This window comes from Parasteatoda tepidariorum, chromosome 1 (assembly GCF_043381705.1).
Source record: "Parasteatoda tepidariorum isolate YZ-2023 chromosome 1, CAS_Ptep_4.0, whole genome shotgun sequence".
NCBI classification, from domain to species: domain Eukaryota; kingdom Metazoa; phylum Arthropoda; class Arachnida; order Araneae; family Theridiidae; genus Parasteatoda; species Parasteatoda tepidariorum.
The window spans coordinates 61,230,703-61,374,881 of NC_092204.1; the positions used below are offsets into that span (position 1 = coordinate 61,230,703).

The following is a 144,179-nucleotide window of genomic DNA, read 5'->3' on the forward strand; positions in this document are numbered from 1 at the left end:
TAATTTAATACTTGAAGCATTTTCAAGAAAAGCTGATTACGATGGTCCTTTGGATCATAGATTTTTGGACTATTTGAATAAAATATTCTTAATTTGGCGAGTTACCCACGCCACTGAAATTCTGAAGGGCATGATAGAATTTTCGATTGAACTTAAAGTAGACTTTCTGAATTTGATGAAAGAGAAGTTAGGCTACTCTGAAAATGAGTTTTCTCATAGCTGTTTAATGAGGGAGCCCAAGAATTTCATTTTAATAACTGATTTTGGTGAAAAGAATGAGTTCTTCCAAGACGGGTGTTTGCTATACTTAGTAAAAGCTTACCAAAAGTGTCTGTAAGTATACTTGATTTACATGTTTTATTTACATTTATTGCATTGATTTGTTATTGTATTTGCTGAGAGGGAAATATTATTGTTTTGCGTATGCAGGAATATATCATAATAGGCATTGTATATTTTGAGAAAAGAAAATATTTTGAAACTAAAATAAAAATTAGCTTTGCCTGTTTTTTTATAAGTCATAATTCTACAAATGAATGGTCACTACCTTGGCGAACAAAAAGCACGGCAAGTTCTTTGGCCAAGGTCAGTACAATTGTTATTTTATATACAAACTCTAAGCACCGTGTAGTGCAAACAGTATAAACTAGGTTTTCACAATCTTTTCTTATCTTCATTTTAGTCAGTTAACTATTTTTTGTTTAATTTCTTATGTTAATTGTATCTCAATTCGTAAATTTTTTTTCATTAATATTACAGATACTGTTGTTATGTCTGAGAAAAGCGTTATTAATAGCGTTAAGAATAGTTTATTAATTACTAATAACAATAATTACTTGTTAGATAATATTATTAATTTGTTGTTGGATTTGTGTAATCTTACTTAAGTAACTTTAAATCCAATTAAAAATATTTCAGTTGAACAGATTAAGTAGCATTATAGATTTGACGATAATTAGATGTTTTTTAAGAGAATAATATTGTTTAGGAAATAATATTTTGCATTGTATTTAGATAATTTTTTTTATTGTATTTTACTTTTTGTTTTGATACTTTTAATTATTAATAATTAATAATGGATTATTCGTCAATATTACTGTTTATATTAAGTTTTAATTGGAGCAATCAATGTTGCGACAATCTTCTAGGGGAGTTAAGGAACATCATCAGAATTAAAAGTGTATTGGAACCCATTCCTGAAAATATCGTTATACGCCGCTAAGGGCGATTTCCTATTTTTTTTAAAAATGTAGCTTGCAGAAAATGAAGTTGATTGAAGATTTGAAATCAGTGGTATGAAAGTATTCGAGATCCATTTAAAAATCTCATGGAACCAAAAACAGAACAAAAATGTCCCCCAGTGTTAATTCAGAAGAGTGAATATAGTTAGTAGAACATGTATCTTATCAAGTTTTTTCGATTGCATTGCATATTTAATTTTCTATAAATTAATTTGAAAAGTAATTTTAAGTGATTTCCTAACATAATCACTAAAAGTAAGTAGTATCACATTTAATAATCAGTATTTTCATTAAAAAAATTATCTAAATATACTTTTCAGTGTAGAATTTGCTTTTAATAAATTTTTAACTATTTCATGCAATTAAAAAAAATTTAACGATTAATTTTTAATTGTTTATATTAAGTTCTTATATCCTATTTTTTTATTGAATAATTAATACATCTTATTTTATAAAAATTAAGACATTTAATTTTTCATTAATAATTAAACTTTCTAATTTAGTCATTAATGTATAAAGAACAAAAAAACTCTAAAATTTATTATTGTACTTTAACAACAACATTAATTAAAAGTCCAGCAAAAATTCAGGTCAAGAAATTATTTAAATTTTATATATTTTTATTTAATGTTCAAAGTGAAGTTTGTGGCAAAAACTTAGAACTGAATAAGAATGCTTCTAGTTTCGTTTTTGCAGATTATACAGAATACATGTTTTTGCAGAATACATGGGACTGCAACATTGTGTTGTCTAAAAGCAAAAGTCATAATCAGCTTAGTTGTAAAATTCCGATTCCAAATTAATTTTGCTAATAACCTAAGCGTTTCTTTTACATTGCATGAAATCAAATAATACGTAGGCAAAATATTCTTAATTTCATTATTGATTAAAAGAAGAAAAAAAAGATCTTTAGGAGGTTGTTTATGTCCAGAAAATATACTCAGTAGGAGTCGTAAACAAATATCTAAGTTATGATAAACGAGATACGTTTTCGTATCGCCTTATGAAACTTTGAGTGGAATCGGTAGGGCATATACCAATAATGCTAAAACTGACCTTTTCGATGTATCTTTTCTCATCATCTAAAACAAGATATTGCTACAGTTTTATTTTTTATTTATTTATTTTTTGAAAAAGAATGTTTAAGTATACATGTTTACACTGTGAAGACTGTCAACACATATCTTTGACAGAATTTTTTTTTTTTTTTTTTTTAAATTATGAGCTAAGATTTTTTAATTTTCTAAAAAGTTTCATAATTTTTGAGTAAAAATCTTTCTTAGCTCAAAAAGTATTCCTATTAACACTAAAGCATTATCACAGCATACAACTGATATAAGCTCAAACATCCTCAAACAAGTTCAAAGTGATATCATATGCAGTTTCTTAGAAAAGGTACATCGAAAAAGGTCAGTTTTAGCATTATTGATCTATGGCCTACCAACTTTCCTAAAGACTCAGATGTAAATGATTCTTTCTGTTTCTTCTAGCAATTAAACAGGTTCTGGTGTTTTTAATCCAGTATCCTTCATTAGTTTGTCTTGAGATTTTAACAGTATTTTTTTTCTGCAACTTGTTTTAGTCACATCTTAAAAATATACAATGCGCTAATGAAAAGCGAAATACCCTGAAAAATCTTTGATTTATTTATCGGACTAAAACTCAATCTTCGAGGAGTTGAATTTAACTCCATTAATTAGTTACATCAGGCGATAATTGAAATTATGAAATCAGGCTCAAATACTTACTTTCTCTGAATAAACATGCCTTTCATTTATAGGATTTGGATTTTTCATCCCCAAAATATATAAGGTATCTGGAAAATAAAAGAAATATGATCTCGATAGTTTGTTCAGGAGAGCGGTTCAAAGTTTGAACTCCTCAATGTTAACAATTCTTTTTTCGAGAAACTTTTAAGCGAATTGAAAATTTTTCGAAACCCGATTACAAAATTTGTTTATCCAGAAATAATTCCATGCACAAAATACTTTTAATAATAATGAATTATTTTTAATTTTATTTAATAATAGTCAAAAAATTTAAAAGTTAGGTTTAAAAAGTTTTTTATCGTTTTAACGAATGAAATTCCATGAGGAAAATCTAGGACATATCCGTTGAAATCTGTTCCTGAGACTTTTAAATATAAAACTTCTTTAAAAATCGATTTTTCTGGAACTATTTGACCGATTTTTTCAAATTTCCCACGTAAAATTACGCTTTTTTTTAAATGATGTAAAAATCTCTTTTCTTTTACGTTTCAATTTTTATCCAACTATTATTAAATATAATAATAAAAAATGATAAATAATATTTTTTTTTGCATAGAATTATCCTATTAAATTTTATAATTGGGCGTAACGATTCTTCAATTTGCTAAAGAAGTTCTCAATATATGGCACAATATGCAACAAAAATAAATGAGGTCCAACATATCTAAACATTTGTACAAGACTTTATCGTAAAAATTTCAATTTACCTTCTATTAATGATTTGATAACAAAAATATCTTAGTTTGAAATATGTAATAATAATGGAGAGATTATGGTGACAGATTTGAAAATGTTCATCGTATCTGATCTAAGCAAGTATTTGAAAAAAATAAAAAATACAGCTACTATATGATAAGCTGAATCTCACCCGGGAGGACGCAAAATTCTGTAACGTTAAGGGTGTGCGTGAGAATTGTCGAGCCCCAACTTCTTCATCTAATTAAATCCTGCTAAATTGGAAGAAAACGATCTAAATTGGAAGAAAACGATCTAAATTGGAAGAAAAAGATCCCCTACATATTCAGTGCCTGCCATTGGAAAAAAAAAAAGATCCCCTACACATGTTTTAATTTTTAATAACGAGCGTTGAACAGCTGACCCAATTTTGCGTTTACAACTATCTATGTTCAACTCCGTAGCCTTGTAATTTTGAACTCAACCCAGAAGTTAAAGGAACTTTTTCATCAAATATTGGGACGAACTTGCCTTCGTATAGAGAGGAGGATTTGATTTTATTTAATCACCGGCGTTGAACAGCCAACCAAATTCTAATTTTACAAAACTAATGTTCATCTCCGTATTCTTGTAATTTTGAACCTAGTCCAGAAGACAAGGGAACTCTTGCATCAAGTATTGGGTGAAATTTGCATTCGTGGAAGACTTTTCGACGGAACTAACCCGCATCTGCGTTTGAGAGGAAGACAATGAAAACCTCCCATGTTAAGCCCGACGACGGTTTCTAACCCATAGTCCCTCTCCCAATAATGATATTTTGCGTCAGCATTGTGCTAGCCACTGCTGGGATTCGAACCTATTTCACCTAATTGGAAGTTGAATTCTCTAAGCCCCTGCTGATCAACCGCGAATTCTTACTAAAGCTTTTTTTTTATTTTATGAAATGAGTTGTCTAGCAAGTTATTCTTATATTTGAGTCTGTAATGTTCAGAATTAACTCTAATATTCTGATATCATCATTGTACTCCTGGTAACAACCCTGACTGAAGAATAGTTATTAGTGTTATGAAATCTCTTTGTTATTGTGCTATTAAAACGAGCTAAGTGACGCATCATCTGGTTGCAGAAAACTACAATTATATAATTAACGTGAAAAAAGCCATGAGATACTGCTTTACCCCAGAATATGATTACTCTTTTGTTATTAAAAATAATGGCCTTAGTAAATTTCTAACACCTGAAAGACCTCATAAAGTTTTTAAGACCTGATTACTGTAAAAAAGGCATGTCAAAACCATTAGCTAAAAAAGAATGCGTTTTTTATGTTATTTGAGGTTTCGTATAAACCCTGCGCGTATGTTCCCGAGAAAAATAGTATCGAATCAAATTTACCCAATATTTTTTTAAATTACTAAATTTCCTTATATATTAAAAAATCGTAAAGGCAACCTTAACTTTACACAAAACTATAGAACTTAGAAGTTTGAAATTACTGAGGCATGTAGAAAAATGTACGGGAATTATGATGGAATAAAGAACTGTAGCAATTGAAAATTTGTTGAAGAATTATAATTTCCACTTATTCGAAATAATCTATATGGACGGATCAGAAATGCAATTTCAGAGTGGAAATACAGCATACTGAAAGGGTCACATTTATTTATGGATTCAAAATAAAGTTTTATGCGATATTTTGTTCGAAAGTAATTTAATTTTAAGATCTTTTTTGCTATTTTTATCACTTTTTTTTCTTTACGTTAAATTTTGCTTTTATGCTCAAAATCTATGAAACTTAGGAATTTGAAATTACAAAGTTGAATAGAAAAGTGAACAAGGAGTTTGATGAAATAAAAAAGAAGAAAAAATACGATTCTATTATTGGTTTGAGAATCATTAACTGTTAAAGTTATGATAAAAAAAAGCCATGCTGGTCAATCTAGAGACCACTAAAATGCAATTACAGAGTTAAAATTTGACGAGGTGGGACCATTTTGTATTATAATTTACAAGAGAGTCCTTTTCGAAATTCTTATTTGTTCGAAAGTTATTGCAAATTAAGGTGCTTTTTCGTGATTTTTTTTTTAAAAGTTTTTTTTGCTTTGAATGTTGACATTATATATTGTTGTAGAAAGTTTATATTCCCCTAACGGGATCTTTATTTGTTTATTTTATGAAGTTCACGGTCGAGAAGATGTCCATCAAAAGTAGCAAATAAGAGAGATTGCATGTCAACGGATATAATCTTGATATTCCTAGAGAAAGTCTTAAAAATAAAATAAAAGTTAACGAATAACGAAAAATTTTCCATTTTTATATTGATATAAGTGTTTTAAACTAGAAATGATTATTTCTTATTTATTTATGCTTTTTAAATCTCACAATCTCTGTTTCTCAAGTTAAAATTTTTGACAGCTCCGACGATTATTTTTCATATTCTAATGATTATTTTGGTTACGAAAAACTCCTTAACAATTTTTGTCTTTTCATAAAACTACAATGCTTGTATACTTTAAAAACAAAATGTTTTATTTTTGTGGAAAATATTGCCAATGCTTATGAACCAAATGTTTTAGAAGAAATATTAGAAAGATTATGAAGAAATATAAGGAAACCAGATGTTTAAGAAGTAAACAATGATGAATGAAAATCAATTAAAGGGACTGGTGATTTGAATGAGCAGGAGGTGGAGCCTCCTAGTATTTTAAAAATTACTTATTTACTGTTATTACCAGTTTTAATTATTGCTGCGTGTATTATTTGTTGTTGTTGTTTCCAAAGCAATTTGCCACCTGCTTGGTTAAACCAAGTAAATTTTTAAGGCAGAGGGTGCATTCCTTGTTTTCAGTGGGGCCATCTATGGCCAGAATTACGACATGTGTGTTATTAAATAGTATTGAGCAATTTAAAAAAAAAATACTTAATTCTTTCATGATAATTATAAGTAAGTAAAAATTATGATAAAAATTTATTTTTAACATTGTAAAATGTTCCTATTTACAATTTCCATATGGTACCAATAACGACACTTTAAATATATTCAATGGATTTATCTCTGTAACGTTTCTCATTTCAGATTAGTGGATTATGATATTTATAGGCACGTATTCAATAATCTAATGAGGTCAAGAGTTCTCATCAATCCAACCAGCTGCAGATCGTATCAACTCGTCTTCCTCTATAGGGCGTCCACTTATAGAACAGCAGATGACCAATTATACGAGAATGTACTGAAAATGCTTTGGAGTGCCATTTCTGATCCTCTATTGACATTCGCTGATTTCTTCGAAATCTTTGACGGAATAGACGAAGAAGATGTTCCTAAAATAATAAAGCCCTGGGACTGGTACTGTAAACTGGTTAGAACTTCTGAATGTCCCAGAAAGTGCCCGAGATCTTTAAAGCACCTTTCTAGGTGCGTTATAAGAAACAAATTGAGAGACTGTCTCCAATTACCAAATGGTATCGAAAAACTTCCTATTGAAGATACCTATAAGCCATATTTACTTTTAAAAGATTTCAGTCAAATGAACTAGTTTAAAAATTTAAACAATGTTTAATCATAATTTGTTTTCCTAATGACTATTTTAATAAACATTGCTTTGTAATGAAAATTTAGCAATATGTTTCTATTGATTTGCCTCTTAGTTTTCGCTAAGTAAGAATTTTTTTTGTTGTTGCATGAGATTTTTTAACAGATTGTAGATACGTTCGTATCACTTATTTCAAATCTGCCATCCGTTTCACCCTCCAAACTACAGTTTATTTTAAAATGGTATTTTTAGTCAATTTTTTGTGAAAACGTGTGAGTTGAAAATTTCTAGGGGAATTGGGGCACATCACCAGGATTAAAATTGCGTAAAATTCCATGCCCGGAAATGTCATCATATGCCACTAGGGGTGTTTCCCTATTATGAACTGTTTCGACAAAATAGAAAAGCACCCAAGCCTCGTACGAAAGTTTTTGGGCATGCGCTCCTATTTAATTTTTTTCCCTGGTGATGTGTTTGTCGCAAAATTTATGCGACTTCCTGATGTATTTATAACTTTTTTAAACTTGGACATTTCAATAAAAAAATCGACTAAAACTGTCATTCCTTTAAGAAAGAAAAGAAGAAATCTATAGCTTTGATTGCAATTATGATAGCTGAAATCATACTCCTGGCACATTATTGCTCTATTTGAATCTTAATCTAGATATTCTTTTTAAATTGTATGTGAGCAGCCGAGAAGTAAATGTTTTGAATAAATAAATTTGATGCAAAATTATTGAGCATTTTTATTCAATTTTCATATTAAATATTTGTCATGCATACGTAAAAAATATAGAAACAAATCAATAGTTATAACAAACTAAATATAAAAGTATATACAATGTTAAACACCTGAACTGTACTAAGCCTTACATTCCTGACTACACTTTAAAAACTGTGGTGTAATATCCCTCCCAATATGATTTTAAGCAACCAAAAAAATCATATGAAGAAACACATTATTCCAAAACACCAATTCAAGCATTTAAAGGGTGTAATTTAAATCGAAAACACACAAAATTGTCTCTCCTTCACACAAATCGAGAATTATTTTCACTTTCGAAAACTTTATTTCCCTTTTCTTTGTTGGCGCACTTTTTGTAGCCAGAAGTTGCATTTGCTCTCGAGAGTTTGCTGTCGTTGTGATTTGTTATGATTTGATTGAATGATTTATTGTTTGCTGTTAAAATAGGTATGTATGTTTTTGGAAGTAGTAGTGTAATAGAGCATTCTTCGTGTAGTGTAACACTTAGTGTGATATCATTTTGTAGTTACCACTATTTTTTGTGTCAAGTAATGCTATTCATCAACATTTATAAAATGTAGTATTCATCATTATTTAGTATTATTCATTATTTCATATTATTCATTTTTAGTATTATTCATTATTTCATATTATTCATTTTTAGTATAATTCATTATTTTGTATTATTCATTTTTATTATTCATTTTTATTTGTGTCAAGTAATGCTATTCATCAACATTTATAAAATGTAGTATTCATCATTATTTAGTATTATTCATTATTTCATATTATTCATTTTTAGTATTATTCATTATTTTGTATTATTCATTTTTATTTAAATGTTACAAAAATAAAAAACTTTTCTCAACTAAAACACAAGTTCTAAAACTAATATCTATTGCATGTAACTGCATAAAATTTGAAGCACTTATAATTCAGACACATTTTTAGAAAATTTAAAAATATTTCTAATACATTTTGTTATTGAGTTTTAAAAACTTCTGAACCAGTAGCAAGAAAATTAAATTATTGGCATCATAATTCTAAAACCAAAATTTTGTTTCCGTAGAAAACAATTATTGTGCTATATTGATTAAATCATTTTTCCTCTATTCAATTAATTTTTGTTTCTCGATTTTGCCATACTATGTCATTTTTTAAAGTTTTTAAGACTTAATTTAGTTAAGATAGCTCATAATATTTTATGACTTAATATTCCAGATATTTAATTGCTTGCTACAACGCCTCAAAACATTTTAGACTTTAATTCTGTTAGAAAAATATTTTTGAAAGGAGTTTTCGGTTTACTTGAAAAGGAGATATTTTTTGTTTACTAATTCTTTCTGATATTTTATATCAAATATAGAATAAATTTTAAAACAAGAAATTAGTTTTGAAATAAGTTGCAAATTTAGACACCAGAATGAGTTGGTAAATGAGAAGCACTGTGAAACATTGTTTTTTAAAATTATCATCATTTTTTCCAGGTCATGACTTTTTCAAGGAATTTCATGGTTAGGATTCCAAATCTGTTAAAAAAAATATTGTTATTCAGAGAAAGTACTATTTTGTAACTATTTTCGCAACTTAAACAAAAGTTAGTGCTAACTGGATTACAACCCTTGTTTTTAACTTGAGTTTAACCCTTTGAGCCGTAATTAAGATAGGTATTTAGTGATTTAAATTCCAATCATTTGTCCAAATGTTATTCTGGGTAATGCTTATTTTCGCTCACTAAACAGTCTGAGGATAAAATTGATCAATGACTGTAGAAATATTTCAGTTGGAATAATCTGACATACAGCGGAAAACATTTCTTTTTATACTTATTCAGCAGCTCCATTTTTCACAGCGTCCTAATTGATTTTTCAAAGCATTGATAACTTTTGAGACATATTGTATTTTTCGGACATTTTAATTAAAAATTTGCCAATAAATGCATTGTTATATTATGTTTTCTTTTAATTATCAACATAACTACTACGAGTTTTAAGTCTAAGATACAACTTAAAAAATAATAAAAATTTTTGGGGCCAACTAAAACTCTTAATGCGCAATGGCAATCAAAAAACTCGGACTTTTTCGACATCGATTTTCGACACATTCTTAGACTGTTATTAACCTTTTAAATAGTTAAATAAAACACGCTAACTCAATTTTCATGCAATTCTATCAAGTATAAACATAAATGTTAGTTGTTGTGTGATCCAGAGACCTTCCTCATTGATGACGTCATAGCTGGAAAATGTTCCTGGTGAGAGATGTCCACCAAAGTTCTAAATACTTCCTGATAAAAATACTAATCACTTCTGATAAAAGAAAATAATTCTCCTGAATGAAGTAATCAATACTCAAATTTTCGTACAGAAGTACATTCAGGTCCAGGACTATAAGGAAACAATATCTACGATATTGCTTTCATGTATGGATAATAATTAAACTAAAAGCAATCTAGATTTACGCCTAGATAATACGTATATGTTCTACAATTAGCAGGTCCTTTAATCCTGAAAAATGCACTCTGTATAAAGAAGATTTTCTCATAATACAGCAAACTGAGTCAAAGTAGCTCCAAAATTAGCACAGTCGAATTTCAAACACCCCGTGTTCTCATTATTTAGTATAGTGTAGTAACTTGCTCAAATTTGAAACAGCTCTGAAAATCAGCCTCCTAATATTCCGCAATAAATTAATTAAAGTTGTAGATTCTTAAACTAGTTGTCCAACTAAAAAAAATTTCTCAGCTTTATTTTTTAATGAAAATATTTTTTTATTACCTAAGAAATCTAAATAAAACTTAAAAATTTGTTTCGGCTACAAAGCTTTTTCTTATAACTTTTTTTCAGAAATCATCGAAAGTGTCTGTATTGCTTGGCCGCAGGTAATTTCTACAACAATACTTCCCCTTTGAATCCACAAGGGGACGTAAAATGTCATTCAACTTGTGATCGCAAAGAAAATAAAGTTAATGAGATTTCAACCACTTAACACGATTCTTTACTTATCTCATTTAAGAATATCCTCAAAGTTTACTTTAGATTACACTCCGAGTTTAATGCTTTTAAAGTTAAACTTCGTAATCGAGTGAAATATTATTGAATGGAAGATGGTGCAATTCAATAAAAGTACTGTTATAAGCTTCAATGAATTGCGTGCTTTAAGAATAGTTAATTAAAATTCTTAAAAATTTATTGATTTAACTTTTCTAAGGTTTATTATTTATTTTTTCGTGTGGCACATTTTCTTTGGTAATTAAAAAAATCAATATGATATTTCTGATCGCACTTTCAGAAATAAAATTCTCACTCACGATTGATTATTCAGCAATCCTTGAGCTGTATTTCGTTAATTTTAAGAATCATTTCGTCACGAAATCACGTGATTTATGATGAAAAAGGAACTCTCAAATATATGTCGAAAATGTTTCCTCAATTACCGAACCTCATTGTAGTGCATTGTGGGAGATTGTTAACTAGAATGAGGACTAGACGCTCAAAAATAAAGTGACATTGTCTCGTACCAGGGAGATCCCGGGTTTGTATTCCCCTTCGGGCATGGGTGTCATAAATCTTTCTGTTCTATCAGCCTTTTTTGCGTTGTTTTTGTGACACTGAGTCACCTATATTGTGCCTACGATGAAGTCATAATTAAAAAAATTGAATATGGAAAGCGCTATGAAGCTAATCATTAATAGTATTATTATTACTATTATTATTTTTTGAAAAAATAGAATGACGAAATATTTCCTTAATTTCGTTTTCTCGAAGAAGTGACATCAATTATTTCGTCACTTCGACGAAATTTTTGCTCGGAGCATACACCAAAAAACGGTTTCGTCGAAAACGAAGAAAGTTTCTTAAAATTTAAGAATCCATTTTGTTACACTGCTTACTAGTTACTAAACTTGTTTAAAAATATTTTAAGCATGCAATGAATATGAATTATTACTGTTTTTGGTTTGACAGTAAATTGAGTATCTCTGAAAAATAACGGACTAGACATGATATCTTCTTTGAAATGATATGATTGATTTTCTCTTTTTCAATATCTTTTTCAAATTTAAGCACTCTTACATGGACCTGATAGAATAAACAAATAGTAAGGATTCATAGGGATTCTTTTAGGAAAGACATTCTTGTATTCCCTTCAATGTACTTTTAATATCTTCGTGATTATATATAAACAAATGGGTATATAAATTAATTTCATATAATATCCCATTCTTAATTCGAGAACTATATATATATATCATTGGGGCAGGTTTCAGGACTGCTGCCGAACGGGCAGACTTTTTCTCAGATTTTGATTGTTTCCTGAATAAACAGATCTTATCACTTGAAATTAAATATTTGCACTTTGTAATATAATGCAGGCTTTAATAAATAGTAATTAAGTAAAAATCTAAAAATGTTATTTATTATACTGAAACAATAATTCCTCATAACAATAATTTCTATTTATCAGACTTATAAGTGCTTTACTATTTTTTGCTTTTTGGAGATAAAAACTCTAATTTTTGACAATTCAGCATTTCGTTAAGTGTGTTTTATTATTTTTAAAAGTTATTTTGTGATAATTTTCAACAAAAAAAGTGATCCCTCAAGTACTTAACGAAACTGCTTCTTTACTCTTGTGTCATCTCAGTGTATTTTAGAAATTTTTAACTAGTTTTTAAATTACAGGGACTCTATGACGGGATGGTACAGGGGTCAGGGAACTCACTTTTCAAGCAGGTTTCCCTGATTAAATTTCTCTCATCTGCTGAGTTCCTTATTACTCACATCCTTTTGATTTTTGGTCGCATTTCTAATTAATTTCATTAATCGATATCTTTCATAAGCATAATAATGCACAACACATAACAAAATACAAATCTTCATGCAAGTGAAGATAGTTATTCCTTCTACTTAAGGAAAGGTGTATTCAAATCATATTCCAGAAAGCGGTTTCATCAATAACAAAGAAAATTTTGTAAAATTTGAATATACAATGTTTTAAATAATTATATATATATAATGTGTGTGTAATTCATGATTTTTCCAGGTATCTTCCATCGTAATTCTCAATTCTCAAGGAGAAATTACTGCATAGAAATGAAAAAAATATTAAAATAAAGTGGTCAAGGAAAGATTAAATAACTTTCTACGGATAGTTAGTTACGCATGCATTATTTTTTAAGCTTAAAAACTCAAAGATTTGGTAAAATTTCAAAAAAGTTAGTCCACGTCAAAAGTTTAATAATTACATTAAAAATGTCATTAATGAAAACTAAAATATACTTTTTCTAAGTCATCTTTATTTACTTTACCTTCTTAATTTTCTTTCATGTTAATACACATTATTTTAGATATTACAAGATATATATTTTCTAATTATAAATAAATACACTTTGGGGAAAATGACTATTTAGATACTTTTAATGAGTTTACTTGATAATAAAGATTTCAATCTCTAGGCTTATTTTCTTTTTAGATTCTCTGAATTGTATCGCGGTATTTGCAAATCTAAATTATCTTTTCTCCATTAAATCGCTATGTCAAACACAGGTTTGGAATTTAACGGTATTCAATTAAAGGAAATGACATTGTTGGCTTTTCTGAGATGTTTCAAATGCGATATAATTATAGATTCTGAATTAATCCCTGCATTACAATGGAAATTCTAGTTGAACTTAAGTGTTCTTTGAAATAACATCAAGTTATAATTGTTTTTCATTTAATTATGTTATTAAGGAGCACGTCTTATGGTTTTGTGTTATTAAGAATGAAACGCATTGTATTCCAAACAATGCATATGGCTGTAAGCAATAATTCATAAGAGATAGAAATTTATTTGAAATATTGTTGCTAAGCAATAAGCATTTAAAAAAAAATGTATATTTGATAATATTTAAGGACACCATGTCTCAATAATGTAATTTTCGAGTCTAGCAGATTTTAGTATCTTTTTTCTCTAATTTGACAAGGACAGTATATTTTTTCAAGCTTCATGGTTTTGGAACCATGCTAGTAGTAAATAGTTAAAATACCGTATAGTTTTGTATTCATGGTTTTTAACCATAATGTTGTAAATGGTTTCAAACCCGTGGAAGTAAAAAAAATTTCTTTGTCTTTAGAGTTAATTGGATGGACAAACTACTGTCAGTTATTTTAATTTAATTTTAGAATGAAAATTCTAGCAGTGTAACTTCGTCATTTATTATGACAGAGCATAGTGTCCTATACAAGATAGAAGTTCTACAATATGGACTTGACATCAACTCAATTTTAGAAATAGAGGAGCACGGTGCCGACGTATAGATTCAATTTTAAACAAAGTTATGATCTTAACTTACTTACAAATGTACCAAATATTTATTTTAACTCAATCATAAAATTTATATTTTATTTTGCGTCAAATGAAAGTTATCATAAGATTTATTGCTTTTAAGGGGACACTGGACGTTCAGAATGAGAAAAATCTTTCAAAAATTCATTATTTGGTTTTATGAGTTCTCTTTACCGAGTTATAAGATTATGAATTTGTAAAGGCCCATACATTAATACATAGCTCTCTTTGACAAAAATCGTAAGGAACATTTTAACTATAAACAATTAAAAGCCATACTTTTGGCTATATGAAATCTAATTATTATTTTTTTTCTAAAACTTTGTACGCTGACTTCTATTAATGTTACTATAAGTCACTTAAAATTTGAAAATGATCGAATAAAAATTTCACTTTTTTGTTCTGAATGTCGAGTTTCCTTTTAAGGCATTTATTAAAAGTTATTTCAAAATTACAAAAATGTATTTTATTAATATTTATTCATGATACTTTACCATTTGCGTTTCTTATCTAAAATTACAGACTATCTAAAATTTATTTTTATTCATGTGTAAGAATTTATAGTTTGGCATTAAGTGAAAATTATCATAAGATTAATACTCGCTTAAGACATTTCATTAATCTCTACCCTTTATAAAAATGTTAATTTGTTGCTTTAAAAGGATAATTTATCTTTATAAAATGTTAATAGAACTTTATTATAGAGTGAAGTCTAATGTGAGACTAATTTCGATTCCTAGCTCTATAGGCAAAACTCTTTGACCTCATTAGAGACTCTAAAAGGAAGATTAAGTGCCAGCTAAGCAGTGTAGTATGCAGAGGAACCGGCTATTGACTAAACTTTGAATGGACTCTTTGTGAACTTCAAGCTCTTTTATTGGTTTCCATGGGAACAAGTGTTCCTCAATCTCGATAACATCAGATCATTAATGCCCTGTAATATAACTTTCAGAGAAATTAAGCGAAGCTCAATAATGAATATTATGTTTATCCAAACAACATTTTACAAGAAAATTTGGCGTCATGCAAAATTTTAAGTAGATGGCAAGTATACTTAATAGTAATTTAATTTTAGATAGTATGAATAGTAAGACACTATTAAGCTATGTCGCATTATTTAGTCTTTTTATTAATGAATTAAACTTAAAAATGAAGTAATTTGTGAAATTTAAAGTTGAGTTTGTTAAATTTATAATTTACTTTTTCATTAACTCTTTCATGAAATTGAATCTTTATCTTTTTTTTGAAATATGCTAAAATATTTTAATGAATTACATTGCGATTCAGCCGTGATTTCTCAGTGGTTAAGGTACTGATTCTTCCTTGTGGAGGACTGGGGTTCGATCCCCTGTGTCGTTTTGAAGCTCACCCAGCACCAGATTGATAGTTACCGGCTTGATTGTGAAGTAAAAGCTGATTGCGTGTAATGCTGATCACCTTTCCACAATCATACCTCTCGATAATAAAATTGTGCAGCCTTAACCTCCGGTCAACAACGGACTGTTCCAGGAATACTTACGTTATTATTATTTTTTTAAATTGCTTTATTCTTGCTTTTTATATGATATAAAAGTATAAAAATATATTAATAATGATTTCCTGTGTTTTACTTTTAATTTAACTTACACTCTTTGTTATATTTATAGGAGACATTGGATTCCAGACTCAATAAATTTATGAGGCACATTGTTACATTTATAGGGTACAATGGATTTTAGACTTAAATTTCTTTTTTCGCTTTAAAAATATAGCAATTTTCTTAAATTTATAGTGATTTTTATAGCTACTGCGATAATTAAAATATTTTTTTTCTCTCTGTGTTCACGTTTAACTAATTTTAATTGCGTAAAATGAAAGGAAATATTTTGCTTGTTCAGGGTTTTTGTGATTTTAATGTTAAAGTGATTTAAAATTTCTAATAATGTGTCTAAGTCTTCAACAAAATTTTGAAAAAAAGTGCGTCTTAATCATGCATTGATAAGACTCTTGACAAGTGGTACAGGCGAAATAATGCGAAATAGGCAATTTAAAAATGAAAAAGTTTCAGTTAAAGACGAGAAAGGTCGTAATAGAGAAAAATGTGCCAAATTTGAGAAAAAAATAGTTCATTCTATCTAACATTTTATTATTTCAAATGCGCTCAGCAACATTACCAAAACAGTGTACAGTGCGTAAATATAATTTGAAAAAACTTTACACCTCAAGGAATTTTGATTTAACGGTAAGATTGCCATGTACGGATGCAGACTTAATGGTTAGAGGATTTAATCTGAATTATTTTTATTAATTAATGCAGATCATGTTTTCAATTATAAAAACATACTTTCTTTGAATAAACATACTTTTTTTAAGGACTTGGATTCTTGATACTCAAAATAAGGGTTAGGTTGCAATTTGAAAAATATGATTCCACTAGGTTAGTCAGCGGTGTGATCAAATTTTCGATCAGTTTATGTGAATTTCACTTTTTGCATGTGTTACTATATCTCTTGAACTGTTTAAGCGAATTTATTAGACGTAACTGAGTGTGTTGCTAATCGTCGATATCTAATGTGTTATCTGATGTACTGCATAAGTTAGTTGACATATAGAAATTCCTTTACGGTCTAGAGATCAGATGACAGATCACCTCTGGTTAGTCCAAGGCTGTCTCGTGTGTGTTCAGGTGAAGTAGAATGAAAAATGCAATTTTTACTAATTGGAAGGCACTTTTAGACGTAATTGTAAAACTAGTTCACCGAAAGATAACTTCATGTACGAACGTTACATTTTGTAATTATTTATTAAAGTTAAAAACTGTCAAAGATAATTTTAATTGTAAAGTATGCCATTTTTTATTGATTTTTTAACGAAGTAATTTCGAATGACAAAATTTGAATGAAAACTACCGAATAATTAGATTACTACTAAGCCATATTTTAAATTTTAGTTTTTCAAGAACTACTTTATCTATTTCACTTAAATTTTTGGTTCTGTAATATAAAATAATCTAAGGCGAAATTGGTTTAAAAATTCCTATACCTTACTATTCATTTTTTTTTCGCATTTGTTAAATGCAGCAAAAAAATATTATTACAAATTAAAATTTTTCGTATTGTTAATGTTTGTGCATTCTCATTTAGAAGAAGTAATTCGAAGGATAATAATTTAAATATTCTAAACTATATTGCTATTTTCGTAATAAAATTCCTTCTGGTTTTACTTTTTAATACTAAACAACTAATGGGTACAGGCATTGAATAACTAGTCAGAGATCATGTTATACACTTTATTTAAGGAAACTTATTATTATACACTGTTTAGATATGTGTTCCATAGGGAGAGCTAGCATAGAAGTAGAGCTATCATTCATGTCATCATATAATGCTGATATGAATTGACTTCGTCATCCATTAAAACCGATATTCTCAATGTTTTTTTCTTTTTTTTTTTCCCCCTGCTCATCGAACTGGTGGAAGAACAGATCTTGATTTTAAGGTGGGTAGCTTGGAACTTCCCAGTTTAATACCAGCAGCTGTTTCTTCGTTGCCTTGTTGGATTTGCTGCGTCTTGCAACTTTTTGTTTTAGAATAACAAAGAGAGAAAGTTTATCGGAACATTTGGAGGTGATAGCATTTCTGAGCTTTGTTAACGCTTTTAATAATAGCTTATCCCTGCATCTAGCTCCACATCTCCAACAAACTGACAAGGAATAGCCTTTTGAGATCAACCTTCAAGTCGCACCTCTCATTAAAGGAGTCAAATAAATGGTCAGATAGTTTCTTGATTATCATCTTTTTATCATTTGTTGCTTATACCGCCATCTGGCAAGCAAAATGCACGTTAATCCTTTTCATTCTACCAGACGCTACATTTTTTGAGTAGCATAGATTTAGTTTTATTACTTCCACATCGTTATTTATTGGCTCGACTTAATTTCCGATAATGACTGAAAAATATAATTAAATCATAAAGGAGCATAATTAATTGCAACTTTAAAGAATACATTAATTAATCACGCTGCAAGTAATCAATCACAAGGAAACATATGAATGAAGTGATTCTTTACATTTCCTCCTTATATTATGGCATAATATATGATTTTAAAAATAACAGCAATTTCTTGGAACAAACTACCATCTAATAGCTAATGGCGCCATTTTGGAACAATCTGGCTCCTCTTGTTTACACAAAGAATCTCTTTCTTTCTCGGAAATAGTTAAAGAATGGCAGAAGAATAAAAATTTCTCTTTTTCCAGAAAAAAAAAGTCATAAAGTTAATGATGATCACACCTTGAGTGGAAATGTATCTTTAAAAGACTAGAAATGTTATTTGAAGAAAGTAAAAAAAAGGACGATAGGAAATTCCGCAGATATGGCCATTGTTTTCCATAATTTGCCTATTCTTTTCTTCACTAACGACATAGAAAGAAAACACGAGTAAATTAGAATAGAGAAGTTCATAAAGCTAAGATTGTAATGATACGTCTCTGCTCATTTATTTTTATTAAAGAGGAAAGAAAATGGAATAAGTTCCATGGATTTGATAGCCTATTTTGTGTTTGCACTAGAAATTAATTCATTAGATTATGTTTCTTTCAAAAACCCTTTGGAAATAAATTAACATCAATTTGCAATTATAAAAATAAGAAAAAAAGATAAAATTATAATTACTGTGAATAAACAGATATTTTTAACAATGGGATATGATACTTTGAATTCTTGATATAAAATTTTATAAATTAATCTTTTTCTGAAAAATGCTAATAAAAGAACTTAAAATGAGAAATTTTAAAAATGAGAAAAAAGAAAAATTACTTAAAATGAAAATTAATATAGCTTTTAATCATTAAAAAATATTTCAAAATGAAAAAAAGGCGTTTTAAATAAAACTAAAAAGTAAATCATATATAGGTTTACTTAATACATTTAATTAAACTTATAAACGTTCCTTTCAAGCAAATAATAATAAGAAATAATGGTGTGAAGAGAGGAGCAAGATTTCTTCCATAAATCATTTTAAAAAAAATTTCTCAAAAATGTGCACTTTAGCTTTAGAAATGATAAAATTCATACAATGAGAAAGAAATTCTGGGCAAAACTGCTGGAATATTGCAAAATTTACCGTGTTTCTGGCTTTTAGGAAAAACCAAAAAATTCGGTAATTTTCATCAAGCGCTTTTGGTAATGATTTTGGTAAAATTAACAATGAAATATTGTTTTATAACATGTGATAAAATTTTGCAGATGTAATAAAAATTAGGAACTTCATCATAATACCTGATACCATATCATAAAAATCATTTACTAATAACTTTTTCGTTTTGTATTTTTTACAAAATGTGTGGTAATAAGAGTTAAAATTTTTGAGTATTAGTAATTAATACTTTCTGTAAACTGTTACCATATAAAAGGTAAAACTACGAAAGGAATGATTTAAATACAGTATATTTTGACTTTATACAGAAGAATTACGATATTTTTTTTACCAGAAATGTCATTACCAAGCTTTACGGTAATTTTACCGGAATTTTCTTCTCCGCGTAAGAAGAGAAAAAGTAGTGATCTAGTAAGATCGGGATATAACTTTGGTGCTAGAAGTAATTTCAATAGATCATGGCTTCTAAGAAGTTTCGGGTATAAACCTCAATTTCTAATAAAATTAATATGCAAAATTATTTAGTTATTACTGCCATGAAAAAATAGTTATTTGTGACGGTATATTTTGATTCGTAAGCTCCTGCATTAATGATTTTAATAAATGCGTATGCCCAAAAAAATGGTACAGAAACAAACTACATAAAATTATTTAAGAAGTATTTTTACATCCTTTTCAATCAAGGAAAATGTAATTCCAAAGTAAAGACTAATTATTGCGTATTATAATGTTTTAAATTTACCAAATTCTGCATTAAGTAATAAAGAATTTTGCCTTTGATAGATCAGATTTCAAAAGTTTGCATACATGTTTGATTGAAATAGCCATCTAAAACTTATATAATATTTCAAATCAAATTTATATCAAATGCAATATTTCAAATTTATTCAAATCAAATATAATATTTCAAATGTAAAATTATAATTATTTAAAATTATAATATTTAAATTCAAATTTATAATGTAATAATATTTCAAGAAAATTACTGCCATTAATTAACTAATAATGTAAGAACAAGACAAAAAAGCGTTCTGAATAAACACACATATTTTTTTAGTCATTACACAAAATACAATGAAATACACAAAAAAGAAAACTAATAATAGGGTGTTTCAGCCAAAGTATGTTTTTGTGCCTGATTTCGTAACTTAAAATATCATCTGCACTAAATACTTAGCATATGTGAAGTCACCCCCTCGAACCATTAAGAATGAATCTTAAAACGTGAAGATCCGGTCATTAGATCAAAAGTTATTCAGGATGATCCATTTTTTTGATGCACTGTACATGGTACAATAAGAGAAAATTAAGTTAGAAAAGCTGCTGTCCTGTCTGTTTTATGTAGCTATCATAAATTTAATTTAAATTATTTTAACTAAAGGGGGAAAAAATCATTTTACACCATAAGCTACTCTTAGGTTTGAAAAGAGCAAACAAATAATGATCCAAGATCAAAACTTATCCTTATCTTTTAAATTACTCGGGATGCATATCAGCAAAAAATATTCCTTTTGCTACACCGAGTTTCTCATGTTTGATTAATATAGCCATCACAATCCGAAATTAAAATATTTCGATTAAAGGAAAACAAACAAAAAATTCTTCTTTTAGAAACCGTTAAATAATGTGTGGAGAATGCAACAAATTTCCCAATTAAAACAAAATGCTTCGCTTGTATGATGGCATTAAAACAACATTCCTACTTTTCAATATATATTTCAGACAAGAAAAAAAATAGCAGAAAGTAACACAAAAGCTTCCATGTAAAGAATAATGACTTCATTTATAAGAATTCTTGAATTTTTTGTTTACATGAAATTCCTTTTCAAATAAGAGGAAAAGTTGGAGAATGATTAGAAAATAAACTTTTTTCTTCTTTTATTCTTTGTTATATATGTAATGAGAACTATTGTGGAAACATCGAGCGGAACTGCATGTAAATGTACTGTTTTTCCATTTTATAAAGCTTTTAAAATTTCATTTAAAGGAAAAAATAATTGAATGTCTTTTTGTGAAGAATATTAAGTTTGTTTTTTCGGTCAAAAAATTTATTTTAATTGCAAATTTTACGAATAAATTCGGAAAAACAACATGGAAAATTCTAAGTAAATGAATAATGTTCTTTTAGATCAAATAAAATTATTTTTCCAAGAAAAATATCTTTGAAATTTAAAAAAAATAATCATAAAGTAGCGTCTTTAATAATTTTCTGTCTTGTTTCAACACATTTACTGAAGACTCTGATAACAATGCTGGAAGCAACTGTATACGAATTTAAAATTTTCGCGTAAATAAGACATTTAAAGAAGAGAGAAAAAAATATAGCTATTTTTATATGAGTATCAAATTATTTCCATTATAAATGTGCAGTCCTTTCGTAAATTTTCTATTTCATTCATAAAAGTGTTATAATATTGTAAACTGGATTTTCCTAAAAAAATTGTCTCAGTTTTAATCATAAATATTCAGTTTCACCCATGTAATAAGATTCAAAACTATTAGCAATTGTGACCTGATCGATTGACGTAATAACAACAAAATATTAATTTAATTGAACTATCTGGGTATTATTTAAAAGGAAAATAATTTCATTAATGTTAATCTGTTAACATATACATTACTTTTACATCTTATCATTTTGTCAATAATTCGACGAGCAGTAATTACTTGATGCTCTAAATGCTGAAAATTACCATACAACCGAAATATATTGGGTCATGGTGAACTTATTTTCATCGTTCTGAAGCAATACTGCTAAAAAACACTAATACTTAAATAAGAAATCGTCTATGTTTAAAATAGAACTATTTATATACGAGGTTGCTCATATTTTACTGTATTTAAATAAACGTATAATGTCTTTATTTTCCAAATGCAAGGTGCATGTAAAATAATATTAGCACCCCCCACACTTGATGTACTGTACTGTAAAAAATTCCAGTTGAAAATTACCGACACTCAGAGTGCCGGTACTTTTTACCATAAAATCAATCCATTTTCACCGTAAATTTTTAAAGAACAATAAATCTGATATACCATAACTTTTACATCATCAGCCAAGCATAACCAAGCACCTACCCCTTTTCTTAGGGTTTTATCTTTTAACACATAAATAAGGAATGCAACGTCATTTTGACTTTGGTCCGAAGACGAGGGCAGCACCTGAACTGATACCCTCACTCCAACTATAATTTTTAAAGTAATTTTCACTATAAATAAACACACAGTAATGTAAAAATTACAGTGTAATATTTTACGGTGAAAAGGGACTTCACGGATAATGCACCCAGAAAATGAGTACGTTTTACCATAATTTGATTCGGAATTTTTTACACTGCAGAATGTTTTACAGACATTACAACATGACGTGCATGCTCAGCAAGATATGATATTTTAATTACTTAAAACAAATTAATTAGTATTAAAAATCATGAATAAATTCGTCATTTCAAGCACAATATGTGTAATAAATGAACTTATATTTGTCGTCTAAAACAATAAATAACTATTTTTTCTTTGTAAAGATGCAGCAATTAATAATATTTTCAAATACAATTCATTATAACTACTATTCTAATACTCTATGTAATTGTATGTTTTGCTTGCTTTCCCCTATTGGCGAATTTCAGTGCCTTACTTTTTTATCTTTAGTTTCATTTATTTATTTAAACTCGAACCTGCATGATGTGCTGAGCAAAGACGTTGCTTCTTTTCTTTTATAGATTACGTGTTAGGTGACTGTAAGAATCTTGCGTTTTTTTATGTACTTATTCTGCTGTATGGATAACACTTTTGGGAATTTAACAAGTTGAAAAACTGCATACAGAAACTTTACTTCTGCAACAGTAAAAAATGCAAATAAAGAGCTTTTCTTAAGATTTCTGCAAAACGTATTATGATATATTTCTTGGAAGCATGTGGGACAATAATAAAAATTCTCAGCATAAGTAATTTTTACGATTCCCGTTTTTACTTAAGAAAAAAACCTTTTTTATATCTCTATGCTGAATTGAACGCGCTGTAAATACAAAAAAAATTGGGCATTTTAATTTTTTTTTTCATATGAAAAAACGTAAGCTGATTTCACAGCTTTGTAAACATAGAAACGAAATTGAAGGGTATCAACACTTGTGAAGCGTTTCTTTTAAACTAAAAGATCGAAGACGAGGATTTCACAGAAGAAAAATCGATGAAACAAGTCTAAGCCAAAATAACAATAATTTGCAATTTTATCGATAAGACTTTCGCGGTTCAAAAAATAATGCTTTTAAAATTCGGAACCTTTAGTTCGAAAATCTCATGGGAAATAATGATATATTTTTAAGAAATAAGAAATATTTTACATAAGAAGGCTTTATTTTTGATGTAGCTTTTTTAAGAATTTCTGTGACTGAAGCATTTTTGATGTATTAGAAAGAATTTTTTTCTGCAAAACCAATGATTAATTGAATATTCTTCCTTAATTTATAAATTATTCTTCGAGGCTTAAGATTCAAATAAAGATAATCTTAAAAAATACTTTTATATACATTTGTTTTTAAATTGTTGTATTATCGGAGATGGTATCACCTAGCAAATGCTGCTTTCAGGAATATGAAAATTTAATGTCTAAATTATTCAACTAACTTTTAAATGAAACTTTTAATATTGTACCCTGACAACAGAAGCATGAATAGGTTGATATTTAATATTTTTTTTTATATTGGAATAATTAGGTATATTTTAAACTACAGAATTTTTAAGAATTAAAATTTCATAATTTGGAAAATGAAAAACTAAAACGTTATTCATAAACAAATTATACATAAATAATTAAACTAGTATATAAGTTTTGATTCTGCATTGAAGCACCTCTTCTTGTGCGCAATAAACATTATTTTACATTGTTGGAACAGTAAAAGCCATAAATTCCAATTCAATCCATCTACCTCTATTAAAAAGTTTCTTCTTTCCGTAAACTTACATTTGGGAAAGGACTATCATATCCTCATTTTTATACATCTTTAGTTATCTATTCTTATTCCGAAACAAAATTATTTTCAAGTGTATGAAATGCATTTAATGATTTAAGTACATCTCCTTCTTTTTCTAATTTTAAAGTTTTTTTTGCAGCTAAAGTTATAATTTTTTTTCTCTCTGTGTTAGCAAATTTTCATTGATCAATAGATGAAACCAGCTCAGTGGTGTGTTTTTACGTCTTTTAACTTCTTGTTCCTTATTGGCTGATTTAGTTCTAAGTTCTACATTTATATCATGTCTCTCTCATTTGCAATAGTTTTCAGTGTCATTTTCAATTGTTTTATACAGTGCGCAAATGATAATGCTCCAGCGATGTACTGAAACTTGTATGTTATTTAAATAATTTGACAAAATACAGGGTGTTCCAAAATTATCTTTACAACTTCAAAAATTCATAACTTCGGACATAAGCAAGATATTTATATTCTGTCTTTTGCATGTATTACTGCAACTAATAAAGTTTTTTTTTTCAATAGGCTGAAAAGTTTTAAGTGAGGATGTGGACACCACAACAGAAAGCTCAATGCGTCTCATGGCCGTATTCGCTCCACATTTTCTGGACTTGTGCTGGGTCGTCCGGCTCCACTTTTATGCAACACTGATCCGGTGCTCATGAAGCTCGTGTACCATGCACGGATGGAGGGTCTGGATGGTGGGTCTCTTTGGAAATTTGTCCTGAAGTTCCGTTGAACCTGTGTATCTGATTTCGTCTCCATGAACCATGAGACGCATTGAGCTTTCTGTTGTGGTGTCCACATCCTCACTTATAACTTTTCAGCCTATTGAAAAAAAACTTTTTTTAGTTGCAGTAATACATGCAAAAGACAGAATAAAAATATCTTGTTTATGTCCGAAGTTATGAATTTTTGAAGTTGTAAAGATAATTTTGGAACACCCTGTATATTTCTGCTGAGTTTTAAAGTTATTTTATGCCCTTCCTAAATGGTATACTACACTGGGGAAAAAAGTATGGTTAAAACTACCAGAATATCAGTAATTTTTACCACAGCGCTTTGGTAACGATTTTGTTAAAATTAACCATAAAATATGGTTATGAAATATGTAATAAAATTGGATAATTTTATCATGATTATTTCTAACATGGCATAAAAATTTCTCACTCTGTCAAATTTACTTTTCTGTTTTGTATTTACTCGTGTGGTTATAACTATAATTTTTAAAACCAGAATTTCCTATAAACCATAAACAAACGAACCGAAAAATACAAAATGAATGGTTTATGTACTGTATATTTCAGTTTTATTAACCAGAACTAAATGTTTTTTTACAAGTAGTATCACTAACATACAGTACGGTAATTTTACTAGAAATTTTTTCTCCATGTAAAACGCACACATTTACTTTTATTACTTTAATAACATTTTTACTTTTCAATAAAACCACTATTTAGCGTAACAACAGAGTTATTTATTTTAAAAGTTCGTACTAGATTATTCATGTGCCACTATGTAAATCTAAAATAAACGTTTGGAGACGAAATACTTTATTAATTTAATTTATGGGTTTAATTTTTTTATAACCATCGTTGAACAGACGACCCCACTTTGGGTTCACAACTACCAATGTTCAACTACGCAGCCTTGTAATTTTTAACCCAATGCAGAAGACAGGGGAATTCCTGCAACGAGTATTGAAAGAAATGCTGAATTCGATTGGAAAAGCCGTCGCTGGGATTCGAACCTGGTTCACCTCATTGGAAGGCGAGCTTTTCATTCCTTGAGCCACCACGGGTCTTACGAATTTGACTGTTGGTTCATTAATTACTGCTTTTTTGAAAAAAAAGTCATGCCCGGTCCTTATATATAAATTTAATTTTATCAACGGTTGAAACTTCAGTAGAAAAACTAATATTAGTTTCTAAACGCACTTAAATAAATGATATTTGTACCTAAAAAAGTACTTATTGTGAATTCTTGGTTATAGAAATTATCTCAATTATTGAAGAAATTATTTCAATTACTGTTATTAGATATTATCTAAATTAATTGTTAATTAGGCGAATATTATTGACCTTTACATTGTTATTTAATGCAATTAAATAATAATCTGGATTTATTATTTTCAGAAACTTCATACGCTAAACAAATAAGACGACTTAAATAAAATACTTTAATTACATGGTATCCCGTAAGGTATTTCCTTAGGAAAACAGGTATTTCTTACAAACTAATTACATGCAACCAAACAGAAGAATAAATCAATTTATTGATTGTAATAAAAGACCATTTCATGCAAATGAAGCTAGTTTTGAAATTAATTACAGTTAGTGGTATAAATAAGCTATACGTATCTGCCTCAGAGGTACGATAACAATTTCGAAAAGTAATTCTGTATTCTTAAGAAAATGAAACCAAGACAATTATTTGTAAAGGAAGGTTTAATTCTCTTTTTAAAAATATTAATAATATAGTAAAGTATTTTTATCTAAGTCTGACATTATAATAGTTTGGACTTTATTTATTGATTTATATACGTTGGAAGTTAAATTTTTGTATATATAGTAGCAAAAATATTATTTCGTAAACTCGAATAAATCAACAATTTCTCAAGATGCAAGGCGATACATTTAAAATAGATTGGGTATTTTTGTTCTCACAATTCACACAAAAAAGACTCAGAAATTATTATATTTATAATTTACAACGAAAATTACGATTTTAAAGTTTGAATGGCAGATAATATCTTCTCACAATACAACTTTTTTAAATATATAATTTTCAGCCAATTGTTATTACCAAGTTCTTAATTTTATTGATAAATAAAAATATATAGATATATAAAAGGCACAAATAACATTATTAATCAGCGTTGAAAATAAATATCATCATTAGTGCGTAAGGAAAAAATTCTGATAAAATTACCGTACTGTATTATAATAATATTTCAGGTAAAGAAAAAAAACCTTAAATTTGGTAAATAAAACCAGAATATACAGTATTTAAATCATTCTTATTTGATGGCTTTTTCGTTCATATGGCGCACAGGAAGTTTTGCCTCTGTTTTTTTTTCAATTATAACTCTTATTATAACACATTTAGTAAAAAATACGGTAGTGAAAAGTAAATTTAACCAAATCAATGCCATGCTCTTAGGTATCCTTTTTATGTCAGGTTTCAGCACATTTTTATACCATGCTGTAAGGTATCATGATAAAATCACCAAAGTTCATCACATATTATGAAACTATATTTTTTTGTTAATTTTATCAAAATCGTTATCAATGTTCTTCGGTGAAAATTACTATGCTTTCCCATAGTTCCCATTACTAGTGGTCCCATACTAGTGTTCCCATCGAGCCAGAAACATGGTAAATTTTATCGATCGTAGGTAGTTGTGAAAATATTTTTTTTTCGTAGTGTCTAGAGAAGTTTCTCATTTATAGTTTCGAAATAACAGAGTGCCATTTAAGAATAATTAAAGTTTTTAGTTTTTAACTGTTCAAATAGATTTGTTTATACAATGATACTATGCTTATTATCTATAGAAAATATTTAAGTACAGAATTTACCATAAACTAAAAGTTTTTTATCGAAACTGAAAAATTTTGTTTCAGAAAAAGCAGACATAAAACAAAAGTTATTCAAAATACATCGTTAATTTTTAGAACTCCTTACAAAATAAGATTTCAGATAAGTTATCAGAAAAAATACCTTCGATACATTAAAATTTACTTGTAAAAATTTAGAGAATAGTACGTCTAGTTTGTGAAATCAGGATCATCAGAAAAAAATTTATACTGCGTGATATCCATTTTATTTGAACACTATGCATCCTTTATATTTCACTCTGCTCTCATGCTCATATATGTTTCCATATTCTTAATCCGACTTTCTCAATAGTGATTCTTCAGAATTTTTCATCATTTATGCTATTTCCTCACTTAAATGTTAATTTTCGATTCCTAATAACCACATTATAGTTCTTTTTAATTCAAAACTGAAGCGATAAGGTATTACTTGATTAAAAATTTTATTCCCTTCATACAAATTGGAAATAGCAGTCGACTCAAGCTCTCAGAAATAAGCTCCCATTTTAAAGATTTGTTAAACGTGAATGAGGCAAGTTGAATGAGGTCATTCACGTCTGGTAAGTCTTGGAAATGGGCGCCTGCTTGTGAGTGCCTGTAACATCTCGACTGCCATTTTCATTTCGTGCATTTTCAAAGCGAATGAGTCCCGGAGTGGACTGATCGTTAAGACACGGTTCCCAGCAGATCACCGAAGTCAAGCATCACTTGAAGCTGTCAGTGTGCGGGTGGGTGACCACTTGGATCAGTCTGCGTAGAGAATGATGGTGTGTGGTATTGATCTTCGTTAAACTGTTCTACCGTAATGTGCTCGACTTCGCGTGCAAGTCGTCGGGCTACCGAAGCGGGGGCGCCATCCCCTCTGCAGAGGATCAAAATTGCGATGGCATGTCTACGGATCATCCTCAGGGATGTTTCCCAGATCGTCGCCAATAGCCTATTGTGCAGCTCTAGTGGGACGTAAATTAAGAACAATAACAACAACAAATTGAATGACGTTTTTACTTTAATAACGCATTAGTTCCATTTCAAAGTTGAGAACGATTCTGAAAATAAAGATTAAAAAATGGTGATTTCAAAACTTTTTGTATAACTAGTGTAGCAACTACAACAGAACATTATTAATTTATAAATTCAACGCCTGTTTTTTTTTACCCACTGGCAAAATCGGTCTTGCTCTGGGTTTGACAGAGTGCGCACGTTATTTGGACGTCACCACACTTTTCAACTGTGTTCAAGGGTAATGGTAAACAGTGCGCATGCGTCGTCATTGCGTACGTTGCTATGGCAACCACTGCTATTTGATAATTTTTTTAGAATTATTTTTTTCTTTTTTATTTTCACCAGCAGTCATATCATAATAATAACTTAGAGTATTTCTATATTCTTTTTATTATTAACTTATAATTACTGTCATGACGGTGATTTTAATATAAATATGAATACTAAAGAAGGAAAAGCATTTCGTGGCGTCTTGAAACACGTATTTAGGCAGGATTTTAAAACCAATTAAACGACAAACATCAATTAAGACAGTTTTTGCAATCCATGATTTGAAATGTTGTGACGTTTATCGGAGTCAAACCAGGAAAAGAAAAAGCATTTGACCAATGGTAACCAGTGATCATAATAAAGCGATGACAGTTTTTTTACTATTTTTTTTCGCTATTGATGTTTTGTCATCATTTAAGTTAAATATGGGAAGAAAAAATTGTTAACATTTTTAGCTGAAATAGTGTAAGCTGTTCATTTGAAAACATTTGATAATTTCAATTAATAAATTTATTTGGAAAAATAACAGTGTTGCCTTCTTTACATGATTCTGACAGTCCTACATTTCACGTGTAAGAAAAGTAGCACTTTGCCGCTGAAATATTTCATCAAAAATATTTCAGAAGTGTAATATTTCAGATTTCCTTCAATAAAGTACTTGTTTATTTATTTATTTTTTAAGTTTTCTGGCCCTAAGTAAAGGAAATTTGTTTTACGCTTATTTAAGAATGGGCACTCTATTAACGTTAGAAAAGATTTACTAGAAAACAATATAATCCACTTAAGAAATGTGATCAGAGGGTATTTCTTAGCCTTTTCTACTCTTAAATTGTTCTCATGCGAATTTATTTTTCACCAAAGAGCAGTTCATTAAAGACCTATTAGAAACTGAGAACAGTGAGTTGTTCCCTTCGTAGACGAAATCCAACATTTATCTAACGCCAAAACTTTGAGGACTTGAGATTGAATTTCAAAGTCCCTCTCGAACAGTCATTTGAAATTCCAGATGTGAATTTACATTTTAGATTTATCTTTGACTTCTATAATCACAGAACTTAGACATCCTATGGTGAATAGACTACAAACTAAAAGCATTATTTCAGCTAATGGAATGAAAATCAATGGTTTTAAATCATTTATAATATAGAATATATCAAAAAATATATAAAATGTGGCTCTAATTGGATAATATAAATTATCCAATTATAACTTTAATTGAGAAACAGATATGAAAATTGCACTATTTCAGCGACTAAAGAATAAGCTAAATTCAATCTTTAAATTACATTTACTATTTATATAATAAGCAAAGTGAATCCCTCCCAAATATATTTACAAGCAAATATCTCTGTAAGTAAATATTTAATTTACACACAAGTAATAACCTTTAAGAAAGAATATGAAATATTTTAAAAGAAAAATAATAAGAGGCCTTTTAAATTCTTATATATATATATATACATATNNTTACATATATATATATATATATATATATATATATATATATATCAGAAAGCACTCTTTTTTGCGGATATAATCGCGTGAGCTGATGAAAAGATTATATCTTTTATTCCGGTTTTTTTAAATAAAATTTCATTTTTTATTTCTTTTTCTTTTCTTTTTAAAACTGTTGTTTGTTATTTTTTTACTGATTATTTTCTCCCATTTTTTCATATGTCTATAATTTTTCTTTGTTTTATCTTCATTTTGAACTTTCATTCATTTTGAAGAGATAGAGAAAGAATATAGATAGAATACAGTTAGAGAATATTCAAGATACAGAGAAAACACGAAAAACATTGCATAATAATTAAACAAGAAGAGGGAAATTGTTAAATGGTGGGATTAATTATTGTATTGATAAATTTTGCTTTGGCCACATTGGTACAATATTAGAAAGCACTCCTTTTTGCAGATATAATCGTGTGAGGTGATGAAGCGAATTACATCTTTTTTCCCGGATTTTGGTTTAAAAAAAAAAATTTATTTCTTATATATATTTTTTTGCTATTTTATTTTAATAATTTTCTTCTTCACTTTTTCTTATTCTGTAATTTTTTCCATGTTTTCTCTATATTTTAAACTTATTTTATGAGTTCTATATACTTGCAGCTCATGCGCAGAAAATAAAACTTATTAATTTTCTTAAATGCTACTTTTTCTTCTTCATTCAACATATTTATAAATCATCATTTTTTTTTTCTTTGGGAAAATGTTTTGAAGAGCTCAGTGAGTGAGAAACAAGTTATTTATTTAACGAAAACATCTCCTCACAAAAAGTGTTCTTAATATTATTTTTTCTTATTCCTTAATTGCTAATTAAAAATCTCTGATTAAAATCAAAGCAGTAAATTAAAATATTTTCCTGAAAACTAGAAAAGGAAGTAATTAACAGCCACTGAAAATCTACTCATCTGTACTAACAGATTTATCAATGTAAGAAAACAATAGTTTGAACATAAAAACACTAATTACTGGCATAAAACAAAACTTTAAAAATATTAAGCAGCTAATCCCTTGTCATCATTAAATACTTGATGATTTGCCCACTAATTGCTTTATATTAAAATGTTTTGCTCATGTTTTTCAAGAAATCATAAAAAAATAGTTTTAATGATTCAGTGCATAATGACCTGCTTTAGTTAAATCTTCTGAAAATCTTTGTTTATTTAAAATACATAACTGATTCAAAATAAATGTTATTCCAAAAGTTCCTTATTAACTTTTGTTTTTTCTTGTTTACGATTAAGTGCAATCATAACTTATAAGATAAATAAAATAAGTATTACATAATGTTTTGCCCAAAATTTACAATAAAAGTTAAAAACAGCTTGCACTCATAATCTTTAATATACTTCAAATTTTCGTCTGGGGGTACTGGATTGGAGATTGATCATTCTCTGATTCAGGTCAAAATTACGATCGGTGGATGAATGAATGGATGTATGAATAGGTCAGCTCTATAAACGGGTGTGACGTATGGTGTGGCAGAAGTTGAATTCTTGACCATAGATGGCGCCAATGAAAAACAAGAAATGCACACTCTGCCTTAAGCATGCTGGGTTTCACAAAGCAGGCTTGCCCGTGTGGCAAGTGGCATTAGAACCAACCAATCCATATACATGGAAGGAGAACCGGTTCTTTATCAGCCGCTTGTAAGCAGCTGATAAAGAACCAGTTCTCCTTCCATGCAAACACAATCACTTCGTGATTCCAATAATGTGCATGTTTTCATTTTACATTTCATGTCGGATTTGCATAAATCCTTCATGGTGATGCAATTTTTACAAACATGAGTTTTTACGGAGTTTTACATAATTTCACGTAATTTTACTTTTTATCGTAAAATATTACGGAACAAAAGATCTGCTGTGCCGTAATTTTTTCAGTAATATTAAATGTAAAACTACTGAATCATCGTAATTAAGCAAATTATTACTTCAAAATATAAATTTTAACTGCAAAAATGCAAATTAAATGTAAATGTAAAAATGCAAATTGAAATGTGATTCAAAATATAAATTTTAATGATTTTCACTGTAAAATTTATTTAACGGATGATACACCCAAACTAACAACTTTGATTCATTGCCAACACCATTTTTTAACAATGGAGGTATTTAAAATTACGTACATTCAAAGAGAGTGATTAAAAACAACTTGTGAAGTTAAAAGGGTACGAGTAAGAATATAAATGTATTCTGTAATTACAAAGTTATAGTTCAAGTTTGAATAATACATAGATATAAGCTTTTTTTTAGATGTTCTTATACTAATTATATTACAGGTAATTATTTTCAGTTAAAATGATTTCCTGTAAAAATTATTTTACATGCACTGTAAAACAATTGCGAATCGAATTATTGTAAAAAGTATGGGCACTCAAGACGACGATACTTTTAACTACAAAATCCCTTTTTTCAGTAAAATCTTACGGTGCCAAAATGCGATGTACCTTAATTTTTACAGTAATATTTACTATACAATCACTGCAATGAAAAAATAATTGCTGTAAAAATTACTGTATTAAATTTTACAGTAAAAACAAGACTTCACGGTCAAATGAATTTTAAGGATACTGAACTCAAGGTGCCAGTACTTTTTTTCCGAAATTTGATCCACAATTTCTTAAAACGTAATTTCTGAATGAAAAACGTACTGAAATAAATCAAAGCATCTAATTATTCTAAACATTTTTTATTTGTAAATGAACAATATGAATTATTATTTAATGAAAATGAAAGTAAAATCATAACATACATTTTTTTCATATATACAAATATTTCATACAATTTTTACAAAAACGTATTTTAAAAGCAAAGCAAATACGTTATAAATTTTTCGTGAAAAAAAAATTACTCAAAAATTGAAAACTATGCATTTCAATTTGGTATGATTTTTAAAGTACTGGTGAGTATGGATTAAATGAAAATGCAATGTTTCTACATTTGTCTAAATCTACTAAATTTTAATTTTTAAAAAAATAAAAACAATTATATTGTAGAAATATTTATTGTGATACAAATTAAGATATAAACTTCTTTTAAGACTACAGTTTCAAAAAGAAATAGTAACTAAATATTTTTCTTTCCTTTCAAAAAGCATTTAAACAAAACTAGTTCTTATCGTTTTATTATTTTAAATTTATTAATTCGGAAATGAGATTTAAAACAAGTATTTTCATTTTATGTTGCGAATTACATTTTTATTGAAAATTTACCTTAAAGTTTACAAAGCATGATTCAAATATCAATTTTAAATAAATTTTAAATTAATGTATGTAAATTGCATACATTTGATTCCTTTATGCCTCAATTTATACCTCAAATTTTATTGTTTAATTCAATAAAAACGGCTCTAAAAGCATGTAACTAATTAAAAGTCTACGAACAAGGACTAAATCATAAACTTAAATTACTTATTCAGAAATAAATTAACCTTCTACTGCAAATGAAATTGTAAGTGAGAAAAAATGTATAGAAATTACTTTTTTTATCTGTGCGAAATCTGTATATTTGTTTTAAAAAATAAATTAATAAAATACGTTTTCTTTCAATTTGAACAACATTATTTTCTTAAATTTGAAGCAAATCATTCATTAATTTCATTATAATGATCCTATTCGAAGTGCCATCCTTAAAATTTTTCATTATTTCGTAAAGTAAGTTATAAATTTAAAAAAAATAAGTTATAAATTTCACGCCACTTCTTATAATCAATAAATTACTTACAATCAATAAAGAACTAAAATACAATATAATCATTTTTAAAACGATTTTCCCTTAATGTGAAAATGTTTCTAAAATTTAAAATTTAATATAATCTAAAGTGGATTAGGTTGCGTAGTGTAAAAATTTATTTGTAATAAAATTATCTTTAAAAATCATTTTTAATTTTTTGGCACCCATATTTTTAGTTCGTGCGTTGAAAACGACATACTTTGGCGTCTCAAAGTCTAGAGCCAAATTTGTTAGCCCACTTTTCAAAAGTGTTTTTGAACTATCAAAACAGAATAATATATTTAAAAAACCGGATCCAGAAAAAAATACTCGGTAATTAGGCCCTATATTCTTAAAATATCTAATATCAAAAGTAATTCGGAAATTACAATATAGATTTTTATTTTCAAAATGAAATTACATTTTATAAACGGCATTGAGAACTTTTGATGGAATTTTCTATAATGTACTATGGGTAATAATCAGCGAAGTGTGTATTTCTAATTTTAATGTACAAATTTTATTTCCTAAGATGCCAATATATCTATCATCAGCTCCAAGATAAAATTTTAACTATTTAAAATATATATACTCTCTCAAATTATTCCATCACTCAAATAGATAATATATAACAATGCCGAAGATAATAAAGATAATTAGTATATATCATTTTGGTAGGCAGTAAAATTAGAAATTTAAACTTAACAATAGCATGATGTAAAATATGTTTAATAGAGCAAACTTTGGAACAAACAAGAAAAAGAGATTAAAACACATTACATGTTAGGTGTATATAATTATATTACCCTGATAAGCTCAACATAATATTCTATCTCGTGGATGAATGCATACATAAACTCGTATATTAAATGGACCGTCGAAAAAAGAAATGTATTTTAAGAATAGTTCACTCTTTGGCCAATAGATGGCACCTTTCGTGTTGTAGAAGAGATGTAAAGTCATGCCATGACAAGAGGAAGAACCTAAATTTTAAGAGACTGGCTTGTTAGATGCATGCTAGAAGGAAAAAGATGGACGCGGTTTGCAGAAAAAGCTGGTATGAAAGCTAGCATATCAAGTCAAGTTGCTGCAGTACATTGAGAGAAACTTCGTCCAATGTTTAAATTTGCTGTAACGTGTTTCGAACATACATGTTTTTGACAAAAAAAATGCATATTGAACACATATGATTAAATAAAGTTTTGCGTCACCACGTTGTATTCATTTGTACTTTACGTCTTCTTTTTTAATAATTTACCGTGAGGTCAAAATTTGAACTTATTTTATTATAGATTTTCAACGATATTCATCCATCAGACGGGACATGATGTTGATCTGAAGAGGGTAAGATTAATTATAAACACTCTGTATTTAGCAGCTTGCTTAACATTTGTATTGTTGGATAACTTTGCCCGTATCCCCAAAAGTTCAGACTTTTGAAGAAAATATACAGTTTTAGCAAAAGTTCTGATTAAAGTCTTTCCGAGAATTTAAAGCGGTGTTTAGTTTGTTCACATTAGTTTCACATACCACGTCTTATTTTGAACATTCTCCAACATCACATTAGTAAACAACAGCGGTGGGTGGTGGATTGTACATGAGGGTTACTTCTGCAACAAATGCAGCTCCAGGACTCAATGTAAATCCTCGATTTCGAACTCTGGTCCTTGTAGGCTCCAAAGTCTCTATTAGAGTCTTGACATTTCCATATGATTCTGGAAACTCTTTGTCTTCTGAAACGTTGCCAAAATTGGCGGCAAAAACAACTCGTTTGGAGTTTCTACCATGATGTGTTCGCTCGAGAAGTACGATGCTGGGATCCAAAACCTCAACTCTGTGATCTCTATGTTTGTAGTTTTTTAGAACCGATTTTATAAATCCAATAAATTTGGATAGCTCTTGCAGACGAACATGTTGGTTTTGAACATTGGTCGAGTAGTGGTCAGGATTCAAGGGCAACCACGGGTATGTCATGTTATCAGTAAATCCTCCACTGGAATTGTCAGCTGTCCACTGCATTGGTGTCATTTGTCCTCCACGATATACCTATATGAAGACAAAACAATTCAGATTTAACAAATCAGATAACAAAATATTCGAAAATATTATTTTCTCTAAGAAACGTTTATAGCAAAAGGCAAAATCATTGAATTATGTCATAAATATTTTTTTTTAAAAATTAGAAGGGAAAATGTGTACTTCATTGCAGTACTTTTTCCCTCTCTTTAAATGCTTTAAGACTGTATGAGATAATAAATCATATTCAATTACACCGGGTTCACCAAACAATACTTTTTATTGTAGCCACATGGATATATATCGGTTATAATGGACAGCGTGTAGCAATCTTTTTGAACAGAAATAATTGCACGGGCATCTGTTAATTTTGTTCTCAAACTGCAACTAATTGGGTACTTGCAACTAGAGAAGTAATTAAATGATTATGTCCATCAATGTGATTCAAATCATGTTTAATTTCATACCAGTAAGCAAGGTCACGCGTATGTATCGAACTTCATTGGTCTGTGAATCGACAAATGGCATGATTTACTTACGATGACGTCACTTGAAGCTTCCATCGGTTGCTGCATTTTTTTTTAGAACAGTGTTATTTTACTTTTTCAGTTAGCAGTGTCACCTGTTGACATTGTAACCCGTTTTGAAACAAATGAGGATAACTAGCCAGCTTCTTAAACAGAACATAACAGATTAATTAGGTTTAGGTTAGGTTTTAAGAGTTGGTCAATTTTTGAACTCCCTGTAATTAAAATTTATTAAAAACATATACACAATTTAATCTTTTATTTTAAAGTAAGTAATGAATTCAAAAGTAAGCTATTTTTTACATCAACAAACACTTTATTGCCTTATAGATACTGGCACTAAAGTAGTTTATTAAAAATTTAATAAGATCTTTGGAATTTCTTTACATCGTATTTTAAAGAATTGATATTAAAAAATTAACTTTACGAATGATAAATTCACTCTGAAAAACAGCAATTTCTTTTCAAGGAATAAAATCTTGTTTCGTTAGAATTCTTTTTATACTAATAGTAGAAAATAGAAAAAAAAATGTCAACTGCAAGAAGAAGTGTTGGTGGATGTGAAAAAATTAATACAAGTATTGCCAACACGACGATCAGAATGATGGTCATTAATTCTCACAAAACATTATTTTTTTCATAATACTTTAATCTTTAACATTTAATAATAAAGGTGAGAGAGAATTTTCTTTTCAGAAAGAATTTCTCCATTTTTTTTTATCTTTACGTCTTATGCTTTTTGATTCTCCTTGCTTTACTCTCTTCCTTGTTAATAATGAGTTCTTAAAAATCGATTTGCTGAAAAAAAAAAATCAATATTTCATTTCTTGAGTAAAGTATTGAATGGTGTTTTCTGGATATGCTAGATTAGAAGTCTTTTTATGATAAAAAAAAGGTCAGGTATTTGCAGAATATTTTCACCTTCCTTTTTATGAAATGGCAATGTACGCCCAATATTTTTTCTAGAATTTTTATTAATAAACCAAGAAATAATAGCGTAATATGTAATGTTTTAAAATCAGTGAAGCATTTTTAAGTTAATGATCAGAAAAAGTTTGATAATTCTGGAAAAATGAACACTTCTACAATCACGAAACACGGGGGTTGACAATGTCAAAAATAAACTGTCAAATGCCATGAAATTTTCTTCATTTTGGACGAAACCGCTTGCTAGGTATTGCTCTGATAGAATCTTTCTTTTGTCAAATTACGGAAATAACAATCTTCACATGTTTGAGATTAGGATTTTAATTCGAAGCAATAGGCTTAATGTAACTTATTAAAAAAAATGATAGGAATTGCAGATTAAAATAAATAGAGAATGACTCAATAAATAATCGATTTTTATCAGGTATTATACCCTGGAAACCTGATTCACAAGCAATCTCCAGTCATTAAGCACAAACAATTTTTAAATGAGACAAATGTTTTTTTAGAGAATTGGTCATGGCGTCACAGTGGATGAAGAGAAAACCACCATGCATTTATACTGCTGCTATTCTAAACATTTTTCTTGCATTGTTTACAGTAGAAGTAAAATTTCAGTTGCATTTAACTTACAAGCGGAACCATATATACCTGTAGTTGCATAAACTTTTTAGAATGCACTGAGATTATATATGATTTAGGAAGAAGTTTTGTCAAATATCTTAGAGAAGAATTTCGTTAAAATATCAAGTGATTCAAAAGAAGCAATTCTTCTTGGAAATAAAAAATGTAGTTTAAAAGTTACTGATTTCCGAGAGTTAAAATTTTTATATTTAAGAATGTATTTACTACTACAACATAAATACAAATCACTTACCACTCTTAGAAGCAGTTACTCTATCAGTTTTTAAATATCGTACAGCCCACATTTTATCGTTCTAAAACAATTTCTAACTAAAAAGATTTCGTGTTACATCTCATTTTATTCAAATAAAATGTTGATATCAAACTAAATTATTTGTAAATATATTATAATATAACATTTATTGAAATATTTCGAAAGAAAAAATGATATTTTTTAAGATTAAATATGGATTAATCTTGAAAATCAAAGTTTATTTTTAGTTTATAAATTTTTGAGTTGGATTTTTATGAGTTCAGTCCTGTGTAGAATGAATGAAATTTTAGACGTATTGTTTTTTAATCTTTTATGAAAAAAAGCCAAAACTTTTCCCAAACTAATTTTTCCAATTACGGCTTTTAATCTCTAAAATAATTATATATTGATCGTTTTTGAGATAGAATTTAATAATTTAATTAGTTACCCGGAAAAAATTTCATAGTTTTATTTAGAGAAAAAATACAAAATTTGTAAAATTTATACACTAGACACATAAAAGGGTGTCTTCATGGTCTTAAAAAATTACCATAGTAGTTAATGCAGAGAAAATATTAGTCTAAAATACATTAGTGAGCGTAATAACTGATTCAATGGAATTCTCCAAAAAAAAATTTTTTTCTTGAAAAATAAAGAGTTTTTTAACGCAATGACGTAGCACCACCCGTTTGTGACGCAGATATGATGAACCGTGAGCAATACCAGAAAATAATGACAGAAAGAATGTGGCCAAAATTAAAACTTTTATGCAATGATGAAATTTTCAATGAGACCCGGGGTCTTGTCATCATTCTAAAATAAATGAAGTAATACTTTGCCAAGAACAAAGTCTGTTTTAGAATTAACTGGCAGACCTCCGAATCTTAATCCCATAGAAAATCTATCGTTTATCTTAAGCCAATTCACAAACTGGATTTCTAAATGAAAATTAGCCTCATATGTCCATCGATTCATGTATTACGGAAGCGTTTTATTCTGCAATATATGCTTGGTTGAAATAATACGCTTGCTACTACAGAAGAAATAAGTTTCAAGAAAATAAACCTCAAAAATTACTCTTGAAAGTTGCTTTGCTATTGTCTCCAGGCTAAAGGATTTTTCATTCTCACACGTAGGAAATCATTTTACTTTCGTTTAAGAGTTTGTTCTTTTATAGATGAAAGATATGATTATTTTTGGTCCTGTCTGCTCCTATTTTGTTCACTAAAAAGAGGAAAAAACATATATAAGCCTGTCTCTAGCCATTTCCTCTCTGTTAAGATTTGGATGTTTGGAAGAACGATTACAAAGATAGAAATCCCCGAATCCCAAAGAGAAAATTCTATTTTCTGGAAAAATTTTCTTTATTTACTTGTCTTCCATTTTTTTCTTCCTTCAGTCGCATTGCCTTGCCGAAAAACTATTTTTACCTAGAGGGAATTCTTTAGCATCTGCTAGTGAAAAAAACAACTTGAGGCACAAGACCCCGAGGAAATACGGGAAAGGCTGATTTCTTACAAGTCTACTTTATTGCTTTGAAAAGAGAAATATTGTTCAATGCTTACAAGTGATATTTTTTCATATAATATATGTAGTTGTCTCAAAAATATTTTTTTTTTCAGATTACGAATTTCTTGCTCTCTGTGAAGGTTAAACTATACTAATATAAGATACTTTGCTGTATTTAGGTTCTTTTAAAAAAAGTATCTATGATAGATAAATGCTTCTTTTGTATGTAAATAACAGCTATTACTAAAAAGCATAATCTTCTTATGCGTCTTGTTTAATTGCTTTACATTACAGTTTTTACATTTGAAAGCATTCATTGTTTACTAAAATTTCATTATGTTTTAGCCTCCTTAAATGATTTAAATAATAAATACTATCTAAACAATTCATAAAAATAATTAGGAAATATTGATAAATAAATTAAGTCTATCTTTTTTTGTTGCTCCTTCCGTTTATTTTTTTTCTGTCCTTTTTCTCTTCCCGGCATTCTCATTAGATAAAATGTAGAGATGCTGAGTGGAGTGATAGAGCGAACATTCCTTCTATATTTAAACTGCACTATAATTCGTTGTTCTTCATAGTAGTAAAACTAAACTAAACTGAATAGCGGGACAGTCCATGGAGGGCCAAAGCCTACTGTGACCAAAAAGTGCAGTACTTTCTCCTACAATGCTGTATCCAAAGTTCTAACTGAGTGGTCACCCGAATGGGAAACCACAAACGGGAAAAATCCAGCCCCAACCGAAAACCCAAGCATGTTTTGAACTCATTTTATTAACTTTCTTAAGAGATGAAAGTTTGTGCCAAGCTTTCCCACTCAGAAGACAGAACCTCGAACCTGTCTCACCCATCAGCCACCTTGCTTCTCTGCATAATTCTAGCAGTTGTTTTTTTTTTCTCAGATATTTCAAATTTTACGTGCAATTGCATATCTATTTTATAAATTGTTTGAGAATATTCACAGAAAACTTCAAAATAACAAATCGAAAACGAAACAATAAAGCATCTACCGAAACTTGCAAGCTAAGAAGTAATACGTTTGTGTTCGTGAATATCTTTCAGTTCAGAGTAAAAAAAGTATTTTACCACCCTTCAAAACCATCTCGCGTGAGCTGAGGTTAATCCCCCATATTAACTTATGTTTGTTTGCATTTTTATAATACGAGTATACGACACTGACAATCAAATACGAATTACAAGAGTTTGGCTCACTGAAAAATCTTATTAATTTGTTACACATCACCTTACCAAGCACCTAACCCTATTTTTACCGCTCACTCTTTTAACTGCCATGTAAGAAATGCCCCATAATCCCATGACCCTGCACAAGCGCCATGGGCAGCACCTGAACTGGTACCCATCTCTCCAAATTTCTTCAGCACAGCAAATGAGAAGACTTTTTTCCACGGCTGGTTTTACGTGCACTTTGCTGTGTATACATGCCGGTTATTTTGTCGGCTGACAGGATCGAACTCACTACCTCCAGTTCTCTGAACGTGGTTTGAGTGACGCCTTAACCGACTGTGCTACCGGAGCGTTTTTATTCTATTATAATGTATTTTTTAAACCAAACAGTGCTCATATTATTCTTATAAGTTATTTTACAATAGGCTCATAGTTTTTTTTAAATATATGCTGAATTTGATTTTGAACTTTTTTTTTAATTTTCAGTGATTTTATTACTGTTATTAAGATGTGCTCCATGGATGCTAGCTATTTTGCTGAGGCACGTCTAACCACCATCATAAGTTTATATAATAACAGTTCGCAGTAAATGGGTTAAATAATTAGTTAAATCTACACACATTAATTAACTGGTCTTATTTCAATTGGAAAATCAAAATAATGTGCTGATCAAACAGGAAAAATTTCTTTTTAAAAAAGTCTAATTCCTTTAGTTCAAGTATCCGTTAATACACTGATGGATAATTTCTAAATATATTTTTGAAGACATTTCAAGGAACAGAGAACCAAATCAAGTGAAATTTTACAAAAATATACATCAAGCTATGAGGAAAACGATAATGAATGACTAAACAATAATGAAAACATTTAAGACAAACAGAGAATGAAGATGTCACTCAATTCTCCTGTCCTAAATCTCGTAAATCATCTCTAGGAATCTCTAGAGCTTTTGCAGCTCACCACCCTTTCCCAGAAGGTTCCTAGGGCTAAAAATTGCCTGAAGGGAGCTGCTGCAGTGGATTGGTATTTAATGTCCCAAGACTTTATAAACTACTCTGCTAACTGTTCTGTTATTACCATCAAAGGTACTCATACCATTCTCCATATTAACCCCGCCACAAGTGAAATTTAATCCATCATTTTAGGGGAAGAAATTCTGTAATGCCCGTTAACTTATAATCTCAGTTTCATGGCGTTATCTCTTTGCTATCATTTCTGTCATACTTTGATGTATATATTAAGTTTCACTTGATTTGGTTAACTATTTCTTGAAAAATTCTATTTGGTCTTAGCGAGCCGTGATGGCTATGGGGATAGAGTGTTCGCCTTCCAATGAGGTGAATCGGGTTCGAATCCCAGCGATCACTATTCGATACGAATTCCGCATCCGAGCTTGCACCGACCACAATGCTAACTTAAAATATCTTCAGAGGTATATGAATCATGGAGGGTCAGAGTCCCTTTGCCATCAGGCTAACCGTGGGAGATTTTCGTTATTTTTCTGTCCATGTAACACAAATGCGGGTTAGTTTCATCACAAAAGTCGTCTACGAAGGCAAAATTTCTCCCAATGGTTGATCCAGGAGTTTCCTAGTCTTCTGGATCGGGTTCAAAATTACAATTAAATCCAAAAATTAAGTTGGATGTTTAACGACTGTTATAAATATAAATATTTGACTGTTATAAATATAAAATATAAAATTTACTTTCTTATCATCAGATTTATGAAATCATCAAATTCTTTCAAAGTATTTGTATTTCGAAACATATTTTAAGGCACGTTTTCGGTTTGCTAAGAAATCGATAATGACAGTAATGATTGATTGTTTTCGTCAAAATTCTCTTATCTTCACAGAAATCAATTCATTTAAAATTTTTTTTTTTTTTTTTGCATTTTGTTTATTTATTTGCATCAAGGCTAGCCATGTTTTTGGCAAGTGTGTTCTCCGTATTTTTTTGAAAATCAATAACTGAAGGGGAATATTTAAAAATATTTACGGTATTACATAAAAATTTTGGATGTTTCATTAAGTATGATTAAACTAGTAGCAATATCTATTCTTAATTTTATTACAAAATACGAGATCATAAGCTTAACGTTTTGATGTTTTTTAAACATTTATTCTTCTAACTAAATACACATTGAACATATTTTAAAAGTATACGCGTTTTAAGAATGTAAATAAATTATTTCAAGTGCAAATAAATGAGACAAACGAGCTGGATAATTTATAAAAGTTTTCCAACAGTTTTTAAATCATCTTCAATTCCAAATATCTCTGTGAACAAATATTTAGAATAGTTAAAACAACTAAGCATCAATCCAATAAAAAAATAAGTAATAGTTTCTTCGTTTTCAACTAAATGAGAAAACATGTTTCAACACATGATTGTCATCGTAATAAATATACAATACCAAAAAAGAAGAAAAAAGTACTTTAGAAACCAGACAGGTTCATCAGTTTTCAAGCAAACTTCAATTTCAGCAACAATGCACGCTCTCTTTTATACTAGAATGCACTTTCCGAATAGCATATTTAATCTGAGTTTCGAATGCAATTTCTAATGCAAATAAGAATTTTCTTGCTCTTTCTACTTTTCGCAAAAGATAGATGAATTTATTTACGTTGTAAGACTTCGAAAAAACATTTATATATTCATAGTTAAGAGAAATAGGAAGTAAAAAAATCGCGCGGAAACCTTATTTATCATTTCACTCATACATTCTTTTTTTTAGTTAATTTGCTCAGTTTCTTGGAGTTTCCACATTATAGTGCATTCTTATTTACCTGAAATTCTCCAGGGAAATTAAAGTAACTTTTCATGGATAATGCTAGGTGTTTCTCATTTTTTGTTTAGCTTGGCACTTCTTACGTTTAAAGTGAAATACTTTCATATTGATTAATTCTTGAAGAAATTGAACACTTTCATGTTTAATGATTAACTCGTTTTAGTTTTGAAAGGAAGTAACATTAAAATGATATTAAAGTTTAATTAATAGTACTTTTTTTTTGTTAATACTTCTTGCAAAGCAGTTTTAAGAAAGTTTAGTTTTCTAAAAAGAGAACACATTTAGAAAATTTAAGTTCTTGTCAACATGTAAATGATTGATTGCGTAATTTCTGCCAAATTAAGGCCTCTCATCGTATTTCTGCCTTTATTTATTATGTGTTTGTTAGATACTATAAACTTATTAACTAAAGCAGACAAATAGCATTCAAATTAAAATTTATTAAATGTTTTGAATTAACAATAATTTGGTTAGAAGTTTACCAACCAAAAGAAATTTCTTACAAACAATTTTTGCAGGCTTTGACAAGCCAGATCTGCATGGTTCACGCCAACTAACATTCACGATTAACTGTTATAAACATCCAGTAGTTATAAAAATAGTATAAAATTTTAGGCCCCCATGTCTTCGAGGGTCTATTGAGCGTTATGCATAAAGAAATAAATATCATTCATACATAAACTAAATTTATTAACTAAAACAAGTACACAACCATCTGATCTGACGGCCGAGAATGAAAAGTAAAGCTGAAAAAATGAGAAACCAAATTACAACTACAGCTGTCAACTGAACGTTGCCAAAGGTGTTAAATAAACTTAAAGCTTCAAATAAAGTTAGGTGAGGCTAGATCTATAGCTCACCATAATAATTTACCATAAATCATAATTTTATGTGACCACTCAGCCAATGAAAAATAGCCTGAAGAACTTTTACCTGAAGCCTGAAGAACTTTTACCCAGAATATAATCGAAAAGTCATCTGCACCTTTATTGATTTGAAATTAGTAAAATTGACCCACAAAAGGGAGTTAACCCATTTAAGTATACTTTTAATTTTTTTTAGATATATCATGCATACACTGTTTTTAAAAAATCAAGCGCAAGGAAAGCAGCTTTAAATGAATGAATATCCACTTTACGACAGATATATTTCTGACGTCATTGCCGTCTAATATTGCTCTTCGATCGATTCTGTCGATTATTCAGATGGTAAAATAGCAATAAACAATTCCACTTGGAGAAGAGTGATTTTTATCAAGTACTAAAGAAAGAAATTGCTATATTCATGTAAAATAAATTTCTTGTACAATATAAATCATTAAAGCTGTAGAAAAAAATTACCAGAAAAAGTAAAGGGATACGTGGAAATTGCACTGAGGTTTATGGCGTTAGTATGTGAGTGAGATAAGTAACAGATGGTGGACATATACTTACCTAATGATTTAGAAACTTTTAATTTCGTGATTAATTGCGATTGATTACTTTTGATTATCAATTTTTCTTTATTAATACTTATTGATTATTTCTTTATTGATTATTTTCTTTCTTTATTAATTTTAAATAAGACTATATTTTAATTTCATTCTTGTGGAGTTAATTTAAGGCTCTTTGTCAAATTATTACACATAATTATTGTTATTATTTTTCTTCCCATAAATGATTCTGAAAAAAATCTGTATATATTTTTCTGTTTATTTGCTCTCTACTTCTCAATTCCACTAATTTAAAAACACGTTTGAAAGCATTGTAATTGTTTCAATTATTGTTAATTGTTTCAGTGGAAAAGTATTAGCTCTTACTCATTTTTCCTAATCTTGTGCTTGTTTAATTTGTTTCGACTGTTATTATTTACAGTAAAAAAATCTTTTGCGGAAATCTAGTTATCAAGATAAAATAAATAAAATTCAAATCAGTGACAAATAGTCTATAAAATTCCTAATATATCTATAAATTATATGTAGGCATAAAATTCCCAATATATCTATAAATTATAATATATCTATAAAATTCCGAATAAAACGAAATTAAACTTTAATTGAAGAAAATGGTTGAAAACGTTGGAAAGGGTAACTAAATAAAAGTCTTATCAGGTACTGATTTTTCCGTACCAGACAAAGAATGAAATATATAAATTAGATCTTCAACCTTTTTGACACAAAATATTTTCTTCTAAGAAGAAACTAAGCACCTGCAAAATCCTCAATAAAACGAAATTAAGCTTAAATTAAAGAGAATGGTTGAAAACCTTGCAGGGATAAAAATGAGATAATTTAATTAAAATTAACATTTTAACAATAATATACACAGCTTTACCTAACCTTGCATTACCTAACCATGCCTTCTCCAAAGAATGTCAAAATAGTCAAAGTAAGCAAATATTTCATTGAATCTTGCCTTTTTTTAAGATGCTAATTTAAATATTTAATACACTTCGCTTAGCACTAGATTGCCTAAGAAAGTCATTTTGACTGCTTTTAATTTTAATTAGAAAAACAATGATGTATATATTGACACAATTTCTTAGAATTTTGTACGACATATAATTTTTTTATTGTTAATATTTATTAATAACTTGTTATGTAACTGTAAATAATATTAAAAAAATATTAAAAATTAATTTTAAACAAATTTTTTTACACATTATATATTCGTTCACAATCCAGCCATTTTGACTGCTTTTGGGCAATGTAGGTATATACAAAGTTTCCGTCTTTCTAGTGTTAAAAATATTTTTTTCTTCTAAAAATTAGTTTCGTTCCATAGCCTTATAATATAGTAGAATACATGTCATTACGAGTCTAAAACAACGACTTCAAAACTATAAAAATAAATTGTGTATAAGATATTTTTTGTTATTAGTTTTTTCCACCAAATAGATTATTATTATAAATATAATGCATGGTTTGCCCTCAAAGCAGTGCTATCGCATTACGCTGTTTGAAAGTCTCGCACAGTGGTTCGAGATTGCGCTTTGGCGCTGTTGATATTGAGTAGCTCATTATCAGCCTCTAAGTTTGTCCTCTTCCTGTAAATATATGTATTGCATCGTCTCGTTTTGTTTTGTGTTAAAATCTGTTTTATGTGTTGCGTCATTTCAAGAGAAATAAAAGTAAATGTTAAGCGCATTTAGCATATCATGCATTTCTTAAAGTCAGAACAATTCCGAATTCCACTTCGTAACTTTAGCCCGAGAATTATTTGTGAATGCTAGCCATTGATGCTAGCTTAGCAATATACAAGTAGAAGCAATTATTTATTTAGTATTTTTTCTTGAATACATAAATAAGGAAAATGATATGGGTACCTACTCTATTGCTGAAAGAATCCACGCTGTCTTTTAATCCAATTTCATCCCCATAAAACAATGAACTCACACCGGGCAAAGTCATTAGCATAAAAAACGCCGCCATACTGTATCTTTCATCTATCCTAGATGCCAGTCTGAATGTATCAGAACTACCCAAATGCCACATCGTAATTGGTGAAATTTTGGGCCAATCAGACACTTTTCTGATGTTTGATATTAGGTTCAGCATTTTCTTTTCCTTTCCCAATAGTATTGGAAAATCCACTAAATCAATGTTTTTCAACACTTCTGAGCGAAACAGACGTTGTTTTGTCTGACTTTCAAGACTATCTACAAATTGTGATGAGACGATGAGAATGCGCTTTGTATAATGTTTATGTTTTGAGCAGGTGTTTGTTGTTTTGTCAAGTTCTGATCTCCATTGGCGAAGAACTGTTACCACGTCTTCAGTTTTCAGTACATGCAGCTTGTCTAAGTGCTTCATGTAAAATCCATCTATGCCAGTATCAATCCAATGAGCCATAGCTCGCTGATATTCTTTTTGTACAAAAGAGTTGGACCAATTAACTATGTAGTGACCACCAAACGTCCTTTGGGGTAATTCCCAGTCCTCTGGTGGGGGACCATCTGTGCTTTCCATTTCTGGTGGATCCTACACGGAGAAAAAATATTCTGGTAAAAATACTGTATTGAAAGGTAATGACTTTTTTTTATAAAGAAAAAGCTATAATTCTTTTAAATAAAACAAAATATACGGTATATAAACCATTTATTTCGGAATTTTTCCATTCGTATGGTTATGGCATACCGGAAATTCTGGTTTTCAAACCTTGTTATTGTTGCTTATCCTCTTCTGGCCTGACGAAGTCAGACCAGATCTATGAACCCGTTGACCTGAAGAAAATCAAATACCAAAAGAGGACTAGAGTAAATGTCTTCCCAGAGAAGACCAAGACAGTTCAGGATGTGATCGGTGGAAGCCCGGTGTATGATGGCATTTAGGGCAGATGGGGTGGATTTTAGTTCCTTCGGAAAATAGAAAACCTTTAAGATGGCCGGTAGCTAGGTAGGAGATGGTGGTGCAGACTCTCCTTTCAAAGGGAAGGGTCAAAGAAGCTCCAGGCCTATTTCCCTTGTACCAATGGTGTGTGGGAGGAATCAACCAGTCTCTGAGAAGCTGGGATTTCTTCAGGGAGTAAAGTTCAAGATAGGTAAGATCAGAAGAGGTAGGGTGCCTTTCAAACCTTAAGTTCTTATTACAACACATTTAGTAAAAAATGCAAAACTAAAAAGAAAATTTAACCGAATAAATGATTTTTATGCCATGCTCTAAAGTATCGTGATAAAATTACCAAATTTTACTGCATTTACCAAATTTTATCACATATTGGAAAACAATATTTTATTGTTAATTATACCAAAGCTCATCGGTAGAAATTACCGTCCTTTTTGGCGTTCCCATTCTGCCAGAAACACAGTAAATTGTACCATGTCTTGTCAGTTTTGACCATACTTTTTGCTCAGTGCACGCATTGAGAAATGAAGAGTATGTAAATTTGTACCGTCTTTGCTAAAATCAGTATCAATTCAGCTAACTCATTAACGCTCTCCCTCAAAAGCAAAAACGGAAAATCCCACTTTTGGAGATTTTATTTTTTTAATATTAATAAAATCACTATTTTTTCTTTTTAATTTAGTTCAACTGTCGAACTATTATTTCATATTTCTATCTATCTCATTATTTCAACTTGTTAGCCTTCTGTAAAATTGAAGCACAGACTTCAACTTTAAACAAAAATGTTTTATCTGTACGTTATTCAAATCTACTGCTATACTCTCCTTGATACTTTCAATGGCCTGAAGCAGCAAGTGAAAATTCTTATGCGTATGAAAATATAACTATCAGATAAAAGTTCGTGTGTGCAATGACACAAATCAAAGAAAGTGCCAAAAATTCATTCATCAGAATCTATTAACTGTTATTTTATATGATGAGCCTAAAAGTGGCATTGTTTTAGAAGACGTACTAATTTGCATACGTAATCTTCACTACTTTAATTAAAAATATTGTTTACTTAAAATAAATCACATTGAGACTTTAGATTAATCAGAAAAACAAAGACTGTAACTTGAGTTATTTCCAATATTTTTCAAACCTAGGCAAGGAACAGGAATACAACACAAATAAAGTAAATTATTTATATACGTTCTCAAATTTGAGTATCGAGTTCATTTAGGATTTTAATAATGTTATCAAACCATACATTTTGTTAAAATATTAACTATATTTACTAAAATCCAGTTTCCATAAGATCTTCATGTTTTTTAGCACTTAGGCATTTAGTACAAAGTAAATGTTTTGTATCTACCACAGAAATTTAAAAAGCTCTTACAATGATATTTGTCAGACGCGAAGCCACGGCGTTGATACCTAATAAGTTTAAACACAACATTGTGTACATAAGATTTAAAACTTTTTAATTATTCCGTAATAGGCCACTAATTATAGGTACCTCTTTGATGCATGTAATGCGCTGTCCCATTCTTGTTGTATTTACTCATTCCCTGTATGATTATTTTATAAGTAACGTGTTTTTTTATGGTTGTTGCTTTTTTCCTTAACAATTTTTCTTTTAAAAAGATTTTTCGCAGAACCATCAGTTTAATTGAAAAAAAACAATTGATGGTACGATATGATAGAAAATTAATAAAAATTAAGGAATTTTTTTTATATTAATGTCTCTTCTAAGTACGAACTTTCTTAACTATATGTGGGGCGTAAAAAGAAGTAATTAAGAAAAATATTGCCATGAAGAAATTTTTTTTTACTCCTGGTTAAATATTGCCTGACCATGAAATTAATAACAGAACTCACTAAAATAATTTACTTAAACTAAATGAATTTTTATTTTAATGCACTTTCATAATTGTATGTTTTAATTTTCTGAAGTTGAGCAGTTCATTTAAGAAGACTCTTTATCCGTTAAATTTCTGTTATTTTAATTCCACAGAAAAAGCAAAAATCGTAATCATAAATGTGAAATGAAGTGTGAAGCTTATTGTCTACTGGCAGGATTCGAGCCAATAACCTCTGTGTGATTAGTAGGATGCTCCACTATAGTTGCAGTGCCCTACCTAGAGATAGTTAGGGAGCTTTACATATTATATTCGCTTAAAAGTACTTAAGATGCAGTAACATATTCAAAAAGCGAAATTAAAACTACCGATCTTCTGGCTAAGCTATTGGAACCATATTTTCCAAATAGCAACCATTTGTAACGTTAAAATTCGAAATTACGATGTCATGATGTGCCATTGTGGTGGCATCCATAAAGCTTCCTACCTCTTCCTGCACTAGGTTTTATAACTATGGTGGTCGGAGCATCATACAATGAACCCATAAGTCTTTTGTTTCGAATTCTGTTGTCAGCCAACGAATTTTACCCTTCTCATTTCACTCAAAAATGAAGATATATTGTTTCAATTTTGTATACATGCGGTATTCAAATTCGAATTTCATCTCAAAATTGCTCAATTTCGAAAAAAGCTTTTTTTACCGTGTCGTGTAGTCTTATACCTTCAAAGTGCGATTTTTGTAACCAAAATTAAAAAAATAATCCTTCTTTTTTTTAAAATTGGTAGTGATACAGTGCAATTTTGATATTGTTCAAGTTAGGAAAGATTGTACGAAACGTTTCTTTTTATATAACGTAAGAAATATAATTTTCGTTTAAATTTTTTTTTCTTCGTATTTGTACTTTACAACTTTCATCACCTAAAAAAGTACGATAAATAACATTAAGTCACTTGAATACAATTGAAATATTGACAGATTATTATTATTTTCTAAAGCAAAAATTTGACTTAGAATTAAGAAAAAACCTAAAATTAAAAATTTTCAGGTTTAAAATGATTTAGTATAATATGTAATAATGCTGTAATTTTACCGCAGCATCACTAAACTTTTACTAGTTTGTTAGAACAATTGCACCAGAAAAACATATATCAACTTTGATGTACTAAAATATACTCAAGTATTTTAAACTAAATACAATTATTTTCCTTTAAATTTTGCGTTATTGTCTATTAATGTTATTATTTTAATTGAAGAAAATTCCTCATTTTTCCAAAATTTATTTTTTAAGTATAGTAAGTAGAGGTATAAGATTTTGGATGAATTTTAATTAACTTATCCCTAGTATAGAAAATTATTTTAGGGTGACTATTAATCATTATGAATATAAAAGATGATCTACAAGGTTTTCTATAAATGTTACTTATTTATACCCTAATTAATTTATAATTTCATTTTTAAACGTAAGTGAAACTAATTTCACTATAAACTATGATAAACAGTTTTGCAAACACGTTAACATTAATATGAACAGAAATGAATTTTTGTACTGATAGTATACGTAATAGACATATAATATAATGAGTGTTAACAAACGCAATGAAATTCAATCTTCATTTGGTAAATATTAATGTAATGAACACTTGGCAAATTAAGACGGATTATCCCCATACTTTAAATAAAGTTAAAACAACGTGGAAACTGATTTCAAAGTTTTTTTGATAATCTTATTTGATCTTGTTCTCTTACCCTATTGGTAAATCCTCTTATCCTTGTTGTTTTTTCTTCTCAATTGAGTTGAAACTCTTTTTCCGAAAAGATTATATAAATGTACATGTGTCATTGCGCTTATTTCATATTGCATTAAATTTATTTCAGCATCACTTTATTACAAATAAAAACGGAAACTTGGCAAAATTAGTCAATAGTTAAATTTTATATATGTTTAGAATTATTGAACTTTCATTAAATTATAATAGAAATCTGACTTAAAATCTTTTTTTTATTCATACTTTTGATCGATAATCAATTCTTTTATGCATGTTTAATTAATTTTATGCAGGAAAGAATGAATGAATTAATAAATTAATTAATTTATAATGAAATAATTTTATATAAGTTGAGAATTTTAGAACTTTCATTAAATTATAATCGAAATCTGAATTAAAATCCTTTTTTTATTCATACTTTTGATCGATAATCAATTATTCTATATATGTTTAGTTAATTTTATGTAGAAAAGAATGAATTAATTTCTAAATTAATTCATTTATAATGAAATAATTTTATATAAGGTAAGAATTTTAGAATTTTCATTAAATTATAATAGAAATCTGACTCAAAATCTCTTACATACTTTTGATCGATTATGAGATGCATAAAAGTGCTCGTATCCAGGTATGCCTCTTTCCCAATGCAATGCCCAAGTATGCTGATCGCTAGTGACAGTTGGATTGAGATCTAATACGATTTTCATTCCCCTTCTGTGAGCTTCTTTGACAAGTTGGCGAAAATCTTCTATCCGGCCCAAGTGAGGATCTGCACTATGCAAATCAATTATGTGTTCGTATTCTAGTGGATAGTCAAGAGCACTAAATATGGAATTAAGGCGTATTGCTGTGACGCCAAGATTGTGAATGTAGTCTAACCGACGAATGATACCCTAGAAAAGAAACCAAAGTCATCTATTTCATTTGAAAACAATTGAAAATATTTAAAATTTTAAAAATTTAAATTTAATCAATAATGAAAAGTATATATACTTTTAGAACTAAAACTGTATCGATTCAAGAAAAATATTTTCTGCAAATTACGTGTTTACCTTTGTTTTCTATGGTAATTGTTCTTTGTGTTCCTATGGTTTTCTATGGTTATTGTTCGTTGTATTTATTAAATGCTTTGAGATACTAAAATTTAACATTATAATAAAAAGCTCAAAATACTATTTAAATACTGTAAATAAATTCATGTTAATCCGATAAGTATTTATTATATCAGACCAGACATTTGACGAAAAATTAATTATTGATATAACTAGGAACTCGCTCACAAATCCCCAAAACTGCTTTTGCAGTTCCTTTCAGATTGTTTCACAGTGTCAGTTTGCTTCCTTCGCTCATTGGATATTTATGTATTTTAATCTAGCTTTGTATGAATGGTGATACACTTTTTAAAATGAAGCTCAAAAAATGCAACAGATACATCCTTTTTTACATTTGATTTGCATAAATTTCTTATAATTTATGTATATTACGATTTGAGTTATATATATTTCTATGATAATTCAAAATTACCTTTGATAATTTGTCACGGAATCCATAATTGTTAGGCTTCATAAAACGAATACCATATAACCAACAGTAAAAATTGAGCAAAAATAAAGTTTAATAAAAAATTAATAGATGAACAACAAAAATGTACTTGAAATATGTTTCTTCTTCTCCAATCGCACTGCAGACCAAGACTTTCTTAACAAGCTTCATCCTACTATTCCCATCTGATACCATCGTACTTAAAGTAAGATTTGTTTGCCATATTCCCGTATACCATATTCACGTTTGTCGTATTTTTATTCGACAAACAACCGTACTTAACGTACGGTTGTTTTTCGAAGGCTCCGTCGTAATATGAAATTATGCTTTTTTGCGAATAATGTGCTATTTTTACAACTGCTGTGTGTTTACAACTGTTACTGATGACTGGTAGGTCAAGTTTAGACTATCTAAAGGCAGCGCTGTCTATGCTTAATTTAAAAATGGCTCAAAACGTCAAAATGGAGAAAAATTTTATTTGAAAATATGCGATGAGCTACAAAGACGTTGATGTAAGAAAAGATATATATGTTGCGGTCAATGTGAATAGTCGGTTATTATTAATAATAACCAGTCAACATTAATAATAATCAAATAAGCCGGTTAAACTGAATAATTTAAGCGAATTTATCACTTTAGCCGATTATTATTTATAATAACGAATGAAGTTAATCTTCTATGTATTAATCATGTTAATGCATTGTATAGTAGTAAATAAACAATCCCTTGAAACTGGATTACATATTTAGGCTTACTAGTTGAGTTTAACACTCAACACGGCATGGTCTAATCATTTAGATCTAATCATCATCATCATCTAGATCATCTAAAGTCAGAATCGATCTTGAAGTGTGTTTAAAAATTACTATGCAACGTAACTTGTGCCCATATCATTTCAAAATACCTGAAAATCACCGTATCCATCAGAATCTGTATCTTGGAAGGAAGCTGGATAGATTTCATAGAATACGGCATCTTTGTACCAATGATGGCTTTCAGAGTCATGATGATTAATGGTGGACGTGCTTGATGTTGTGACAAAAAATATTCCAACCCAAAAGGTGACACCTACAGTACAGAGGAGAGACGATAGAAAACATGTTTGTTGGACCGTGGTCCATTGTCGCCAAGTAGTGATTATGCGTGATGGTGATGAAGGAATCTGTCTATGGATAGGACGATAAGTAGGAAGACCAGACTTTAGTCTGCAACGAAAGGAGTAAACGTCTAAGTTTTAATATGATATATATGCTTTTAATGGATATTTAATAGATTTAAAACACAAACATCACATAAGACCGTAAAATAAGTATATATAATCATATCAAAAATTTTATATGAGATTTTATGTTTGAATTGTGTACATTAAAAATATATTCCATTTTGCTATAACTAAATTCAGTAAATAACTAAATAAACTAAATTCATCTTCTTCTAATGTAAAAATATACCAACTCTGTTCAATTAACTATTTGCTAGATAAAATATAATATGTTGTAATTAAAAATAAGTTTTTTTTTCTTCCTTTTTTAAGGAACCGATTGATAAAATCTTCATTATGACTGCAGAATCTGGTATTTTGTAAAAAGTATGTGTTACACAGAGTTTTCGAGAAATTTTTAGCTGGATCTGAAAATTACATTAAACTAAGTTGTATTTTTTTAATCAACCTATCACTAACTATCCTTAACACCAAAGGTTGTAATATTAGGGTGGCCGGAAAGTAATGTAATTTCGGCCCATTAAATATTCGTTAGTCTCAAAATATAATTCATTTCTTTCGATTCATTTTCGTTCGAGCATTTAAAGGTAACGAGGGTGAATACATTATTGATTAAAAATAAAATCTTGATAACAAATATCTAATGCACCGAAACGACATTACTTTCCGGTCACCCTAATATTTTAAATTTAGAATTGTTTTTTCTTACTCTAACTTCTATTCATTGAAGCATACTGTTAAAACAATGGAGGAAATTCGCATTTCAATTAAAAGAAAATCATTCAGAAACTGAATTTTAAAATGCTCAGTTTAGATGTTTATTTTTTAGTTTTAATCTAATGTACTGAAATAATAAATAAATGCATTGAAGTGGGAAAAGAAATTTTTTCCAAACTGTGAAGAGGATGTTAATCGCGTGGTCAAAAATTAAAATAATAATGAAGTAAATAAAATAATTTATCACTCTTTAAAAGAACGTAACTTTGTCATATATAATTATTTACTTTGCCATAGATAATTATTTGTTTTAACTTAATTCTTTTCATCGTATCTGTAAATAATTCATTAGACATAATAATTTTTAAATTGTTTACAGCTAATACCACAACATAATTTGTGGAAAAAAAATTTAAAAGTTTTTTTCTTATTTTTCGACAAAATACAAAGCAAAAGTTTGATGAGTAACCGTGAGTAATATTTCTTAAACATAAGCGTAAAGAATTTTTTTTTCAAAATTCAAAGTAAATGGGACTTACATGATTAAAGGTATCACATTAAAAAATTTAGAAAATAACAATATAACTGATTTTTAAATTTAATAATGAAAGAAAACGCCTTGCAATCTAGACCCATAGTTAAAGGTTTTTTTTAAGTTATAATATCTTCTACTCTAGTTGAGACAGAAATAAAATTTAAATACGATTGAAGAGATGAAGATAAATCTTTAATCTGATGCTAAAACATTAAGTTCACTGATTTAAAGATATCTGGATTAACGAAGGCATTCAGATATCTTAACAAGATGAATATGATATTCCTAATACTTAAATTTGCGAATTAAACAGCAGGGTATGTTTTTTTTAATTCTGTGTAAATATCTTTTCCTTACATGCCCCGGCAACTAAATTTATAGTCCCTTTAATGATGCGCAATAAAAAAAAACAATTGATTACAAACTCTGCTTTTGTCAGTGACGTATCGATATGTCTAAAACAAAAAAAAAAGTATGGTTCAAAAATGTCTCAAAATGAAAACCTGATATGTTTATATAGTAAATAATTAGCAAAATACTCAAACTGCTCTATTATAAACCATAATTTGATATTTTAATTTGGTATTCCACAATTTTTACTAGGTTTCCGTAAACCAAAATCAATGAAACCTATTGAATTATTCTGTATACTAGTTAAGTTAATTGACTCAATAAATAAATGAATAAGAAGAAGAATCTCAAAATTTTTAAGATACCAAAATGAATTGCACGCTGATACCTTTCAAACCTTGCATTTTCTGTTTTAATATTTCAAGTTCTCTCAAAATTTACGTTCTATGTCTTTCATTCATTTAACATATAAGGTTTGAAAACATGTGAAGAAAAAGGAAATGTAATGTTGAAATTTAAACGAAATATAATTATGGAAACACATATGATTGCAATATTCATAATGTAAATTGATTTTTTTGGGGGGGGGATTATTTGAAACTATTTTAATGCTATAATTAGTGTTTTTCATTTTAGTTCAAAGAAGAAGTACCTGCTACATTGAAAAGCTGCTGTACAATTTTTAAAGAAACCTCTGGATTTATGCACATTTTGTTCAGGCGTTATGAGCACAGGTTTCTGAGGACAATTAGCAAAGACCTGACTCGATGGATTTGGATGAAGCTTTACGTCTAGTGTAAGGTATGGATTTTGGTAGATATCCTTGGATATCCTGGCTTTCGAATGCAAGTCATCTAATGTGGGCAGCGAAGACATCGTTGATTATATCAACGCCTCAAGTATTTTTTAATGTATCCCAATAACAGCAGTCAGTAGCCATTTTTAAGACTGGATAATCTACTTCTGATCACCTGGAATGATAAATAAAGAATTTTAAATAAACTGACAATCATCGTTTCATTTTATCTTTCAAAAATATGTTTACATTTTTTTCATTACCTTTTATAACAATATAATAATTTTAGAAAGAACAGAACAGCCTAAATGTTACAGTATGACCTCTATCATTGAAGATGATAATAAATGCTCTTAAACTATGAAGGTTTTTATCGTAAAGTAGGGCCTTTTACCTTCCTTCAGGCTAGCGCATGTGGAGAATACACTAGAGATAAGCTGTGCAGTGTACTTTTAATCCTGATAGCCATACTAAAACTAGACCTTGGCTATTCCTCCATTAATTTAGACAATCATTTTAGTTTTTCAGCCATTCAGTTCGTTTAATACAAAATTGTCTAATATCGCTCATAATTTATAGGTTTAGATCACTCTAAATACATCTTCTCTGATGGCAACTCTGCAATAAATTACCTATAAGACTAATTTCTTACTTGATATATCTTATGTTTAACTCTTTTTTTTAGCGTCCATATACCTTTTTGTCTTTTAAAATTATTATTAAGTCAATAAGCTGGCTGAAATATCATCGCTTTATTAATTTTTAATAATACCACTTTTTTCATTAATATCTTTTTTTTTCCTTTGTTATTCTTATGGTTGCAATTATTATTTGTTGATTCTTATGGTTGCAATTATTATTTGTTGATTCTTATGGTTGCAATTTATGATTTTTGATTTTTTTAAATAAAATGTTTCAATTTTTTGTAGTCAGTAATCTTAAAATAACTACTGTATTGTTTTAATATCTATATTCTCAGAAATTCACATCTTACTATAATATAAGTAAGAAATACACATGGCCTACCACGTTGCTAAAGTCTTGTTTCCTTAAAGTCTTGGAATCGGTTGTGCAGTAACGCTGTTTACAATGAATATGAACTCAAACAAGCTTCAGCAAAAACCAATATTATACTTTAGTGGACAAGGACTTCCAAGTAGTATTGTGTAACGTATTAAGTGTATTGCGTATTGTCCGAAATAGTATTGTTAACGTATTAGCAAAATTTGATAAAAAAATAAATGAAAATAAAATATTTATGCTAACCCTTTTTCTAGATGAAAAACTTACAAAGAACATAGTTTTAAATTTCAGTTCCTCACATTTTACGTCCCAATCATGATAGAAAAAAAATTGTACTATCCAAAACGAACCTTTCAAAAATTATAATTATTTATACTTTTTCACGAAGTATTCTAAAACGATGGATTTCTCTTGAACTATAGTTAAGAGCATGTTTGTATTTTGTTGAGTTTGACTTATTTATTTATACCCCAAAAAAGTAAATTTATGAAAAGAAGTCTAGCTGAGGTTTCTTATACCTCTACAAATGATTTTTAATGGATCTATTTATAATAAAGCCATCCAAAAGAATAATTAATAAAAAATTAATAATTCTTTAAAGTGAAAACTCCTCTCTTTACACATAAACTTAATTGAAATTTACTCGTTTTTTCTAAACCTATCGAAACTGTAAATGTTTAAGCTGAAACAAGTTGACATGCAGAAGAAAATATGATTGAATATTTTTCCGAACAACAGCACGCGCCATCTATTGGCGAACTTATAAATATGTTTGAAGATTTTTACTTTATTTTATAACCGTAGTTGAATAGCTGTCCCAATTTTGACTGTACGATTACCAATGTTCAACTCCGTAGCCTTGTAATTTTGAACTCCATCCAGAAGACAAGGGAACTCCTGAATCAAGTTTTCTCAGAAATTTGCCTTTATGGAGGACTTTTTGATGGAGCTAGTCCATACTTGCGTTGCGTGGATTGGAAAACCACGAAAACATCCCAAGATAGCCTGGCGGCAAGGAGACTCGAACCCATGATCCATGACATCAGAATATTTTACGTCAGAATTGTGGTCGGTGCGAGACAGGTGCGGAGTTCGTATCAGCGAGCCATCACATGAATTCGAACCCGGATCACATCATTCGATGGCGAGTGCTCTATCCCCGGAGTCAAGTTTGAAGATTGGGGGTAATAACTAGTTGTCTAAGTAAAACACAGCTAAACATACGCTACTATAACTTTTTTTTGATTTTTTTTTTTTTTTTGACGTCGACAGCTTTACGATCACCAAATTTGTTTGTATATTATTTTCATAAAAATTAAAATTTTATTCATAGTGTCTTAAAATATTAGTTTACTTTTCCACTAGTAAATATGAATTAAAAATCTTTACTTTCCTTAAAATTTTAGAGCGAATTTTATTTTATATCTCATAAAAGCGAGGATGCATTTATCCATATTTTAATACTGCGACAGTTTATATATTCCTGCAAACTTGCATATTTCCAAGGACATTTTCGAAATTTCCAAAGCTTCACTCGTCTGCCCCATCAAAAATTGATCTTATTTTGTTATTCCTCGAATCGAAACTAAAACAAAAAAGAAATCACCTTTTACATTGTGGGGGAAATAACAAGTTTCGAAAAAGGAATTACTCTGTTCCCCGAAAGTATTCTAGAAGTAAGAGGAAGTCTAACTTGTAGAGGAAGCCTTTTCCTTTAACAAGATACGCAGTCTTTGGAAGTGAAAGGAAAAGGATAATTTATCATGTCTGACAGTTTTATTGTGAAGAAATGGAAGTAGATCCGGAGTCTTGAGTCTATCTTAAAACTTCATCTGTCAAAGAGGTTAACTCTGGAAACTCATATCCTCTCTTAACATCGAACGAAATTTCTCTTCATAAAATATACTTTAAGTTTAAAGCGAAATTTAAATGGCTGGTTTAGAAGTTTACGTCAGTTTTGGAAAAGTTTTTAAACAGTTTTTTTCCCTCTCTCTTTCAAGTGGATTATTTTAGACATGCCTAGCTTAAAGTAGTCATATACTCTTTGTCATTATTAGTTTAAAGTTGCAGGGTCCATTGCTACAATGATTAATAAAATACTATGCTTGTCAGAAACAATGTTTCATATTTTGTAAGGTTTTGCGATGTCATTTCCTGAAATATTTTGCTTTCTAGAGAATATATTATTATAGATATGCAATATATATATATTAAAGATAACATAGATATACAGTCGAACCTCGCTAACTCGAACCTCAATTTCACGAATTTTTTGATATCTCGAAGAAAAAAAAATTCCCTTCAAATTTCCTATACAGTCAATGTTAAAAAAACCTTGATTTCTCGAAATTTTTTTTCTAATCCCTCGATAACTTGAATTTTTTTTCCATAAATAGTGTAGATTTGTTTCCTGAAAATAAAAAAATATTCAAAAAAAATTTTTTTTAAGAATGGAAAGTCAATTTTCATAATCATAATCAATTCTCAAACAAACACTTTCTGCAGTAGACACTGTAAGGAGATTTATTGAGAGGCAGCTGAATATGTCAGAGAAGACATTTAAAGCAATAGTCCACTTAGAAAGTGTAATAGACAAACTTTCTTACACATCTCTAAAGCAAACAACAATTGAATCTGTTTAAGTGTAAAAAGTGTTTTTAGAATAAATATGGAATAGTAAATAAGGTATGTAAAGAGCATTTTTCTTCATTATACCATCGATAACATGCTATTTTCGATAATTCGAATTTTCGGTATCTCGAATTTTTTCTCCTCTCCCTTCAAGTTCGAGATATCGAGGTTTGACTGTATATTATATGTACACAGTGAAAAGAGGATTTCGAAAATTGAACAAAAATGTGTCAAAGTAGCTCCAAAACAAATGATAGTCGTATTTAAAAACACAATGACGTCAAAATTAAAAGAGCATACATTCATTTTTGAGAAAAATACACCTGGGGAGAAAAATATGTTAGAGAGATGTTCTTCGGCTGCCGGCAGGGTTCGAACCTGGAAACTCTGGGTTCATAGTTCTTTATATGATAGCCCCTGCAATGTAGCACATCTTAAAATACTAATTTCTGTTTTCAAATGTACAAAGGGTTACTATTTGGAAAATATGGTTCAAATAGCCAAATGGCTTAGTCAGGGGATCGGTAATATCTGTTTTTGCTTATTTTGCTGCATCTTATAAGCTTTTAAACGAATGGAATGTTGTGTCATTTCGGTGGAAACCATATACAGCTTTCTAACTCTCTCTGGACAGGTTCGTACAACTATAGTGAGTGCATAACATCTTGCTATAAGCACGGAAATCCCTCGTTCGAATTCTGCTGACATATAGCGAACAACTCTCACACAGATTTTTCCTTCCATATACATTTTGCTCAAAACTGAGTATATTCTGTTTCAATTTTGAATATATGGTACTTTCACATTCGAATATTAATTATTTTGGAACTATTTTTACACAATTTTGAGAAAACATTGCTCACAGTGGGGAAGCTGATATAAGATTTTAGTTGTGAGAAAAAGCGTAAATGAGATAGAGTAGTGCGAAGGAAATGGTCTTTACGAGATACTACCTCAAACCATCTTTTCCTACAATTGAGAACTTGCAACTAATCACATAAATGTGTCGAATTGCATGGTTGTGCATGTCGTGTTAATGTTACAATTTTAAGACCCGTGTTTATTATCCCTCTGAAGCAATTTTAGGATTAAATTCATTTGAATACCTGTAAAAAAACGTCACGTTTATGTGATGAGCTTGATTGACACACTCGTGACGCTTGCAAGTTTGCAATTTCTAAATGATCTCTTTAGAGCAAAGCATTTTCCGCGTTTTTATAGTAACTGAAAATTAAACCAGTGATTTTAAAAAGAGTTTGTGAATACAGTTGCAATGGTAACCAAGCAAGCTGGTTAAGTTTAAACTTCATTCCAATAGAATCTGGAACTAAATCCATAAAGCAAAATCTGCGTTAATACAATGAGATTCCTTAGGGTCTTTCAATTGAATACTTTTTATTTTCGATGCAACATAACGTAACTTTCGAAGTCAAGAAACAACAAATGATTGTACAAATCTTAAGGTCTAGTGAGCGAAACGAGTAGAGAAAATGGTTATTTAAAGGGTTACTAGCGTTATTTATAAAAATACATGAAATGATTTTAACTCAAATTTTAGTTAAATTTAACAGAACTTAGCTTTTAAATATTCTAATTTATTTTCAACAATTATAACAATATTTTGAAATATTGAAAATGGTAATTCAGATTTAATTAATTAAATTAACTGTTAATTGTTGATTCAGTAAATTAGCCACGATTTTTTTTTAGTAATTTCTCAATTATATGTTTAATATTCTTTTAAAAATTTATCTAATTTCACTGATTCCATTGGAAGAACCATAACACACGATATATTAAATCTACTTATGTTAAGTTATAGCTATTTTTTAAACATTATTTTAATAAATACTATTTTAATAATAAACAAGTGCTTAGTATCTAATTTGTTCTTACAAAAATGTTAAAGTTGATTTCCTTAAATTTCTATTCCTTAAAAATTAAGATAATTACTACCAATTTAATTAATTAAAATGTAATTTTAGCCAAAATATATTTAATTAAGTTCCATGAAAATTTAATTAACTACCAGACACCTAATAAAATTTTTTATTTTCTTAATGTATTTCATAATTTATATTTAATCCTTACATTTTATGTATTCATATATAATACTGACGAGGAAAACTCTTCGAAGTTTACTCATAATTAATTATCATACTTACGTTTAGACACTCAAACTAAGTAAATTACATCTTAGAAAAAATCCAATCATTAGATCAAAAGTTATTAAAGGTATGAGTTTTTTTTTTGGATATTGTATAATATGCATTATACATTCTTTATTGTTATATTAATTCTACTACCTTAATTATAACACAAAATATATTAAGCATACTAAGCCCAAACTATTATAAAATATTTAAAAATATCAAAAAAATTTTCTCTAAGTAATAGCTTCTTACACAGAAAGTTATAATTACAGTTTTTAAATTTCGTTTTTTTAGAAACTAAAATAATTACTTTCAAGGCAATGAAAGTATTATTTTAATCAAACTATCTTCAATTAAATGACATGAAGATTTAATTAACGACCGCATGTTTAATAAGATGTTATAGAAATTTTAAATCCAACTAGTAATTCATGTTTAAGCCTCGCTTTTTATGTAGCCGTATAATTTTTGCTGATAAGGAATCTGCTTCAATATTTAGAATTTTCTGAGGGGAGGAAGCAAAATAAGATTAACACTCGATTATCTTGGCAGCAAAAAAATTAACTCGATGTAATAAGCTGTTACGAAAATTAGGTAAACGAAATAAATGCGTTCGGAAATTTAATTTCCGATGCGCGAAGTGCTCGCCTTAGGATTAATTTAAATACAGACTCACGTTCTGCTTGAAAGTTTTTTTAGTTTTTCATTTTTTCGAAAAAACTTAAGTAATTATTGCCAGTTGATTAAACTGCGATAAGTTCTGGGATAAAATTAGATTACGGAGATAGGGGAAACATAACTAGTTGAAGCACATATTATTAAAAGTATGTTTTATGATTAGAAAGAGTTTTCGAAGCAGGAAAAATTAGGGAAACTCGGAAATTCGGAATCCTTTTTTCCATTCTGGTAAAAATAGAGTTAAAATATAAAAATAATATTTATGCTTCGTAAAAAAATTTTTTATCTAAATATTTATGCTCTGAAGTAAAAAAAAGCATTTTTTTACCTTGATTTTAAAAGTGTGGCTAAATACATTGGAAAAAAGTATGAAAATCTTTTTTTTAAATATAAAGATAAAATAATTTTTATTTATTAAAATATTAATATTAAAGATTCTGGTAAAAAATACGTATATATTAAAGCTCTAGTAAAATATTAAAATATGAAGAACCGTTTTCAGCAGGTTCAAGTTCCGATAAATATTTTTTCTCAAAAACTGTTGATTAATTGTTAATTAAAATAAAATTAAAAAAACACACATTTTAAAAAAAATTAAAATATTAGTTTATAATTAGCAGCTTATTTTATTTCAAGGGAATTTAGACTACCTCAATAATATGGAAATATTTTGCCTTTTAAGAAAGAAACGAACCAAATCTAAATCACAAATGCTCAACATATTTTTTAAACAAAATTCCTTATATACAAAACAAGTAAATCCTCACTGAGAAGAAAAAAGTACGAGTGCGGTCAAAACTACCAGAGTACGATAAAATTTACCCTTTTTTTACTCTATTTGAACACAAAAGAGATCGATGATTTTCATCAAGGTAGTTTGTAAATTGTAATTAAAAGATTATTAAAAACATATGTAATACAATGTGAAGTTTTTTAAGCAACCTAATTATAATGTTAAATTTAAGCCATTGGCAATAATTATATAGTAAAAAATTGGCAGTAGAAGACAGGAATAGTATTTTCAAGTACACCATGCAGATGACAGGGTTCGGATATGCCGAAACAGCACAAATGTATGGACCGAAAGTGCATTGCCACCATATTTCAAGCTGGTGGAGGCAATGTTATGGTTTTTGAAAGTTTTCTTGGCGTTGCATGGGTCCTTTGACTCTTGTGGAACAACGTCTGAATGCCAGAGGGTATCTAAGTATTATCGCAGATCAAGTGCATCCTGTTATGTTAATGGTGTACCCTGCCGGGGTTGGATACTTTCAGCAAGACAATGCCCCTTGTCATATAGCTCGTATTGTTGTTAGATGGTTCAAAGAACATGACTGTGACTTTACCTTACTTTGTTGGCCCAAACAATCACCGGATCTCAATCGAATTGAGAATTTGGAAGATGAGATCAAACAGGGCATCAGACAGCTGGATCCAGCGTCACCCAATCTGGGGGAATTGAAAAGTGCAGTTCATCAGATATGGAGTCAAATTCCTCCTACCACCTAAAATCATCACATAGAAAATATGCCTAGAAGAATTCGAGAAGTATTACTGGCCAAAGGTGGTCCAGCAGTGTAATGAGGGTGTGGTCATAATAGTTTGGACACTCTGTGTATATAAAAGCGAATGGTTGTGCAGTGCTCAAAATAAAAAACGGAGCACCCTGAATGACTTTTGATCTAATGATCGGATGTTGACATTCTTAGACTCAATGGTTTGAAAGGATGAACTCAAATATACTAATTAATTAGTTCAGATCATTTTTCTTAAGTTATATATTTTATTTTAAGTCAGACACAACGTACTTTCTCTGAATAAAAATACTTTTTTTTTTCCACTGGATTTGGATTTTTGGCCCCCAAATTGTAGGAGTTCGGAGCAAACTGGGAAATATGCAGTTTTTCACATTACATAAAAGAATAAAATTTGACATTGCAAAATGCAAAATTTTACTAAAATAAGTCGAATAGCTTCTGAGAAACCAAATTTTAAAAATAAGAATATTTTAAAATTCGATTTCTCAGGAACTATTTGGCAGATTTCACTCCAATTTTGTATTTTAAATGTAAAATCAAATTCTTCAAAGTTTTGTAAAAATTATATATTTTAATTGTATAAGTTAAGACTGTTATTAAATAAAATAATAAAAAATTTAAAAAATGAAAATTTAAATAATAATAGACGAAAAATATTTACTAAAAGTCAGTTTTTGCTTAAAATTATCTTTGTATAAATGAATTTCATAAATGTGTGCAAAATTTTGTCAAATTTATTAAATGGCTCTCGAGAAAAGGCGAAATGCTTAAAAAGTTTAACTAACATTAAGGGGTCCAAACTTTTGACTGCCTTCTTGACCAAAATATTGGGACTATCCCCTATATTTTGAAGGTAAAATATCCGAAACTGTCGAAAAGTAAAGATATATTTATTCCGAGAAAATGCCTTTTGTGTCTGATTTCGGAACTTAAAATATCATCTGCTCCAATTAATTAGCATTCTTGAAGTCCCCCTCTCGAACCATTAAGTTTCTGCCCAAAAATGTGAAGATCTGACCACTAGATTTTATTTTCTTTTATAACCGTTGTAGAACAGCCGGCCCTTTTTTGGACTTACGACTACTGACGTTTAACTCCGTAGCCTTGTAATTTTGAACCCAATCTAGAAGACAAGGGATACTCTGGATAAAGTATTGGGGGAAATGTGCCTTCGTTCAGGACTTTTTGGTGGAACTAACCCACATTTGCGTTTAATGGAGAGGAAGACCCCGAAAACCTCCCACGGTTATCCTGACGGCAAGGGGACTCTAACACATGATCCGTCTACCACTGAGGATAATTCATGTCAGCACTATGGTCGGTGTAAGCCGGGTGCGAAATTCGTATCGACCAGCCATTGCTGGGATTTGAACCCGGTTCACCTCATTGAAGGGCGAATGCTCTATCCCTGGAGTCATCACGGCTTCCGATCATTAGATTACTAGTTATTCAGAGCTGTTCATTTTTTATTTTGTGCACTGTTCAAAGTAATAGATATAGTCTAATAGCCCATTAACGGAAATCTGTGATTTGGATCGTGTTTTTTCTGTAGATTACAAATATTAATGAGGTGTTTATGAATGGGGTTGTTACCTTTTTCAACTCCTTACGCGGTTTAAATATAAAAATAAAACAAGAACCTATAGTTTTCATTTGTTAATTTTTTACAAGATTTAAATTAATAACCCTTAAAAGCTTACAAATACTGATAAAATAACAATTTTGTTTTTATTTTTTCTTCTTTTTCACCTAAAGCCACAGATTTTTTTAAATAACATTTTCAGTCTGTTTTTTATTGTTGAAATTTACAATATAAAAAACTTTATATATAACAGGGGATCCCTTAAGCATTGCGACAAACTTCTAGAGGAGTTAGAACACATCATCAGAACTAAATCCTTTGTGTAGACATAAATATAATAATTGAAAATGGTTGGCAAGCAAAAGTACGTTTTAATTACCAATTAAAAATGTCATAAAATTGATAAGATTGATTTTGATTTATTGGTATAAATATTTGTTTGCTTAGTTATGCAGTCTTTTAGTACTTCATCAGCATCATGGAGATAAATTACTTTTTTTTCCCATTTACTTAAAGTATTATGTACCATTCTAGATTCGTAAACTTTTTTAAAAAAACAGTTAATACCAATAAAAATTCATTTCACCGTGGATAAAAAATAAAAAAATGAAAATTCTTAGCTTGGAAAAGAATTTTTAATTACTAATACAACGATAATCAATTATAGCAACTAAATGCGCAGTTTCATTTTAACAATTTTGTTTTGGAATTTTGGAAAGTCGCCATGAGGCTAATTTGCATTTCTTATGTTTAAAATGTTATCATAAGTTTTAATGATCTACAAATCATTTTTAATAACGAATTCATCCTGATATTCCATTTTATCAAACCTGAAAAAATGCCCCCGAAATTCTCCAGATCTGAAAAAGTGATCAGATGTAAGAGGTAAAAATTCAAACTATTGTTATTTTTACAGTATGAATTTCATATATATTACTTTAATTTTCGGCTGTATAATTTTAAGTCTCGAGATACTTGAAATTCAACTCTTTTAAATATGCAGACCAGCTAGTCGCCCGAGGTATCTAACATAACATAAAACTATAAATATTATCTGATTCACTCGCATTACCTGTCACGATCTGTCTTTAAATACTACAAAAATTAAAAATATTTTTTATATCAACCCAAACGAAAACAAATGTACTCAAAGTAATTTATTCCAGAATAGTACTATATGTGCTTTATGTATACATTCTATTTTCTCTTACACTTCACGGAAAGAAACTGCAATTATTGTAGATTGCTAAATATTTTCCAATTTTCTAACGCCAAGCGTAGGAAAAGGGACAAAATCTATTTACGCCCGAACACACGTCGCATCGAAATTGCTCATTACGCATCAGTTGTCTAATTTCTTCAATGAGTTACAGTAAATTTCCAGTCAGTTGCAACACGCACTTGAGTCAATTCACCCACAACTTCCGAAAATATGCCCTAAACTCCTTCTTCGGTAGTGCTCTCTAATCAACGAAACGGTCTTCAATTTAATTTCCCGCCCCACTGCCACATCCAATAGGAATGAAGGAACATTGCGAGGAGTGGAGTTGTATTTCTCCTGGGACAAATAACTGTTGATTGCCAGGGAAGTGAGAATGATAGGCAGAGTTGAGACACTAGAAACAATTGCATTGCCCAGAAATTAGCTCTGTTGCAACATTTTTTTAATTTTATTTCTTGTAGTCTTGGAGAATATTTGAAAGAAGAAAATTATTTTGATTGTCTCTGCAATTTTTAAAAGGCATAAATACGTTATTCTTGTTACATACGCTTCATTACCTTTATTTAAAATGTTTGCAATTTGACCTTCCACGCATTCAGTCTAAAAATAAAGCAAGAACTTAGAGTTTTTATATATTTACTTTATACCAAAATTGAATTAATAACCCTTAAAAGAGTACAAATACTATTTTTTTTTAACATTTGTACATCAAATATTTGATCTAGCGTAATTCGGATGTGGGAATTTTAAATCTATAATTAGTTTTGTAAATAAAGTTACAGATTTTTTAAATAACATTAGTCTGTTTTTTGATAAAGTGTGCAGGATTGAAAACGTTATATATAACAGATGGTCCCATAGTCGTTGCTACAAACGTCTAGAGACAAACGTCTAGGACACATCATCAAAAATTAAAATAGCATGGAAACCTGTGTCCAGAAAGGTCCTTATAAGCGACTAGGATTGTTTGCCTATTTTGATCACAAAAGCACACGATAGCACATGTTCATTATAGGGAAGCGTCCCTAGCAGCATCTGACGACATTTCCTGGCATGAGTTCTTACGAACATTTTATCGCGAGGATTTTATTCCGATGGCTCGAACTCTTCCAGAATTTCGTTGGAGCTTTAATGATATCCTCTATTGTATATAAGGTATTTAAGCATATATATTCCGACACACAATAGACTAAAAATATCATTTTAAGAAAACTAAAGTTTGGAGAGAGAATTCAATTATAGATTTGAAACCAACGAAAGATAAAAAACCTTTATCTAAGATCCCAGCTATTACTGTGGCCACGCTGGTCAAAATTTTTAAACTATTGTTATTGCTTACGCAACAGTCCCTTACAATTGCATGTTAACAATTAGTTATTTTCACTATGATAAACTATCATGAAATGGAAACAATTCTGCTTGAAGCTTGCAACAATTACGATTAGCAGTCGCCAGAGCACTTATAGACTGATCAGTAACTGATCTTTTCCACCATAACATATTTCAAAAAGCAGGCAAAGTTACCCCGATGAAAAAGTGATTCTATTTGATGCGTTCATCACTATCTATTCATAGTAAACACACTCCACATAGTAAATCTTTACATTAAATGCTGTACAATGTGCAAAATAAATAAATGAACCACCCTGGATAACTTTTGATATAATGATAGCATCTTCACCGTCTAGGACTCAATCTAGATAGTTCAAGGGGGTGGCTTCAACTATGCTGATTAATTAGTGCAGACGATATTCTAAGTTACGAAATCAGACACAGAAGCGTATTTTCTCTGAATAAACATACCTTTTTTTGACGGATTTGGATTTCTGACCCCAAAAATATAAAGGGTATCCGCAATCTAGAAATTAAGGTCTCCATAGTTTGGTCAGGAAAGTGTTCCGAAGTATGGACATCTTAATGCTAATTTTACTTTTTGCATATTTCATCATATCTCAAGAATTTTTATGAGAATTGAAATTTTTTTGTACGCACAATTATAAAATTCGTTTATCCATAGATAATTCAATCTAACATATAACTTTTAGTTAATATTTATTATTATTTTTTTATCATTTTATTTAAAAATAGTCGGAAAAAATTTGAATTGTAAGGTAAGCAAATTTTTACATAATTTTAAAAATGCAATTTTAAAAGACAGAATTCGAAATTTGAAAAAGTGATAAATAGAATTTTGAAAAAGTCTTGTATTTAAAATACGATATTTTAAGAATTATTTGACCGATTTTGCTCAAATTTTGTATTTTGCTACTTAAAATTGCATTCTTTAAAGCAATGTTAATAAAAATTACCTTGCAATTTAAAATTTTTTTCGATTATTATTCAATAAATTTATTAAGAAAAATAATAAAAAATTACTAAAAGTTACATTTTGCATGGAATTATCTTTGAATAAACGAATTTTATAATTGTATAAAATTTTTTTTTAATTCGCTTTAAAAGTTCTCGACATATGGGGAAATACGAAAAAAGTAAAATGTACATTAAAGGGTCCAAATTTTGAGCCGGTTTTCTGACCAAACTATTGGGACAATATTTCTTAGATTGCGGTATTTTGAAGGTCAGAAATCTAAATCCATCAAGAAAAAGGTATGTTTATACAGATATAGTTCGGGTCTGATTTCATAGTCTCGTCTGTATTAATTAGCATATTTAACTCTCCCTCGAACCANGCAATCACTTGCAACAGACACACTGCAACAGAGGGGAAAAATCGTGTTTCGCATCACTGTTGCGTTCGGTGTGTAGACACCTTTAGAACGTAAATATTAAATCATTAGATCAAAAGTTTAGTTTATTAGGTTTATTTTTTTGCGCTTTACACATATATAACATATATTTATACTTAAACGAATAAATGTTTAATGCTGAGAAGTCACGTGATCCCCATCTTTGTTTAAATTGTTTTTGAAACGTGACTTTATGACTATTTACTTTCTTTGAGTAAAAATCCTTCATTTTAATTAAATAGTTCCATCCATTATTTAAAAAAACTCTTAAAGTATGAATAAACATATGTAAACTTTTAATTTCATTTGGGAAGTTTTAGAAATATTATTAAAAATATCACGCTCCTTATTTGCTTGATTTAAGTTTATTTCTATTTCATTCAATTAACGAAATAATATATTTTAACAAAATAAAAATATAACTATTTGTGAAGATAAATTTTATCATCTTTGTTCTATTTTCTTAACAGTATTTTCATTTATTAAAACCAACTTTAGTAAAAAAATATCGCATTATTCAAGAAGATTTTAAGGAAGCAGTTAATTTCATATTTTACTTGATATTTTTCGAAACTACCTTCTGTTTCCTTTAAATTTCATTATCTCATCGATAACTAGGATGTCCCTTTTGTTGATGCAGCTAATTATAATGCTGTTAGCAGTTTGTCAGTTCTGCCTTTCATGCTGTACTTCATTTTGTAAAATTGATTTATTTGACACAAGCTACGTTCATTAACAATGTCATCTCCTCAAACGCAATTATTATGATTCCTTTTCTTTGTGAGGAAACATGTTTGAAGTCTTTTTGGTAACTAAATGAAACAATGTCTTTAATGAAACAAAAGATAATTTCCGTACAATAAGTGACAAGAACAGACATTACACTTCCACTAATTGTAAGTGCGTCGTAGTTTGTGTCTTATCATTTTATTATCAAATAAAGTCTTACAAATAAGATAAAAAGTAAACATACACCAAACGTCGATGATATTTTTTTTAATTAAAGTGCACTTTACTAAAGGTTAAAAATATAACATAAAAATACAAGAATTTACAATTGTTTGCAGAAATATCAGGGACTTTATGGAAAACGGAAATAACTGAAAGGAGAAAATTATTGTTCTTCTATTTATGGTATTTTGGCAGTCAATAATAGTTCAAAGGGAAGAAGAATTCTGGTAAAATTACCGTATTGCATGTTAATGACATTTCTAGTAAAAAAATAATTTTGATAATAATACCAAAATTATTATATATTTATAATCCATCTATTCGGTAATTTTCTCTGTTCGGATTGTAACGGTTTAACGAAAATTCGAGTTTTCAAAATAATAGTTTTTATTACAAAAAATGTAGTAATAAAATACAAAACTGAAAAGCAAATTTAACCGAATAAATTGTTTTTATGCTATACTCCAAGAAATCATGATAAATTTACCGAGTTTTTCCACATTTACTAACTGTTATCACACATATTACGACTATATCTTATGTTTAATTTAACCAAAGTCATTACCAAAGCGCTTCGATAAAAATTACCAATATTATCTAGTACAACATTTACACTTTAATGATGACTAAACCGAATGCACTGAACAACTGTAGTTAAATATTCTAATTCTCTTACCTCTCCTCAAAACCCGTCTCTTTAATTAGTTTAAAACAATTTATTACTAAATTTTTTCAGCGTCTAGCTGTTGGCTGGGGTTTTACTCACGAGGAAGTACTTTGATTTTAATTTGAACTATTTGTTCGCGATTTAAACAGAGATATCCACGTTATTGCTAAGTTCTTTATGCATTAAAATTTATTAATTTAAAATGTATCCGGCAGGCCATTAAATCACACAAACCACCTAAAGTATGAGTTTGGGACATTTCATCATAGTAGGCAGCAGAAATATTAAAATTATTTCCATTTCTGCAGTGAGAACTCTTTCTGCAGTAAGATAGAAAACTCATCCAAATGCACCATCACGTGCTGTACTACCTCCTCACGCACCTCTCGAACCATGACTTGAGTATCGTATAATATATATGCACATAAACTTAAACATAAACGGTGTATACATCTTAAACATAAGCAGTGTTATTGTGCCATTTCTAAATAACTACTACGTTTCTTAGTCGTTATTTCTATAAAAATGCAAAATTATTCTAAATAAATACTCAATGTAAAACTAACTATTTAACATTACTGAAATTATTATTTAAGCCAACCTAACGAAATGAATCTGAATTAAAACTTAACGCACACTTAATTTACTAACACTAAAAAAATATTAATTAAAACAACCTAGCGAAGAGACTAATAACTATTGCGTTGCCAATAGACAGAGAAATACCCAAGTTTATAGTGCCACTTTCTANCTTTTATCTTTATCTTTTATCTTTATCTTTTATCTTTATCTTTTATCTTTATCTTTTATCTTTATCTTTTATCTTTATCTTTTATCTTTATCTTTTATCTTTATCTTTTATCTTTATCTTTTATCTTTATCTTTTATCTTTATCTTTTATCTTTATCTTTTATCTTTATCTTTTATCTTTATCTTTTATCTTTATCTTTTATCTTTATCTTTTATCTTTATCTTTTATCTTTATCTTTTATCTTTATCTTTTATCTTTATCTTTTATCTTTATCTTTTATCTTTATCTTTTATCTTTATCTTTTATCTTTATCTTTTATCTTTATCTTTTATCTTTATCTTTTATCTTTATCTTTTATCTTTATCTTTTATCTTTATCTTTTATCTTTATCTTTTATCTTTATCTTTTATCTTTATCTTTTATCTTTATCTTTTATCTTTATCTTTTATCTTTATCTTTTATCTTTATCTTTTATCTTTATCTTTTATCTTTATCTTTTATCTTTATCTTTTATCTTTATCTTTTATCTTTATCTTTTATCTTTATCTTTTATCTTTATCTTTTATCTTTATCTTTTATCTTTATCTTTTATCTTTATCTTTTATCTTTATCTTTTATCTTTATCTTTTATCTTTATCTTTTATCTTTATCTTTTATCTTTATCTTTTATCTTTATCTTTTATCTTTATCTTTTATCTTTATCTTTTATCTTTATCTTTTATCTTTATCTTTTATCTTTATCTTTTATCTTTATCTTTTATCTTTATCTTTTATCTTTATCTTTTATCTTTATCTTTTATCTTTATCTTTTATCTTTATCTTTTATCTTTATCTTTTATCTTTATCTTTTATCTTTATCTTTTATCTTTATCTTTTATCTTTATCTTTTATCTTTATCTTTTATCTTTATCTTTTATCTTTATCTTTTATCTTTATCTTTTATCTTTATCTTTTATCTTTATCTTTTATCTTTATCTTTTATCTTTATCTTTTATCTTTATCTTTTATCTTTATCTTTTATCTTTATCTTTTATCTTTATCTTTTATCTTTATCTTTTATCTTTATCTTTTATCTTTATCTTTTATCTTTATCTTTTATCTTTATCTTTTATCTTTATCTTTTATCTTTATCTTTTATCTTTATCTTTTATCTTTATCTTTTATCTTTATCTTTTATCTTTATCTTTTATCTTTATCTTTTATCTTTATCTTTTATCTTTATCTTTTATCTTTATCTTTTATCTTTATCTTTTATCTTTATCTTTTATCTTTATCTTTTATCTTTATCTTTTATCTTTATCTTTTATCTTTATCTTTTATCTTTATCTTTTATCTTTATCTTTTATCTTTATCTTTTATCTTTATCTTTTATCTTTATCTTTTATCTTTATCTTTTATCTTTATCTTTTATCTTTATCTTTTATCTTTATCTTTTATCTTTATCTTTTATCTTTATCTTTTATCTTTATCTTTTATCTTTATCTTTTATCTTTTAATTAGAAAAACCGGTAAGAAAATAGTATATATTTGCTAAAAAGGGTTATTGTATGAGACAACAGATCCTACAGCGGAAATTGTAGTTATCGAATTTTCAAAGTTTTATGAGACCAAACAAGGTAATGATATAGTAAAATTTCAGTTATTAAAAAACTAGATAACAAACGATTTTCTTTTCTAAAAAACTATGGAATTTGCATAATTTTGCGTTATTTTACAAGTAATCATGGGATGCACAGTCTACAGATGGACATAACTATTCCATATATTAGTCGTGACATATTAATTATGAATAGCTGTTTTAAACATCCAACGGTTATGGAAGTAGAATATTATTTAATAAACTTAGTGGAATAAACTGCAAAAAATCTTAAAAAACGTACCAGCACTCTTTGTATTTCGTTCATAAATTTTTTTTTTAAAAAATTAGTTTAAGTTTTATCCTTTTGTGCCGTATATTTCAGAAAAATAATTAGTTAACTACAATGATGCAGTGATTTTTACATTAAATATTACTTCAAAAATTATGGTGTATCAGATGTTTTTGTTCCTTAAAATTTTACTGTAAACTAGATATTACGCAAAAAAATACCAGAACATTAGGTGCAGTCACATTTTACTGTAATATGATCCGGAATTTCTTACAGCGTAATTACAAAGTAATATAATTGAAATTTTTAATATTTCAGATAGACTACTGGCATTAGCAAGATTAAAATGCAAAAAGTAATATGGAAGTATAAACTGTATTTGGAAATTATATAAAGCAAGGAAAATATTTATTTAATAGCCATTTTATCACAAAATTACAATCAAGACGAGTATTAAAAAAACAACAAACAATTTTAATGTGTTCAAAAAAAACTTTAACTTCACAAACTGCAAATCACGACAAAGGGCCAGTTTTCGCATTACTATCAGAATTACAAAAAGTAAAATAACATTCACATAAGCGTGCACTGTAAAAAATTTCCGGATCAAACTAGGGTACTTTTTATGGTAGAATCCATTTTTACCGAAAAACGTTAAGGAACAAAAATCTAATGTACCGTAATTTTTACAGTAATATTTATTTTAAAATCATTAAATCACCGTTGTTATATAATCTACGGTATAAAATTTTACGGATGACGTCCCCTGGGTGTCGGTGCTTTTTACTGCAATCTGATCCGGAAATTTTACGGTGTATCTTTTGGCATATTAACGATAGATAACTGATATTTTTACCTTAAATATTGTTTAATACTTTAATTATATTAAGGAAATATTACGTAAACAATGCCTACAAATAAATATTAACAAACAACGACATCCCAGACTATTATTTACAAATGCATACCTGACAAACGCATCGATAATTTATTATCGTAAATTCTAAATTTAGAATATGCAAGCTAGATGCTTAATCTTGAGAAGAATTATCAGGCTCTCGAGAAAACTTTGCGAAACTCTGCAAAATTGCTTGGAACTTTGAAGTTGAAGTAAAGACCTCATAAGCTTTACTCGATTCACTTCAACTCCTTTCCCCGCGCAGATATTCGATAATTAGAATTCTCGGTAGGAGGTGGATTTGCAGATCTGTAGCTGGCACGGTCACACACTTTAAAGTACTTTAATTTTCAGGCTTGCCGATGACATGAGCTTAGTTACGGATAATCTGCTTTCGTAGAAGTTGTGAGGCAATTTTGTACTTCTAAAGTATTATTTTATTTAGAGAAATGAAATGAATATTTTCATTTAGTATAAAAATATTGTCTAAGAACAAACTTTATTCATTACTGATAGATAAGAATTCAAAAGCGGTTATGGTGAGTTTGAGGTGTATGTAAAGGTTCATCATTTCGAAAATTCTGAATATAGAATAAATTTTTTAACAATATATTCGGTTTTTATGAGTAAATTTTGCATTTTAAACTTAAAATGCTATTTTCGCATATATCATTTAAATAATTACGATATTGTAAGATTATCATTTCTGTTACAACGGTTTCAAAAGAAAACAACATGCAAAGAGTACCATTTTACTAGTTACTGATCTTCCTTAAAGTCAAGCTTGAGAAACATTCATAATAATTAAATTTATTATAATAGTTATTAAAGTTTATTTGTAACGTTAACTAATTTTGAAAATTTTGGATATGGAATAATTTTTTTAAACAATAAATTCGGTTTTTGTAAGTAAACTTTGCATTTTAAACTCAAAATGTTATTTCTGTATTTATTATTAGTTAAATAATTACGTTATTGCAAAGTAATCCTTTCTGCCGCAAAGATTTTAAAAAGAAATCTTAATAAAGTGTACCATGTTATCCCTTTGTGCATGATTGGGATCAACTTAGAGAAAAGTTTATAACTATCTTGAAGTCGACAATCTTGAACGATGGCATAGGAAAAGGACATAGAAAAACATTTATAATTGCACGTTGATATGACCTTTCACAAACTTTTATTAATATTTGTAATTTTTAAAAAAACGAAAATTAAATTTACTTCAATTGGTTTTTGGCACATTAGTTTAGATTTTCACTTGTAGAAGCCCACCTTTGTTTTTTGTTCTTTTTCGATCGGCAATTCGATGTCGTTTTTTTCTCTCAAAGAATACTCAAGTTTTTTTTGTCTGGAATTTTATGTATTCTTTCAAAATGTAGTTTTTGAAACATGAAGTCGTATTTTCTTAATACGTATAGAAAATATGTTGGGAAAAATTCGTCTTGAAAATATTTTATTCAATTCATATGCATATGATTCGATTTATATGCATATGATTTGATTTACTTTACTCCGGAATTACATTTGGAACAAAAAATTTATAGAATTTCTCGATATAAACAATTAGTTTCAGCATTTAGACATAAATCAGTTTTAAGTCTCTTAATTCCCTATTCTCGAAAAATGTAATAAAAATCAAAGAAAACAGGTAATGAAAAACACAAAAAGAACAATTTAATTTAAGTCAAAGAGCAATGTATTTCTGTTGATAAAAGCTTATCTTCCGTGCGTTAGTACTTAAATATCATGTAAACTAAAATATAACTCCACATTACTTATTATGTATTGTTACAATGTTACTTGCGTAAATTAATTAGCATAATTAAAATTAAAGTAAAGAACAGTTTGTATCTATGAACAGCTCACTTTTACTCTTTCATTTCTACCGAATTTAACAGATTGTTCAAATATTTTGCTGTCCACGCCCACGAGAGAAATTTCTTAATGGAAATAGTATACGATTACATATAAAAGGCATATTCTTTTCCTAATTTCATGCTTATAACTATATGTTGCTCACGCGAAAATTAAATTTCATATACCTAATGAAAATCTGTCTATCTACTTCCCAGAATCTAGCTACCTACGCATTAATTTCTTATACAATGTAGATTTTTATTTTTAATACAGTAGCTTTAAAGATTTAATTATGTCAAAATAGAATTTTTCGTTATCGAAAAATTGAAACGTAATTGTATTATTTTCATTATTGAATTTATTTATTTCATTACATTAATTATATTTGAAAATACAATTGCCTTAGTTATAAGAATAAATGTAATCGAATTTAGGATGGCATGGTTACATTATGATAGTGTTACAGTAAATTTATTCTTAGCCATTGTTTAATGTAGTTACACTGCAACACTATCGGCACTCAGACACTCTGGGTGCCGATTTTTCTTACCTTAAAACCCATTTTTACAGGTATACCAAAATTTCACTAATAAAATTTTATAACGTAAATTTTACTGTTATAGTTTTTGTAAAATTAATGAATAGCTCTAATGCGAATATTATAATTAAAATTATGGAATAATATTTTACCGTAAAAATGGGTTTTACAGTTTAATGGATTTTACGGTACACCTGAAGTGCCGGTATTTTATACCGCAATTTGGCAATTTGACAATGTAGAATATGGGAGAAATATTAGGTTCTTAAAGAAAACAACAGATATATAGAAAATGTTATGATACTTACATCTTTACAAAATAGACATTAAATGCTTTGCTCTTTTGACTCCACATTAGAAACATTAAATAGTAACGCAAATATCTCGAAACTTTATATTAGAAACGGGTAATAATTATAAATACATCAATATATGTACATTTCTGAATTATTTTTCGACTTTTGTAAATCGTAAACTTATAAAAACAGTTCCATAGTAACACAAAGAATTTCAATAGATTTTTTATTTTCATGGCAATTTGTTTGAAATTAAGCATAACTAATATTCTGTTAATACGGTAAAATTTATAAACTGCAAACTCATAATAAGGATTATATAATCGAGGAAAGTTTAAGGGAAATAATTTTTACACGATATTCGTATAACAATCAAGAATTCAATTTAATTTTTTATGTAGTTTATTAAGCTATTAATGTAAATACTTAAACTTAATTTAATTAACAAAAATACTTTAAAATAAAAGCATTCCGGCATTAAGTTATAAGCAATGATTTATTTTTTATTCATATATATTAGAAATATATTGCAAAATGTTTTTTTTTTGATCTCGTCAAAAACAAAATATGAGCTCGTGTTTTAAAAATATTTTATTTTTGAAAGACCATTATTTATCTTCGATTGTTCAGAAATCGTTGTCGATCACCTACAATTAGACCAAAAAAAAAACTTTCTTTTGTTTGGTTGATAAATCACCAACGATCGGTTGCATTAAAACAAAAACATTTATCTATTAATTATCAGGGATGATTTATTTAAATCCACAAGAACTATATCACATGAAAAAAATTTCGGCCGAGTCTAAAGCAAAATTTAAGCTGGCTCTTTGAAATTATTTTACTTTTAAAAGACCATCTACATACGATTGTTCAGACATTGATGTTAACCATCTACCACTAGACTAAAAAAATATATCTCTTTTTTTAGTTGATAAGACACCAACAATTGATTGAAATAAGATAAAAAAATATTTACCAATTAATTATCAGCTATGCTTTATTCATCATTTTATATTCGCGAGAAATATATTACATAAAGTATTATTTTCATGACCTTGCCAAAATCAAAACACAAGCTCGCTTTTGTAAACATTTTTGTTTTTGAAAAAATAACTATCTACGTTTGTTCAGACATCGATGTCAGCCATCTACTATTATACGAAAAAGATATTTCTTTTCTTTAGTTGATATAGCAGCAAAAATAAGATAAATAGAACTAAAATCAATCATATAGTTACCCAACCATCTATCATTTATTTTTTATATTCATTAGATTTATATTACACAAATATATATTTTTTAATTTCGACAAATTATTCGCAATACAAGACCACTTTCTAAATATGTTTCACTATTCATAACTTCAACTATCTTTGAATGTTCAGATATCTATACTAGACATCTATTGTTAGACTTGAAAAAATATTTCTTTCGTAAAAGTTATCACTTTTACCATATCTCTTACCATTCCATTTGCGGGCTTAGCACTTTCATGCATTTTGAAATAGCTGCCGAAATAAAAGATATAACATTTCCCGAGACGAACAAAATTTTAAGAATAAAGTTTCAGAATATTTCGATATACTATAAAAGCAACTAACAGATACTTTAGTACTTCTAACACTATCAGCTTAGAGCCTCCCACTTTTATGAATTTTTTTCTTTCATTTCTATTTCGCGAAATAAAATCGAGAGTTCCAGGAAAAAGCGAAATATTTTAAGTCATTTTCCCCCTTTCGCTTTATGAATTCTGACTGCAGAAAGTACAAGACTCGTCAGAAAGGTACTTAAAGTTCTTATTTGAAATAAATACATTTTATAACTTTAAAACATCCATAGTACTCGATAAACTAACATATGTATCAGTATTAACACATTACGTATAAAACATAGTTGGACATGAATAAACATAATTGGACTTATATAGTTAGGCAATAATATATTACATAAAGTCATACTGTACAATAGTAATGTATACCACTATATATAACTATATTTGTAATATATATAACTGTATAAAAAATTCAGTTTTTGCTTTGTATTTTTTTTTACTTTTTTTATATTTTTATGCAATTATTAGATGTGATATTAAGGAAACATTTAATGAAAGGTATATAAAACTGAATATAGTAACAAATCAGCTAAATGGGACCCGAGGGCACATTTTTTATATTTTTTGAAAATGGATAAATTTTTTGAATATTTTATGATTTTGTATCATACAATAAGTATACAAAAAGATACAATTATGCCCGGTAAAAAAAAATTATTTCTGTTTTTAATAAATTTGCGTTTTTAATGTTATGCTTCAATCAATTTTTTTACATTATTATTTTTTTTTTTGAAAAAGAAGAAAGATGCCCTTAGTTAATTTATTGTTTTTTGATATTACTAATTGAAATAAAAATTTAAATTCTCAAGCTTTTAATTTCATATTTTTCTTTTCAATATTTCGGAAAAGTGAAAAAGTACATTGGTCACCAAAAATTAAGGTTTGACCCGTTTTTTGTGTCTAATATGAAATCGAATAAACATAGAAGCAAGAAGTTTGAAACCTTCTAAAACCTTCCTTATAAAACCTCCTAATTTTTCATGGAGTCTGTGCATAGGTAGGGTCTAGGAGACTGGCTGTTTTTTATTCCTCGTTACGAAATGGTTAACACATATGCCGTGGGTCTCATAGTTGAATCCCATAGTAGTTATTAAAACTCCGTTAACAAATTAGTTTCTGATTCGAGTCCTAGTACACAGTCGCTAAGATGTGTACTGAGAAGGAACATTTCTGCCTTCTTTGTATTAAATCATGTTTACACTTAGATTAATGTAAGTTCATATGTTGCATTCAATAAAAAAATGATGTATAAAAAAAGAGTTATTAATGGTAAAAAATAATATATAAATCCCATATGAAAATTGCCATATGCTACAAATTTCTCGTTTTTATGTACATGTATTTTTAAATCAGCCACAAAACACAGTTTGTATAAAAAGCAAATTCTAAAAATGTTTCACGCATTTCTTGAAGCTAAACTGAAGAAAATAATTATCTCAAACCTAGATGCACATCATCTTGCTTTGATTTGATATATAATTATTATTCGCAGTTTGACATGTATTTTAATGTCAGAACAGTATGAAAACTACGAACAAAGAGTTTCTGAGTGGATCGTTCACATTAATTCTAAATTTTTTTTCGGAAGTAAAATTTTAAATAACCTTTTGGAAATAATTTTTTTTTCTCTAAAAATAAAGTTTTTTTTCAACTATACTTACTCCGTGAGTAATATGAACCAACAAAATTTCAGCTTTTTACTACCATATGACTAATTTCAAGTCGAAAACTGAAAAACTAGTTTTCACAAAAATGGGATTAAAGCCAATTCCTAGAAATTATCTTCTGTTACGAGTGATTATTTTCAACACATTGTCTTCAGCAAAGAAAATGACCATTAAATACCTGACATACTATTCCCCATAGAACAAGCCTTTCCCCATAAATGAAGACTAATGTCTGAGCTTAACGTCTCAAGGAATAATCCAGATACATTAGGTATGGGTCATTGAATGTTAGGTTTTTCATACAGTTAATCATTCTTACTGTGAATCTAGAAAGTAAGCCCTCTGGTGGATTAATCGAAATATAATGAGATTTGAAATAAATCCAGAAATAAGCTGTTTTTATTATTTTATTTTATCGTTTTACGGGCAGACTATATTTTTTCTAAAACCCGAATCTAATTTAATAAAATTGATTCGACGAAAGTGAAAAAAAAACTTACACATTACAAAAGAAATCCGTTTAGTTCATTAAAAAGATAGACAAAATAACTTTTGAAATTTATTGTGATTGTTAAATGTGAAAGAAACAAAATACCAGTTGACAAAAATAGACGAAAAATATTGGAAAATTCCAATATAAAAAAATGAAAAGAGTCAAAATTGAATAGTGTGATATGGACTGCTTCCGAAACTAAGAATAATTTCTCACCTAGTTTCAAAATTAATTATAAAGATTGTCTAGAAATAATGCTGCTGGTTGTAAAACTTAAAAAATATTTTTCGTACATGTCATTTCAATTCAAATATTTGCATGGGTATGCGTTGTTATTTTTCAAATGGTTATTTTCAAAATATTGCCTTATATTTTTCCTCAATTAGCAGCGCCATCTGCTTAAGAAATTTTTAAACATTTTAAAACTTAGTGAGAATAAATTTTATTGTTCTCTAAGCAATACGCAGTAAGCTGAACATTTCTACTCCTTTCATTTTTTTAATATTTCTTTAAAATAGTTAGTCTTCTTTATAACACGCGGTATTATATTTATTTTAATTTAAAGTAAATATGCTTTATATTTCAATAGTCAAATTACCTCATTAGTCAAATTACCACCAATCAACAACATACATGTCATCAATCATGATTTGACCAGTATCCCTGAGAAGTACACATCCCACCCTGTGAATAGATACTAGCACAACACATATCTTACAATGGAGGAAATTTTTTTTAACATTCTGCAAAAACATAGGAAAAGTACACTTAATGCTACAATACATTTTTAGTTAACATTATACGAAAAACGCCTGTAATACTAGCAACGGAATCTTTGTATGGTACTCTATGCCTTTATTACTAAGTTTAATGCAGTAAGAGTGGTCTTTATACGATACTATAAAATTATGAAATCTTAATTTCCTCCAGAGATTTTGCAGCAATACTCTACAGTCCTTTTTTACTGTTTTGACAAAGACATTTCAAATAAAATAGTGAATCTAATATCAACAAACAAGCTATTTGTCTTTTTTTCGAACCTCAAAGTGCAACTAGAAAAATCAATTCCAAAATGCTATTTGCTTTATGTCTTTTTTATCTTTCAAAACTATTTGAGTAAAACGAGTTATTTTTAGATTTCAAAAATATCGTTCCTCATTTATCAAATAGTTATCTTCAAAAATCTATGACATTGCATAAAGTAAAGTATAGCCTGAAGGAAGCAAGAATTCAAAGTCAATAATTAAAAGTTAAAAAGAAATAAAATAATTTAAACAAATATAGAAGAAATGACTTAGAGCTGTTTAATTATTTAGGCAACCAAGAGCTTATTTTAAAGGCCAGAAGCAGTTTAAATTTAAAAAGAAGCTTTGCAGATTTAAAATTTTATCTTAACAACCAAGCAAAATTTTTTCTTTTTAAGAACAATGCTATGATATTAAATTCTTAATACTCTAAATTGGAAATCCGAATTTTCGGAATATTTTAAGACAATTTATAAATATTTGATTAAGAAACTTTTTATATCAACTTTTTTTAGCGATGTTCGCCCACTGGCTATTTGTCTAATCTATTTAATTTCCGAACAACTACTGCAATAACAACTTCAACTAGCAATTCACTTCAACTTTATTGCTCTGAAAAATTTAATTTATGGATTATTAATGTTTAATTGTTTCCCAGGACATCTTGCTTAAGATGTGAAAACTAAGTTTATTTATTTCAAAGGAATTGTCCAACTGAACTTTTTTTTTAAATTGTTAGACCCTTTTAATGAATTTATGATATGAAATGAGCTTTAGTAGACACTTTTAAATACAAATATGTATATATAATTGCAAATATTTTTCAATAAAAAACAATATTCAGAGAAATTAGTTGAAAGGGAACTGAAAATATTTCTACACGTAACATGAACCGTAATTTCTTTTTATTTCGGAATTACTTTCTAAAAACGAAAAATTTCTCAGTTCTATATTCGATACTTGTATTAAACTCTCGAAATTGGTTACAGAAAAGGTTTTAAAAATAAATAACAAAAATATAAGTTTTTACATAACTCAAAACCACTGCCTGCAAATTGATATATTGTCTGTTACCACACAATTCTTATTTCTTATATTCATAAAAGAAATATAATTAGATACTTGAAATAATTTATGTTTAGTTGATGACACAGAGAGATTTTGATAAAAAGCGCTTTTTACTATGTCGGGTTGTTCATCAAAATCTATTGAATAAAAATATTTATTTCTACTGGATAATAAATTTTATTAGATTTTGAGAATAAATCAAATAGAATTTTAATTTTTTTTAAACATTAATTATTTTCGAATTTCATTCTTTAAAATGTTATGTTTGTTAATAGATGAGGAAAACTACATAACAGTCAGAAAATTACTTGCAAGATTTTCTTTAAAGAAAAGCGAATTCATGTATTACTAATGGTAGTAAAATTTTATATGAAGAGTCTTTATCTATAATATGTAAAAAATATTAGGAGTTATGATAAGAAACATGATAATTTGCATCAAAATTTGCCAAAACCGTATCTACTAATTTTTTTGCATGAAAAATATTAAATAAACTGCGTAGTAGTTTGTACGCTTAAGGTAAGTCAGTAAGACATATATTAATAATACTAAAACTTACCTTTTTCGATGTACTTTTTCTAAGAGACTATTTGCGATACTGCTTTGAAATTTTTTTGGGATATTTGAGATTATATCAGTTGTATAAGGGGATAAAATTTTGGAGTTAACAGGTATATTTTTTTAGTTCTGAAGGATTTATGCTCAAAAATGATTAAACTTTTTTAAAAAATTAAAAGTTCTCAGTTCATAATTTTGTTTAAAAAAAAGCTCCGTTAAAGATATGTAATAACAGTGTAAATCTGTATATGTGTGGAAACAAAAAAGTAGCAATATTTTGTTTCAATTCTGAGAAAAGGTATATCGAAAAATGTCTGTTTTAGCATCATTGGTAAATGCCTTGCCAACTATTCCCCTTAATTATTCTTAAAAATTACAAATTGAAATGAAATATTTTTTTCTGTTTTATACCAAATTTTGCAACCGCCAAATTTAGAAAATGATCTATGCGTTAAGAACTATAATTTTTAAATAAGAACTGTAGCGTACATAAAAAATCAGTATACATAAAAAGGGAATAATTTTCTGCAGTTTATTGTATTTAATTTCAGTTTATAGTACAGTTTATTGTAGTATATAATATCTTTTATTTCAAAAGACCCTATCATTTCTCATTTTAATGGAATTGCCTCGCATTCGGAAAACTAACTTTGATTGGTTAGAAATCCAGCGTATTTTTTAATATTATGAAAACGTACAGCTTTACCCTAAATCAAACACAAATAAAAACTTTTTATTAATAGTCAGGTGTGCAATAAACTTTACATGATTCTGAAAGTCTATGAAATTTCTTCTCTCACGTTGGTAATTAACCATTTAAAGCAGAATTTCCTTTAAACATATTTTTCATACTTTTTTTCTCAATATTTTGAATAAATTTAGGCAAAAATAAGAGAAAAATATTACATTTAGAGTCTAAATAATTTATAATTATGAAAAACATATGCGAAACACCTGTGTTCCTTTCGGGTTTTAAGGTTAAATCTTCCAAACACGGCTCATTTTCAAATAATAATTTTTTCAAATTTGAAGCTATTTATATCTAAGCGAGGTATTCTATTAGTGTTTCTTGCAGAAATTTCTTTAGTTTAGAAATTTTTGAATATGAATGAAAACAAATTCCAAACTACTTTTTTCGATTTTCTATTTTAGTTCAAATATAATTCTGATAATCTAACAGATTTGTGAGTAATTATTAGACTAATTTTTATGATTGAAAAATACCAAAAATATTTTTTTACTTGTAATTAGAGCAACATCGGTGTCCAATCTGCGTCAAAGTGTCAAAATTTGAGCTCGTTTCAAAACTGATTTTATAATATTTTTCTCTCATGCTTAACTGAACGCAGCGGGAATATTCCTTTTCCTAATCTTTCTCAACCATCATACATTTATAACAAATGCGAATGAGAACAATTAATGAATAACAACTGAGTAAAATTAGTCCAATTTTTAAAAACATTAACATTAATGAAACTTATAACCATTTTTTTATTTTACGAAACTTATGATGTTTAGATTTTTATAACTTTATCTAGCGTATTCTGTCCATTCAATAAAAGTTTGTTCCGAAATTACATCTGCACTACCGTTGTTCGAATATGGCTTCGAAATCCTTTAAAATCTGCGAGTTAAATTTATCTACTCTCATTTAATCTCCATTAATAACTTTTCGTAAATCAAAATTTAACTGTAACAACGATAAATTACCTTAATTGTTTCCGCTTATTTCACTAATGAGCTTTTAATGTTTAGGATGAATTTTGAATGAAGAGATGCAGAAATTTATGCAATATTGTTTTAATTTCATATTCTGTATTTTTCAGAGTAATTCAGGGGAAAAAAATCTATTTCTTTTTACATTTTTTAGATTAGTTTATGCCTCTTTTGATTTAAACTACGCAACAATATTTTATTATATAAATGATACGTTCTTTTTCTCTTTTAATATTTGATTAAATACTACTGATTTGAATTAACGATTAAATTAATTTATGTTAGAGAAAAAATTATTGTGTGAGGCATCTGTTTTTTATAATTATGTATTCTAAAAAAACATATTGACGTGCTAGAAAAATAGTAATAGGCCAGAGTATGAAAATAATTAAAGTATGCAAGCAATTAGAGTAACGTGATACAGTTAAGCTACACTGCAAAAACTAAATTACGTTAAAATCCATTCTTACTGAAACATGTAACGCAACCGAAAATATGATTTACCGTAATTTATACTCAATAATAATTACTGTAAGAGCTCGGAATCACTCTAATTAAATAAATATCACTGTAAAAATTATGGTATAATATTTTAAGGTAAAAGTGGATTTTTCGATGTTTGGCCGAGTTCGATCGAGTGGCGAGTTTTCTTCTCCGTGTAAAAAAATGTGTAGAATTAGTTTAACTCAATAAACGCTTTAGAGAAAAAACAGTTAATTCAGTAATTTTCTACTTGCTTGTGTTGACCACAAAATTGCAAAGGCTTGGAAGCTGAACATTGCAGCCGCAAGTCCGATATGAACCAACTGTTCAAAGCTGATATTTTAATTTAAAAATTTTGATTATGAAAAGATTATGAGTTATTAAAATATTACTTAAAAAAAAACACTCACTTTGATAATGATCGAAAGATTCAAACAGCACAGTCCAAACACTGATAGAAATGGAGTTCGAATTCATTGCACAGCACACTCTAACTTTGCATTCTTCTTCTTCAATTATGTATTCTAACAGTAATGTTACCATTCTACCCATAATCTAAAATTCCTCTGAAATATTCCACGAAGAAAAGTGTTTCTGAAACTTTATAATTTACTAAGGTCTTTCTTTTCCAACTATCTTATAAATCAAAATTATATAAAATTATTTATATTAATTTCTTTTTCCAATTTTCTGCTTTACTTTTTCCAAAGGTTATGATCTAATTTTTTACTTTTTACGATCTTTTAACTTACTAATTATTACTCTAACGATCTACGTTTTATACCCTTTTCTTTAATTCAGATAATAATTTCAATAATTTTTTAGAAATTCAAGCAAAATGCAATTCTCGGAGCAAAACTGAAGCAAATTTTTTAAACCTCATTCTAAATACGCTACGATATCGGAGAATTGAATAATAACTTAACTACTTTCAAACATCGTTTAGTATATCTCTGCTTTCTCAAATATGTATAGAAAATTAATTCATAATTATTTTCAATAGCTGTGCAAATAAATTTATAATTAAAATTTTGAATATTCAAAAAAGTAACTTAATTGTCAAACTTTAGTCATTAAGTTTTAATAGTTGCATAATATTCTATTAAAAATTGAATTGTGATAAAGGAATATTAGAGGATCATTATTTAATATTTTATTGCTTCGCAAAAAAAAAGTATTTGAACTCTTTTTATGAACCAGATCTCAGCAGAAAAATTTGGAACTTTATTAACATTTCGTCTTTAATTAGTTTCTCAAAGAGTTTAAATGTGAGAGAATTTCTTTTTCATTAACAGGCTTCTAATAAGTTTTTTTTTCTCCGGGAAAATATTTTTTTTTTAAAAATTCAGTAATGCTTTAATGAACAGTAGCCAAACCATACTGATTATTTAACTTTTGACAACTGTTTGGCTACTTTTGCATGGTTTATATGTTTTTATGTTTATCTGTTTTCATGTTTTATATGTTTTTTTATATGTTTTATATTTTTTTGCATGTTTTATATGTTGTTGTGTGTTTTATATGTTGCTGCATGTTTTATATGTTTTCAAGTTTCCATTCAGAAAAAAAGGAAAACAAAACGCTACGTAACGCAATTAACCCGTATTTCTTAGATGATCTATCATAAAAAAGGGATTATTACTAGTGTATTCAGCTTTATATTAATAAATTATAAATAAATAAAATTAATTTGAACGTTTTCTTCAAGAAAAAAAAAAGAAAATATAGCCATAACAAAATGTTTTAAAAGCTAAGATTTATTGGAACTCCGATATTTCAGCGAAGATAATATTTGTATTATTTTTAGCTCTAAAGGCAAAGCAAAATTTAAATTAATATTAGATTCAGAGAGTTACTTCTATTAAATTTGCAAACAGAAAAAAAATGTTTTTACTCAACGCTAAAGCAAATTTTTTCCGTTTGAAACTTTGCATGGAAGTAACTATGCTACGTAAAAAAATTGTTTTGCTCCAAACGAACGAATTTCTAGCAGTATCAAACGATATTGCTGAAAACAGGCTTCTGACAGTAAGAGGATAAAAGGGAAACGGAAGATTAGCTAGAGACCAACAGCGCTCTAAGGATGGAAAATACAAAACAAGTTTCACCTCTAGGCCACCTCTCAATTATGGGAAGTTACTCTAAAAGACTAAAAACAGAAATTTCCATGAAGAAACCGCGACTTATTTGCAGTAAATTTAATAAATTCCTTCTAAAATTCAAATTATTTTATTTTACTTAAAAGTTGCTTATTTTATTTCATTATCTTTGAAATCAACTATACACATATTTAAATTTACATAAAATACTTATAAGTTATTTAAAATAGTGCAATTTTTGGAAAAAGACAAATTTAAAAGTTTTCATTTGATATATAAACTTAATGCGAAATAAGAAAAGATTGAAGATTTAGCTGAAATACTAAAGATAATAATTCAATCATATGATGTTTTTCTTTTTTTTAAATTTTCGTAAAACAAGAAACTACAGAAGAATAAATGTATAAGATACTTAATAAAAAACAGCAAGCACATTAAACGTTTTACCATGCATAACAACAAAATTAATATTTACTTACTGCTCTGTTAGAAATTTTTCGAAAAAAAAAATGGTTAATTAACAATTGTTCCAATTGTTATTTTACCATATTCAAGCAAAACAGTTAAATAACCATAAATAAGATTATATTCAAACAAATGTTAACTGTGAGGAATACCATTTATTAACTGTTTTCATTTAATACGGTTAAGCAACCAGAATTTTATCGCAACAACTGAGCCTACCTAATGTTCCTTGCCACTTGGTACATATTTTAGCCGAGAGGGCCAATTTGTCAATCACATGACAGACAGAAAGTGGGTACGAGTTCAAGCGTTGACACCACAATATTCCCCCCTTTCATTCAACACATGAGGAGTTTCCAACCTGCTGCACTCCTCAGTTTGTGACCCTGGACTATTAGAATATGATTTGCTCCTTCATGCATAGATGTCAGCACCATAAAGTTGGTTAACATAAAAATGTCTTGTATTTTCCATCTCTCACGATAGGTGAAACAGCCAAATTAACTAATTAAACCTTATTCCACGGTTTATTTGATAAAACACAACACAACTACAGCCTAATTCCAATGTTCTTTACTTAACGAAAATCGTAGCTCCAATGCACAGTTAAATTTATTTTTTACGTTTTTCAAACCAATTTAGTCTTAAAAAGTTAAAAGTCCGTATTGGGTTGTATTCATTGTTTTTTAACCACATTAGTTGTAAACGGTTTCAAAACCATAAAGGTAAAATATGTTCCTTACCATAAACTTAGCGGTTAAATGGATTGACAGACTGCTGCCGGTTATTCTACCGTAATTTTACAATGAAAACTCAAACAGTGTGGTAGTGTTAAAATTTATTAATTCATTAAGTGCTTTCTTTAAATTTTAGTTCAAAACTTAGAGAAGTAAAATGTACACATAAAATCGATTATACGCTACTGATAATTCAGCAATGACTTTAAATATAAAGATCAGAAATTAATAGGTAGGCAATAGCATCAAATCCATAACATTTTAACATAAAATATTAAGATTTAATGCTGACTACTGATACTAATATCCGAATAAAAATGCAATTTGCATAGCAGTAAATTGAGTTAAAAATGCTTTGTTTATTCATTTTAAAGCATTCAAGATATGCATTTCTCACAGAATTCTCAACTCCATATTATAATGCATGCCACGAAACTTAATTTTGAATTCAAAAATCATTCTCTTGTGTAATTAAAAACACTCCTTTACGTATCTGTTTCCGCCTTAAACATGAAAATAACTGCTTTTCTGGAAGTATATTAACTATTGTTTACTGAAGTATCAAAGGTATAAACAGGGAGGAAATTAACAAGATTTGACTGCTTGTCTCATTTAATATCACGTTCACGTTTTAAAGTTTATGTAAATCAACGAAAACAATCTCTGAATAACATTTAAAGAAATAATTTTTCTTTGAAATCATGATGTTATTGTACAGTTTTTCTTTTCTGTAAGCTTAGATCTTTTTTTATCTAAAAAAAAGTTCTTCGGATCAATTCTTCGAGTTAAATAAACAAAATATCAAACAAAAATGGTACTTTTAACGCCTACAGAATTATTTTCATTAAATTCTCTCTAAAAACTTTGAAAATGGGTAAATAAAGTTAACATTTGTGCATTTTTAGTATTTTATATTTTTTTTAAAAACTAGACAAATCGTTTCCCTCCATATGATGTTTCCTTCATTGATGATAACTATATTGTCTCTTGTGCTAAATTATTAGAGCCGTAAAAGCACTGTAATTAAGGCACAGAGTTGTCAAGGTTAATGGCCCTGGTTCCATATCCTGTTTTGGTTTAAGCCAAAACGAGATTCAAATCGATGGGTGAAAGTCAAGGCATCTACAGTGCAAAAACTTCCAACTCAAATTACGGTAAAAAAGTAGTAGCACCCTAAATACAGTATCCCTAAAATTCCATTCTATCTAATAATCTATTTTTACGTAAAGAATTTCATAACATAATTTTAGAGTAGCATTTATTTAATTGCAGTGATTCAGAGTTTTTACTATGAATATTACTGTAAAAATTGTGATTTATCAGATATTATGTTCTGTAAACTTTTATGGTAAGTATGAATTATGCGGTAAAATGTTCTGGCTCTCTAGTACTTTTAGTGTAGTACTTTTTTCCGATATTGGATCTAATTTTTTTTTACAGTCTGGTGTTCAATGTTGACCACACTACCACTGTTGACCACCAATGTTGACCACAATAATGACCACACTACCACCATCTGCCAGTTTTTCACGAATTTGTGAAGTGGGAAATTCATAAGCCTCTTGGCTGACAACTGGCTGTTGTTTACTTGCTCTTCATACACACATACACGTTTCTGGTTAAATTATCGTACTATATAATAATCTCTGGTAAAAAAAAACATATATCTGGAATTGAAAACCAAATTATACCGTATTTAAACTCTTCCGTAAACTTTTTTCCGTTCATATGATTACAGTTTATTCTTATTATTATTATGGATGCAGTTAATTCTGCCTTTCACAATTAAAATTTTTGTTACCACACATTTGGTAACAAATATAAATTGAAAAGTAAATTTAACCGAATATAGTTTTATGCCATGCTCTAAGGTATCATGATAGTATTATGAATTTTAACTTCATTTATAAAATTTTATCTCGTATTATAAAACCACATTCATTCCTTATTTTACCAAATTCATTACCAAAGCGCTTTAATAAAAATTTCGTTCATTTTTGGTGTTCCCATAGAGCCAGAAACACATTAAATTTTACCATATTTTGGTACTTTTGATCATAATTTTTTTCAGTGCATTTTACCAAATTAGTGAAATTTTATGCATGAACTAAATGCATAAAAATTCTCTAAAATTTTTCTCCGTTTAGCGTATGAATGATTTGGAACGGCATTTAATAATACTATTAGACAAATTTGATTTACTTCGCCTCAAATTAACATGATAAGGTAGACAGGTAAAAAAGGTTTTGCTCCCAGTTCTTCCATGGAATAAATTAATTTATTGACAAAATCGGTCAACTTGAGGTAGATGGTGAACTTACAAATTTGGTCCCTTGACAGATTTCACTGTTGTAAAGATATGAATCTACACATTAATTCTTGGAGATTAACTAATCTTACTAAATTTTGATTTAAATACTTAACAATAAAAACTCCACAAGTTTTTAATGATAGATTACACCCTTTTAACATTGATGCAAAAAAAAAAAAATGCTTTGATGCTTGTATTATTTTGTAAGCGTATGTATATATAATTGCCTATTTCTGCCATACGAATTTTTTAGCCTCAGACTCAACTGAAAAGAGCGAAATTTATATCTTCTCAAAAAACTCCTTTTCTAACTTTTGAAACTAAGATTTGAAATAAGGATATTCTGTATTTTAGCAACGTTCACGCTTTATCGCCAAATAAGTGGCTAAAAATAGAATATAGGTAAAGGTGCGAGTTGCCGGAGGTAGTAAGATAACAACAAATTGCTATTTCATAGAAGCTTTTTCATTTTGGAAAAAAAAGAATACATTTTAAACATTTATTGATGTTATTTTCTTTCTCGCAGAACTTGAAAAAAGATTTTTGATTTATTGCAGAAAGCAAAGTGATATTTTTGGATCATATTTTATGATGGTATATAAAATTTATTTTTTGGAGGTGAACAGTACGTGCGAACTATTTTATAATTTAATAAATGCTCTGCATTATTTTTATAAATACAAACTTTATTAAATAATAAAATATTCGTAAGTTACCGTGGAATAGCCCAGCTCCATTTGATTTTCGTCTTATTATAAAATCCATACAAATCTGAATATTTATTTTCATTTATATTTTTTTATCCATTATTTTTTAATGTAATACTTTATTTCAAAACTTAATAAAACTCTTACTTGATGTAGCATCTCTTGATAATGCTTTTAAAAACCGACCACGTAAATAACTTTAAATTTGTCTACAACAAGTATTAACACTTTGATATTTTTTGTATGTTCCAATTTAATTTGCGAAATTTAGCCTCACAAATTGCTTTCAACTAGGAATTTACACTATTATACAAAATTTTTATGAAGAACGCTAAATAAAACAATAAAACAATATAATAATGCGTGAAAATATTACTTCTTAATTACCAGTTGAGTTGTTATGATCTTTTCATCCTTCATCAAAAATCAATATAAACATAAATAACTTCACAATCACTTTTTCTTAAAAATGTACATGATTATATTTGCAAACGATTTAGCAATCTTTACTGCGTGGGAATCACTGTAACTGACAAAATACTAATTTTTTAATTAGTGTTCGTTGTCATTTTATTGAATTCAAAATTTTTATTTGAGGAGAAATAATACAGTGGAGGCCTGTATCAAAGAAGGATCGTTTTATGAAATTTGCGATGATTGGATTAATTTATTTCAGTATATTTTTTTATCCTAATATACATATTTTGATCTTAATTTTATCTTGTAACAAATGAAGAAAATTAAAACAAATAGCGCTTACATAATTTTATGTTCATAACATATTTTTTAAAGTTTCCAAAACTGGCTGAACATAAATTGAAATAACTCATTTAAATTTAACTCCCTTTTGATTTTTTAAGCCATATGAAAACGTCATTTTTGTTTGCACGCAGGAGTTAAAAACTAATTTCTTTTCACAAAATAGCAGTGGTTTGAGAAATTCAAAATATAACATAAAATTAGTTACATTTCCTTTTTTCCTCGAAACCAGTCAACTCAATTAAAAAAAATTCTACCTGCAACGAAAGCAATACTAATTGTAAACATTATATTAAAATCAGTAAATCAGTTGTACTAGTAATTCGACTAGTTTGAGATACAGTAAGTAAGAGAAATATAAATACAGCTTCTAGTAAATTGCGTTTAAAGTTTTGCGAACAATAATTTATATAAATATATAAAATTTTGCAATTAACTATAATGCATCAATTTCAAGTTCATAAGATGCTTTTTCTCCATCATTCATAGCATTTTCAAGTGATATCCCTTTTTTTGTACCTACCTACGTATGACGACTCGTGTATTATTAGGGTAGCAACCGAAATTCTGCGGTCATCTTCATTTTGAGCATATTCTTTTGCTGTTAGACCTACAATTACTTCTAATTGCTTTGTAGCAGCCAATAATACTTTGCGACCTTCATTAAAAATTATTACAGATAAATGAGCTGTAATTTCATCTATTTCAAATATTTATTACATTATTAGAAATACTTATCCCATTTTGACCAACCATTATTGAATTCATCATGTCAAAAAAGGATTAGAATCTTCAGAAAGTGGTTTTAAAATAAATCTGAAAAGTGATGCAAAAAATGACTAGCTCATGTCAGTTCTACTAGGCATTCAAACATGCTTATTTTAATCCTTTCTTTGCTTTTATAGAACTCAATAACAATAATCCTCAAAGTCCGTTATTGTTTTAGTTTTTTTCTGGATTGATTGCTAATTTACTGATAATTTTTAATTCAAATTTGCGAAAATTCAAAAACTAAACATAAAGGGTCATTAAACATAAAAATTAGCCAATAAAATATTGATAAGATTTATCTTTTCTTCCGTTTTTTTCTTCAAAGCCAAAATACCTTATTACTCAATTTGAGATTTGTATTATGCCATCCACTAATTAGAGATGAGAACGCACATAAGGAGATTTTTTAAACTCTTTATCCTTAAGCAATAATATAGAATCAATATAAGAAGCTATAGGGAAAATTTTTTTGCTTTACTAACTACTTATAAAACATTTCACATGAATTTCAAATTAAAACTTTTCTTGAAATAGAATATACTAATTTCAAACTTTCAGATATTGCTTTTATTTTTTATTTTTATAAAACTCGTTTAATTAAAAACAGGATTTGATCCCACTAAAAATATATATCTTCGCGCTTTATCACACACAATTGAATTAATATAAGTTCATTCGAAATGCAATAACGGGGTCTGGAACTTTCTCACCACTCAAATAAATATTCAAGTCTCCTCATTGAATGCTTATAACTAAGTTTCATTCATATCACATGAAGTATTCTTAAGAAATATCTAAATTAATTCAATAAGACTTGACGATTGAGAATACATATTAATCATTTTCATTCCCAAATGAGCAGCTAAAATAATAGCTTATTCATTTTAGTTTGAAGCACGTATTGAATCCGTTATGAATTGAATGAATATAATTTATTAATTCTCCGGTATTGTTTATAAGCTACAGAAATTTTACAAAGTAATATTATTATACATTATTGTTATATGAGTTAACTCTGAAATATAAATTATTATTTCAGTAAAATATTTGGAATGCAAATGAAAAGATCACTAGTTAGTTAACAATGGAAGATTTAGAATTCCTGATCAACTATAAAAGAATTTTATTCAAATCGTCAACAATGTAATGTTCCCAGAGGAAGCTCCCGAATTGTAAAACGGTAATTTAGCATTGCGTTAGGATTAAAATTTTTCTGGAAATTAAACAATTGTTTCTTTTTTAAAGACAAATGCTGAATAAAAATAAAAAACTAAACAGTATCTAAATAAAAAAAGAATTATTGTTTTTTTTCTTCCTTTTTTTTAATTTTCATTTTTAAAAGCTAAGATTTAAATGCTATTATTTTTTTACCATTATTTATTATTATTGTAAATAAATTCATAATTTTCTTTATCTGCATTTCTTACGATAGTTATTTTTCATAAAATAATTTTATTGCTGATTTTAATTATAATCTAATAATTAAAAATTTGTAGTTGTTAAAATTGATTATCGTATAATACTTAAACGCATATATGTAATATAAGTCAGAACTTTTTCCTGAAGTTTATCATTGATTTGAAATATCAGTTTTCTGCTATAAATATCATCATCATCAACAACAACAATGGTTCGACAACCCAGGGTGAGCCTTAGCCTTCTCAAGAAATTTTTCCAGACCAACCTTATTCCTGCCAGCATTTTCTAGTGTTTACTTTTTAAAACCACCAGGTCTAGATTATTTATCCATCTCAAATTAGGACGGCCCTTTTTTCGTGTGCCAACTGATCTGGCATTAAATACTCTTTTTGTTGAACTGTCTTCATCCATTCTGATAACGTGCCCTGCTCATTTTATTCTTTGTCTTTTAATGAAGTTAATAATGTCAGGTTCATTATATGAGTGATAAAGCTCTAAATTCGTTTTTCTAACCCTAACTCCATTATTTATTTATTATTATTTTTTTTTTTTTGGATTCCTCCAAAAATACTTCTCGATACCTTTCTCTCAAAGATACCCAACATAATCTCATCCGTACGAGTCATCTTCAAAAGTTTCACGGGCAAGTTAAAATTTCACAGGCATATGTTAAAATTGAAATTGATTTTAAAAGAGATTTATATACATAAAACTTTTGTTTTTCTATGAACTACATTAGATCTTATGTATTTTTGAATTCCCTTAAGGCAACTATTTGCTATTGTGATTCTCTTTTGTATTTCCATTCTAATATTGTTCCTGTTGTTGATTACAGAACCTAAGTAAGCGAAATTTCCAACAACCTCAAATTTATTTTCTTCAATTTCTAAGTGGGTGTCATTGAAGTTTGTTTTAGTAAAGTACAAATACTTAGTTTTGTTCTCATTCATTCTCAGGCCCATCCTGGGAGCCGATTTTTCTAAAGAAATAAAAGCCTGTCTTAGTTCTATATGTGTTCTACCAATAATATCATCAGCAAAGGCTAAAAGTTGCACATATCATTAAAAATATTTCTCCTGTTGTTAATGTTGGAATCTCTTTCTAATTCTTGCTTTTATTTTTTCTAATGTTAAATTGAAGAGTAGGCATGCCAATGCATCCCCCTTTCACGCACCATGATTTATCACCTTTAGGCTTGACAGATTATTTTGTATTTTGACCCTAATTTTTAGTTTTGTAGAAGGTATAAGTAAAATATATGTATAATATATTTATATTGATAATCCTAAAAGTTTATTTTCCAGGTTTTATGATGTTGTTTTTCTACAAGACATTTGGAAGAAATAAATTGCATAACATCCATTTATTTTTGTTAACTGTAATAACAAAAACTAAGAGTTAAGTTATGCATGCATTTATTCTAATAAACATGGAATTTTAAAGATCTTAAAAAGTAAGAGAGCAAAAAAAAATATTGATATTTTAGGCAATTAAAATAAAAGTTTCATGTATATTTTCTTAAAAAAATATAGATTGTTAATATTATTTACTATGGGAAAAGTAGGTACATTATTTGTAACAATTACTAAACTTAATATTTAAATTGTCGTAAATAATTAATTTTTGAGCACAAAATACAATAGTATACATTCTGTACAAGCTCCAAATCCAGCAAATTCATTTCTTTGTATCAAGCATCTGCATTGTGAAGTTGAAGTTAAGCATCATTCAGTTATTAAGAACATGACATGACATTTTCCTCATATTATTCACAAGCATATGAATAATATGCTGTGATTAAGAAGATTTGTTAGCTCATAAATTAAATCGTTATATACAATAGAGTTTTCGCCTATTAATTATACATTGCGTTTGGGCAATTAAATTCTACATCTGCATATAATTCTCGAAAAGACATTCTGTTCTATTGGCGTGAGGATCATCATTATGACAGGTAACAGGTTTAGGTATAAATTTTAGAACAGTAATTGCTTGTAATATTACATGATAAATATTATTTTAAATAAAAAAGAAAACGTATGATCCAAATAATATAATATCATATTAATCTTAGATATAGCTTGTTAAAATCTAACTCAATTAAGTTAACAAATATTAAATATAAGTTTATGGTTTTGATTAATTTATATGTTTTCATTGTTTGCTGTATAACTCCGATGCATCATTTATAGAATAAGTTTTCGTGGTTCAGTTTATTTTCACATTCAAACAATAAAATTTCTTATTTGATTACTTATATTTTGGGGTATTGATCCATTATTTAAAGATTGTAGTAAAGAAAATCTAGACAAGAAAAATGAAATAAATGAATTACGTATGGGAGCACTTAAAACCAAACAAATCAGAATTTAGCGCCATCTTGTAAAAGAAATCAAAACTACAACCAAATATATCTGTTAAAGAATTAAAAGATAAGATAATTCATTGAAATGACTGTGATATATAAAATTTGAATGACAGAATGATAGATAAAATATTTTTTAGTGATCACAAAAATATATAAATATGAACATATTTTTATTCAAATCACAAAAATATTTAAATGTACCTTCAATATGTATAACAAAATGATTAGTATAAATTGTTATTAAATGCTGCTAAAAAGGCAAACATTTACAGCGTATTGCTAATTAAATAAGTTAATAAAAAATTTAAAATTTATACGCGAACATGCAGTTCCCCGGATATTTCAGAAATTTTTATATTCATTTTATCTCACACTTTTTCTCTTTCTCAGTTAGGGGTGACAATTAAACAAATCTAACATGAATTGTTCATTAAATATACAACCGACAGAAATTTTTATTTTACAATTCAGGTAATATACGGGAGAGTTTTTAGTAACTTAACGAATGAACAACGCACGATAGTTGTAAATATAGATAGGATTTGTAGCCAAGGTAAGTGACAAGGTAATAGCTTTACTTTGGGGTACATAAAATTTGTATACATAAAATGAACTCATAATGCATATAAGTGATATATTTAAGATACATGGAGAATAGAATTTCTGTAAAATTATCGTACTGTATGGTAATGTCATTTCTAATAATTATAATAAAAAAAACATAATTCAGCTAATGTAACCAAAATATACGGAATTAATACCATTCATATGATAATTATTTTCTAATCATCTGGTAAATTTAATATGAAATTCTGGTTTTCAAAATTATAGTTCTTATTTACCACACGTGTAGGAAAATATACAAAACTGAATAGTAAATTTAGCCGAATACATGGGTTTTATGACATAGTTTAAGGCACAATGATAAAATTTTCAAATTTTAAATCATTTATCTAATTTTATCACATATAATAAAGCAATATTTTATTGTTAATTTTACCAAAATTACTACAAAAGCGCTTCGGTAAGAATTACTGGGCTTTTTGATGTTCTTATAGAATCAGAAACACTAAAAAATTTCTATATTCCGGTAGTTTTAACCATATTTTTTTTCTGAGTGTAAATACAATGTACATATTTATATATAAAAATGTATACATCAATGAATGAAATAAGAATAATGTATACTTTAAAAACAATAAAAAGAATGGAAAAAAATTAGTAAAATAATAAAGCAAAAAACAGCTTTTTCGCAATATTATTATAATTAATTTCGTTTGGACTTTTTTTGGCAATAAAATTTTTATTTACAATTATTCGAAATTCCGGGCATTTTTCGCGATTTCCTTAAATTGTCGAATTGTAAAAGTATGTCACAACATATTTATAAAATTCATAAAGTACACATTGTATTTTTCTCAGTGAAGTTTCTTTTTCATTATTCTTCGCAAAGGACATTTACAGGGGAAGGACAAAATAATGAAAACACTTCTATACTAACACAATTCTTCATATTAGTCAAGAAATACCAATTTTATAAATTTAGAAGTCTTTAAATCATGCGATTTCTCATACTTCTCAATGAAGTTTAAAGCTTTTAGGGGCTTGAAAAACCGACAACAAATTATAAATGGAAAATAATGTTTTCGATCATTCTATACCAAAAAGTATAGCAATACATTTGTAATTTCTAACAATTATTTTAGTTATTACATGCATTATTGCACAAAATTTCTTAAACTTTTAGATGAAATATTTATAAAGATATGGACATTTTTATAAAAAAAACTAATTTTTTTTGTCTTACGTTTTTTGCTATAACTTTGAGAATAAGTAAAATTAAACAGAATTTTTGGTGCAATTTAAAACTAATTAAAAAATTTGCAACAAAAAAAATGTTGAAAACCGTGCAATATATATATAAATAGTTCTTTTATATTGCGCAAGAACAGAAAAAATCTTTTTTCCTCTTTTTTTCTTGATTGAAAAACTCTTTTTTTTTTTTCATGAAAATTTTGTAGAAAATCGTATTTGGCAACTAATTAAAAAAAATTCGATTTGAATGTGATAAAAATTTTAAAAGTTTCAAGCAATTTTCAAAGTAGTTTTTTTTTTTTTTTGCTTTTTTAAAGAAACTCAAAATAATAAATTTTCTACAAATATTATTTTGTATCATAAGACAAAATTAAATAACGAATAATAATACTATGTAATAAGCATTCATACACCGAAATATGATTGCATAAGCAAGGAAAACATGTGAAAGAAACGATACTTTTATGGGGGATGCTCCTCAACAATGCCAATGTAATTTTTAGTATATCTTGTTTCTCGTCAAAATGAAATTTGTGGAAAACCTGTTATCATTTTTAGTTTCTTTTATAAAGTATTAAAACTACTTAGAAAATTGCTTGAAACTTAAGTTTTTAAGATCGGACATTTTTCAGTAGTTGCCAAATACGATTTACTACAAAATTATGAGAAGAAAATGTTCAATTTTTTCCGCCCATGCGTAAGATTCACTTCAAAATGATCAAAAGGAGTTTTAAAATTTTTCCCTGGCACACTCAATGTAAAATAAATACTTTAATTATTCTTAATTAGCGCAGTTTTGTATTATTTCGCTCAAATTTTAAAGCAAAAAATTTGTGATTAATTTTAAATTGCACCAATTTTTTTTTTTTTAATTTTATTGAATATATCGCTTTTGGGCTGCAATAGCGGCACAACACAAAAAATAAAGTTCTGAGATAAGTGGGTTTAAAGTTTAAATTACTAAGGAAAATGCATAGGAAATGCTTTAGTTTACTTAAACGAAGATAACCTTCAAGTTGAATTTGAGTTGTGCTAGTATTGCTGCTGAAGCGAATGTGTATTTTCATATTTACGCCCGTTCTTATACCAAAACGCGTGTTTTTTGAGTTGTGCCACTATTGCAGTCCATGAGCGGTATTTAAAGTTATAACAAAGAAAAACGTAAAACAAAATACTAGCTTATTTCATAAAAATGTCCATATCTTCATAACTATTTAATTTTGGTTTACGAAATTTGTTCAATTATTTCATATAATAACCAAAATATCTGTAAAAAAATTACAAATTTATTGCTACATTTTTTGACTTGGGGTGATAAAAAACAATATTTTCCATTTCTAATTTATTGTCGGTCCCTCAAGCCTCTAAAAGCCTTAATCAGTATTGATAAGTATGAGAAATTGCGTAACCTAAACACTTCTAAATTTACAATTACTTATTAATGCTTCTCTTAGTATTTTTTGAGAAAGGTAAAAAAAAGTGTTAGTCCATCCCCTGTATTTTGAGTAAATGTCTCATGAAATAATAGTTTTTAATGAAAAAATCGTTTATGTTTTATTTATAGAATATAATCCCGAACATATTAACAAAATTTACTCCTGCAGTATTTCTGTCCATAGTACAATAATCTATATATATGTGTTTTATTGCGTAATCTGTTTTTCTCTTGATGTAAAGAGATTATGCCATTACGTTTCATAATGTGCTTCTATTTTCATCGAAAACACAACGAGCACGGAATTCTCTGAACATATTAGGAAGGAATAAAATCCTAAGCATTTCTTATCAACACTATTGTTATTTATTGAACTTTGAACCAACCATTATTCATCTATTTAGGCTTAAACTTTTCCAATTTTTAAAAAGTTAGATATTTTTTAAATAATTGGATTAACTGTTTATTATATATAAGTGAAAAAAAAATTTTATAAATGGACTAACTATATATCATATATTAGTGAAAAAATGCATTTTAATTTATGGATTAACTATAACATATTAGTGAAAATATTTTTCTTAAGTTAAGGGATTAACTATTTATTATATATTAACAATTTTTTTTATATTCATGAATCTGCAGCTCAAACTAAAAGTATTAATATATTTCTTCTGGTCAATTTGGTTTTAAAAAAGCTGCGCAAAAGGAAAAGAATAATGTTTTTCCAAAAAAACTGGACAAAAAGAAAACAAATATTAATGAAGTCAATGCTTCGGTCAAAAAATATATATCTAAAAGTGAAATTTTCAATTTCAGGGATTCTAATTCATCTAAAGTGCGTCATTCTTCTTAAAAATTTTATCTAGATATTCGGAGAAATCTTTATTTTTTATACGTTTACAGTTATATGCTTGATTTGAGCAATTGCTTCGATTATTTATTTCCAGAGAGTTCCGTTTAAAAAAAATATCGAAGGAGAGAGATTCCGTTATATTTTCTCTCTGTCACTTGCTCTTCAACATTTTTTAACAGTTTTTGAAGACCCAGTGGTCCAAGTGTCAAGGTTTCAGAAAATCACTACATTGACAGTTGCCGAAAGTATTTCATATGTTAGGAAGTTATTATTTTTTTCGTCAGAAAAACATTTTTTTAAATTTAAGTAATATCATTGTATTTTCTTGCAATCTTTTTGACTTAATTGCAAATTGTTCATCTTTATAAAAAAATAATAACCGATTATGCAATTTTGTCTCCTTTTATTTACATGGCAAGCCATGGTAAGCCATGGCAAGCCATTCCGATAAATGAAATAAACTTAGTCTCAATCACTCCTTCGCTTAATTTCCTCAATTTTTTTTAGCAGTTTCTAAGAGTGACAACTATTTATAATTTAAAAAAAGACCTCTTATAGGAAATACAAAGCTATTTATCACATAAAAACGTTAGTTTTATTTATTTGTAGTAGGTGTTTTCTAATTTAATAATCTTTATTATTATGATACTAAAGTAGTTGCTGATAAAGATTTGCTCTGGAGTATGATGTTTTCCCTACTCAAGCTCTGGGTTTCCAATTGCATTTTTTTTCATATGACAACACAAACACCTACAATAACAAATTGATCGTACTTTTATTTTTAAGTCTTGAATTTTTCTTTATTTTCGTTTTTACATTTATAGATACCTGATTATAATGAATAAAAAATCTTATCGAAACATTTTTCTTACTTATAATAAACATTTTTAAAAATTAAATTTCTCATTATAAAAAAAAATAATAATTTAATAATAATAATGATAATANAATTCACATAAGTGAAATAAATAACCGTAGTCTTTAAAGAATAAAGTAGGGTGCAATTCTTTTGCTTCAAAAAGAAAATAATAATAATAATAATAATTAATAATAATACTAATTAATAATAATAATAATTAATAATAATACTAATTAATAATAATAATACGAATTAATAATAATAATAATAATTAATAATAATAATAGTAATAACAAAATTAAGAGGACGTAATGTAATGTAGATACTATTTGATCACTAGGTTTACAGATTTATTGCTAAAGTTGCGCTTATAGTTTTTCAAAAGCATTAATAACAAACAAAAAAGAGAATAAAAGTAAATAAAAAATTAAAAAATTAGACATAAAGTCTAAAAAAACAACATAAAAACTAAATTATAAGTTTTGAACATTTGAACATTCGATTATATAACGAAGTGTTCTATAACCACCACGTTTAATATATATTTTGAAAATCCCTGATAAGAGAATGCATATCAGAGGTCTAAAATTAGTATTTAAGAAACGTAAGAACAAAAACGCAAAAATTACTATTGAATTAGGCGAGATGTGAAATAGTTTGGTTGCCTTATAAAGCTTGGAGCTGTTTTAAATAATCGTCTATCAGCTCATCTCTGCTTTCTCCTACTATACGCTAAATTTCGATGTTCTGAGTCGCAGCAATGATACGATAGATTTAAATAGATTATTTTGTAATTAAATGTTGAAATATTAAGTACTTCGTAACAGTTCTACTTGATTCATTTGGGTGCATTTAATTACAAAGTATTTAATTAAGTAATTATGATATTTTTATAACAAATTTTAAACCACCTGAAAAAGTGTCCTTTGATTTGTGAATTCGAAAAAATATATTTTTTTAGTTAAGCAAAATATAGTTTTCTATGGCAAACATCAAAACTTAAAACTTTCGTCTGAGCTACAATTCTCATCGTAATTTTAAGGTATCGGCGTAATTAAATTTTTTTTTTCTGATTCATGTAATTCCTCGATAAAGGAAATGTAGTTCTTTTAATTCATTTTTAATAAGTAGTTTTATTTAATGCGCTTAAAAATATACGTCAATTCAAAACATTTTGTTTTAAAATACAAAGTTTAATTAAATCCATGCACTAAACACCTACAATATATTTTGCATAATTTCTGCTTAATGCTAATATATCGTATAAATGTATTGCATTGCAATTACGAAATTCATAATTTTCAGACATTTTTTATTATAAATATTTTTAATTTGCGCACTTAATTTATTTGTATTTAGTGTAAAACTCCTTTACAATTAGAAGAAAATCATTAAGTGATATTTTTACTGACCTCTGCCCTAAAACTTAGATTTTATTCATACGAAAGATCGAAAAATATAACATTTTGATGGAAACTTGCAAAAAATGTGAAATAGTTTCAAAAAGACAATTTAAAGGAAAGATAACTTTTACACCGTTGAAACAAATTATTTCATGCGACTTCAGGTAATAAGGAATTTACAAATTTGTAATGATAAATTAAAATTACAACATTAAACTACTCATTCCACACACAAATCGCAAATTAAATAAAAGAGTCCATTTTTCAAGTGGTGTAAGTCATTTTCATTTTAAAATGCAATTTTATGCAATTAAACCTTCTTATTTACACGAATAGCGGCATACATTTTGAAACAATGAAGTATCGTCAATCTTGTTTAGAATTTAAATTCTACGTTTACAGTTTAATACAATATAATTTAAGTAAATTTATAGTGCAAAAATAATAATTTTTTATTGAAGCTACGAATAGTAATTTTCGAATAGACAAATAGTAGTAATTTTAAGAAAAATCAACGAAATATACTATAAAGGTTTGCAGTTAATCATAAAAAGTATTACGAAAGTTTAAATAAGTATTTTTCCAATATAAAAATAATAAGTAGTAACAATACCTATGAAGCATAAACAGTAGCATAAACCAGAAAAAAAACAGTAACATTTCCGATGCAAACAGTAACAATAACACACAATGTAGGAAAATTTAATGCAATAATTTGTATCAACAATTGGGATAGTTGAACAAGAATACATGGCAAAATATTCTGGAAAAATTGCGCACTGTATGGTAATGGCATTTCTAGTTTAAAAAATATGAATAAATAACGTAATTCTTTTATTAAAAAACAAAACATTCCTTATTTAACCATTCATTCAGTAATTTTCCGCTCATATGATTGCTTCCCAAAAATTTTGGATTTTAAAACTTATTTCCCACACATTTAGTAAATTAAATTTAACTAACTAAATTTAATCTTTGAAATGCATCACATATTATTAAGCCATATTTATTTAGCTTTTTATTTTCTCGCTTTGGTAATGATTTTTACCAAAATCCTTATTAAATCGCTTTGGGGAAAACTAGCGAGCCAGAAGAACGATAAATTTTGCAATATTCTGACAGTTCTAACCATATTCCTTTTCTCAGTGAACCAAAATCACCTATTTATTACAAAGCAATGATTAATTTATTTAACATCCTTTAAAGTTTAAATTTTGTGGTATTTTTAGAATTCAAATGTGTATAAATATATATATGCATGTTAACAACGTATCACAACATAGAAAAATGCTTTAACTATATGGTGTATTCGTACTAAAGTACGAATACATCACATAGCATGCCATACAGCTTCATCAATAATCTTACAAAACTGTATATAACACACTGGAAACTATGTAAAATTCTTCTCAAATATATAAAAATTAGTTAGTATTCTTGTGGAAATGCTGCAAGTTAAAAGTTATTATTTCAGTTATATTTGAATTTAATAACTGTTTCAAATATAATACACTCTATTTATAAAAAACTAAGCCAAAGATTTGTAAAAATTAGGCAATTCAATTAAAATAAATCAGCAAAAACTGCATTGCCATCTAAAAAAAATTATTGTAAAATAAATAAGACTTTAAAATAATTTATTGAATTGTTGCTTGAATTGAAAATATTAAAAGTGATTATATGAATTTTATGAAGATTTTCTGAATATTTCTGTAAAATTTATATACACTATTGAAAACAGGTAAAATTTTATTGATGAAATTTTATTGCATGCTTAGTTTTTTAAAACTACACCAATAAACTTTCATCAATAAAATTATGCTGACAACTGAATAAAATTCATATATGAATAAAACTCAAACAAATTTTAATTGAATAATTGTTATTTATAGCGCTTTAAAAACCATTAAAAGTTTAGAAATAAATTGAAATTGAATTTAGTAGCTTTTCTTTTTGAATAATACGATTGATTTAGTCTGTCACAATGCAAATCTCTTCAACATTACGCATGCAATAAAAGTTCTAACCGTATTGACAACCAAGTTAAATTCTTGTGTAATTCAATTTCCAAAAAACGGGGGAAAAAGAAATATTCGAGAATTGCTCACCTATCCACATCCGGAGTCACCCTTCAAAAAAGGAGAGGATGCCGGATCTCCAAATGTCAATAACTTCACTCCCCTTTTCTCACATTTAATTCCACACAACTCAGTGATGAACTTCAACTTCAGAATTCTCCGCCATGCAAGTAATCTAATGAAGAAACGGTCGGTATGAGATGGGGAAAAAAATTCACCTCCACTTTGGGCTGCACTCCGGAGAATTCCAGATTCTCCCGAATTTCTGAATCCGGTGAAAGAACCTAGAGAGCGAATAGAACGCAAAACGAGACGCATCTGAAGAGCTGGTAGGAGGAGGACCGGTTAAGCAGCGTTCGTTGCGTGAGGGCGCAACTTTCGTTCCTATTCCACGCGCACCACCCCCTAAAGGGCTCCTCGACCCCCTCTCCAGTCATCTTAGAAAGTTTGAAAATCAGGAGAAGTAATGAGGGAGAGGTCATCAAATATCTAGGTAAACCCATAAAAGCTGTCATGATCATTAGGCAAATTCGGGAAAAAGAAAAAAAGATTTTCACGGGTTTTTAGCCTGATTTAAATATTTGTTTTCTGAAGGCCTGATTAAATTACAAGCAGAATCGGATGTATTCTGACTGATATTTTTTTCTTCTTCTACTTTTATCAGAAGTAAGAATCTCAGTGTTTGCTTTTCTTATTTACACAGATTTACATAAAGTGACTGGTTTGTGAATAAAGAACATTTGTATAACACAAAATTTGTATACCTTTTCAATTAAGCTTTTCAAAAATGTGGATTTAATTTGAAGCTTCAATTAGTTTCAAGAGATTTATGTCCTGTTTAAGTATTATGAAGTTATCAAAGATAAACATGTCTGCTACTCCTTTATTATTATACGTTAATATTTTTAAAACCATTAAAGGCTATTTTGAACATTATACTGTCTATTAATAAGTAACAAAAAATTATCCTGCTTGAAAATGTTTTGTTTTGTTTCAGGAATTTCTAAAAATTAAGGAATGCGATGCAAACTGTCCCAAAAATTATCAAAATTCAAAAATTATAGAAATTCTTAGACCCAACAATAAATTAAAATATTTATAATATGCTATAAATATTATAAATTAATAATTGGACAAACTGATCATCTTATAGCTATACCTCTTATGATCTTCTTCTGATTGTTTTATAATTATTTCTTTCTTCAAAATAAAGGAAAAAATTACTTTTTTAATTGCATTACGAAAAAGAATTTTTTTTCAATTTCGACATTCAACAAGTACTGATTTTGACTGAAATATTTCTTTCAAATATCATTTTTTTCCAACTTACCTCTGCCAGTGTCTATATTCGGTTCTCGTTGTATCGGAGTTGTAAGTAAGAAATTATGATAACCAATTTTCTTTCATTATATGCGATGAAACTCAGTGCAAAATAATGATATGTAACAATTTTTTACCGATATTAACCACAGGAACTTTATAAATGTTAACATTCACCAAACTTTGTAATTTAGTGAAACATTAGACCCCTTTTTTCTAAATTTTTTTATCACTTCTTACCATATTATTGATTTTGAAAACAATTTTTAGTTTTAATTGCTAACCACAGTTGTAACCTGGGTAACTTAACCAGAGTTAACCTACGTCATTTACTTATCGCATTTGTTTATTATTAATGTTCATTTCTCTTAAAACTGTATTCTACATAATTTTACCTAACACAAGTTCCTATTGCTCAAGCCTATTTTTTTTTCTATTTTTAATTATAAAACTTGGATTAAAAAAATTTTAACATTTCTTGTATTTTCTAATTCTTTAACTCTTTTTTTTCATCTCATTTAATATTTCCAACTTGATTCATTTAATATTTCCAACTTGATTCTAAAGAAGTTAAACTTTTAAGCTCTTTAAATGTAATTTCTCAACCATATTAAATCGTCATCGTTGTTTTTTTTCCTTAAAATTAATCCATAAATCTCATCGATCTTATAATCTATTAAAAATGATACAAAATTAGCACTATCGATTATTTTTTGAGAAAGCACTGCGCCTTTATTTAGAAAAAATATTTCTGACCGAAAGTCAATTAAATTCCAATTTAATTTAAACCAGTGGTTTGCATATTAGTTAAATTCGTATTTCTCTTCGTTAAGTGAAAAAGTATATTCCTCTGAAAAATAAGTATGAAATTTAATATTTTAATTTTCACTTATAGAATTAAGCTCGGATTTTCATGTTCTTTAAAGCCAAATAAAATTATCCGTACAAGAGAACTATATTCTTTTAAAAAGTTTGGGTCGCATGGAATCATAAAATAATCGTTCAAGTTTGATGAAACGGTCCCAAATTGAACTACTGATAAAAACAATTAAATGGAAAAAGGTTGTTTCTTCTTAATGAACGAAATAAACAGCGCCTATACGCAAATAAGGTATCAGATGATAGCAAAGTTTTCACAAATACATTAGCTTTTGACGCATTAGTTAAGCATCAGCGTAAGTAGGGCTGCGAACATGTTTGTGTAGAGGTACTTAATTTACTTGCCGAAATATGTAGAGTGAGGACGTTTTAAAACATCGTAGCTTTGTCCAACCCTTTATTTTTGAATAGTTCTTTTTTTTATCTTTTACCATCGTTAGTATGACCAGTCGTCATCGTCTAGACCAGTGATTACCAACTGGCGGCCCACTGGGCGCATCCGGCCAGTATAGCCTTTTTTGTGGGTCGCGAACTAAAATATATTAGTTGTCCTTTTTTGCAAACAATTTTCGTAAAAAATCTATATGGGTTTAAAATACTTTTCTTTCGTTTACAAAAAACCTAATTTCTTCGTTTCTATGAAATTTAACATACCAACGGTGCATAAAAATTTATTTCTCTGGTTTTGCATCCAAGAAAATATTTATTCAAATACAAAATTAGTACTGTGTGTTGCTTAGAAATCTACTTCTCATTTTAATTTGTTATTCAATACTTTTGTTTTGTACAACTTGATAAAAATCTGACAGCAATATTTAATGTTCCTTCAAACATAAAAGAATCCTAAATAAAATTTTGATAAAGCTGCCGCCGGACATTTGACTGGTGTTTTAATTGCGGCCCCCGGCCTCATGTAAGTTGAAAACCCCTGGTCTAGACGATACCACAAGATGGTGGATAGTTGAAAGAATCGAAACGCGCTAATCGCAGGTTCCCTATTTTAGGACCCTCAGGGCTTCGAGAAACGTGGTGTCTACTCTGAAACATTTTCTAGAGTCAGACAGGAACAATAATCCACCAACCTGGTCAAGAACTCAAAAGGGGAAAAATATGGGCTTAAGACCATTATTTGAGACTCCAAAAGGTATAGGTTCGCGACAGAGACACAACTGTCTCGCAACAGAGTAACATAAAAGAAAACGGATAACAGTCACCTGCATACTTAACGTTGGTGGCATGCATTCCAGGCACCTTGCAGTCTGCTTTCCTTTAACTGTTAACCACAAAAAGGACCATCTATTATGGAGCCGAGAACACCTGCCTTGGACTAGTCCAGTTTTTTACAGCAAACAAATATAATTGTCCCTTCAATTGCTTTCATCAGTGTATATTATCATGCTTAGATTATGACTTTTCAGAAGCCATTCCCTTCATAATAGCGTGAAAGATCGCATGAATTTTTAAGGATACGCTGTTGCAAAGTTTGAGCATAAATATTAAATTATATCAATTATTGGCTAGTATAATTGTAAATATTATGTGATTATTATAAATATTAAATTATAATAATCGTTAATATAAATATTAAGTTGCAATAATTATTAATATAAGTATTAAATTAATTTACACATTTTTACCTGAAAGGAAAAGCAAACTTTTATAAAGAATCTACCTGATTGTTTTTAAATAAAATTTAGAAAATTGCTTGAATTTTGTCTGAACAATATTGATAGTTGCAATTTTTAAAATGCAAAAAGTAATAGTAAAGGATATACTTAATTGGAATTATGTATTATAAAATGAAAAATTATTTCAAATCATTTGGTAAAAGAAATCAATTTTGAAAGATATTAGCTCCACAAACCTTAAACGATTAACGATCAATGCCGATCAAAGGTTGGAAGTAGAATAGTCAAAAGTCGATTTTTGAAGAGCTATCTCTTTTTTGTCTTCCTTATGCGCACGCCAGTTGGAAGATTTAACCTTAAATTAGTATACTATAGATTAACGGAAAAGAAACACATACTTGAATAGTCTATTAAATAATGATTCACTTAAAAATATAATTTTTTCATTCACATAAAATATTTTGCGAACTATTAAAAATGAATGACCTACCTCCTACACCACTTGAACAAGTAGTAAATATTAAAACGACACTTTCTCGTTAACATAAGACAATTCCTCGAAAAAAACTTGATAAATTAGATTGTTTAATTAGTAAAAACTGGCATTAATAAGTTACAAACAGTGCCGAAATTACAATTAAAAATTATCAAAAAGACTATAGACGACAGATATTACTTCGTTCATCCAACAGTCTGCCCAAATATTTGTACCTATGCCTTTAAAATTAAACTCCAGTTTACAATATATTTTATGTATATATCCCATTTAGAGTTTTAGAATCATCGTTCAAGAACCACACAAATAAAGTTCCAACACTTCTCAAGGTAGACACGAAATAGTATTTTATTAATACATCATTTAATCTGAAGAAAAAAAAATATACAAACTCATTGAACTACTTTCTTATACCAGATAAGGCAATGAACTAGATTCAGTTTCGATCATCGAAGTTCATTCCAGGGACAGGCAATTCTTGTTCAAGGTCCAACCTCTCCATTTCAATTTTTCAGAGGAAGTCAAATTTCTTCCAAGGTGCAATGGACTTCTGGATTAAGGAAGAGAGCTATCGCTTCACGGTTTTATGAACTCACTAGGAAGTTAGCTACCTTCTCTTTTATTTCAAGTTCAGAAAGGCTCTTCCGTGTCATTTTCTTTAAGGAAGAGAGAAACAGACACTAGTCATCTAGAATATGTCGTGCTACTTCCTTGAACTTAATTTGAGTCAATGTGTCAGTAGATGATGAAAACTGTGTCAACTGTGTAAACAGAAGAGTTCATCGGTATTATTGGGTTTTCAATAACTTCCGTAAGTGATGACCTTGGTTTAACTTTTCATTTTAATTCTATTTATAGATTTAATTTTAATTATACCCTTTATCGGTTTTTAATTGTTGATTAGAATTTAACGAAAGAATATTTTTTTCACACTTAGAAATATTTAAAAAGTTGTGCTCTACCGGAACAATCAATTGTTGGCTAGAATTTTACTGCTTCACATTTTGGGACCAACGTTGTGATGGTGATAATGTGGTCAACAATACGCACCGGCTGAAATTGCTATCCAGACAAGTAGGTACTCATCGATATGAAACTGGATAGACTACTGGACGCTGCCAGAAACAAAATTTTGGTCCTTTACCAAATATTAGTCTCCGAAATGTCAGCAAAGGGAGAAATTTAAACATAAAACTAATCAATTTGTTTTTGTGATACTTTAATTTTTGTTAAGTTATAAAGTAGAATCTTTGTAATTATGAATAAACAAAAATAATAAAGTTGGTAAATGTATCCTTGTTATGTTCGTATTTGTCCGGATGACATATTTGGGGACATTTTTGGAGCTCTTTTGAAATCTAAAGGTTCATGTTAACAAGCGCAATGATAATCAAGCTTTGAAGTGAGAGATTTATGGCTGTAAGAGTGACATATATCCGATATATAATTGAGATCTGTCAATAGGAATTTTTTTGTTCGAACGCTTTTTTTCCAATTCAACTGATTTATTTTTAGCAGCATAAAATTCTCAAAATAATAATTATTTTTTCATAAAATTAAAAAGAAATATTTTCACAAAAACTTTATTTTCTGAAAAATATATACTTTAAGCATTTTAAAAATACATATCTCAAGACGGATAAGATAATGCATATAGCGGAGTTTTAAGTTCAAAATTTTTATATAAAACTATATTTTATTAATTTACTCTCAACATTATAGGAGTATAAATTTATTCCCAAGATTTTCCTCTTCGCCATACTTAGTAATGAATAAAAACTTTCATCACAAAAACTAATTCAAAATATACACACATAATATGACTTCTTTAACACATTTTTCCTGATTTAAGTTTCTATATTTTAAAGATAAAAGACGAAGAAAAAGATTCTTATTTAAAAGAAAATCTTACTAATTGCTTTATTTAAATTTTCAAACAGTTTTTCAACTGTTAGCTTGAATACACAATATTATTCAAACATTGCCATGATCAAAAGAATTCGTTTATTAATGATAAATTTCTATTGCTAGAATCTAATTTTAACAACCTTTCGCATTCTGTCTATATAAGGACAGTTTCGTTTTTTGTTCGAGTAGAACTAATATTTACTTTCACAAATTTATTTAGTAATTTTTCAATTCATTTCAACGCATATGTAGTCAAGAAAGTCTGATGACGTTAAAATATGTAGAATATTTTTACATTTTACCATGAAGCTTATACAATTCAAAGAAGGTTTCGAAAATAATAATGTAAATAATTTTTAACTATTGTTGACAATATATATATTTTTTTATTTTAAGAATTTTGTAGAAGAGTTACTTATAAGTAAAACAATGTGTTGCTTGTAATTTCACGAGTAACAGAGCCTCCTGCTCACTTATTCTCACCAACCTCTACGATTTCGTAAGAACATTTTTGCTTCTTGACACAAAATAGTTCCTTTAAAAAGGTCAAATCTCAACTTAAAACACATGTACTACAAATAATTCTGTTTGCGTACGCTTATTTTTCTTACATTTGAACATTTTTTAATGATTCTGTTGAGACTTGTTCATGAGCACAAATCATTTTTCTCAGTAATCAATTCATTAAAATAACATTTGGAATTAGAGATATATTGTAATAACAATTTGGTTTGATTACCATTGCAACTTCAACCATAATGTTTCTTTTTAAATTTTAATGTAATATAATATTTGGTTCATATCGAAACCCGTTAAGTGTTTTTCGTTAAATAGATTATTCAGTAATAGCGTGAAAAGTTATTTCCTTATAATGTTTCACGATATTGCATTAAGTATTTTAAATGCATTTGTTGAGTGGGCACAGTTTCTCAAAAAAAAACTCATAATAAAAGTAGATACAACTTTTGATAAAAAATATACTTGAGGGTGCCCCTACTCGAAATTAGCGACTTATGTTTGTCCCCATTCCAGTTTGCGCAGAACACCGTGGTAACAGGAATGGCAGCCAAAACATAATGATATTTCAATAAACATTGGAAAATTTCAACGAAACATCGGCCAAAACTTTATCAAATTGCAATGAATCGAATATATGCAAAATTAATGAACCCAGTAAAATGCATTTTGAATCGAAGCAAGAATTAATGGAGTAAGCACAGAAAGAAAAGGAGAAAAAAACAACTCACTTCTTCATTAAGCTTGAATGTCCTCAGATTTGTGTGCACAGAATTGTCTAATAGCAGTTAGATACTGTCTAAATTTATCATGAATATTCCTCCATCGCCACATATATTCGGCAAAATACGAATCGAAAATGGCGTCTGTGGTACGGACTGGCTGTGAAATCTTTTTCTAAAGTCCCTTTTTATGACTGCCCACATACCTTCGATCTTATTGACCAGAAGCAAAAGTAACCTTACCTATCCTACGTAGAACTAGCAGACCTCTGAAATTACATATACCGTTTAACATTTAAAAATAACGCTAAAATCTAAACCAATCAGAATCACGATTGGGTTCCAAAATCGCCGAGCTTGGAGATCAACCGCGATCATAACTTGGCGAGAATCAAGGGGTACCCTCAAATATAGTCTACCCAAACAATTAACTAGTAATCGAGTACAGCCTTAAAAGTTAGACCTTTAACTTAGAATAATAATTAGGGCTGAATTATCATTAGAATAATAAATACATGACGCCCAGTGGCTGAGTGGTAGCTCTTCGCGCTTCCATGCCACAGGTCCTGGGTTCGATCCTCGGGCCGCGCAGGGTTGACGCAGCCGTTCATCCCTTCAGTGGGTCGATAAATGAGTACCAAGCATGCTTGAGAACTAAACACTAGGGGTTTCGCGTTCGGGTGACCATCTAACCGGAACATCTGCTTCTGCACCCCAAACCCCAAGGTCAAGAAAACTGAGATGGGCACAGTAGGCCTTGGCCCTCCATGGGCTGTCGTGCCACTGAGTTTAGTTTTTAGTTTAATAATAATAATTAGGGCCAAGCAAATGAAAATAAATATCTTTAAATTAAGGCTGATGTTTTGTTGCGAAGCAATAACTTAATTTAGATAATTTTATGCTAAGATCAGTCAAAAAACAAGTCTTCTAACTGGAAATATCGTTCATTATTATCCTCTCTATGATCTTTGTGATAGTTAATCAAGTAATCCGAGGTGTCATGCATTTACCATCTGCTTCTAAAGTATTACTAAGTTTACAAATGAGCTAAATTTGCAAATCTTAATTTGTAAGTTTTTTTTTTTAAATGTATATAATAAGATTATTACCTTTTTTAAAAATTTCAGATCCTTAAAACTCATCATTTTGTAACTAATTTGATTTTCATAAAAGACATTTCAGTATCATTAAATTGACAACAAAAAGTGCTTTTAAATTATAAATTAGTTGCTCATTAAATAGGAAATTAGTGCTCATATTATTTTTTATAACTTAATCTGGGAGATGGGGAAATAAGAATCTGAATCTAGGGCACCCTTAAAAAAGCTATCTAGCATTAGACTTATAAGAAGCAAACAAAATTATAAGGAGAAATTTTTTCTCAGATAAACTCGTTTCTTAACAACTATAGAAAAACATTTAATAACTAGAGAGAAAATTTAAAAAAAAAAGTTATCAAACTCTAATGAGTTGCTTAGCAACGAATAGGAATTAAATGAAATACCCCGGATCTCAGATTATTTGAAAAAAATTCCTTGCTAAACACTGCAGAGTATCCCCTTATTTTCAAACAGAACTTATTTAAAAAGCAATTACGCGTTGATAAAACCAGCAAGTTATTAAGAAACTGTGTGAAATTGTATTGATTTGTATTTCAGTTCACTAGCTTTAGAAAACGTAACAACCGTCTTTTTCAATTGAAAGCAATTCTTATTAATAACCTTACAGTAAAAAATTAAGATTTACGTGCATCTGATGATAATATTTCTTCGAACTCCAAAGAAAAAAATTCTGAATTTCCTTCCATGCCTATTTCTACTGATCTCTTCAAAAAAACCAACGAGAACTTTTATTAAATAAGAATCAAAACTTAAATTCAATCCGACTTGTTCGAAGATTTAATTAAATGGCTTTTTAAAAATATAATAAACATTGCCCATTTACTAGACGACACTGTTACATAGAGAAGGCTAAAGTAGCTAATTGACTATCCTGATTATTTTGCCAAGCTTCTTACAATAATAAAATATTATCACACTCTGATAGAATGAGTACTCTAATTTATGACAATTGGCTTTGTTTTTGGCGAAATAGTTTTCTGGGATATCATTCTAATCGAATTCAGCCAAATTGGAAAAAATTACCATTTTCACTTGAGTATTTGCTTTAAACTAAAATAGAAGAAATGAGAACACAACCCTATCTAGTAACTGTAACCCGAGTAACCTGTTAAACAAGAGAGTGCACTAAGTCTTGTACCATCCAGTCATTTGCAGTGTAAGAAAATTCCAAATCAAATTACGAGAAGTATCGGCACTTTGTATGCATTATCCGTAAAATCTATTTTACCGTTAAGTATTATGCAATAATTTTTCCAGTAATACTTATTTAATTAGAGTGAATCAGTACTTTCCCGGTAATTATTACTGTAAAAATCACCGTTTGTTAGATTTTTCTGTTCCGTAAAGTGTTCCGGAAGGATGCAAAAGTCAAAATTCATCAAAAATTTATAAAATGTGTTATAACTCAAAATAAACAAAACTTTTTTCTAAGAAATATGTGCACCTTTTTCAAAAAAAAAATAATATAGTTTTCCTTGCCATTCTATAAATACAGTTGATTAGAACTATGTCTCCTCCATGTCGCTCGCTTATTACACTGACAGAATAATTAAAGCTTTTAAAACATTAATTTGAATGAACTATTTTTTCCAAATAGTATGTGAACATTAATTTTAGAGTTATAACTGTTGATTTCAATGGACAATATTCTCCCCTTCTAAGACATTTTCTTCAAAACATGTTGATAAGAGCCCTTTCTTCCACCTCAGGTGTGAACGTTATCACAAGTCACTCCTGGAAAATAGATAATGCTTGCCATACATACTATTTGAATAATCGATCATTCGATGGCTTAGTCTTTAAAAGAATCGAACTTCAAAAAAGTTTCATGAACAAGAAATTATCTGTAAAAATTGTTAATCTTATAAAGTACATTGAATTAAAAAAAATTAATCCAAAAAAATTCGGAAAAAAACTTTTTTTGATAAAATCATTATGAAAAAAAGAAAAATTCCGAAGAAATAAAAATTTTAAGACATTTTCGTTACAAATTCTTGTACAGTTTTCAAAAAATTAAAAAAGAGTTAGTTTATTTACTTTATTATGCGTATAAACTTACAAAAGTAGCAAAAAAATTATTATTATTATCATTTCTTTATATGTTCATTTTCAGATAAAAACTAAGATATTTTTTGCATATACGCTAAACACTGTAAAACTTTCTATGACCCAAAACAAAAAATCCTTTGGGGATTTTTATTAGAAGGCTATTAACTACGTTTTAAACTATTATCTTAAAACCAATTGCATTACTACTGAGTTAAGAATCAATGCAGTTAAGAAGACAAATTTTTAAAAATTTTCGTACTTGTACTATGCGTTTTGTACAATGTGAAAAAACATGCATAAAAATGAAATGCTACTTTTTTCTCTTAGTCTGAAGTTCGAAACATGTGTGCTATAAATATAAACACTCACTAAAATTTTTTTACCATTATATTATTAAACAACATGAAATATTGTGTATATAAGGTGGTGAAAAACGTGAAAAAATCTTGATTTGAGATAAACGCATTTATTCACTGCCATCACTTTGCACAAAAACTGCTATAACCTTGTAAGTAATTTTAGTACAAACAAAATTTAAGTATTTTAAAGGTAAAATAATCTAAATTTCGCACTAGTCAGATACCTTAAAATAGAAAAAAAACTATATTGTCAATTTGAAGAGCTAATTATAATAGTTAAAATTGTTAGCTTTTTTTAGGTTATGCAAATAGCAAAACGAAGCATGTTTTTAAATAGATTGACTAAACAATTTCAATTACTTTGCATATTTTAATGAAATTTTCTTATAACCCCGTTATTTTATCTGGTTCCATATAATTCTATTCATTCTATAAATGAAACTGATTTTTAGACTAACTAGAGTCCTCAAATAACAACCAGATTTTTTTTTAAATGAACTAACTTATACTCTTCAATCGTCCTTCGTAAAAAAATTGCTGTCTTTTTTTTTTTTTTTTGCGCTAGGTGTAACAAAAACAGTCTTGGTGTCTCTTTTTCAGTCTATTTGATGAGCATATTTTTTTAAAAATAAAAATCATTCTTTTTCTTTTAGTTCTATATCAATACACGTTTTTTTAGAGAAAATAAAGAATTTTTTTGCATTATTAAAATTTAATTTTATTTGATGAAATATTACCTAGCATAATTATTTTAAATTCATAAAAAATACTGCGCTTCTATTCAAAGATAAAGCTATTTTTATTTTATTTGGGTAGAATCTATTATTGAAATAATGCTAAGTAAAAGTTTTCAGAATTTGTTGAAAACGTGATGATAGCATAATACCTATCCTGTTTTAAAAATAAAAAAGCCCATAAACAAATCTGAAAGTGGTATTCTTTTAATTTCATGTATCACTTTTAATGCATCTTTAATAATAAAATCTAATGGCTTAAATACTTCATTATTTGAAGACTTTTCTTTTTAATGAAAACTGAGANTTTTTTTTTTTTTTTTTTTTTTGCTCTAGGTGTAACAAAAACAGTCTTGGTGTCTCTTTTTCAGTCTATTTGATAAACATATTTTTTTAAAAATAAAAATAATTATTTTTCTTTTAGTTCTATATCAATAAACGTTTTTTTAAAGAAAATAAAGAATTTTTTTGCATTATTAAAATTTAATTATATTTGATAAAATATTACATAGCATAATTATTTTAAATTCATAAAAAATACGGCGCTTTTATTCAAAGATAAATATATTTTTATTTTATTTGGGTAGAATCTATGATTGAAATAATGCTAAGTAAAAGTTTTCAGAATTTGTTCAAAACGTGATGATAGCATTATACCTATACTGTTTAAAAAATAAAAAAGTGCGTAACCAAATCTGAAAGTGGCATTCTTTTAATTTCATGTATCACTTTTAATGTATCTTTAATAATAAAATCTAATGGCTTAAATACTTCATTATTTGAAGACTTTTCTTTTTAATGAAAACTGAGAGTTTATGTTTTTAATTTCTTAAAATATTTACGTCTAAAAAATTAATCTCACCAGGTTTAGCAATGCTATTATTTTTATTTTTTTGTTGGTAATTAGCCTGAGGGAAAAAAAAGCATTTTATTTTTAAAAGAATTTTTCTTTAAACATCTGCATTTCATAGGGCTAATAATTTTTTTTTACTTACTTAGTCATTTATTATATTTTTTTCGTCGTTTGCAAAGAAAATTTTTCAACTAAGGAAAAATTACATTTACTTTTTTTTTAATTAGCATACCTCCTTAGTAACACTAGATTCTTGCTTTCTGTTTTCCTTCTATATTAATTAGACGTAACAGGAGATTTTGCAAAAACTGTGCTAGGGTCTTTAGTGATATAAGTCCTTTAATTAAATATGAAAATTCTTTTTGCAATGCTCTTATAATTAAAAATAACATCATTGCTTGAACATTTTAATACCAGTTCAATAAATAAATTCAACTTCATACTAAAATGAAATAAAATTAAAAAAATACAAAGTTTTAATGTTTCTACTGATATTATGATAACAGTTCAACAAATCTATAAAACTTATAATAAATTAATGTAGCTTCACTTTCATAAATAATATTCTCACTATAATGAATCAACAATCATTGAACTGTAATTCGCTAACTTTGCAAATCATTGCAGCACGAAATCACGTGATTTGTGACGAAAGGGGAACTCTCCAATATGCAACAAAAATATTTCTTTACTCAAAAAACCATCTCATGCATTGTGAGAGATTGTTAATTAGAATGATGCAACTAGAATGAAGAAAAAATTGTTACCAATAAACCGACCGGTTTGTATGGTGGTCAAGGAGTTGACCCTGCACCAGGAAGATCACGGATTTGAAACCCGCTTCAGGCATGATTATAATTTATCGCTCTGCTCCATCTTGTATTGTTTAGGTGACACTTATCTACCGATATGGTGTCATAATTTTCCTTGTGTGTTGAAGGAATGGAGGAAATATTCCAGTGTCATCGTTTGGCATCGAACCCCTGTGCAGCCGACCATGAAATTGACAGAGTAGTCCTCTCAGCTAAAGTATGTACTCAACTGCACGAAAATTGACTAGCTTCATAAGATGTTTGCTTCACAATTTTACTATAACATTATTAGGCTTTAGCCATTGTGCTAGGCCGTTGATGGAAATAACAATATGAAATTGTTATCCTCATGACATAACTTAGAATTCACATTTATTTCGAAGAACGTGCGATCGATTCTCATTGACTGCTGCCTAGTAGACACGGAAAAAATTTCGATTGTTTAACCATGCTAGAAAAAAAAACAGTCAATTAATGATTTTTCTCACAAATGTCTTTTTTTGTAGCTCTTTGACTCATTTGGTTAAATATGGTGAAATAGCAATTAATTAAATTGTCATTTAATAATTTTTAAATGAAATTTCTAACCTTGTATATAGACTTTTATGATAACTAATCCTTATTAATAATGTAATTTTTTTTATAAATGAATGAAATCGAGACGCACATGTTCTACCCGACATTCAAAACAGCTTGATATTTCAATAACTGCATTGTTTCATTGTATTTTTAAAAATAAAATATTAAAAGAACAATACAAAAAGGGAAGAAAAAAAATGGAATATGATAATGGAATAAATTAAAAAAAATAATATAATTTTAAATAAATTATAAAAAACTAAAGTTAATAGAAAAATCCATGATACTATTCCAAAACTGAAGAGCTTAAAGAGATGCAATGCTAAGAAAGCCACGCTTCTCAATTTTTTTAGGCTAAGGTTAGGCTAGGTTAGTTTAGTTAACCACCATACTGTTATAAATCCTTCGAGTAACGCAATGGGAGAAAAAATGAGAAAAAAAAATTCTGCGTCTTTTCTGCAAACAGAATCATTTAATTTCATACGTGGTCAGCTAGTAAAGAATTAATAATACTGTAATTTATTTTACTCAAATGTTTTCAGCACATTTGTCTAGTTTTTAAAATTTAAAATAACTTAACAAATTCCGGCATTCAGAGCTTGCAGAACTTTATATTTAATAATTCAACAGCACTGTCTTAACAACAAAAGAAAAAGGTGTGAGATGTTATAAAATATCGATTTCCATCGAACATAATTGAAAATAAAAAATAAAAAAAAAACTGAATGAGATATCTCAACTCGATAAAGAACCGCAGAAAGCGATCGACATTTCGAATGCAATTTTCTCCTTCTCATTCTAAGCAGTTTTATCACCCGATCGTTGCCATTCCAACGTGGCGAATAAATGTAGTTTCAGAAATTCGATTGCGGTGTTAGGAGACCAGCCACAGTTTATGAATACCAATGACGATGGAAAACGACGATTGTTAAAGCTTCTCTATCTTTCTAAAGGTAGTATTTAATATGCAATGTAATCTCTCCCATGCTTCTGACTGATATAATTGCATCTTTCATAACTTAATGCACTGCAGGGAAAGGCATTATGCAAGTATGCTTGCCCTTCTATAGCCATGCTGGAATTTACTTTGGATTAATAGAATTTTGCTATATTGGTAGAACTGTGACAATCAAAATTTGCCCAAACAAATAAGTTTCAGTCAATGAATATGAACATTTAATTTGAGTGTAATAAGGAAGTCTTATTCCTTTCCTGTTTTCTCCTCTAAAATTTTCTCTTAGAAATCACTTTTTTGTATTTATTTTCTATAGTATCCATTAGGGATAAATAAATATCTTCAGTTTAAATTAAATTTTATTTAATTACATCCATCGAGTTCAGTTTGGAAAATCTGATCAATCGGACACTGTAGAAATTTTTCGTGTATATATACACCAAAAACGGATAAAAGAAACGACTTTACACCACAGGGTTTCACTAAGTATTTCCCCATGCACCATATATAGATATGATGCACATATGAATCAGAAAAGTTGCTTTTACGATTGAAGTTAAACATTATAAAATTAGATTATTCAGTTTGCGTATAAATGCAATTTTCATGACTCTAAAATTAAAAACCTCTATGCATTTTATAACTGTTTATATGAGAAGTTTGCCAAATCAATCTAACAAGCAGATTGAAATTACTTGGTAAATAATGGACCACAATCAATTATTTTTATCAGTCAGGAAGGAGGATTGAAACTTACTTGGTATTAAATCAGCTATGTCAAATTTGTTATTTAAATCCGACAAGGCGTACACACATCATGTAAACAAACCGCCGTAGTGACCACCATAAAGTCAATTTCTACGAATTGCAAAATTATTCGCCTTTACTTTTCTTGTAATAGTCCAAAACATTTGTTATTTATTTTAAATGTGACCTACCATCAATTCACACAAGACTTTAGATTAATAATTTAAACATACACTGATTATTCGAAAAATTTACGGAGAAACAAAACAGACAACCTTCTTCGTTAACCAGCTTCAAATTGGTAAAAAAATTAATCAATTATTAATTAAGATTTAACTACACCCTCTGAAGTGTGTAAGAACGCTCGATTTAGTACTAAACTTTAGTAATTTGTTATTGAAATGTAGTAATCGGTCCTTCAATTTTTAGAGTCAAAATGAATAATTTGCTTATGAGGCAATCGAAATTATTTGAATAGTTCGGTAACGGTCCAAAATTTCATCTATTATTAAAAATCAATTCCATGAAAGATTTTATTAAATATACATTTTTATGATTTGTCTTTACTATGAATTATTACTATCCAATAAAGGATAGTATTGAGCAAAAGTTTGGCATCAATTGTAAAAATTTGCCGCCAAAAACATACTGTAATATATGCCTCTATTTCGTCTAATATTTGCGAAAACTCGAATATATATATATATATATATGTGANACTCTACTGTCCTGCTTTAGGCAAGATTTTCTCGCTGAGCATTAATGGGAGGCTAGAGATGTTAGATTAATGAACTTCGTTTCAGCATTTTTTGCTGTTCTCTGTGTTCATTCTTTGTACTTGTTTTGTGCAGCAACTGTTCATAATCTGCCATTAGAGATAAAAAATTTTAAAAAAATTTCTACCAAAATTTTAAAACCTTCCAACATTTTTTTTCAACGGTGTTTAAAATAATATTAATGGTACAAAAGTTTTATTTAAGTTTTGCATTTTCAGTTTTATTTATTAAAACATCTTAAGATATGTTACCTCTTTTACAAAAAGTTTATTTTTAACTAAATTTAAGACAGTGCCTTTTACTACCAGTTCAATTTTTTTTCATATTTTAAATATTTAATAAAATTTACTCTTAACTTCGTTTTCAAAGAAAGAAAAATGATTTGGCAACGACTAGAGTAATTATCATAATCTAAAGTTGAAGATTGCAAACATAACTCCATTCTTTAATTTCACAAATACTAATAAAAGGAATTAAAATGATTTATGGATGATAAAATTAATTGATTTATTCTGCTGATTTATTTATTATTTTCATGTGTATGGTATTTTTGAGTTTATGAAGGTTTTTATAATTCAAATAATATTCAGTATATGTCAAAACGTCAGTATTACTCAAAAAATTCATATTTCATCGTTTCTAAAGCTATCATTTTTTTTCAGAAAGCAAGTAAGTTTAAAATAGAAACTCAATCGCACTACGACATTTGTCATTATTACGATCGTAAAAAATGAAAAATTCAACTACTTTGAAACAGTTTCTTTGTGTTATTTGCTTTATGAGGGCCATTTTTTTGGAATGATTAAAATTATTCATGTACAAACTATCAAATTTTTTCATTTATTTCAATTTGGGCTTAAAAATTTTTTTTTCGCAAAAGAGCTTGACTACTATGTAAACAGTAGCAAGTAAATGCCTTTGTTTTGCTGTTGTTATCTAATGTTATTAGCTATTTGTCGGCTGTTAAATTTAGGCTATTCCTCAGAAACTATGGTTAAACTGTTCTTCGGAATATTTTTCGTCATTTAAATTATAGCTTTTTAGCACATAATGTACCAATTTTATTAACTCCTGAAAATTTAAAACCATTAAACATACTTTAAGGCAAAATTTTTGTCCATCTCCAGTCAGCGCACATTTTAGTTAATAATAAAAATTTCACAAAATGTTAATATAAACATGAACCACAGTTTTCTTAAATTAAACAACGTTTGTATTCTATTTTTCTGAAATTGTTTTTTTTTAAATGTTACTCTCAAGCTGAATTGTTTCAACTCAAAAAACATGCAAAAAATATAATTAGAAACTATGTAAAATATAAATCAATAAAAGTTATTTAAGGACTTTATAGTAATGCCAAACAATACTTTTTATCGAAAAGTATACTATTTCTATCAATCTTGAAAGTTTATAAATGTTCACGAGTTCTTAAAATTGATAATTTGTTTTTAACGTTGTTATATAAATTTTAATCGTCATTTGAAACAACCCCTTTTTAGCGTGTAATAAGCTAATTTTATAACTCTCAGTAGTTTGTAAATAGTATTCGTGAATTTTAAGTTTTGTTAAACTTCTGATTTTAATGCAGATTGCACAGTTTAAAATTGAATATGACTCACATGTGTGGATTCTCACTATAAAAGCCTTAAAGCTGAGACACTCAAACAAGTATGTTTCATCTCTATTTGGACATTCCATGCACAGTTCGAATTAGCATACTAAAAAAGCATAAAAGTCAATTGCTACTTAGCAAAAAACAATTGTTCTCTGAAAATTAGCAGACAAATGTTAAAAGAAAGCTTAGTATTTAAGAAAAGATACTTAAACTATTAGTAATTCTTATAATGTCTGTACAATACTTTTAACAGGTTTCTCTACGTTGTTTTAAATTAAAGATTTGTTTAAAGTTTAAGTCTCTAAATTGTGATTTTGAAATTTTCTTGGTGAAGCAGCAACTAAAAAACACCCTTAATAATTTTCATTTGTGTTAAAACCTTTCGCGATATTGAATTTTTTTATTAATGTTTTTTTTTAAATATTATTTTTAGCATTAAAGCTATTTATTTATATTAAGATACACATAATTCTTTACAGTTATATCGTGTACAGTGTACGAAATAAAAAAGTGTACATTATATATAACTTTAGGGCTAATTGGATTTTTCACGTATTAGAACTCTGTCTTAATGATTCAATGACCTATCCTTAAATATGCTTATTAATTAATACAGCAGGATATTTTATGTTACGAAATCAGTCACGAAAGCCTACAGGTCCTCCTACTGGCTGCCTAACTCTTCAAATTTTTAATCTTGAGGACTGAGTCCATCTATTTAAGTTTAGGCCTTCCTCTTCTTGTGTTAATTAATTTAGATGAAAAATTTCTTTTGGAGAATTACTGTCATTCATACGGATAACATGCGCAATCAAAATGAGGTGACATATTTTTACGTAGTGATTCATTGAACAAGCGGCATATTCGGTGTTTCGTCTTCAAATCTGGGTACCAGTTTCTGGATTCTTCCGAAGATGCTTTGTAGGATCTTACCTTCAAAGGTACTCAAAATCTTTTAATCTTTTCCGGTCATTGCTCAGGTGTTTGAATTGTGAGCCAAAATTAGACGGAGAAGTGTCGTTGGTCGCAATAACTTCGCCCTTTTAGATAAAATGTCAGACCTAAATAAATGTCTTATACCAGAGTAATAGTTACAACTATTACTCTGTTTATTTTTATTGGAATACAATTGTTTTTAAGCAATAATAGCAGATAAGTGAATTATGCAATTGCTTCTAGTTTATAACTCCAAAATTTTTGTTGTCCGAAGATAAGGAAAAAATAATTTTTAATAATTACTTGCTATTTTTTATTATTTAATTTAATAATAGTCCGAAAAATTTTGAATTACAATGTATTAAAGGTCAAGTTCGCAACTTTGAATGACTAAACACAAAATTTCATTTAAATAAGTAGAATAGTTCTCGAGAAATTAAATTTTGAATAGACGGCTTCTTCGAAAGGATGAAATACGCAAAAAGTCCATACTTTCCTGCCTGCTCTCTTGCCTGAATAATTTGGACCATATTTTCTAAATTGCAGCTTGACCCCATAAATTACAAATCAGGTATCCAAACCCGATGAAATAAGGGTATGTGTAATTAGAGAAAGTACGTTTTTATGCCTGATTCTGTAATTTGTATCGTCCCCACTTATTAATTTTTTTCAGGTTAGTACATTGAACCACCTAAATTGAGTCCTAATACATAAAAATTCGGTTATAGGATATTTCCTACTTGTTTGAATTCGATATAAAAATACCTAATAACTTATTTTTTGAACAGTTCATGCGGATGAAATATATCTTAGCTCATTTTGATTTCTTGAAAATCCCCCTTAAAGGGCGATGTTCTTAAAAACACAAATATCATTTACTCTATGATATTCTAAAGGATAGCTTATTTTTTCAAACTAAAGATATTCAAGAGGTTTAAGATTGTTCAAGAAACTGCTACTGAAATTTTTAAAACATGAAAAAAGAAACTAAAGAGTAGAAACAGTTTTTTAAAACTGTGACTTAAAAGCTGGTACTTCAGCAAAACTATTGACGACCCTATCCATTTTAAACCATTTTAATGCTATATATGTAGCCTTTTAAAAATATTTATCAACTTGAAACGTAATAAACTAGGAAAGAAACTTTTTAGAAATCCTCTACTGTTCAAAACATGACTCTTAATCTCAGAAAGTTACAGTCTTAATTTTTTTTTTTTAAAAAAAGGACATTTAAATGACTTCGAAGGAAAGTACTGTAGACTTAAATCGTATTTTATGACAATTTGGTAAGCAATATCTTTTCAAGCTTTTAAGGCTTTTTTTTTTTTTTGGAATTTTGAACATGAAGGGAAAAAAGGCAATCTGTAACCACTCTTAAAATATGCAACAGGTAAGGATAAAAAGCAGGTGAAATCATGCAGCCTAATTAAAGTTGCTAATAAAATTTTAGATTTCTAAGAACTGAAATATGACAATTAAAAACATGTTCTAAGAAAAAATATTATTCCATTTAATAAGGTTCAAAACAGAAGGAATATTTCGTAAAAGCTGACCATCTAATATTAATTATATCATAAAAACAAAATACATAAGTAAAAGATACTTATTATATGATATAATACGTTATAATCGATTTTCTATTCAAATTTAAAGATGCATGAAGTTATCAAACGATTGCAAAATTCTATAACATTTGTAACAATTTGAGCCTAAAAAAATGCTTTAAAAAGTCAAACAATTGTTTTTATTAATTAACTATAACTAAATTTTTTACGTACGTAACAGATTTCGCTTTCCTTTTACATCTGGACCAACGACAGTTCACATATAGGCCTATATATACCTCTATATATCTACATGTTCGTAATTCAGATAATAAACATCATGGAGCATTAATTGCGGTTAGGGATTATTAATTTACAGGATATATAAACATAGATAAAATGTAGCTAAAAATGAAAAATAAAAGGTTTTCTGTTCGCAGGCTCCTACTAATTCTATTTGTTCTAAAGTTTCTGTGACTTCTAAATTTTCATTATTTTTTATTTCAGCTAAATCTTGTTCCTTCACTAAATTCTTCAGTTTTCAGCCTGAAAACAAATTTATTTACAAAGTTGATGCAAGTATGTAACATAAGAACTTAAATTAACCATTTGGTAAAGAAAATAGTCAATTGCAGGCGAGTATTCAATTTCTCTCGCTACTTATAGAACTATCAACTAAGCATACCAGAAGAAGCCGTTACTAGGACACTGCTGTCCTAGTAACGAATTGGTTAAATCTAGTCGCCTGCCTTTTTCCTGAAACTTGCCTAACAAGAAGACATAAATCTTCAGGTGCTCATGACAGGTGTGTATTCTGCAAGAATATTTTTTGCAGTATATCCTTCCAGAAAAGGAAATGCTTAATATATCTTGTAAGCTAAAAGACTTCTTGACGTTCTGTTATATTACTTCAGAAACAATTTTTCAAGACGTTTATTCTATTTTTTTTTTCGAAACATGTTTAATATTTAAAAATAAATTCATTCCTTTAATAAATAACCTTTATAGTCGATATAAAAGATACAATCCCGTGCAAAACTTTTTTATTAATATTATTTTGTATGATAATTTTATACACTTTCTTATTTTTTTTTTCTTACAGATTTTCATTTTTCGTTTTGTCTATAGGTTGCTTCGTGTTTAAAATCTTCTTGATTGGTACTGAAAATATTCTATTTTATATTCGATAGTGTAATACAATGAAACCTTACTTGACATATACTGCTCGTAGATGGACACCTTACAGTATGAACAATTCTCAGACTCTGTAAGTCGCCCATAAATATATCATTAGCTTTCTCCCCAGCTTCCACCATTTATGGCTAAAGATTTTGGCAAATTATCTCAACAAATTAAAAATTGGATTTCCTGTGATTCTTATTATTACTGTAAATATACAATTTATGCAAATATCGAAGATCTGATATTCGTATGTTTAAGTTTTGGAATTTAACAACTTCTGCTTATCTGAACTATTACCACACTACTTCGAAGATCATGTGAAGCTAGTATCTCCAGGTTGTCATGCATGTATCATATAGACTCCTTTCCTAAAAGCGGATACTCTCTTAACCGGACAAGGACAGCAAATTACATCTTAAACGTTCTTAACTGTTATCTCACTATTGCTAAGATCATGGGAATCAAGTACTTCCAGGTTGTCATGAACGCCTGAAGATTAATATCTTCCTGTTAGGCAAGTTTCAGGAAAAAAGGAAGGCAATCTCGATCCCATTCCAAAGGCGGATAATCTCTTAACTGCACACGAACAGCAATTTGCATCTTAAGAGCTCCTAACTGTTATCACACTACTACTAAGATCATGGGAAGCTAGTACTTCCGAGTTGTCATGCATGGATTACTTATCCCTTTTCTTAGGCGGATACTCTCTGACCCGGAAGTGGCGAGTAATTTGCCTCTTAAAAGCCTTTGATAAATTAAAATCAGAACCATTCCTTTTCTTTAACCACATTCTCTTCATTCAAAATTTCACAATTGTTGTAATCGAGCCGTGATGGCTCAGGGGATAAAGAATTTGCCTTCCAATGATGTTTACCGGGTTCAAAACCCAACGATGGCTGGTCGATACGAATTCCAACCACAATGCTGACGTGTGATATATATTCAGTGGTAGGCGGATCATGGGTTAGAGTCCCTTTGCCGTTAGGCTAGCCGTGGGAGGTTCTCGTGGTCTTCCTCTCCATATAACGCAAATGCGGGTTAGTTCTATCCGTACGTCTCCCATGAATGCAAAATTTCTCACAATACTTGATCCAGGAGTTCTCTTGTCTTCTGGATTGGGTTTATGATTGCAAGACTACGGAGTTGAACATCAGTAAATGTAAACTCAAAATTCGGTTGGCTGTTCAACGACAGTCATAACATCACTGTACCATTTTAGATTATTTTTAAGTTTGTTCGCTTATTTATTCACAAAGAGTGCAACTTAAAATTATTAGTTTTGTGATAAATGTTATAAATTATTAAAATTTATGAAGAAATTATCTTAAATATCAGTGAAGTTTTATAAACTTACCATAAAAACTCGCATAACAATAATGTATGTAATCAATATTTCATTACTAATGACATAAAAATTGACGATCAAGTTCAAAACTATGTTGCTAACAGCAGCAACCAAAATTTCTCCCACTACTTGATCCACGAGTTCCTTTGTCTTCTGGATAGGGTACAAAATTACAAGGCTGCATAGTTGAACATTAGTAGTCGTAAACACAGCACGGCTGTTCGAAGACGGTTATAAAAAATTGTTGTTTTCAAAATAAAATTTATTTACTTCAAATGTTTTAATTCTTCTTTGTTTTGTTAAATAACGTATAATGAATCGAATTTCAATAGCAGTAAATGTAAGCGTAACACAAATATTAAATGCCAGATGCTTTGAATCAGATTACTTTAGTCTAAGCAACATTCGATTGGAACAGATATTTTATTCCAAATAAATTTCATTAGAAATAAAAATTTTTAGGGTAAAATGAAAGCTATTACATAGAGTTAATATTCCAAAAATGAAACCCATATTTATTTTAATATTTTGTAATTATCCGAACAGTGCAATGGTATAGCACCTTGTTCCACCAGATTAAATGAGCTGCTTCAAAGATGCACAAAGACTTAAATGCGGACTCCCTCTAAATCTTTCTTGAGACATTTTAATTCCGAATCGTTAATTGCGTCCACACATGAATGAACAAAACGGTTTTGAGTGGAGACTTGTGGAATGACTGGTGATGGGGAAGCTCTTTAATTAACTCGCAACCTCGTATGATTTACATCATCATGGATGATCGCCTCGATGGAACGAATGTCAGCCAAGGGCTTTTGGCAGATGATGGACGTCCCCAGCCCTTCCATTAAAAGCGCAGTTTGATTGGTACTTCGCAATTCATTTGCTCTTTCATGGAGGCTTGTTGCCGCTCGGTTAGGTTCTCACAATTCAACCCTGCAGCTGGCATTCGCACAAAGCTGTGAAGTTAGTAGTTCAGAGCCATTAGATTTGTTCTGTCATTCCAGGAAATGCTCATTGATGGAAATTTGAGCAATCATTAACTGAGCTTGAATAGTAAAGTTTCCTATAGATATTGTTGAAGTCAATAAAATGGTTAATGAGAGTGTGCAAAATGAGTCTCTTACTGTAGAGAGTCTTAATAGATATAATTAAAGTATGCGTGGGTTGTATTTTTTATTCCTTATGATTATACTATTAATTTAATGCTATACTATACTATATTACTTTAAACTACTTTTAAATTATATTTATAATAAATTGAGTTCATCGCGGTAAAAATGTGCAATTTTTTCCATCGATTTAGGATAAACGAATGGAATTTTTTTAAAGATAGATCTATAAATTTTTTACATTTGAGTTTTACACTAACTATTTTAATAAAGCATTTAAAATTGGGGTTTTCTTATAAAATAGCTTAACATGATAGGCGGCATAAATGGCGTTAATGACATTAAATGACACTACATATGATAAATGCTGCCTATAAAATTGCCAAAATACACTAACAGAAATGAAACTCAGTAATCATCTGCTGTGTTTCATTATTTTTCATAAAAATTTCGTCCCAAATTCACATAACTTGTTCCCAAAAAATGAGCCCTCAACTATATAACAAAATTTTTTCCCTCCTCATGTTTCATTACATTTTGAGAATTTTATCTAATATTTTCCAGCAATTTTTTTATCTGATTTTATCTGACTTTAAAGTAATTTGCACTAATGATTCAGTTGTAAGTAAGCTCACAAATCTAGCAGATTTGTCATGTTTGATTGAAACCTGATTAAAAAAAGTTGTCAAAGGCATTAATCTTAATGTATAAATGTTATGTAAATGAGTATGTTATGCTATGTAAATATATATTTATGTAGTTTAAGGTTTTATTATCATTTATATGAATTCTAAAGTTTTTAGAATATTCTGTTACGTTCTTTTTCACATTTCATTTCATATAATTTTGCGTGTTTCAAGAGGAAGCGTCGGTCCCCCAATTCTTTCTATGTAAGGAGTGATTCAATAAATCCGATCTAATTTCTGCATAAATTTCAATTATTAACAACAGACAAAATTGTTTGCAATAATGTTGTTTCATTTCTTAAATTCTACATTGCATTTTCATATATTGAGGTACATTTCAATAGGTAGGTAATTAGATCAGTATATTTTATTACCAAAGGCATTGTCGTTTGTTAAATATTTTTTCTAAAAGCGAAGCTATAAGGAACAGCTTTGTTGAGGGGTTCAACCCCGGGGCGATTAAACCCCTATAGCAAAAAAACACACATTTTCTTTATTTCTTACACGCATGAAAATTTTTTAATCCCTACATTCCTCGATTCGTGAAAAAAAGATACTTGAAAACATAAACGTTCTGCTCACCACCATGCGGCTCACTGCATGGCAAACTCAAGCACTCCATCTCTGACGCTTGATGGCACCACTAGATCCACTAATTAAGTCATACTCTGCTTTTACTTAAGAAAAATGACTTCGCTACAATTCAAATTTGAGAATTTATTGCAGAAAAATTACTAAATTCTTAATTGATATAAAAATGCTTCTTAATTTCTTGTATTACTGGTATAAATACCGTAGATTAGCTATACTGTATTTCCAGGAAAATTTCTAAATTTTCTTACAGAATACTTTGCTTATTTTAAAGTAGTAGAGCATTCATAAACTTTACCGAGATTAGTTGCAGAGATTTTAAACCACACCTCCATTCTCATGTTACTTTATAAGAATCTATTGCATACAAAAGAAAATTTCCTACACATTTTCTTCGATGCTTATGGCTTGAATAATTAAAATGTTTCAACTGACAGGTAAAAAAGAGACACCTTACTGAAGACATTTCAATTTGTTAAAATATAACTCAATTGTAAAAGAATTCTTTGTACTTCCTTCCAACGAAACACCATAAGACCAAATACTTACTAATAAATTTGAAACCTTTGAGGAATGAGTAAAACTGCATTTAACGATTTGTACCAGAAACTAGCCGTGACATCATGCATTACATTTATGCTTGCCGTAATATATATATATATATTGATGGAAATTTGAGCAATCATTAACTGAGCTTGAATAGTAAAGTTTCCTATAGATATTGTTGAAGTCACAACAGGTAAGGATAAAAAGCAGGTGAAATCATGCAGCCTAATTAAAGTTGCTAATAAAATTTTAGATTTCTAAGAACTGAAATATGACAATTAAAAACATGTTCTAAGAAAAAATATTATTCCATTTAATAAGGTTCAAAACAGAAGGAATATTTCGTAAAAGCTGACCATCTAATATTAATTATATCATAAAAACAAAATACATAAGTAAAAGATACTTATTATATGATATAATACGTTATAATCGATTTTCTATTCAAATTTAAAGATGCATGAAGTTATCAAACGATTGCAAAATTCTATAACATTTGTAACAATTTGAGCCTAAAAAAATGCTTTAAAAAGTCAAACAATTGTTTTTATTAATTANATATTGATAATTCATCTAAAAAATTAAAGCAAAACTAAATCCTAATATCTTATGGGTATGAAAAAAAACGTTCCAAAACTTGAAGCCAATTAATTATGCTAAGGTGACACGTTACTAATAAATAATGCGTCAATTCAGTTCATATTTTCGTATTTCCATTTATAAAATCCGGTGACATGCTTTTTCTCCGATATCAAGCATAAATAACAACAAGAACGTGTTAAAAATGTTTTCAACTAAATGAACTAAAGGCTACAGCAGTGTTCTGATCAAACTATCGACTTTTCTTCCTCATATCCATAAAAGAACTCTTAACTTAGTTATTAGAACATTTCATCGTATCATCCCAATAACGACACATTCGAAAAGATAGATGATTCATTCTAATGAGATTTCATTGATTAATCAGCTTCATAACAAATGAAAACTCCTTTACCTATCTTCCATTAATATATTGGCAACCAACAGAATCTTCCAATAAAACGTGTAATTGAAACGATAGAGCCGAAAGCTCACTCCGTTATTTATAGCCTGCGTATTATTTATGGCCTCAACCTGAATGCGGGAATAATTTCCTATTGGTTATTGAGTTAAAAGATATCTCATAACCCGTTGCTCTTAGTTAAATAAAATGTCAATACAAATAAAAGTGCTTAAAAAAATAATTTGAATTAGGGTATTGATTTTTTCGAGAGGGATTTAGTATTTGGTTTTAGGTAATAAAATTTTATGAGCTGGAGTTATTGCCATCGGAATGTTATTAACTTTTAATTTATGTCCAGGTATTGGCAAATTAATAATTCAATTATATATGACATTTCTTCCCCGGCTTAAATAAATGCATTGATAAGAATTCATGCATGTTGAAATAAAGATAGTTTATGGTATTCATATTAGAAGTTTTATGCATTTATTAATGTCAAAACTAGTTTATTTTTGTTTTCTTCTATTCCCTTTAGCGGGAAAAAACCACATCCACAAAGTGTTAAAGTTTTTGTAAATACTTTAGAACTTAGATACTAGAACATAATGCAAAAATTATATGATACGGTATTTTTTTTATCTTTTTATGGTTAATTATATTACATATGAGCCCCTTTAGGTTTTCTTACGTATAATTTGGTTTTGCAAAAGTAATAAATATGTGCCAATTACCCCGAAAAGAAAAACGTCTGAAGATAGAAATATCGGACTAACAGAGTTCTGCTTAGAGTACTTATTCTCATCAAATTTGTCTATAGATGGCACTCGTGACAATAAAAACTATCGAACAATGTTTTTTCTTGAATGTCAGACCATTTTAACTGCTATTGTAGGAGCATCATCAATTTCCCCCCGTAACTGAACTACGTAGTTTATAAAAATATTGGTTGTTTTGTAAACATAGTTCAGTAAAAAAATAGTCAGCAATAATAAAAATAAACTTTTTAATAGTATTTGCGAAATTCTGCTTGTCCACCATTTTTCCTATTATTAGTTTCTTCATGTGATTTTATTTATGCATTTTTCAAGTTATTTGACTTTGGCTGTGCTCTCATTAACTTAATGTCCAATTAGATCATTCAAGAAATTAAATGGTCTCATTAATGTTCCAGTTTTTGACAATCATTCTGAAACTATTAAACCAAAAGTTTGGACCTGGACGTCTTTGAGTATAAGAATTATAGAGTGTAGTCACTATTTAGAAAATATAGTCCAAATATCCAAATGAATAAAAAGCAAATAACTTTGTGCTGTACAAGGATGTGTTAAGCAAAAAGAAAAATAAATATAAATACCAGAAAATAATATAAATATCATATAAATACAATACCATAAAAAGAAACAAATATTACTTTGATTATAAGACATCATTTGGGCATATTTCAACTTGTTTAGCTTTAACTATAGTCCAAAAAGCTTAATGAGAAAGCAATCAAATGTTAAAGACCCTTTACATTTCACATTTTTGTTTACTTCATCATGTGTATGGAATTGTTTAACCAAATAAAAAAATGTACCTGATTACAAAACTCGATTTTCCTAAGGTAGCTTCAAAAAAATAGTCCCAAGTATTTTTTTAAATGTGAGATGAAAAATTGTTTGTGCAACCTTAAGTAATTTGAAATGGAGAAATCCCAACTTTAAACGAAATTCCTGAATAGTTTAAAAACGTGATTTCTTTGAAACTATTCAGAGCATTTATTTCAAATTTTTCATTTATATTTAATTTGGGTAAAATGATATAGAATGAGTATACTTCCTGTTTTTCGATTGTTATTAAATTAAGTTTTAAAAACTAGTAAGGAACCATAAATTAATTATATTTGGAATTTTACTGTAGTTTGCTAAATTTCTTCATATATATGTTTCAGTAAATCTAAAGATATGATGAAGTTCAAAAAAGCGTTATTGATATATTAAAGGAACCAAACTTTTTACCGCTCTCTTAATAAAACTATTAAGATCATATTGCAACTAAAGATATCAAAAATCAAAATCTGACGAAAAACGGCATTTTTATTCAGAAAAATAACTTATTTTTGGTTTTGATTGCGTAAGTAAAAATAACAGCTGCATCAATTAACATACTAAATGTCAGGACATTTGAAACCTTAATATTGCTTCTTATTACCTGAAAATCTTGTTAGAGAGTTTTTCTCATGTTTTTTATTTTTATTTTGCCGATTTCATAAGTATAAGATAAACCACTGGGGATAAACGTTGTGGAAAAATTTAAATAACATTAAAGGTTTTAGAAAGGTTGCGCCATTAGAAATTTTTAGGTAAATTGATTAAATAGCAACTTATTTAATTATTGTTTTACCAAATTCAACCAAAATAGCGAAATAACTATTAAAAAATGATTTTCAAACTGTTATTCGGGACAAAAAAAATTAATCGATTGTTTTTACCTAATACTGTTTGAAAACTAAAATTCTATCCCCGTCAACCAGGCTCACATTATGAAGCCATTTTGGTTCATTCAGCATATTGTAATTGAGAGGGCTAATTGGTTAAACTCATGAATGGGATTCAAATCCCAAAGTTGATACGCTACCATTCTGTCAACACATGAAGAGTTTCCAGTTTACTGCACTCCTCAATCTGTGTCCCTAGACTTATAGAATAAGAAACTATCAGACACGCATAAATGGCGCTGCACTCACAGAGCTCCAATGTCTCTTTAAATTTTATTTTTATGGCTTAGAAGCTAGATTGTAGATAGTAAATGGTTACAAAACCGTATAATTTTGTATTCGTAAAAGTTGCAAACGGTTTCAAAACCGTTAAGGTAAAGAATTGTTCCTAACCATTAACTTAGCGTTGTAATATTCAATGGATTAATCGGATAAACAGACTGCCTGCTGGTTATTTTACCGTAATTTCAGAATAAAAATTCTAACTATGTATTTTTTTTTTAAATTTTAAATTCCTGTATTGATCATCTTTGGAGAAAAGTATAGAACACTAATAACTACTGAAGGATTATTCAATCCTTATGACAATGAATAATAGTAATTACTTCTTAATACTGTGTGCGAAGAATACTAAGCTATAATTATTTGACTATAAATTCAATTTTCGAATCTATTCACAACACAGAGTTGACAAGAGCTTCAAGCAATGTATTACGCTCTATAATTTCTCGAATTAAGCAAACTTTCGTATGATTGGGTTCGAGATTGCAGTAGTTAAGTTTCAAACTCGAACATTTGTCTAAACAATCTCTAAAGGTTCATTTGATTAAACAATAACTGCTTTAAGTGTTACTTTGTGTGGATGTCAGCAAAATTTAAAAAGTAAAATCTTTGAATTTAATGTTTATCATTATAATTTCGATTGGAAAAAAATTATTACCAATTTCGTTCTAGTTAAATATCTGCATAAATATAATAAAATATATTGATAAAAAGTATTTTTAGTAAAAACAGCATTTTTCAAATAGACTAAAAGCGAAAAAATTATATTTTATTTTTATCTGGTGTAAAATGAAGCACGTAGGATGCACATTGGGCAAAGGGATTTGCGGTAATTAATAGACTTACATTACAACTTTTATTTATTTATTAAGACTTTTATTTACTTATTAATTGTTGAACTCCGCGTTTATCATTTTTTATAGGTTTGACAAAGGTAAAATCATTTTCTCCGGTAAAGTCTACTAGGAAAAGCTATTTTAATATTTTTAGTTTTGTGTCTGTGAGTTTTTGATATCGAGAAGTATTCGGAATTTTAATCAGCAATAAAATAGTAATACATTTTTCAGGCACAAATATCGAAACAATTGGTGTCAGGCAAAGAGATTCATTAAAATTTGAGCGCTTTAGCTAGTCTGAATAAATTTCTTGACAACAAATATCTTATTGCGATCGAAAACGATTAAAAAAAATTTTGTCATCAAACACAAAACTCCAGAAGTTTGAGATCTCTAATTAGTCAAAAAGTAGTCGGAGTTTTGACTGAAGATAAATTCTCCGCAGCAATAATGCTGTAAAACATTTCGTTTCATGGCTGTCAGGAAGAAATTCAAACTTTCGTTGTCATCAGGCACATCTTATACACAGTATCAGGCACACTACGAGTGAGTACTCTAGCTACTCGTAAAGTTGTTTATCCTACTGACAGTTCTGCACATAAAAAGTCGTATTTTAACCTGTAGTCTTCTCTGCATAGCAAAACCGATTTTCCATGTCATGTTTTTAGATAGGTAAATAGTGATAGGGTTGAACAATCCTCCCAATTTTGCCCATTCTCTAAATCGCTTGTAGGTTAAGCTTCGATCGTAAATTCTAATCATACTCACACGAAATCAAAGTAATAAAAGCGTAGAAAAAAATAAATTCTTTTATAATATAAAAATAAACCCTTTTTAAATATCTATATCTTATAATTCTAAAATTTATATAAAAAAATCAGTTTCAATTATATATATATATATAATTGAAACATAATATATACAATATATAAAATATATTGAATATATATAATATATAAAATATATTTGTTCCCCACATAAAGTATGATCCTACATTTCAAAATATATTGAATNTATATATATATATATATTTACCTGTCAAACAATCTGAAACCCATCAATGCGGAGTAATATAATCTCCGAACCATCTGATGAAATAGAACAAACGTACTTAAAAAACAAAAAATAGAACTGTAGCAAAAAAAAATAAAAATATTAAAATTAATGGCTTTTAAATTATTACTACTAGTTTTAATATTCAAAAGAAAATAATTATTTAGGAAATAAGTAGTTAAAAATTCTTTTAGTATTAATAGTGTTATCGTTTAGCAAGCTGCACGAAATATGCTTGAAAAACAAAGATAAAATAATCCAAGACAGTTTTTTTTTCAGCTACAATAACAAATTCAAGAAAACGGCTAATGTTATGCAAATGATGTAAAGATATGCAGACAGTTATAATAAATTGAAATTATGAAGAATTTTCAGCTACAGTTAAACATCAGTTAAATGAATTTGAGTTGGAAACTTGTCAAGTGTTTTCCGAATAGCTTTCATTGTAAACAAATTGGCAGATAGCCATCTAGAAATCTTGAATCTTTCATCAAAATATATCAGTATTATTAAATCAAACATGGCTGAATCTTTTTTTAAAAGATTTAACCGAGGAAAATCGAAGATGTAAAAATGTAACTTAACAATTTAAATATAATATTTCGAAAAAGTGAAAAAAGATTTTATTTTTACTGTATTGCTATCTTTCATTAAAACTTCATGATAATGAAAATGTCCCATAAAGATTAAATTTGCGGCAGAAAAATAGATAGAGTTAAAAATGTATGGTTTGTTACGTTTGGATTATTAAACTTTGTATTTCATGCTTCCCAAGTTTCAGAATTAATAATGATGATTAGTCATCAGAAGGAGCTGCTGAATAGAAAAATGATATACTATGTTAGGATTGTTCTGCAATGTTGTTCTGCAAAACATTCGCTCTGAAGTTTACGCAAGGTTATATTAATTTCTTCTTCACACTGCTCTACATTGTTGTAGTAGAGAATGGTAATTCTGGAAATATTGCTTGAAAGCTCATACTATTTTTTTCTCACTTAGAAGAACCATCTGTTGACCAACTTTGTAACTAATTCTAAAGTATGAGAATAAAAAATAGCTTCCTAAGCTGCATGCATTTCTCGCTCCTTTCTTTAATTGATTTTTGTACTCGTCGCGCAACTACGCGTTTAAAAATGTTTTATTTAAAATAAAATAATTTATTCCAACAAATTAATCTGTAATTAAATTGCAGATTTTCATCTATATGAAAATAATTAAGAAAACTCTTTTATTCTATAGTAAATTACATATTTCTTTATATAATCATTCTTAACCCTAAATACTTCGTAGAGATTTGCCATAAAGTGATAGATGACTCTTTAAATGAGGTTGACGTATTGGAAGTGTTGAGGAAACAGATAACTTCCAGGTTGATATATGGGTGGAAGCTGTGTTTTCATCAATGATTTATCACTTAAGAAAACAGAATGGATAAGTAGGTCATAAATGTTATCCGCAACTAAAATTATTCTTCTTATAGCCGGTTTTTTGAAACAGATTAAAATTTGATGATTGAAACCAAACTAATCTTTCAATGCACGGTTCATTCTGTGAGAGTAGAATGAATTTTCAATTTTGATGATGTTATCTGATTGTAAGTGTAAAGAATAAACTCTTATAAGGGAGTGATTCCCGATTTTCACATTAATATAAAAAAATTTATTATAGACTCCCTACATGCAAATTTGTATTGTTTGAGAGTTGAGATTTTGAAGCTTTTTTACATTGAAAAAAAAATAAAAGCTGAATTTCGAAGTAAAGCTTTAATTTAACTGTATTTGTTCGATTGTTAAAATGAGTTTATTGAACTTTAAAACGGAAAAATATTTTGAAAATTTTAAAAATATTTATTTTTAAAAAAATATCATTAATTTGGTGAGATTTTAAAGATTGTTAAAAATGAGGACTATTTTAACAAAATCAAATGGCAAATGCAATTCATTTTAATTTCTGATCTTCAAACTGTCTTCCTTCGTATAATTTGTACTGTTTACGCGGAGTTATGAACATGAAAATGAATTAATAAAACTTGACCGAACAGTTACGATTCAATATTACAATCTCACAGCATATTACCCATTGTATTCATATGGCGATTGAATATTAGAAGACCAGACATAAATGAAATAAACAAAAATATATAAAAGATATGTCAGAAACATTTCAAAAATAATCGAACTAAAATATCTGATAAAAGAAGTAGAATTGATTAGAAAACTTTATGTTTCACCTCAGATGGACAATGTGAAAACAATTTAAAACACTGATATAAATCTACACTATTCTATTTCAACCCAATGATTTTTTTAATGAAGTATGAGAACTCAACTTACTATAAATCACACAAAAAATATTATTCTCTCATACTACAAATATAATTGTGCAGAAATAGACAACAACGTGACAGAAACACTAAAGTATAAACTGTAGAGTGTCAACTATTCAAATCTAACGTATAAAATAAGCGTTTCCTTTAACTGTTTTTAAAGTGAGTCGAAGACTTTTCGGCTGGGAGAAACTTTTAGAAAAGCGTCGTGATGACGCCAGAGTGGGTTCATGCTAAACAGCAAACACTTAAGGCAATTTTTCAAAGGCTCCGTCGTCATATGAAATTATTCTTTTTTCTTTATGATCTGCTATTTTTGTAGCTGCTGTTAGTTTACAACAGTTGAAGTGAGTTTGCAACTCTTGACGGTTGGGTCAAGTTCAGTCAAGTTGGGTCAAGTCTAAAGTAAGAGCTTATCTATGATTATTTAAAAAATGGCGCAAAACGTCATTGTATAAAAAAGCCACAGTTTCGTGAGAATGAAAAGCGCTTGCGGTCTTTTTTTTTAACATTTAAAAATTTACCCCAATGCTGCATTATCTGGGCTTACAAAAAATTACAAAAACTGAGAATAAGGTAGTGGGTTTGATAATTATCAGCTAGGTGAACAATGTCCCCAAATTGGCTATTTTTAAGAAAGTTTAATAATTTTTAAAACAATATATATCAATCGNATGAAGACTGAAATATATATATCACTTTATTTTAAGTGGTAAGGCACTTAAACTGATTTTTTTAAATTACCTTGTACTCATTCACAACATAATGTTTCATTACCTGATATACTTTTCCCTGTTTTTCGAAATCTTAACTAATTTGTTTAATTTTTTATGCATTTCATAAATCTAAATTTGAAATTAATAATAATAATATCATATTTTTTGCTTTGAAAAATTTATTGCAGTACTATTCTTACAATATTTTGAAACAAAAAAGCAAATTGCTGGTTCATAAATGATCTGCCGACTTAATATGTATTATGCAAATTAAAGTATTTCAAGCTATGACATTAGCTTGTATAGAGATATGATGTTTAAAATTTAGGATGATTTTTTGTGATAAAATTGAAATATAGTCTATAGGGGGAAAAAATAAAATTTTATGAAACCTTTCGGACCGAATTCCTCTATTCGAAAATGCAAGTACTATATGGGATTAAAATAATGACATATTTCGACAACAATTTATATTACGATAAAGCTAAATATAACAAGACGTTTTCAAATACACTTTTCCCAGCAAAATTTTCATAGCTATATTTTGAAATCTCTGCTATTATTATTAAATTTTTATGTTCTTTATGCATCCAAAACTTGCATAGAAATGTCATTATGCAAAGGGAATTCAAGAAAAGAACGTTATGGTATTTCGTGTAAGATAGGGAATTTCTTCTCTGAAAATCCCTTCATGTTGAAAAGAAGAAAAGGAATCTACATATTTTTAAACCCGTTTCATATGCCAGAAAAGTTGTTCGTTTTTTTTTTCCTTTTGCTCTACGCTAATGGACTACGTTAACGGTTCGAAAACTTAAATAACCATTTCTGTTCTTTTTGAAGAAAAAAAATTTCATTTTCTTACGATATTAAATTCCGTATCCGAGGTTTTTGATTCCATATTTCTGGTTTTATTCCAAAAGGAATTGAATGAATGAATTGAAAGTAAAATGCAAAAATCTCAGAGGCTGATTTGAAACGCAAAATAAACGTAACAGCCGGGTTTTTTCCGCAGAAATAATGCTTTGAGGGAAATTTATAACGAAATACATTTTTTTTTCAATATTCTACTTTGAAAGAAATATATAAATACGAAGGAAATCATGAAAATTCTTTGGTCACAAAAAATTTAGATTCCAGAGCATTTTCTTCGACATAAATGTTGTTGTGACATCTTTTGACATGCGAATTGACATTTTGACACCTACCAAATCCTTATCTTTTATTTGCAGTTGTGGAGACTTCCTTTGAAAAATAAAATCACTATTCTGGAAATAACTGTTAGAATCTCTCCAGGAAATAAGGGGGTTTGAAGGAACAGAGCGGTAAAAAAGAACCGTTAAATAAAAGTATTCTTACTCTAAAGAATAAAAGATAACATATTTCTCGCAGGACTTTTTTTTAACTGGTTCTAGTTATATTTTATTTAAGGGTTCTAAATCGTTTTAGAGATATTTTCAAGGTGTTTCGTAATGACCACCTTTAAAATGTGTTTCAAATAAAATTAAAATGAAATTATAAGAAAATTCTCTGCGCACATTTTTATACCCTAATAATATATAAGGAGGGAGAAACAAAGACATACCCAAACGGTAACCAATTATTACTTTATTCGGAAAGCGTTAATTTGAGATTTAAACAATCAAAAACCAGCGTGTATATCAACACTGTTAGAAATTTTGGAGTAAGAAAACTTATAGCATTCTTTAAAGTTGCTGCAAACTTAATACGACCCCAACTTGAGTCATATTATCGTCCTTCTGAAACCTATTTACACAATACTCTCGTACAATTTCAACAGAAACATGATTCAATTCGAACTCTTATAAAGTTTGTAATTAAATATCACACCATATTAGGGTCCGACATTGAAACGATTTTAGGAAGAGATTTTTCTGAGTAAACTACATTTGCCTTTAACAATATACCACTTTTAAGTTTCATTCTTAATTAAATTGCTTCAAAATATTTGAATCTTTAAAATTGTTTTA

The 144,179-nt window shown here is 28.3% G+C and overlaps 2 protein-coding genes across 2 annotated transcripts in view; one reads left to right on the forward strand and one right to left on the reverse strand.

Moving 5' to 3' along the window:
* Positions 1-7,951, forward strand: part of LOC107452639 (uncharacterized) — an 8,085-nt gene extending 134 nt beyond the window's left edge. Inside the window, exons 1-2 of the mRNA XM_016069181.3 lie at positions 1-333; positions 6,759-7,951. The exon at positions 1-333 is cut by the window's left edge and continues 134 nt beyond it. Coding sequence (XP_015924667.2) covers positions 1-333; positions 6,759-7,218 — 793 coding nt within the window. The 3' untranslated portion in view covers positions 7,219-7,951. The remainder of the gene's footprint in view (positions 334-6,758) is intronic.
* A 25,489-nt stretch (positions 7,952-33,440) lies between these two features.
* LOC107452642 (alpha-glucosidase) lies at positions 33,441-107,862 on the reverse strand. Its single transcript, XM_043039289.2, has 6 exons — positions 107,540-107,862; positions 57,262-57,580; positions 54,689-54,989; positions 52,830-53,135; positions 47,621-48,271; positions 33,441-36,527 (listed from the first exon to the last, which is right to left on the reverse strand). The coding sequence occupies exons 2-6, from the start codon at positions 57,483-57,485 to the stop codon at positions 36,045-36,047; spliced, it is 1,965 nt and encodes a 654-aa protein (XP_042895223.1). The 5' UTR covers positions 57,486-57,580; positions 107,540-107,862; the 3' UTR covers positions 33,441-36,044.
* Positions 107,863-144,179: the final 36,317 nt, after the last annotated feature.

What these genes read in the sequence shown, in the direction of transcription:
- LOC107452642 (XM_043039289.2), bottom strand. Translation starts at nt 57,485, where the DNA reads ATGTCTTCGCTGCCCACATTAGATGACTTGCATTCGAAAGCCAGGATA. An exon ending in ATGGATACGGTGATTTTCAG is followed by an intron (nt 53,136 to 54,688) that starts GTATTTTGAAAT and finishes TTTCTTTTCTAG; the next exon opens with GGTATCATTCGTCGGTTAGA. An exon ending in TGGATTCTTTCAGCAATAGA is followed by an intron (nt 36,528 to 47,620) that starts GTAGGTACCCAT and finishes GTCTTCATATAG; the next exon opens with GTATATCGTGGAGGACAAAT.